This window comes from Macadamia integrifolia, unplaced genomic scaffold (genome assembly GCF_013358625.1).
Source record: "Macadamia integrifolia cultivar HAES 741 unplaced genomic scaffold, SCU_Mint_v3 scaffold_216A, whole genome shotgun sequence".
Lineage (NCBI taxonomy): Eukaryota > Viridiplantae > Streptophyta > Magnoliopsida > Proteales > Proteaceae > Macadamia > Macadamia integrifolia.
This window is the reverse complement of record NW_024870646.1, coordinates 618,507-762,685: the sequence shown is the minus strand read 5'-3', so window position 1 is coordinate 762,685 and position 144,179 is coordinate 618,507. Positions and strand designations below refer to the sequence as shown.

The window sequence follows — 144,179 nt, the reverse complement described above, 5'->3', positions numbered from 1 at the left end:
GTCCAGATAAAATTTCTCATCCACCTCTCCATTGTTGCAATAAGGGATGAAGGCCACCAATATACGCTGAACTATGGTTCATCATTCCCAAGATCACTGAGCAGACCAATTCCACTCGTCCAGCCATGGACAAAATCTTCCCTTTCCATCCTGCTAGTCGCCCTTTAACTTTATCCATAATGGGGATTAGCGACTCCTTTTTCACCCTTCCCTTAAAGATCTCGACCCCCAAATAGCGGGTGGGGAAGTTACAAATGGAGATACCAAGCTCTTCCGCAATGGCTTGCTTTCTAGGGGCAGGAACAGATCCCAAGAAAAGCTTACTTTTGTCTAAATTTATTTTCTGGCCGGAGAAGCTCTGGTATTTAGAGAGAAAAATATGGAGATTTTTAACATACCTGATGGATGCATTTGAGAAGATAAATACATCATTAGCAAATAGAATGTGTGTAGGGATAATAGCACCACGAGGACCCGATAGAGCTTTAATGCTGTTATTGGCTAGGAGCTCAGATAAGCCTCTACAAAGAACCTCTTCAGCAATTATAAACAGCATTGGCGAGATCGGATCTCCTTGTCTCAGACCCCTCTCCACACCAAAGTATCCAACAGGGCCACCATTTAGCAGAACTAATATTCTGGAAGAAACAAGGATCTGATGGATCCAAGAGATCCATTTTTCAGAGAAGCCAAATCTCCTCAGAACATGGAAAAGAAAATTCCAAGAGATGGTGTCGAACGCCTTCTGGATATCAATTTTTAAACACATACCTTCACCTCTTGTGGATGCAAACATCATGTTTGCCAGCTCCGAGGCTAGAGATATGTTGGAATGAATGATATTCCCTTTCTGGAAGGCCCCCTGCTCCTCAGAAATAATTTTTGGAAGAACACATGATAATCGCATAGCCAGAACCTTTGATATTATTTTGCAAAAAAAATTTCCCATGCACAACGGCCTGAATTTGTCCAGGGATAGTGCTCCTTCAATTTTAGGAATCAAGATCAGGAAATTATTATTAATTCCGTAAGGCATGAAACCGGTTCTGAAAAACCATCTGATAGCCTTGCACACATTTGAAGATATGATGTCCCAACATGATTTATAAAAAGCTCCAGGAAATCCATCTAGACCAGGAGCACTATCTGGATCAAGATCTCACACTACACTCTTGATCTCAATGTCAGAGGGAATACCATCTAATCGACCTCTATCCCATTCTTCCAAAACATTTGGAATGCATTGCAATAAATCCATGTGATTAGTAAGGGGAATACCTTTGTGAAAATGCTCATAATATCCTGTGACGTATTCCTTGATCTGCTCTTTATCAGAGATCAAGGTCCCATCAACCATCTTTAGAGATTTAATGGAGTTCTTCATTCGCCGTATCTTCACTGAGATGTGAAAAAGTTTTGAGCATCTATCTCCTTGATCCCTCCATCTAGAACGAGATTTTTCAGCCCACAATTTCTCATAATTTTGCATGGCCTTCAGGTATCTGGTCTTTGCATCAGCTTCTTTTGCATAAATAGAGTCGCTTATCCCATCTCTGTCAATTTCAGTATGGATCTCCTCCGTGCATTTTTTTGCTTCCATCATCTCCAAATTAAAATTTGGAAAATTTTCTTTCGCCCAGGAGTGCAGGAAGACCTTCAATATTTTTAATTTTCGAGCCATAACCAGCATTGGGGATCCGGAAATGTCGTTCTCCCAGGAGGTCTTAACTGCATTTAGAAAGCCCTCATGTTCTGTCCAGAACCTCTGAAATCGAAAAGGACAGTTTTTTGGTCTTTCAAAACCTTCAGACACCACCAGAATGGAAGCATGGTCAGACGCCACTCTCTGCAAGACAAATTGGTGACATTCTTAAAAAAAGAAATCCAAGCATCATTGCAAAAGCTTCGATCAAGCACTGCAGACACATGGCCCTTTCTCCTGTTATTAGTCCATGTGAATTTCCTTCCCTACGAAGGAACTTGAATTAGCGAGCATGTATCCACCATTGCGCCAAAATCTCCTGCTAACCCTAAGTTGAAAATTACTGGCCCCCTTTTTTCAGAGGAGAGAAGGGTGGCATTGAAGTCTCCAATTCTCTTCTAGTAGCTCTTAGGCATTTGGCATGCACTACAGATAAGATGAAAATTTCCTGAGCCCATTGCACAGAGACAGAGATTTGTTACTCAGAAGACGACATCACAACAGGCTTTGCTATACCTCTTCGCCAAATCAGCCATAGATTTGAGACGCCGCCTACTCGCTCGTTATGGATGAAATCAGGGTCGAAACCCAACTTGTTGAAGAACAACGTAGGAAAGGCATCGGAGGGAATCATAGGTTCGGCAATACAAAGGAAATCATGCCTTTTTTCCCTTAAAATATTCCTCAAAGCTAACCTTGCGGCGGCCTTCTTTATCCCTCTAATATTCCAATAGAGGGCTTTCATTTACTATTTTTTGACGAAGCAATACGGCCAGACTTTCACAAAGTCTGCTCTATATTGGTCAGTTGTTTCCCCTTTCCCTGTCTTCCAGGAACCAGATCCAAAGCCTCCCTCTCGTAGAGAGTTTTGTCTATCTGCTCTACCTCCTTATGATTAACGACCACTGTGCCACCATTAATCTTGAAGGGATTGAATGACGAGATGACATTATTGTACCATTGCATTGGTTGGCACCTACCAGTCTCATGATGCTCGCCATGCGTACTCAGAGCCATCACTCGATCACCATTGCCTTGTCCAGTGTAAATCGGCCTTGAAGAGTCCTTCTCGTGCATGGCCCTATTTGTGTCATTTTCAGCCTCTCGAGGGGAAGAGGCGTTATTTCTTGTGGGTTGGGAATAGGTACGGTGACCCATAAGGGCCCCATTTCCACCAACAAACCCGTTATCTGATCCAGCCATAGAGTCCACCCCATCATCCAAGTCATTCTCCCCTTCATTGATTTGTTCAAAAATGCCCCCTCTAGTATATTTCCTTCCTTATTCCTTTCTTCTTCTAATGGAAGGCAGATTTGTATGTCTCCATTCAAATTATTCATAACTGATTTTCCTTCAATGTTCCTTAAAGTGTGCAATTCAAAAATGGGAGGAGATCGTTCCTTCGAAAGGAAAGAAAATCTTTCCAAATTAGACGCACCAGTCATCGGAATCTGCTCATCCCGGCGGCCACTGCTCTCTTTCCAGTGACCATTGCTCTGGACACCATCCTCTTCATCTGCATAGGTCACCCCTGGAACAGTCTCATTGCGCTGCGACTCCTTCCTGGTCTCTGCTTCCCTCCTCTCTCTACATACATGGACAGAGTGTCCCATTTTTTTGCAGAAAGCACATCTGATCAAGGCATCTTCATATATAATATTTTGTTTGAACCAGAATGTCTCGTTAGTTCCTGGTTGCCTTCGTTCTACTTGGATTTCTTCAAGTCTGGTATGTCACACCCCGTTCACATTGAACCGGAGCGGTGACCGAGTTAACACCGGTTAACCCAAACCTGCCAGGATCATCAGATACTGTATTCCACCACAGCATACACACACTAACAACAAATTCATCAGATCAGCGGAAGACTAAATTTTACCTGTAAATAATTCCCATATACTTGATACCCAAATGGTGATACAATAATTATATACATTTGGGCCCGAAGGCATGATATATACACAAAAAGAATAAAGTTCAAATATCAAGTATATACAGGAAAATCATCAAAAACATCAGAGTACACAGCTCGGCTCGGTATCAAGGCTGGAGCTCAGCTCGGCATCAGGGGTTGTGCCCAGCTCGGCATCATGTAGAAGAGCTCAGCTCGGCCTCGGAAGTGGAGCTCAGCACGACCTCCAGGGTGGAGCTCGGCTCGGCCTCAGAACTGCTGTCCCGCAGCACAGCTCTCACAAGAGCAGTCTACGCCGTGCTCAAACTCCTCAGGGGTCCACCAGTCCTCTTCAGGAAACTCGACTGTGGGACCCACCCCATGCTCTTCAAATATTTGACCTGCAAAATCACCTAAAAAGGGGGTGCACACGTGGAATGAGCTCACTAGCCCAGTAAGTAGAGAGGTGGACCACACACAACAGTCCACACATCACAACACATCATATGCACTACATGCCATGCTATTCATTTTAATTCACATCCACCTAAACAATATTACTAAGTCTTTGGTTTAAGTGCTACTACAACCACAGTGCGCGTATACTCCGGGTACGAGCCGTGAACTCCCTCCCGCGATACGCCCATAGGGCTGTTGGAGAAGGCCCACTGTGAGTACTCGGAAAAGTAAAGACAATGCCGTCCACCGGATCTCAACAGAAATATAAATAATTGAAATAAAGGTGCTGACTCCAGCAATTTAAAAGCAGTACGATTGGCCCTCTTGAATGTACCACTGGGGTTGCCGACTGTCCTACATGACTCGCCGGGCGTAATGCCTAACCGCCACAGTGTCCGACAACCGCGACCCCTGCTTCCCCCCAAATGGCAACCCAACACCTTAACCCCTGTTGGGAAGGGTCGTAGCACGGGATGGTGAGAATCCTAATACCGCATGCTCTTATATGACAGTACGACTGCATAGTGCCTCCGTGTCCCATACCACGGGCCACCAATGCATTCGTTTCCAAGCCGACCACGGCATCTAGTCTATCAATGCAATATGCTCCATGATGTCCACATTCAACATATTAACATCTCAATCAAATTGGCATTTGAAAATAAACATAGCATATATGCACATCAATGAGTGGAATGACTAATCTATATAGCATATTCATGATGACATGACTAGATTAGATATAGTTATATGAATGCCAAACAAATGCCTTGAAACAAGGCCAAACGTCCTCTCTCCACTTACTTGTTGCGTACAAGGATTCCCGTTCGGTACGGGTGAGATTCGGAGCGAATCGGGTAGGATTCGGTGAACCTAACATAATTGAGAGGGGTTAGTACTTCACCATTTTAGAATCAAAATTAATGAAATCCGATGTCAAAATTGTGTTTAGAACATCAAAAGAAGGTCACACGTCCGATTTGGGTTCGATCGGACCTAAGGATCACCTTCGGGGCCAAACAGGTGGGTAAGACAGGTGGGCTGTCTACCCACCGGTTATACCCACCGGTTATGACCGGCGGGTAGGTACCCACCGGTTATACCCACCGGTTATACCTGCCGGTTTGGCCAGGGACCCCTGCCTTCTCAGGTGGGTACTCTCAGGCGGGTAGGTACCCGCCGGTTGTACCCACCGGTTTTGGCGGGAATGACTCTGTTTCTTCCCCATTCTCTCCATCCTTTGGGGAATCAAATGGGGCTTTCCCCCACCCATTCTTCACCCCTTTGAGGTCCTATAGGATGGTTCTAACCTAGATCTAGGTTAGATTCAAGTGAGGGAAACCATCTTACCTTCTTTGCCCAAAAATGACTTCAAACCCTTCAAATCACTTCCAACTCACAATGCTCCTTCTATCTTGTCAATAACTCTTCAAATCCTTCACGATCAACACATAAATCATCTATTAAACCTTAGATTCATCATTTCAAAGGGTATTTACAAGATCTCAAGAAATCATACTTGAATCGAGGGTTTAAAGCTCGGGTATGGTGAATGTTCATAAAACCCAACTTTTCTTACCTTCAACTGTAGATCTAGAGTCGAAGATTACTCTCCCGGCACCGGAATGGCAAGATCTAGCTTCGGCGCCACTGAAATCCTTCCTTTCTTCCTCTTCCTTTCTTCTTCCCTTTCTTTTCTCTCTCCTCTTTACTTTTCTCACCAAACGTACGAGGGTAATAAATGGAAAGAAAAGAAATCATAAAGCTTTATATACTATTCCTACTTAAGTGAATAGTGTTGGATGGGTCACTCAGGTGGGTGGGTGTACCCACCTGTTATACCCGCCTGAGAGCCAAAACTTGGGATTTTGACCGGGTTCGGACCTCGGCACGAACCCCACCCCAGGCATACGATGTAGCATACGTATATACCTTAAAATACGGATATAATACCTATTTTATCCGTACATAGCCTTATGGTAGGTGCACGTACACGGTTTGGGCACCCCCGTCTCTTCTGGCACTGGCTCGGACTTGTCGGGCCAGCCGGTGTTTAAGGTCACCCGTGCCATCATAGCCCATAAGGAACCCGCTCTAATATCCTCTGGCTCGGTTCCTGCATGGTTAAACCGGTTCAATCGCGAAATCAGACCGGGTTTAAGAAGCGGGATATTACATGGTAGCTCCAATCTCGGCCTCTACCTAGACCCTTGCAAAGGTGCCCATTGCCGCAGATCGAGTGCGTCTATCCAGTGCCACAGGTCTCCTTGATGCCTTAGCCATTGTTAACAGAATCTTCTCGTGCCAGTATTCAAGGGGCAGGTCAAGGAATCTGATCCAAACCAACTTGGTTTTGACGTTCTTGGCATGAACATCAAAATCTGCCTTCCAAGGCTGGAATCTGATGACCTTCCACGGATTCTTGTAAGACTTCATCTCCACATGGCTGCCATGTCTCCTTCTCTTTCAAATTGAATAAGAATATACCCCTTCCCCATAGGAGCCATCTTCACTCCGCCTTTTAGATTCCAATTCTCCTTCGCCTCCTTTCGAATGTCATCCATTGAAAGGTATCTAAAGTTCATCCTCCCTATCAATGCGAACCTGAACCGTAGCAGTCTTTCCTCATAGGCATCTTGTGGGATTATGATTTTGGTGTAGGCTCCAGCGTGAATGGGATCGGGCAAAGATTCCACTTCCGGCAAAGCACGTCCCACCACGGTAGAGTAGGATCGTTGCACCTCCTCCCTATTTTCTTCTGCATCCCTAACCCGATCATCCTCACCTCCTTCTACATATCTAGTATCATTAGTAGCAGAAGTCGATCTAGAATCCTTCCTTGAAAATTCTGGTTTCAGAAAATCAGTAATCAAAGCCTGTCTACCACGATCCGAAGGCCAGCCATCCTTTGGCTCATGTCCGATTCTAGTATCATTACTCGTCTCAGCCATCTCCAAAACCCTACTCCTAATCTGCTTCACCGATCAGCTCACTAGAACGAAGTTTAGGAAATCAACACCCTTATTGTTCTGATGGTAGAGGAAGTTAAGAAAGGAAATAGGACTACTTCGACTTTTAATAAAGCTGGTTAGAACAACATTGCCAATAACTTCAAAGAAAAAACTAGGATCAACTATGCCATTGTACAGTTGAAGAACAAAGTGAACAAACTGAGCAAAATTATAGTCAGTTTAAGAAGCTATTGGAGACAACTGGTTTTGGTTGGGATATTGCTTCAAGAACTTGTATTGTTGATAGTGAATCCATCTGGGAATCGCATATTAAGGTATGCTCAATTTGTATTTAATTTGAGTATTTTGAAATGCCAGGATATATCAATTCAAGTATTTGATTATGCGTATTTTTTATTTATTAGGATAACCCTACTTGGGCACGATTTAAGAAGCACAGACTACCACAATGGCCAAAACTATGTATGGTATTTGGTGATACATATGTAGACGGCGAAGGAAGTGGGACTCAAACAACCGTGTTGGAAACTATGGGGGCTGATGATGCTAGGAATACGATTGAGTCTTGTGATGAGTCAAGTTTCGCTGATGAAGTTACTCCATTAGGGGACACTCAAACTGAAGCAGTGGAAAAAAGGCCAGCTACTAAGCATAGGCATGATAGGACTCCAAATGCGAAAAGGAGGAGGAGCAAGTCTAATGATTGGTCAATGGCATGCAAGGTAATTCAAGATATGAGTAAATCAAGGGTAGAACGAGATGCGAGCATGTCCACTGCTTCAACCCAAAATGCGGAACAGATGTACAGGATTACTAGGGCCATGGAGGTGCTTGAGTCAGGATATGAGTTAGATGAAGCACTATACAAGAAAGTACTTCGGAAGTTAATGGCTGACCCGCAATGGAGAGAAGCATTAATTTCCTTCCCTCCTCATCGGAAGTCAATACTCCTTCGTACCCTTCAGTAGTTTGCTTCTTAAAAAGTTCTTTTAATTAGATAGATTGATAACTCTACTTGGATTGTGCCTTGACACTACTTTTAACTTTGATGGTTTGCTATATTTTCCTTCACTTTTTAAGATGTTATGGATGACTGTGTCTTCAATTTTTTTTATAACTGTAGTATTTGATGTCCTGAATATTTGTTCATTGTACCTTGACACACTACTTTTAACTTTGATGGTTTGCTATGTTTTCTTTCATTTTTTTTAAGGTGTCTTGGATGATTGTGTCTTGACTTATTTTTCTAACTGTAGTATTTGATGTCTTAGATATTTGTTCAAAATTATGGTTTGATGTGTTTGCATATTTCTAATTTTATATTATAGGAATGGATCAAAGAATGACGGCATCTAGGGAACACATTGAACAAATGGAAAGGGATGACACTGACGCAGAAATCATGATGTGTATGATGTTGTTGATGAAAGCACGTGATTCATTATACACTAGAGAGCCCATACGAGATAGTAAATTGACAGGACCAGAGCGAGTGAGTGAGGTTCTAAACGGACATGTAGACAGATATTATGAACAATATAAAATGAAACGCCATGTCTTCCTCAACCTTGAAGCATTAATGCGACAACGTGGTTGGTTGGAAGAAAGTCAATATTTAAGAGTGGATGAGCAGTTGGCAATGTTTATATCTATCGTTGGTCACAATGATAGGTATAGAGACATAGCAGAATACTTTCAGCGTTCTCTTAACACTATAGGTGAACACTTTAAGAAAGTGTTACGTGCTATCATACTACTGGGACAAGAGAATATCAAACCTCCAAACTTCAGTCGTTGCCCTAAACAGATTCTTGAAAAACCAAAGCTCTATCCTTTCTTCAAGGTATGTTGCTTATAATTAAAACAATGATTATGTTGTTTTGTGGTTATACGTGGTTTGATTTGATGAATATCCATGTATTTGTACTAGGACTGTATTGGCGTGATTGATGGCACTCATGTTAGTGCTTTTGTACCTCTACCCATACAAATACCGTACAGAGGAAGGAAAGGAGATATGACCTGGAATGTTATGTGTGCATGTGACCTTGACATGAAATTCGCTTTTGTGTACGCTGGTTGGGAGGGTTCTGCAAATGATTGTCGAGTATTCAATGAGGCATTGAATAACTCTAAATTTGAATTTTCTCATCCTCCACCTGGTACATTCTAAATCTTAACCTCACCAGTTGATTATGCTCTATTTTGCATATTGTGTTGATTCATTACTTTTCACTTTACGTGCTAGGTAAATATTATATGGTTGATTCTGGTTATCCATCTACTACTGGGTTCTTGACGCCGTTCAAAGGACAAAGATACCATCTAAATGATTATAGGAATAGACGTCCAAGGACAGCAGTAGAGCTATTTAATAATACACTCTTCTGTTAGGAATGTCATAGAGCGCAATTTTGGTTCTTTGAAGAAGCGCTTCCCAATTCTCAGCAAAATCCCATGTTTTCCACTAAACACCCAAACATACATCGTCATTGCTTGTTGTGCACTTCACAACTTCATTCAGGAGGAAGAAATTGCAGACAAGAATTTTGAGGAGTTTGGTGAAAATTGGTGGAATCAGGAGCCTGAAGAAATTCAAGATTATATACCATCGGCTCACATTAGTATAAGCTTAGCAGAAAGAAGAAGATAGATGTATGATCTTAGGAAAAAGATTGCAAATGAGTTAGCTGTTAAAGCCGGAATGGCTCAAATTATATGATTACATTTTGATGATTGGATTTAAACTTTGAAGTAGTTGGACATGTTTTGCAGTTAAGAATTAAGTTGGAAGACCTAATTTATGCCCTTAAGTTCATAATTAGATGCTTTAAGAATTATGTCAATACTTGAATTTATTCTTGTTCATACTTTTATGTTATTATGATAGATAATATTTTTGTTGAAACATTTCATATTTCATATGGCAAGGAAACACGGCCAAATATTTCATATTTGAAGTGAACACCATGTTATTGATATGGAAATATTTTTATTTGTCTCATTCGACTTGAGCTATTTGGGTAATAATGGTTTTCATAACTTAGAATTTATTAAAAAACCATTGACTATCCTTAGATTTTATTTAAAAATCACAACTTTGACACCCATGGTGAAGATGGCACTTTATGTAAATATTGGTTTCTAACAGAAACGATTCTGTTAAGTACGGACCATACATGTTTCTGTTTCTTTCAGGTTACAAAATCATTTTTTTTTTTTGCGATTACCATACAACATTTAAGATGCAGAATCACTCCAAAAAATAGAAATGCAAAAAAGTGTGCTAGACCCAAAATCATATTAAAAAAACAGAATCGTTACAGTACAGAGCCTAATTGACTAGCGGAATAAAAATATGTTTATACTTTGCCTACGAGGCCTGATTGCCTAACTGGTTCATAACATTATGGGATCTTTAAATTGGTGAGGCCTGATTAGGTGCCACTGACACCAAGGCAACAAGGTGGACTGGTTGACACCCCTGTGAGATCCACTTTGCTCCAATTTTGGAAATAGATCATCCCACTTATGCTATTTGTCATCCCTCTCTTATCTAGTCATGATTAATTTTGAGTGATATCCCATTTCTTCTTTGCATCAAAATTAATTTTTGACAAAATTTTTCTTTGTTGATGGTTAGACGTTGGAATAACCCTTGTGTTCTCATCATTCTCTCTACCTCTTTTCCCCTTATTATATGTGATTACGATGGACTATGATGAATGACGACCTTAGAAAAACTCGATTCTTATTTTTTTTCTTTGATAAAAATTGTCTGTATGAGTTTTCATTAATTATTGAACAGCCATCCATTCCTTTTTCTTTTGTTCTTTGATTGATAAACAACAGCCATCCATTCACAACCCAGAAATAACCAATGTTGAAAAATTTTCGCTCTTTTAATTGGGGGGAGAGTGGGAATTGGCTCATAGCTGATGCGTTTCTATTTGCTTTATTTTGACATATATCTCTTGAAGGACATCTAAAGGCACAGGTCATTCTAACAGGTTTTCAAAGCTCTTTGACAAGTGTTAGGATATCATATATCGGTTCCACCTCTCAAATGTTAGTTGGGTGTGCAGAGGCAACTTTTCAATGGACATCTCTCTCTCTCTCTCTCTCTCTCTCTCTCTCATGATGAATCACGTGGAATCTAAATTTTAGGGAGTGGTAAGTTCCACGTTCCTTTGCTTATGAATTAAATTCCAGTCCACAATTAAATTAGGTTGTCCCAATTAATTGCACATATGTTGTGCATTGATTCATTTATCTACCAACCTTGACAAAAAAAGTATATCTAATTCACGAGGCTTTCACCATTACGAGGTCTGGAGAGAGAATTCATCCGTGGATTGTTTAGATGGTTAGGGCGAATTGCGGATTGTGTGGATAGACACATGGTCCCAGGTTCGATTCCCCATCTGTGCATCTCCAATTTAAGTGAAGATTGTCAGTAATTTATAGGAGAAAAGGATGCTATCTGATCGTGCGCAATATCTTTCTGATCCTAAGGTCATGATTCGATGTGGGTCGTGGATCTGGAATAGCGTGGTATCCATTTTACCACTCCTTAAGAAATGTGTTATTTCAATAGTAGGGAATGACAGTGATACTTTCCCTTTTGATAAGGTTGATCGTTTCCTCACCAATAACTCTTTGAATATTGAACTGTTGTTAAACCATTTACAGCCAAAATATGGTTTGGGATGTCATCAAAATCTCTCATTCTCTTCAAAATGACAAATGGTGGTGTACTTTGATCGACCATCAATGGATCTTTCACTACACACAAACAGGGGCAAGGTTTGTCACTTCTTTTTCAGGTAATGTTAGTCAATGTAATTCTGGGATTCTTCCCCTCAAATGGTGGAAATTCTTTTGAAAATTAAAAGTCCACCCCAAATTTAAGGTATTTTTATGGAGATGGATCTACACAATGGAATTCTTGTTAGCGAATTTATGAGAAAATGGATGAATATTGATAAATCTTGTGTGTTCTGCAATTGTTCAACAAAAACCATTCATCATCTACTCATAAACGGTGACTTTACAATGCACATTTGGTTGGCAGGACCTCTCGGTCTACGCTTATAAAGCTTACATACAACTTCATTCCTTTGTGCAAATAGTAATGTATTTCTTCCTCCATAAAAATATATGTATATTGGATTTTGCTTAGTGTTTAAATGTGTTTGCTATTACTATATACTTTTTTCGAAGCATAGAAATCAACTTTTTTTTTTTTGGTAGAAAGGGGACTATTCATTAATACGTGACAAGCACGAAGAAGAAGAGTTACAAAGATCCTTCAACCACGGAGTGGATAATGGCCATACTGTCCTACATGCTTCGGACATGGCCTTCCGAGCTAAGGAGTCGGCAACAAAGTTAGACTCCCTAGAAATATAAGAGAAATTACAAACTCAAAACTCCTTAGCAATGAAACGGATATCCTCAAGGATACCCTGCACCGAGAGTGGAGGCGACTAGAAAGATTGTTCAAAAATTTCACTAGATCTTTGTAATCGATCTTAGCCAAGACGAAGCAGACGTCCTCCGAGATGCATTCCAAGAGCCCCAGCCGAAGGGCAAGAGCCTTGCCTTCAATAGCACTAGCACAACTTACCATTTCTGAAACTGCAATGATTGGGTTGCTTTCATGATTGCGAACATCCACACCAAGGTCCCCACACTTTGAGTTGGAGTTCCAAGATGCATCAGAGTTGAGCTTGACAAAAGGAGGAGAGGGAGGCTTCCATCTCGGATCTGGGGAAGGAGAATGAGTAACAACGGAGAGAGGACTGAACATGGCCGCTCTAGCACTTGTGAACTCCTTTGAAGTCATGAACGGCTGCTTGCACCACCTCCAGCGGAGTCCAAATCTTCTTATCAAACACCATCTCATTTCTCGCCAACCATATGAACTAGAAAAAAGAAGGAGCTCGAGGTGATCATATAGTGCGCCTCCTTCCTGCCAATCGTATTAAAGGTAGTCCATTGAGAAATCCACTGTTGAATTGTGGTCTCTCCATCCTTCGGGGGTCTCAAGAACCTCTTCACAACGGGGACATCAAGCCTCCACCAACATTCTTCTTTTCTCCATCACTTCACCACAGGCTATCCCACCCCCACAAGCACTCCATAATAGTGATTTTATCTTTGGAAGAGAGTGGCATTTCCATATGGCTTTCCATACAGAGTTTGGAGTCGCCGCCCACCTACCAACAACAGAAGAAGAAGGACGATTCCCCCGGGATAACATGCGCTGTGAACATAATAGATAGTAGGCAGTTTTAACAGAGAAATTCCCATCATTGGAAGCTCCCCAAACTCTGGTGTCCTCACCAGGACAGAGAGGTAGAGGGATCCTAATAATATTAGTCCTGTATTGCGGGTCAAACCACTCATTTAACAGCTCCATGTTCCATCTTCTTGAGACTTGATCGATAATATCAGTCACATAGACTAGCGGACAGTTAGGCGGTTTACCATGTTGGATCTTGAAATTTGGAGAGGAGGGAATCCAACGATCATGCCATATATTGATTTTGTCCCCAACTCCCAACTTCCATCTCAGCCCCAACATAACCACATTTCTACCCTCAATAACACATTGCCAAGCCCAGGATGGGTTATTGCCAATACGCGCCTCAAGAAAATCACGATCAGGGAAGTACAGAGATTTCATGAACAGAGCCCAATGAGACTGAGGACAAGAGAATAGTTTCCAAGCTAGCTTAGCTAAAAGGGCCCGGTTATGAAGGGCCGGATCCCTTAAGCCAATACCTCCCTCGTGTTTAGACTGCGAAATCTTTTGCTAAGATAACCAATGGGTTTTACTAGAGTTCTCTGCGCCACCCTAGAAGAAGTTTGCTACACCACTCCTAAGATGGTTATGGAAAGAGGCCGGAAGCTTGAAATAGGTAGCAACAAAGTTGGGCATAGCTTGAAAAACGGACTTAAGGAGTACCTTGTGACCAGCATATGTTAGGTAGGATTTGGCCCAACTATGCATTTTGGAGGTTGCCCTGTCACTAATTTTGTGGAAGAGCGATGTCTTGCAGACTCCAATCTCGGCGTCGCTTAAAATCGTTTCTTCCTCTTGTTCTTTTCCTTTCTTCTTCTTCGTTCTCTTTTCTTCCTTTCTTTTCTCTCTCTTATTTACTCTTCTCACTAACTCTTTAATGCATTAAATGAGAAAAAGGAAAAACACAATAAGTACTATTTATACTAGAGAATATCTAGTAGCCACATGGGTGGGTCACATAGGTGGGCAGGTTCGCCCACCTGTGACCGCCCACCTGTTGGTCAAAACTTAGCCAAACAATTGAGATTTCGATGGAATTCGACTCCGGCATGTATCTCACTCTCGGTACAAGATATATAATACGTATACACTTTAGGATACGGCTACATACCAGCATTACCCATACATGGCCTTATGATATGTGCATGTATACGGCTTGAATACCCCCGTCTCCTTTGGCACTGACTCGGACTTGTCTGGTCAATCTGTGTTCAAAGTCACCCTTGCCATCATGATCCATAAGGAACCCGCCTTAACCCTCTCTGGTTCGGGTCCTGCATGGTTAAACCGGGTTAACTGTGTAAGTAAACTAGGTTTTTAAAAGTAGGGTATCATATGATGGATCCCATCGTGGACTATTTACGTGACGGACATCTCCCAAGAGATCAAATAGAAGCAAGGGCAGTCAAAAGGAGAGCAGCCAAATGCACCCTCCAGTGTGGAGTACTTTACAAAAGGGTAATATCCTGGCCCCTGCTGAAGTGCCTGCCTCCGAACCCAGTTGAAGAGACGCTTCGCGAAGTCTACGAAGGAATTTGTGGGGGACATATCGGGTGAAGGGCACTGGCCTACAAGGTACTACGCCAGGATTCTACTGGCCAAACATGCAATTAGATGTAATGAAGTTCGTCCAACAGTGCTTTAAGTGTAAAGTACACGCCTCAATACCACACGTCCCGACTACAGAACTTAGTTCCATGATCTACCTGATCCCGTTCATAATGTGGGGAATTTGACCTTCATGTGCTTGGTGGACACAATCGCCCCAAGACCATTGAGACCAAGTCGGCCAAGGATGGCATTATAGGGTGAGACGATCTTGGTGACCATGAAAGAGACCATGGTAGTGGCTGTCTGAGCTCCCTGTCCGATGGTTACAGACAAGTCAACAACTCCTTCTAGCTCCGCTGGCATGCCTGAAAATCCGTACAAGGGTCCTAGGGCCAGTTTTAAGGCTCCAGTGCCAAGCCCCAGTTTTATGAAGGCTTCATATAACATGAGGTCAATGAAGGCTCCCGTGTCCACTAGGACCCCGTGGAAGGGGTGGTTGGCCACCACTAATTGAACCACGATATTGTCGTTGTGAGGCCAGTTTAACTTTTCTAGATCTCTATTAGAGAGCATAATGGGTGGGTCCGTTTTGAGGGCTTTGATAGGTTGTTCCATGATGCATATGAACCGTGCGTGTGCTTTGGATTTTTTGACTAATTCTGTCGTGGTTCCACCCATGATTGTTAAGATGGCTGGACCTACAGGCTGGTTATCGTAAGTGTCAGCTCGGTCCGTGGCTGGGTCCTTAGATGGCTCGGTCTTATCTCGGCTCGGCCTGGCATCGTCTCTTCTCAGCTCGGGCCAATTCCCACTATATTTCTGCTTCAAATACTGGCTAAGGTATCCAGCCTTGATGAGATCATCAATTTTCCTCTTCAGAGACTTGCAGTCTTCAGTGTCATGTCCATGGTCTTGGTGGTGTCGGTAAAATCTATTGGGGTTCCTCTCCTCTGGTTTAGCTGTCATTGGCCTGGGCCAGCGAAAGTACTTCTGATCTTGAATCTCTAAGAGCAGATTTGTTCAGGAACGATCAATTTCATATCGCTAAGGTTCATCTGTGTCAAGAGGTCGATCTGTTCTGTTTTTCTTCGACTCCCAAGAGTCGTCCCTAGGTCTCAAAGTCCTTTTCTTCTCCTTCTCCGCCTGATCACCCCTGTCTGCTATTCCTCAAGCGGTCAAAACTTCCTCCATATTGGCGTATTGATTGCACTGTCTCAACAGTCTGGGCATCATTTCTGGTATGTCGAGGGCCAGAGACTGGACTAAATCAGGGTGCATTACCCCGTTGCACAACGTGCTATATGCCATTCCTTCCGATAGGTTTTTTACCTCCAATGTCACCTTGGTGAATCGGGCAAGGAACTCTCTTATAGTCTCTCTCGCCCCCTGCCTCATGTTCTTCACGTTTTATGTAGTTTGCTTCTGCTTCATACTTGCTTGGAAATGTGTGAGGAACGCTCTTGTCAGCTCTTTATAGCTGCGGATGGACTATGACCGCAAGTTTAACATCCAAACCAGCGCAGCTCCTTTTAATGAGGCTACGAAAGCTCGGCAAAGAACGGCGTCTGACTTACCATGAACTGCCATGGCCGAGCTATAGTACAACAAATGATCATAGGGATCTGTGGTGTCATCATATCTGTTGAAGATGGGTATCACGAAATTTGAGGGCAGGTCGGCATCTATCAGTTTGTCGAATAGTTCATTATGGGCCAGAGTTACAGTTATGTCGGCCGGGTGGCCTTACCTCTGCATTCCTTCTACTCGCTTAGTGAGTAGCTGGATGGGGCTCTCCAGGTCGTCTCTTCTCTCCTATAAATAGTGTACACCTTTCCCAGAAAGTCTTGTTGTTCGATCCTGTGGTAAAGTCAGCTCAGCTCGCTCCCATACTCAGCGCGAACTATCAAAGGGTTTCAGAGCAGCACGGTGTCGTGAACAGTGCTCCTTCTCTCTTGTCCTTCCAAGTTCATCTTGCAACAAGTAAGTATGATTATGGTTGTGACTCGTCGGTCCACTGCTCAGCTTTTTGCATACCTTAGCACTAGCCTCGGAGATCCCAACATGGCGTCTGCATGTGACTCAGACTTGCCTAACCAGACCCCCTTGACTGCTGTGAGGCCTGGGGAAAATCACCTTGAGTGCCCCATCCCCGATCCTTCATCCTCTAGTGGCGACACTTCCAGCAGTCAGGCTCTAACGACAGCTCCAGCTCTGACGGTAGCTCAGGCTCGGGCAGCAGCTCAGGCTCTGAGTCTGGGGAGGTGGTCTCGCCAAAGACCATCCCGAGCAGGACTGGGGCTGGCTCGACTACCTTAGCTCAGCCCTCCAGTACCGCGACAGCAGGTACTCTGGGTGTGGACCCCTCAGGTGCCAAAGTCCCTGAGGCCGGCGAGGCAGAATCCGAGGGGGAAGGCTCTGCCTCCTCTTCTGGAGAGAAGATGATTGTGGTGAATACCCCAAGCATCCTGACGCCCAAGGTGCTCAACCTGATTCAGAGCCGATATGGAATTCCATATTACGTGGTGATGCGCATCTCAGATGAGAACGAACGAGTAGACGCCACTGGGGACGAGGTAACCCTTTACGATGTGGCCTTCCAGAGTGGCCTAAGGATTCTGGTGCCCGAGCTAGTTAGCTCGGTCCTTGAACACTGGTGCCTCACTCCCAGCCAGCTGACTCCTGACTCCTGGAGGACTATTCTTAGCTTTGAGGTGTTTGTCTCGAAGCTGGGTCGGGCCACAACGCTGGATCTGTTCAGAAAGATGTTCTTGGTGAAGTGGCACACCTCAGGGTGGTACTACTTCACCAAGAGGGAGAGGGATGGTCCTTACAGCGACCTGAAGATGTTCCTCAACATGCCCTCCTCGGTGAAGAAGTGGAAGGAGAGGTACTTCTACGTGGCGATAGAGGGGAACCCCTTCAAGAGCAGCTAGGTCAGGCCCACCCTATCCGTACTGAACCGAGCACCCAAGCTCTCCCCAGCTCGAACCAATTCCTCTCATATCAAATGTGTTTAGGTGGGGAGGCTGTGGATGTTTGTATGTTGCAGGATGAAGACTTCCTCTGGGAGTTTGGGCTGAGTGAAGTCCCTAGTGAGAGTTCGATCGAGTTCGATAATTATGGTTCAGCTCAATTTTTTGACGTTTTAGCCTGTTCCCAGTATTGATAAATCTCGGTTCTTTCTCGTCTTGCAGTGGTTAATGTGAAGGTAGACAATAAGGCCTTGGCCGCGGCAGCAGCAGTGGCGAGGAAAAAAGATGTAGCCAAGCAGGCTGCCAAGAAGGTCGTTGACAAGGGAAAGGTCGTGGCTAGCCCCAAGCCAAATGTGAAGGTCGCCCCTCCAGCTGTTGTGGGCAACAAGTTATCGCCCCTTATTATCGAGGGCAAGCAAGGGAAGGAGATGCCCCCCCAATTCAATATTCAGCTCAGCACGGGGCTCCAGGCTCTATGAAGGTGAAGGAACCAGCTGGCGTGGTAGAGAAAGAGCCAGGGCAGACTGGCACACTTGACCAAGCTGGGACAGGGTCTGACGGCCAAAAGATGAGGAGCTCGCCAGTTGACGAGGGGCAGCATGGGAACTCTCCAAAGGTGGCTCAAATGGGGAAGCAGCCTGCAGACCCCTTGGTGGACCTACTAGAGAACGGCACCGTTCTGGATCCTTCGACAGCTTAGACTTGGTGCCGCCGTAGCCGTCCTAAGAAAGATGTCATCCGCTTGAGGAAGCTATAGGACATTGACTTCGCGGAGCAGGTCTACACTCGGATGGGGGACGTAAGTATTTTTTGCCTTTTACCCTTTGTATTTATTTGAGTTCCTAGCATTCATGACCCCATTGGATAAATGTAGGCTTTAGCTTATGCGGTGGAGGCCGCTAGTCGGCTAGAGAACATGGCCATTGCCCACGAGAAGTTGGATGATGAGGTGAAGCACCTACGGGGGATCTTCATATGGCCACGGGCCAGTTAGAGAATGAGAAGAAGAAGGCCTGATCTGAAGAGCAAAGGGCGAAAGACCATAAGGAGAGGGCCGGCGAGTTGGAGCGCGAGGTGGCTAAGCAGCTCCGGATCAACAGCGGCCTTGTCAAAGAGAAAGAGACACTCCAGAGCGAGCTGGCCAAAGCTCAGAAGGCTAGCAAAAGAGAGAAGTTGAACACTCAGCTCGAATTTTCGAGCTGGAGAAGAAACACCAATCTGAGCTGGCTTCGAACGATGAGGTTGCCCCTAAGAGGTGGCTGAACTCTGAAGTTGGACAGAAATGGCTAGTTGACGTCAACGTCTCCTCATTTCAGGCTGGCTCAGAAAACACCATTCAGTTTGTCCTTGGCAAGATGCCTAATTACGATTTCTCTAAGTTTGAGCAGCACACTCCTGCCCCAACTCCCTCTGTTCAGCTTATTGGTTAGGTTGAGGTCGATGAGGAGGTGACCCAAGCCAACCCTACAGCTACCAAGTGATACAACTCGCTCCTTCCTGATCCAGCCCCCCAGCTTCTGCAGTACTGATGTTGTGCATCTCCTTTTTTCTTTTTTCTTTTTTTTTTTCTTTTTTTTCATTGTGGGAGTGATGTAATCTTCTTGCTTCTCTTTTGTAAAAATCCCATTTGGGAGTTGATGTAACTTTTGAGGGTTTCTTCCCTCCATTAATGGAATTTTTTTGTTTTTTCTTCCCTTATTGTGTTTCTTCTGTTTTTGTTAGGTAATTCCTTTTTTTTCAGTTGAACTTGATTTGGTCCTGTGTGTCTTTGTATGGCGAAGCATCATGCCTGGACCTAGACTGCTATACAAGTATGCCTAACCCGGATTTGGGATTAAAGGTGTCGAATCGAAGCTAGTTCTTCATGCTTAGGGTAAGGTCTTGAGTTGCAAAAACTAGGGTAAGGTATCGTTGATGGTGCCGACCTGGAGCTCGGGCTTGCATGCCTTAATGAGTGAGGTCTTGAGGTGTCGAGCCGTGCTCGGGCTTGCATGCATTAGTTCGTAAGGGCTTTAAGTTGTTAGGCTAGGGCCTGGCCTTGGTAGTGCCGAGCTTGAGCTAGGTCTTAGATGCTGCCGAGCTGGAGTTCGGTCTTTGTGCCTTAGTGGTTAAGGTCTTTAAGCTGCCAAACTAGGGTCTGATCTTATGGTGCTGAGCTAGAGCTCGGTCTTAGCTGCTACTGATCTGGAGCCTAGTTTGTGCGTTAGTGGTTAAGGTCTTTGAGTCGCCAAACTAGGGTCTGGTCTTGTGGTGCGGAGCTAGAGCTCGGTCTTTGTGCCTTAGTCGTTAAGGTCTTTGATGCCGATGAGCTATACTCAGTCTTAGAAGAGTCAGATATTTGAGAGAAGCTTCATAATATATTGATGTGTGGTATGCACTTAGGACAAATACATTGTTTCGAAATAAAATCTAATCCGCTCTGTGGTAAAAATTGAATAACTGAGATATGGAAGCTAAGGTGCTGAAAGTATAAAATCTATAAGACTAACACCCAATCGATGGGATTTCAATGCAATCTACTGATAAAACTATAATCTACTGATAAAACTATCTTTTGGTAAAAGTTTTTGAGATTTTCAACATTCCATGCCCTTAGTATAGTTGTACCCCCCCGAGTCTACAAGTGGTATGTACCAGGGCGCACCACTTTGGAGACTATGTAAGGGCCTTCCCAATTTGCGCTGAGCTTGCCTTCAGTTCTTGGATCCGCTGTAGCTACTTTCTTGAGGACCAAGTCACCAACTATGAATCCCCGTGGTTTGACCCTTCGGTTGTGATACTATCGGATTTTCTGCTTGTAGGTTTCATTTCATACAAGTGCTTCTTCTCGAACTTTGTCTATGAAGTCGATGTTTGCTTGGAGCCCGACTTCGTTTTGTGAAGCTTCAAACACTGCTGATTGGAACGAGGCTTGGGTTACCTCCACAAGGGTTAACGCTTCAGTCCCATATGCCAACCGGAATGGCATCTCTCCTATGGGGGTTCAAATTGAGGTGCGATTCGCCCAAAGTACATTGAGTAGCTGGTCTGCCCAGTTCTTCTTCTCCCAGTCCAGCCTCTTCTTTATTCCATCTAGAAGTATGTGGTTAGCTTTTTCTGCCTGACCGTTCGATTGTGGGTGTGCTACAGTAGTGTTTCGGAAATCAATATTAAAGTTACTGCAGAAGAGCCAGAATTTTTGATTATTGAATTGTCGACCATTATCCATGACCAACACCTTTGGGACACCATAGCAGAATATGGCGTCGTCCCTCATGAACTTCTCCACTGCCTGCTCAGTGATTCTGGCTAGGGGACATGCCGCCACCCATTTAGTGAAGCAATCAATAGCGACAATCAAGAAGTGAACGCCCCCTTTTCCTTTCCCACAGACGGTGGCAGGGGCACTCAGGGTGATTTTCCCCAGGCCTCACGGTAGTCAAGGGGGTCTGGTTGGGCGAGTCTGAGTCACGCGCGGATGCCATGTTGGGATCTTCAGGGCTAGTGCTAGGGTATGCGGAAGGCTAAGTAGTGGACTGATGAGTCACAACCATAATCGTACTTACTTGTTGCAGGATGAACTTGGAAGGATGAGCAAGGAGCGTTGTTCACGACACCGTGCTACTCTGAAACCCTTTGATAGTCCACGTTGAGTATGGGAGCGAGCTGAGTTGACTTTACCACAGGATCGAACGACAAGACTTCTGGGAAAGTTGTACACTATTTATAGGAGAAGGCAGTGGAGAATGAACAGCTAGATCTTGTCGAAATCAATGGTGGACGGGAGCGGTCTGTTTGCCTACCCGAGGTGAGGTTATGGCTCTGAGGCACGTGTCATAATGAGATCATTTCATGCCGAGTGACAGTGCACTTTCGAAACTGTCAGCAAAATTTAATGCTCTACCTGTCCAAGCCGAACTGCTAGAGCGGGGGGCTGGTGATGAGGGTATTTCTTCCCAACCACGGCACAGGTAAGGACTAGTCCTAACCATTGCTACACATCGCCATTAGGCCGTGCTGCCACCTCGGCCCTCCATCGGCCGTGCTATAACCTCAGCCCTCCATCAAACTGTGCTACCACCTCGGCCCTCCATCGACCGTGCTGCCACCTCGGTCCTCTATCAGTCGTGCTGGCACCTCGACCCTCCATCGACTGTGCTGCCACTTTAGCCCTCCATCAAGTTGTGCTACCACCTCGGCCCTCCATCGATCGTGTTGGCACCTCGACCCTCCATCGGCCGTGCTACCACCTCGGCCCTCCATCAAGCCGTGCTACCACCTCGACTGTCACACCCCGTTCACACAGAACTGGGCCAGTGACCGGGTTAACACTGGTTAACCCAAACCTGCCAGGATCATCTGATACAGTATTCCACAGAAAATAAATGACAGAAATTAAAGGTGCTGACTCCAGCAATTTAAAAGCAGTACGATTGGCCCTCTTGAGTATACTATCGGGGTTGCCGACTGTCCTAATGACCAGTCGGGCATAATGTCTAACCGCCACAGTGACCCGACAACCGCGATATTTATACAATAAGAGTTCAATTCACATATCAAGTATATAAAAGAAATCAACAAAAATCAGAGTATACTGCTCGACTCGGTATCAAAACCTAGAGCTCAGCTCGGTATCAAAGGTTAAGCCCAGCTCGGCTTCACAAGGTAGAGCTCAGCTCGGCATCGAGAGTGGAGCTCAGCTCGGCATCAGAAGTGGAGCTCAGCTTGGCATCAGAACTGCGGTCCCGCAGCACAACTCTCACACGAGCAGTCAGTGCCGTGCCCTAACTCCTCAGGGGCCCACCAGTCCTCTTTAGGGAAATCAACCGTGGGACCCACCCCATGCTCTTTAGATGGATGACCAAAAAAATCATCTAAAAGAGGTGCACACGTGGGATGAGCTCACTAGCTCAGTAAGTGGAAAGATGGACAACACAGCAGTCCACACAACAAATCACAACCATATGCACTACATGCTATGTAATACATTTTAAATCACATCCACCTAACCAACATTACTAACTCTTTGGTTTAGTGCTACTACAATCACAGTGCGCGTATGCTCCAGGTACGAGCTGCGAACTCCATCCCGCGATACGCCTATAGGGCTGTCAGAGAAGGCCCACCGTGAGTACTCGAAAAAATAAAACATACCGACCACCGGCTCTCAACAGAAAATAAATGACAGAAATTAAAGGTGCTGACTCCAGCAATTTAAAAGCAGTACGATTGGCCCTCTTGAGTATACTATCGGGGTTGCCGACCGTCCTAATGACTAGTCGGGCATAATGTCTAACCGCCACAGTGACCCGACAACCGCGACCATTGCTTCCCCCCAAATGGTAACCCAACACCTTAACCCCTGTTGGGAAGGGTCGTAGCACGGGAAGGTGATAATCCTAAACCGCATGCTCCTATATGACAATAGTACGATTGTATAGTGCCACCGCATCCCATACCGCGGGCAACCAATGCACTAGTTTCCAAGCCGACTACGACATCTAGTCTATTAATGTATCATGCACAATGATGTCAACATTCATCACAGAAACATATTATCACTTGGCATTTAGAAAATAAACACAACATCCATGCATAACCATATGAGGATGACTAATCTACATAGCATTTTCATGATGGCATGACTATACTAGATACAATTAAATGAATGCCAAACAATGCCTTGAAACAAGGCCAAACATCCTCCCCCCACTTAGTGTACAAGGGTTCCCGCTCGGTACGGGTGAGATCCGGTGAGAGAAGCATAGGATTTGGTGAACCTAAACATGAGTGAGTTGGGTTAGTATTTCACCATTTTGGAATCAAGATTAACACGATCCAATGACACGATCATGTTTAGAATCCTAAAAGAAGGTCACACGTCCGATTTAGGTCCAATCGGACGTAAAAATCACATTCGGAGCCTCTCGAGCTGTCCGACCCACCAGTCAGATCCATCGGTCTGGACCGGTGGGTAGGTTAGCCCACCTGTTGGCCCATCGGTTTGGCCCACCGATTGGGCCAGAGGGTTTGCTAAGACCGGCGGGCAGGGTGGCCCGTCGGTTTGGCCCACCGATTGTGCCCGAGGGCCCTGCATTCTTAGGCGGGTGCCCACAGGAAGGCCAGATGGCCCACCGGTCTGGCCCATCGGTTTTGGCGAAAAACCTGCTATTTCTTCCCAACTTCCCCCAATCTTTGGGGATTCAAATGGGGCTTTTCCAAATCCATTTTTCACACATTCAAGGTCTTATAGGATGGTTCTAACCTATATCTAGGTTAGATTTAAGAAATGGGAAGCCATCTTACCTTCTTTGCTCAAGAACACCTTCAAACCCCCCAAATCACTTCAAATCCATAATGCTTCTCCAACCTTGTAAATAATTCTTCAAATCCTTCAAGATCAACACATATATCATCTATTAAACCTTAGATTCATCATTTAAAAGGGGATTTACAAGATCTCAAGAAACCATACCCAAATCAAGGGTTTTACTTGGGTATGGTGAAAGTTTTAAGGAACCCAAACTTTGCTCACCTCTAAATGTAGATCTAGTGTTGAAGATCACTCTTCCGGCGTCGGAATGGGAAGATCAAGCCTCGGCGCTGCTGAAATCCATCTCTTCTTCCTCTTCCTTCTCTTCTCTTTTTCTTTCCTTTCTTTTTCTCTCTCATCTTTACTCTTCTCACAAACGTCTGAGTGTCATAAATGAGGAAGAAAAAGAAAATAAATGCTATATATATACTTCTTAAAATAACTAAGTATTCACATGGGTGGGTCACTCAGGTGGGTGGATGCGCCCACCTGTCCGCCCACCTGAGAGCCAAAAATTAGGATTTTGATAGAATTTGGCCCTCGGTGCGAATCTCACTCTTGGCATACGATGTAGTATACGTATACACCTTAATATAAGACTACATACCTGCTTTATCCATACATGGCCTTATGATAGGTGCATGTACACGGCTTGGGCATTCCCGTCTCTTCTGGCATTGGCTCAGACTTCTCGGGCCAACCGGTGTTTAAGATCACCCTTACCATCATAGTCCATAAGGAACCCGCTCTAGTTCTCTCCAGTTCGGGTCCTGCATGGTTAAACTGGGTCAATCGTTTAATCAGACCAGGTTTAAGAAGTAGGGTATTACATTTACCCCCCCTTCTGAAAGATTTCATTCTTGAAATTGCATACCTGGTTGATCAAAAAGATGAGGGTACTTGGCTTGCATTTCATCCTCTTTCTCCCAAGATGCTTCCTCAAGTGAATGATTAGCCCATCGCACCTTTACATAGGAAATGGAGTGGTTGCGAAGGGTCTTCACCTTTCGGTCCAAAATTTCAGCTGGCTGTTCTGTATAGGTCATGTCGGCTTCAAGGTATTCTGGTTCCACGAGTAATACATGAGAGGGATCATGAACATATCGCTTTAACATGGATACGTTGAATACATTATGAACATCCCTGAGTGAAGGTGGCAGAGCAAGCATGTAGGCTACTGAGCCAACCCGGGCTAAGATCTCAAATGGTCCAATGTATCTTGGGCTCAACTTCCCCTTTCTGTGAAACCTTTGTAATCCTTTAGTAGGAGAGATCTTGAGAAATACCTTCTCTCCTGGCTGAAATTCAATGTCTTTTCTGCGGGTGTCCGCATAGCTCTTTTGACGGGACGGAGCTGTTTTAATCCATTCTCGAATAACGTCGACTTTGTCACAAGTCATCTGTATCATCTCAGGTCCTAACATTCGATGTTCACCTACCTCATCCCAATACAAAGGAGTTTTGCACTTCCTGCCGTATAACGCCTCATACGGAGCCATCCCAATTGTAGCTTGGTAACTGTTGTTATAGGCAAACTCCATAAGGGGTATATATTCTTCTCAACTACCACACATTTCCATTATACATGCCCTGAGCATGTCCTCTAATATCTGTATGGTTCGCTCCGACTGACCATTAGTCTGTGGGTGGAAAGCAGTACTCAAATTCAATTGTGATCCCAAGGCATACTGGAAGCTTTTTCAAAATTTGGAAGTGAACCTCGGGTCCCTATCTGATACAATGCTCACTGGCACTCCATGTAAGCGCACTATGTTGTTCATGTAAAGTTGTGCTAGTTTGGCCATAGAGAACTTGGTCTTGATGGGAATGAAATGAGCAGTCTTAGTAAGCCGATCAACGATCACCCATATCGCGTCCATCCCCTTAGGTGTACATGGTAATCCGCTGATGAAGTCCATTGTAATCCTTTCCCACTTCCATTCTGGTACTGGGAGTGGCTGAAGAGTACCATAGGGTCGATGCCTCACAGCTTTTACTTTTTGGCATGTGAGACAAGTCGCCACATACAAAGCAATTGTGACTTTCATGCTTGGCCACCAGTAATTTTGTTTGAGGTCTTTGTACATCTTTGTACTTCCCGGGTGGAGTGAGTACTCGGAGCTATGTGCCTCTCGCACTATCTTGTCTTGTATATCCAAATCATCGGGTACACATAATCTGCCTCGAAACATCAATGCCCCATCACTGGCTAACACAAAATCTAGGTCGTTCATTGTTTGATCTTGAACCTTAACTCTGATCCGCTGCAATTCAGGATCCAAAGGTTGTTTCATTATTACCTCTTGCCTAATAGCCGGATGCACCTGTAGAGCCGTCAAGGATACAGTCAACCATTTAAGGTTTTCTGGTTGACGTTCCAATTCTAAGGTTACTCCTTCATATAAGAGAGCTTCATCCATTAGTGTCGCCTCCTGCACAAGTGATGGGCTGACTGCTAAGCATGAGAGTGACACAGTCTGTGCCTTCCGACTCAACGCATCTGCCACTACATTTGCCTTGCCGGGATGATACTGAATGTCGCAGTCATAATCCTTCATGAGATCAAGCCATCTCCTCTGTCTCATGTTCAAATCCTTCTGGGTGAAGAAGTATTTAAGACTTTTGTGATCACTGTATATCTCACACTTCTCCCCATACAAATAATGTCGCCAAATATTAAGGGCAAAAATGACTACGGTTAGTTCTAAGTCATGAGTGGGGTAGTTCTTCTCATACTCCTTTAGTTGTCGGGATGCATACGCTATTACCTTACCTCGTTGCATGAGAACACAACCCAAACCAACTTTGGAAGCATCAGTGTAGACTGTCATTCCACCTGTACCTTCAGGGATGGTCAACACAGGGGCTGACACTAACCTCTTCTTCAATTCCTGGAAACTCTTCCCACATTCCTCTACCCAGTTGAATTTCACACCCTTTTTGGTTAATTTAGTCATTGGTGCTGAGATTCGGGCGAAATTCTCAATGAAGCGCCGGTAATATCCAGCCAAACCCAAGAAGCTACTAATTTCAGTGACATTCTTGGGGCTTTCCCATTCTACTACTGCTTTCACCTTATCAGGATCTACCTCGATTCCTGCCTTAGACACTACGTGCCCTAGGAATCCAACTTGTTCAAGCCAAAATTCACATTTGCTGTATTCGGCAAACAATCGTTGTTCTCTCAACCTCTGTAACACCATTCTCAAATGTTGGGTGTGCTCCTCTTCTGTCTTGGAGTAGATCAAGATGTCATCAATAAAAATAATTACCTATTAATTGAGTACATCGTGAAATACTCGATTCATTAAATCCATGAATGTTGTCGGTGCATTGGTTAACCCAAAAGATAACACTAGGAACTCATAGTGACCATACCAAGTCCTAAATGCTGTCTTGGGTATGTCACTACTCTTTATCTTGAGCTGATAATAGCCTGATCGAAGGTCTATCTTTGAAAATACTTTGGCACCCTGCAACTGGTTAAATAAATCATCAATGCGTGGCAACGGATACCGGTTCTTAATGGTTAGCTTATTTAATTCCCGATAATCGATGCACATACGCAAGTTGCCATCTTTCTTCTTAACAAACAATACTGGGGCACCCTAAGGTGAAACACTTGGGTGAATAAACCCCTTTTCCAATAGTTCCTGTGACTGCATCTGCAACTCCTTCAGTTCAGCTGGTGCCATCCTGTATGGAGCCTTAGATACTGGAGCTGCTCCAGGAATCAAATCTATAGCAAACTCCAACTCTCTATCAGGTGGTAAATGCATCAAATCATCTAGGAAGACATCGGGAAACTCTTTAACCACCTTTACCTCTTCTAGAGGTGTAATCCTTGCATCAACATCAATTACCGATGCTAAGTAGCCCTGACATCCACTCTCCAACAATTTTACCGCTTGAAGGGCGGAGACAAGGACCTTTCTCGCCCGTTTCATTTTATCTGCTCGGTATACCAATTCTTTCCCTTCATCATCTGTCACCCTAATCAGCTTTTCAGCACACATCACATTAGCTCGATGAGCCGACAACCAATCCATACCCAGTATAACATCAAAATTTTGCATATTGAACTTAATGAGTTGTGCATCAAAGTTCTTTCCACTAATTTTCATTGGGCACGGCCCATACACCTCCTTTAACTGAGTAACTTTACCAATAGGCATACTAACAATCATTCCGTGATCTAGGATCCTGGGTGGCATCCCTAGTTTCTCAGCAAATCTCTTAGATGTGAATGAATGAGTAGCTCCTGAATCGAATAAAACATAGGCTGGTATGCCTGATATGGATAGGACACCTAGTGTAACAATGCATATAATTTCAGCAGGTCATCAATATTTAATATAAAGAAATTCTTAATTTAAATGTACCTGCTACTACTTCTGTACTGGCCTCAGCTTCCTCAGCTGATAGAGCATACATCCTTCCCTACGGTTGACTTCCCCGAGTTAAAGGAGGTCGGTACGCTGAGGGCTGACTGGAGGGCAAGGCTGCTCTGACCCGACAGTCTTTTGTATAGTGCCCATATGAATAGCAGTTAAAGCAACGAATCTGGGATGTTTGAACTGGGGCGGGGCCCCTCTGCACTTGACCCGTTGCAGATGGAGGTCGGGGTGGTCTTAGAACTATAGGTGCCGCACTAGTGTTCGGGCAAAAAGATGTGGAGCCTGAACCACCAGCTGGTCTAGGAGGGTAGCCAGATGGTCTATAGGGCTGCCTATACATAGGCCTGGAACTGTACGATCTGCGGTATGCCTTGGAGGAGTTACCCATATCCGGAAATGGGTTTGTTCTCTTCCACAATCCAGGGGTGAGGGACTGTTCTCCTTTTTGCTTATCCTCTATGGTCTTTGCCTTCTGCACAATCTGACCATAGTCAGTTAAATCCAAGACCTCAAGTACAGACCCAATGGATGCTTTTAGACCCTTTAGAAATCTCGCAGTCTTCTCTTCAGCTGTCCGCATATGCCTTGGGGCAAAATAGAACAAGCTCTCAAATTTCTGTTGGTACTCAAGGATAGTCTTACTTCCTTGAGTTAAAGCCATAAACTCAGTCTCCTTGCGGTCTCTGAAGCTGCGTGGGTAATGATTGTCCAGGAACAACTCCTTGAACTATTCCCAGGTGGGTTCTGGATGGGCAGCCAACAATATGGGCTTAGAAGCTTGCCACCAGGAGTTGGCCTCCTTCTTGAGTTGCAACCCCCCACAAATAAGTTTCTGTTCATCCGTGCACTCAATCGCCTCAAATATTTTCTCCAGTTCTTGGATCTACTGGTCTGGTTCCAGAGGATCACTCCACACCTTAGAGAATATAGGTGGTAAGTTCCTCTTGAATGACTCCACTACCTTTGACGTATTATTCACCGGCAGGTAATTGGGAGTATAAGCCGGGTAGTAATGGTATGGAGGGGGTAGCCCATACGGAGGAATGCCAAATGGTGGATTTGGAGGTGTACCTCCCAATTGTGGCCCCGTACCAGACCCTACAGGTGGGTCCTATGGAGTAAGTATCTGGGGAGGTTAACTTGATTGAGAAAGGTCCAATTGTTGCTAAATAGCAGTCATAAATGCTTGCTGTTGCTAAAGCATTTGTTGCTAAAAAGCCTGTTGTGACTGCTGAATTATGGTAGCAACATCCCCCGGAGTAATAACCGACGGAGGGTCCGGGAGTGTAGTCATAGGTGGGTCCCCATGTGCCCCACCCTGACCAAGGGTCTCTGGAGGTGGTGGAGGTGAGGTTTTCCCCACAGAGCGGGACCTCCTGGAATTCGGTGGTCGACTGACCAGACGAGGACCACGCGAGGTACCTCGGGCATTGCTACCGGATCTAGTACGTACCATCGTATCCCTACACCTGGAACATATCATATATCACATTGGTTAAACACCCTAGAATTTATATCGATACATAATTATATGCCAACACGCAGGGTATTGTAGTGTATGATAGTCTGCAACTAACCGCAACTTGATTCCAAAAATACAGGGTTAGTACTTCAACAAGCATGTAAATGGTCCCACTTGCCCATAACATGCAATTACAAGAGTAATAACAATAATCCTAACAATTATATTAGTAATATGGACTTGGACACCACGGCCAATGCCATCTCAGCAGATTTTGGCCGACTTCGGAGGGAGGTACGGCTGGTGAACTCGAGGTTTGACTACTACGACCATCGCCTCAACGTCAACTCTAGACCTCTGGTGAACGTAGTGATCATAGACGACGACAACGATGAGGATCAGTGAGGACTTAGCTCGTCCACACCAGCTTCTTATCTGTTTCCTGTTATTGGATCTTATTGTATATTTCCTTTCTCTTTTCATTCTTTGTACTTGCACTGTAACTGGACTTATTTGTGGGATAATGTATTTTAATAGTGGTTTTTGTGGTGAATTCGTATGTGTGATGACTTGTGTAGTTTAGTTGTGGTGTCTTTGTAAATTTTTTATCATTGTTATATTACATATATCTGTTGTTTATCAGGTGTTTGTGTGAAAATTTTTGGAAATCTCATTTTACACTGTTATGCTGCCGAAATTTCGTCAAACTTGTACTCAATGGGTTATGACACCAATTAATTTACCTTTTTAATTTCTCTTACGCATGCCATGAATGCAATATATAAATGCAACCATTTTTAATACTTTCTTTCTTTGGCTTTTAACTCTTTAAAGCTTTTACATTAACCCAATCCCATTTTTCTATTATAGATTCTACGGGATTCTAATGGTATGCTGTGAGTGGACTAGAGCATCACGCTCTGATACCACCGTTGTCACACCCCGTTCACACAGAACCGGGCCAGTGACCGGGTTAACACCAGTTAACCCAAACCTGCCAGGATCATCTGATACAGTATTCCACCACAGCATACACACAACTAATAGAAGCTTATTAGTTCAGCGGAAGACTTGGTTTACCTGTGAATATTCCCACAATACTTGATACCCGAATTGTGATACAATAGTTATATACATGTGGCCCCGAAGGCATGATATTTACACAATAAGAGTATAATTCACATATCAAGTACATAAAAGAAATCATCAAAAATCAGAGTATACTGCTCGGCTCGGTATCAGAACTTAGAGCTCAGCTCGGTATCAAAGGTTGAGCCCAGCTCGGCTTCACAAGGTAGAGCTCGGCTCGGCATCAAGAGTGGAGCTCAGCTCGGCATCAGAAGTGGAGCTCAGCTTGGCATCAGAACTGCGGTCCCACAGCACAACTCTCGCACGAGCAGTCAGTGCCTTGCCCTAACTCCTCAGGGGCCCACTAGTCCTCTTCAGGGAACTCAACCGTGGGACCCATCCTGTGCTCTTCAGATGGATGACCTGTAAAATCATCTAAAAGGGGTGCACACGTGGGATGAGCTCACTAGCTCAGTAAGTGGAAAGATGGACCACACAGCAGTCCACACAATAAATCACGACCATATGCACTACATGCTATGCAATACATTTTAAATCACATCCACCTAAGCAACATTACTAAGTCTTTGGTTTAGTGCTACTACAACCATAGTGCGCGTATGCTCCGGGTACGAGCCGCAAACTCCATCTCGCGATATGCCCATAGGGCTGTCGGAGAAGGCCCACCATGAGTACTCGGAAAAATAAAGCATGCCGACCACCGGCTTTCAACATAAAATAAATGACAGAAATTAAAGGTGCTGACTCTAGCAATTTAAAAGCAGTACAATGGGCCCTCTTGAGTATATCACCGGGGTTGCCGACTGTCCTAATGACCAGCCGGGCGTAATGTCTAAGCGCCACAGTGACCCGACAACCGCGACCACTGCTTCCCCCCAAATGGTAACCCAACACCTTAACCCCTGTTGATAAGGGTCGTACCACAGGAAGGTGATAATCCTAAACTGTATGCTCCTATATGACAATAGTACGATTGCATAGTGCCACTGCGTCCCATACCACGAGCCACCAATGCACTCGTTTCCAAGCCGACTACGACATCTAGTCTATTAATGCATCATGCATAATGATGTCAACATTCATCACAGAAACATATTATCACTTGGTATTTAGAAAATAAACACAACATCCATGCATAACCATGTGAGGATGACTAATCTACATAGCATTTTCATGATGGCATGACTAGACTAGATACAATTAAATGAATGCCAAACAATGCCTTGAAACAAGGCCAAACGTATTCTCCCCACTTACCTATAGTGTACAAGGATTCTCGCTCGGTACGGGTGAGATCCGGTGCGAGAAGCGTAAGATTTGGTGAACCTAACATGAGTGAGCTGGGTTAGTATTTCACCATTTTGGAATCAAGATTAACACGATCCAATGGCACGATCATGTTTAGAATCCTAAAATAAGGTCACACGTCCGATTTGGGTCCAATCGAACGTAAAAATCACATTCGGAGCCTCTCGGGTGGGTCGGACAGCCCACCTGTCTGACCCACCAGTCAGACCCACCGATCTGGACCGGCGGGTAGGTTGGCCCACCGATTGGCCCATCGGTCTAGCCCACTGGTTGGGCCAGAGGGTCTGCTAAGACCGGCGGGTAGGGTGGCCTGCCGGTTGGCCCGTCGGTCTGGCCTGTCGATTGTGCCCGAGGGCTCTGCCCTCTCAGGCGGGTGCCCATAGGCAGGCCAGATGGTCCACTGGTCTGGCCCATCGATCTTGGCGGGAAACGTGCTATTTCTTCCCAACTTCCCCCAATCTTTGGGGATTCAAATGGGGCTTTTCCAAACCCATTCTTCACACATTCAAGGTCTTATAGGATGGTTCTAACCTATATCTAGGTTAGATTTAAGGAATGGGAAGCCATCTTACCTTCTTTGCTCAAGAACACTTTCAAACCCCCAAAATCACTTCAAATCCACAATGCTTCTCCAACCTTGTAAATACTTTTTCAAATCCTTCAAGATCAACACATATATCATCTATTAAACCTTAGATTCATCATTTAAAATGGGGTTTACAAGATCTCAAGAAACCCTACCCAAATCAAGGGTTTTACTTGAGTATGGTGAAAGTTTTAAGGAACCCAAACTTTGCTCACCTCTAAATGTAGATCTAGTGCTGAAGATCACTCTTCCGGCGTCGGAATGGGAAGATCAAGCCTCGGCGCCACTGAAATCCATCTCTTCTTCCTCTTCCTTCTCTTCTCCTTTTCTTTCCTTTCTTTTTCTCTCTCCTCTTTACTCTTCTCACAAACTTCCGAGTGTCATAAATGAGGAAGAAAAAGAAAATAAATGCTATATATATACTTCTTAAAATAACTAAGTATTCACATGGGTGGGTCACTCAGGTGGGTGGATGCGCCCACCTGTTCCCCCACCTGAGGGCCAAAACTTGGGATTTTGACAGAATTTGGCCCTCGGCGCGAATCTCACTCTTGGCATACGATGTAGTATACGTATGCACCTTAATATACAACTACATACCTGCTTTATCCGTACATGGCCTTATGATAAGTGCATGTACACGGCTTGGGTATTTCCTTCTCTTCTTGCACTGGCTCGGACTTGTCGGGCTAGCCGGTGTTTAAGGTCACCCTTGCCATCATAATCCATAAGGAACCTGCTCTAGTTCTCTCTAGTTCGGGTCCTGCATGGTTAAATCGGGTCAACCGTGTAATCAGACTGGGTTTAAGAAGTAGGGTATTACATCGGCCCTCCATCAAGCTGTGATGCCTCCTTGGCCCTCCATCGGTCGTGCTACCACCTCGGCCCTCCATCAAGCCGTGCTGCCACCTTGACTCTCCATCAAGTCGTGCTACCACCTCGGCCCTCCATCGGTTGTGTTGGCACCTCGGCCCTCCATCAGGCCGTGTTCCACCTCCGCCTGACGTCAACAACAAGGTTTCCAGAGACGTGCTTTTGTCCACCCCTACATTCACGGAACGTAATCTCTATTCAAAAGGACAGGACTCTATCCACTACACATCACCATAGATGTCTATCCCTCACATGGTAGGCCTTTCCAAGATAGGAGGGGAATATTCCCCTGGAATACCTTAAGACTTGGAATATTCCCAGAATCACAGAGCCACTCCCCCCAAGGACTCCACACTTAAACAGGACTCTTCATAATCGTCTCCCACTCTCCCTCCATCAGCAGCCTATAAATACCAAGGTAAGCCTCCATCAGGGGGGATCGATAACTCACTCCTTTTACTGGAAAAACTCTCTTGAGCATTTGCTATGGAAAGATTTGACTTAGGCATCGGAGAGTCCCCCGTCGAGTTAGGCCGGCTCTCCCCTGTCATCTCTTCTGTGCAGGTCGGCCAAAGCACCAGGAACTGCAGGGAAGGTCATCCGATCAATTTTTACCGCATCAGATGCAATATAGGGGTAGTCGTTCATATCGAATAGACATGATCACTTTGTCTCTAGTACGCCTCCAAGTAGTGACGGTGGTTTGTAACTCTTTGTTGATATCCATAGAAACTTGGCATCGCAAATACTGAGCCCTTCTTCCCATCAGAGTACCTTGACTCAACATCACTAGGAAGGGAGTTCCAATAATGGCTGCTAACTGATGGGCAAACTCCAAGTTAAATAAATCCTCAGGAACCTCGTGAAACTGTACCTAGAACTCTGCATGAGTAAAGGACCATAGGCATTCTTCACGCCATCTCTCAAGCATTATCAAGTTACTTGAAACAGTCCAAGGTCCTTCCCTGAGAGCATTGTAAAGGTCCTGGCCATAGCTGAACTTGAAGATATACTTGCCCTGTTGGAGTAAAGAGACCTTCACCAGGAATTTGGGGTTCCAAGCCATTATGAGCCCCTCCATTATTGCTTGTCGGCGATGAGGTTTTCCGGGTAGCACATAACCGATTAAAATGTTTTCCCAGTTTGTGTTTTCCTCCTCCACACCATAGTCGTCATCAAGGAGCAGGTCCACTTCCTCTTCAAAAGCCGGTGGGATGTCGAGAGGGTGGGTACAAGATGAGGACGGGGTTGCCATCGGAGAAACCAAGAAGGAGAGGAGCCGGTTGGAGGAAAAAAGAGACGAACACTCACACAGGAGAAAAATAGAAATCAAATTATTGCCTCAAATATTAGTCCTAATCCTGGTTCAATTTTATAGAATGTTAATAGATGGATTTCTGCTCTTTGTTTCTACTATGAACCTAAATGACAATGTTTTACTCAATATAGATGATCCAACTAGCTTGATAAAAAGATTTCCTCCCCCTTTTTCTAACATATCAAATTTTGGTTTATGCTGATGCAACTAATCTTTTGAACTCAGCTTCAGGATGTGTGTATGGAATTCTTTTGCAAGGTCAGTTTAGGATCATATGCACAAATTTTACCACAACTAACCAAAGAGAAGCGATGGAAGTAGAAAGTATACTGGAAAGAATGAAGATGACAATTACCAAAGGGATAAATAAAGTTTGGTTCTCACATCAAGATTTCATCTTATTTCACAACCAATTAAGGGAGCATGGCCTCTGCTATATTTTTCCACTTTCTCAAAGATCCAAGAATTATCAACTTCCATCACAAAAAGGCGGGTAGTCATCTAGTTATGAACTTTATGTTTAATATAGCTTGTAATGGTTCTATTAGTGATACAACATATGGACAATACCTAAATGATGTATTTAACTCTGTTCCTTAGCTCTAGTTCCTTTTATTTGAAAAAAAAAAGATCCATGTGGCTGACCCCATCAAGGTTCTAAAACTAAAACTCGGGAATGGTCATGGATCGATCAAGGTAGATACCGTTTTGATACAAATTTGGATTGGTCTGGATTGGCTTGTAATGGGCATATCTACACTTTTTTTTAAACAGTTCTTATTATGATTTTACCCCTTGGAACGTACATATGAATCGGGATCAGAAAGGTCAGGATCAAGGACCGGTCAATGCCGATACTATTATGATATGGTTGATACTGACCATTCTGTTCCGTTTTTTTGAACCATGGACTCCGTTTAACTGAAATTCTCCAGACTTGCTGCTGCTGGGCTTTTTCCCTTTCCCTTTCAATTTACTTTCATTTCTCCTATTTTATTTTTGCATGACTCTATTTGTCTGACCTCATTAAGTTGAGATAACCCATACATTATAGTATACTATCTTTGTTCATGTCTAAGCAAGTATTTAAGTTCTTTAATCGGGAAAAAAACAAAACCATAAATTTCCTGGGCTTAATACATCAGTGACACAACAACATCAGTGGATTCAGTAAGACAATTCAGCTTAATACATACTCTTCTCAAAATATTTCTCAATTGTACTTGAACACCCAAAGCCACATGTCACTTCAGATGTGGGTGCGGGTATGAACAAAAGTAGCAACAAAAGCTCACTTATTTCCTTCTTTTCAGATGGGAATATTTTGTCTCCTCCACCAGGACCTCCAGTAACAGTAACAATGGACACTGTACTACTGTAGTGAGGCTGCCAACCCTCCCCACTTATTTGAGGTCGCAACACATGTAAGTTGAAGAAAAGGAAAGGGAAAGAAAAAAGAAGAAAAGACGAAGCTCTCATTGGCCCTGTTAATGAGATTCTTCAATGAATAAAGCTTTGGATAGAGACCTCTGTAATGAAACCCTCCACTCAATCATCTTATCCTGTCCACAGCAATGGAAGCTTAGAGTCTCACATCCCATCATCCTTCAAATGAAAGTAGTTAATGAGATGTAGTCTAGCCTCATAAATCTTACCAAAAAAAAAAGTCTAGCCTCATACCAAATATGATATATAAAAGGAAAGAATAGAAGTTAACTATCTTATTGTCTCATCATATCTGTCCTACACCCTAGTGCTGTGGTCCTTTAAAAATGGCCCACCAGGCATAATAGTGATGCACCTGAGATCAAATCAATTAGATTCAAAACTTCCAAAATATCTAGGTTGGAAGTTGGGAACTGCAAAGATTCTACACCACAATTTTATATCTGAAAATTAATATGTATTGACTTGTGAAAATTGTCGGCAGCCGCCGCACCAATGCAGTGAACATTAGGTGATTGGGAGCCCTTTGGGACGGGTGTCTCAGTCGGTCGATGTTCATCGCACCTCACCACTTGCTACAAAAGTGGACTCATGTATTAACGTTACATCTGCAAACACAGACCATAAAAAATATAAAATGATGAATGAGTTGAAATTCTTGTCTTGAATGAAGAGGCTTTCATAGAAAGCAGATCAGTACATTTTCACTAGCATACATGGTGGATATGTAAGTCCTTGGAGTGTTAATCTTACAGACTAACCTAACCAATAATAGAGTATCTTCTGCATCAAGCAAAATGCCGGGCCCTCATTCATGAGTTACATCATCTTCTTGGATCCACTTGAATCATTGACCCCAGCCAAGTGAAGAGATAACCTAACTACACAATTGTGAATTCCAGTTGAACAATCTTCATTTATCTAGGAGTAGAATTCCAAACCATTGGACCTTTTATCTCACATTTTCTTTAGGTAGAACCAAAGCTTCTGTTTGAAGCAACTTAGCAAGCCTTAAAATTGGGATCCCACTTTTCCTTGTTATCTGCCTATTTTTTATGAAACAGTACTTTTCAATGTTAAATAGCTTGGGATTCTCCAACCTCACATGTATTCTGGTATACAGAAGGAATTCTTTAGGGAAGGACAAGTACATTAAGATTGCCTACCCATCTCTTACATCTACAAGTTTCCTCTTTTTGTTCCATTTTATCCCAAAAAAAAAATAAATAAATAAATAAAAATTGACTGTATAATTCCACCTTGTAATAGTCTATTCTACATCCCAAATGAACCAAAAAAGCGGTTGATCCTGGTCTAACCTGGTTTGACAGTCCATCCAGTCTAGTTTAAAAAGCCTTTTTCTTTTTGGTAGAAGGTTTAAAAAATTATTGACACCTTTATACATATACATTTTCTGTTAACTTCTACTTGATGAATTTGACGTTTCCTACATCAACCATCAACAACCCCAACCCAACACCACCCCCACCCCCCAAAAAAAAAAATGTGGTGCTGGATGATCCCTTGTAAATCCATGGGTATTTTGGTCAAATTAAATCCCATCATGGAAGAAGTGATTTTGTATTCAGTCGGTATAAACTACGGAATTTGAGAGCAAATTATCGTAAAAATTAAAAGACCAAAAAAAGATCGAGTTTTCCTGAGGCCACAGTGAATAGGGAGGACCGGAGATTACAGCTGTGCAATTAATGGCCTTTTTTTTAAGAGCCAATTGGTTATTGGAGCAAAACTTCCACATGAATGGGTAGATGAGGTCAAACAATTGATCATTTTAGGCAGCCACCTCGCTGGAATGCAAGGAGACCATATTGCCTTTAAAGTTGAATGAAATATGCATTCAATTTTTGGTCAAATTATATCTATAAACAATGGGATGATTGCAAATCATTTAATGGGGGTAAGTTACCTACACAAGGCCATCTCGATAAGCTTGTGATGATTGCTCAAGTTTTTGCCACGTGGCAGATAAGATGGGGCCCAAGTTATGTGGACAAGTAGACTTCAAGGTGCCCAGCCTATGAATTGAGTTTCAGCCCAAACACACCGAGTGGCAAACTAAAACTCTGAAAATCTAGGGATCACAGAGGGGTTCATGACAGACACAGATGACTAAAATATACAAGTATACCAATATACATGGGAGGATATTTGATTGAATTATGTCCTAAAATTTGACATGGTTAATGCTATCCTAGAGCTATTTATTCCAATTGTTAGAATTACCACATCAAGTACCATTAGAATCAGAGACTTTCTGCGTTCATCCACAATCTGTATCCTTCCTATACTGAGTCAAATCAATAAGCCTATCCCATCAGCATGACTAGGGTTCAGTTCAGTTCAGTTGTGGAGTCGATCCTATTAGAACCAGAGTTTTTGAGACATTTTTATTAGAACAAGTTTAACACTAACCCAAATGAACCTGATCAATTGCCAACCCTTCTAAAGCCTAAAATTAAAATCTTCCAATCATTGGTATCTTCAGCATTTCTTACAAATAAAATGCCTTCAACTGTAGATACAAAGGACAATAATATATTTGTAGCAACTCCATATAGTGCCTTCATTTCATACCATTCTCACAATCTTAGAAAAACTGATGACAGTCATCTATACAAAGATGCAGGTCTAGGACCTGCCCAAGTCTCTATAGTGCGCTTTTGTTCGCTCTGCAGGTAAGAAATTAATTGGACTAAAACAAGTGAAGAAGAAAATTAGTGGACAATTATTTTAAATTATGAGATCACTAGACAAGATATGCTACACTAACCCCACACCAATGTGAATTCTGGTTTCTAGAGACCACTTTAACTCTTTATTTTACAGATCACCACAGATTTTTAACAAATGTACCTGTACAAAGTATGAATTTTATTTGGTCTTGTGCAATATCTTATCTGAAGACATGAAGAGAAACAATTGGCGCATTAGGTAATATAAAAGAATGGAACCACAACAATGTAGCAGTCACAATAGTGTGGGAAAGCCTACACCTAATTCAAAAGATCACATATATGCACCACTTTGAAAGCATATAAAAATAATGTGAAATTTCTATTAGCAGAAATTTTATAACAATTGTCTAAGAATGTCCAAGAAAGAAAATCAATCTAACGAAATATGAGCATTTAACAAATCACATAAATATATAAAGGAGGGGATGAGGTAAGTGGCCATGCCATGTTTTATATTTTTGTAATTTTAAAAGCTCAGATTACTAGTGAAAGTTGGCATAGTGCTTGCATTCACTTTGCATGTGATTGACATCTAAGAAAAAAAAAATTTTAGGTAGGCCCCAAGGAAAGTTGAACCCTTGATCTCTTTATTACAAGGAGCTGGTCTTTACCAACTGAGCCACTCCCTTGGGGTATAAATGACCAATGTTTGTGATTCATTACTAATTTCAGTCTTTCAAAATGAGAAATTTTGAAACTAGAGGTATAGGAAATTAGGAATTGCCTGGCCCAGACAGATCCGCTGAACCTAAACCTTGATTCAAATCTGTCAACAATGTCAATGGAACATCCAAATGGACTGGTTAATTTGTTGGGTAGCAGGAACATGTTTACACATACCAGCCTCACCCCTTCCCTAAACTTCAGCAATGTCTTGATGCATATCAAAAAACGTATGGTTTAGAGATGTTTAACAGATGCCTCGAAACCTGTTTGAGTCAGCCCAATCCAGTCTTTTCAAAAACTGAGCAGTGACTTGGCTTCATTATGGTTGGTGGACAGGCTAGTTTTCAGAACATTGGTTGACACTTGCGAGAAATTTCAAAATGGCGTAAATATTTTCTCAGGGTGAAAAAGTCTTATTAGACTTTTCCAATGAATTTGCAAAAAAAAAAAATGTTACAAGAGATAATCAAAGGCTTTTGACTCAAAACTCCCTAAGAAATAACAGTTGTGTTTGTGATATGTGAACAATATTACAATGTTCACTTATTCATTATAGGGCAAGAGAACACTACCTGCTTGCGCAAACACTGCACCAGCACGCATATCAATGGGATGCTGCGGGGAGGTATCTTCAGCACATGGGGCATGGGGGGGGGAGTGCAATCACTTTGCATCCGCCTAGGTCTAGGTGTAGATACACACAAGCGGGTAGCTTTCTTTTCCCCTTTATTATATATCCAGAAATATTATTTTTGAAAAACTCTTCTGTTATTTTGATCATAGTACTTTTGTTAAATGTTCATAGAACGATCATGTCTTTGAAATGAACTAGATTATTAGTATAAATGGGCACAACTTTTTGTTATATTTGTCAAAAAATTACATAATAATATTTTCACAATTCTGACCCTGAACTACTCTCTGCCTTCTTCCTTTTCTAAATGGTTAATTCTTTGCCACAATTTATAAGGACGACATGGACATAGGGATACTCTGTTTGACCTGTTATTTCAAGCATTATTTGAGAATTTCGACTGAAGTTTGTTAAAAAATTAAATATCATTAGCTTAATTTCCCACAATGTCTTGTAATTCATTGAATATTGGCCGATATATCATCTTCATATCACCAAAATTATTTCATACTATGAATATTTCCCAAGAGAGTTCAAGAACCCCTCTCAAGCGCAAATTCCATTGGTTTTTTTTGCAATCTTTGAATCTTTCACCAAAATTGCAGACAATAGATATGAAGAATGCACATATAATTAAGCCCAATAACCATGAATTTATTTCTCCACAAAAAAAAAAAAATCCTAAATTCTTTAAGAAGCATGATAAATGTGTAATGCATAATGCAGCCATTATATGAACAAAGAGAGTTATTTCCTTTTCTTTTTCTAGGAACAAGGATACTTGTCCTACAAATGGTATATTGCTATTTTGACTTTAACCATTTTATAACATATAGCCAAATGAATACCAAGATAACTCAAAATTATCGCAAAAATGAAGGTACAACTCACAAAATCATTGAAATTATTGAATGTATTAACAAAGATACTTACATGGAAGTGAAGAATGCAGCATTATATACTGGCTTGTTAAAACTTTATACTGCAACTGCTACAGGCCTTTGACTGGTCTTTATCCCTTTTATAGCTGCAATACAGTTGCTTAGATTCAAAACACTTTCATGCGTATATTTCCATGTATGCAATCAATTTGAATTTTATGAAAATTATCAGGAAAAAACAAAAAAATAAGAATAAGATATCCTAAGCAACATTTCAGTAGGAATTATTTTATCCAAAAAAAAAAGAGGGGAGAAAGGAAAAACCAATCCAGTAGAGAGAATGAATTCATACCTTCAGCATAACTTTTAACTCCAAATACAGCAGAACCAGCAACCAAAGCATTGGCTCCAGCTTCAATTACCTGCCAGCATGGGTCGTAATTGTAGACAGTGGTACACAAAGAATAAGTTGCGAAACTAAGATAAAAATTAATGTTAATCAGAGAAGACAGAAGCAAGTTCAACCCACCAATTTTTGAAAATTGATATGAATGTATAGTATAATAAGTTTTTTTTTTTCTCCCCCACCCCCCGATGCATGTCTGTGGTGCATGCATGTTCGTGTTTGTGTGTGAGATATATTTTTAACTAATGGAAAAAAAAAAAGGTTGAACAACCCAAACAGGTTAAAACAACCTAAAATATTACTTTACAGCATCAAAGTCCAGAAAAAAGCTAGGCCAAAACAGTTGGTAGATACAATACATAAACTTACTTTCTTTTTATCATTTTCTCAAATTAGTACATATATGCTAATATAATAGGAATACATACTGTTAGAATAAGCTAAGCCATCTCTCTCTCTCTCTCTCTCTCTCTCTCTCTCTCTCTCTCAACCAATAACAACAACAACAAACTCAGCCTTATCCCAACAATGAGGTTGGCTACACGGATCCGTGCAGAGAAAAAAAATGGAAAGAAGCCCAGCACCAGCAAGGAAAAAAATGGAAAAGGACATTATTAAAGACATACCTTATATGCATTTTCTGGACCAACTCCACCATCAACTTCAATCCATGGGTTCACACCCTGAATAAGGAAGTGACCATATATTCAAGATGGCTTTCTACTCTATTTCGGTTCAATTAGACTGGAACTCCAAATTAAAAAGTGGAATAATGACTCCGGAAAATTCACGTCTTTTATTACCTTCTCAGCACACATCCTTCTCAAGTCACAGATTTTCTTTACTTGGCTCTCAATAAAGCTCTGTCCACCAAATCCAGGGTTGACAGACATAATCAACACCAGGTCAGCCACTGCACATGTAAAAAAGACAAATTGGTCAACTCCATAACCATAGGCTAGATAAGTCCCAATGTAATTGGGTATTTAAAACATCATATTGGCAAAGATAATTATAAAATTATAAAATAAAAAAAAATAAAAAAAATAAAGAAGACATTTTTACAGGAACTTTTGACGTGTTAAGAGTTGTATGAACCTAAGCCAAGGTTTATATAACTAAGCCAAGGTTTATATAATAATCTTCAGACTTGATTTTTTCAGGTGGTAAGGGGAAGGTTGGAAGGTAAATAATTTAACAAACCATTTTCGAAACTAAATGAAACTTCAACTATTTGATCAAGAAAAGTACATCAAGGTTTCAGAAGAACATAAGCAAAGGAGGATCAGTCCCTTCACTTACAAATCATCAAAGGCACTTTTAAACTGTTACTGTATATAAATATTACCATCAAGAACAGATTCTATGGCAGTTAGAGGGGTAGCAGGGTTTAAGACGACTCCAGCTTTAGCTTCTAGACTCTTAATCTGAATCATAAGAAGCGGGTAAATGTGTGTCAAATATGCTTACAATTTTTTTTAGAGGAAGGGGGTGGGGTGCGCAGAACAGAAAATTTGAATAACAAGATCAAAGCAAATAAGAAACTAAAGCTATTTCTCTCTGTAACCAAAACCTTACGAATTAGCTAAGCTTTCTTTGTTTTACTTCTTCAACTCTTCTCCCCCCGCCCCCTTTCCTTTTCTACAGATGCCTTCTTGTTTGAGTTGCTTAGGGACCATAGTGTTTAGTAACTGTACATAGGTTCAAACTAGTGTGAACCTTCAAATCACGGATCTCCTCATAAAAGAACCAGTGGTGGCACCAAAATGGGTCAAGTGAATGTCATAGGATCTTGTCTAATCAATACTAATAAATACTCTGACATGGATTCTGTACGATATTTCAGCCTCCAATAGCCCCAAAGTCCATAGATACCAACAGCTGCTGACATGGGAGCTGAACAAACACTATACCAAATGGCGGATCGACAAGAAAATCTGTAACCCCTTCAAGCATCTTCTAGACATTTCAAAAGAAATTATGAAAGCATACTACATGATGCATAATTTATTTAGGCAATCCTCTGTTGAAGCTTTCAAACTAAAAGCTTAAGCTCATAAGGGGAGATAGATATAGGCCCAAATCTGAGGCCCTAGTTAACTGATGTGGGACTATTCCCAACTCAGTCCCTCACGTGTTGCCCCTCTTTTTTGGTGGTCAATCGCGTGGCAGTTCCATTAGGGAGGACCGAGTGATGGTGCTTTGATACCATGTTAAACCTTCCAAATTAAAAGCTTAAGCTCGTAAGTGGAGATACCTCCCAAATGTATAGACCCAAATCCAAGGTCTCGATTAACTGATATCGGACTGTTTCCAACATCCTAAGCATCACCCAGCCCAAATGGAATAGAACACTAAAATTATATCCATGGGATACATTAATCAATTGTCAGAATGTTTAGAAACAATGAGGAGTTTTTAATCTGAAAAAAAAAAAACAATAAATTGGACAGTCAGAACTCTTATATTTGTGGTATTTGCAATGCTTTTGTAATTATAACCCATCCAAGTGGGGCCTATGCATCAAATGTGTGCAGAAAATGTTCCATATAGGCATAACGCAAAAGAAAGGAAAACCTCTGCCCTTTAAATAAAGATGAAGTATCTTTTTCTCCTAACTCACCCTCACCCCTGGAGCCATTCAAGAAAAGGAATATTCCTGAAATCCAGAGCTAGATCTTACTTGATCAAGTGTCCGATGCAAATGTATGGTGGCAGCTTGCTCACAGTGAACACTGACAATGTCTGCCCCGGCCTTGATAAAATCTGGCACCCGCTGCTCAGGCTCCACAATCATCTAAAAGGTTTGTCTCAGATTAGAGAAAATCTTATCTAATAAGGATTCAATCAACTACATTTTTTTTCCAGAATTCAGATCATGGACCAATGCGCCTTGTAGCAAAAAAAAAGGAGGGACAAATGAAGAAGAATACCAGATGTACATCCAACAGAAGATCAGTCACTGGGCGCAAGGCATCAACCGCCCGATTGTAATATTTGGTACAAAGCCGCCATCCATCACATCAACATGAATCCAATCACATCCTGCCACCTCCACTGCTTTGACCTAGTTAAAATGAGAATCGAAATAGATCATCCATGGGCATGTTATAAATGAATTTCCTCGTTCTTTTCCCAACTTATCTTTCTTTTGATAAATTAGGAATATATAGGTATGGAAGGAAGGGGAAAACGTCACTAATAGTGTTGAATTATATTAGTAGTCAGACAAAAAGGAAGAATACCAGAATACTGATGCTGTGCTTGTTATCTTTTCTTTTTAAGGTTTTTAATTGTTTTTTTGCTTTCATATATTTTGCTTCCTAATATATAGGTTGAAGAACAAAAAACATATAACAAACACTTAAACAAAGTAACAAACACAGCATTAGCGAATTCCAGAACTCGATGAAAAGTGATATAGTGCCAAGAAATGCTGGCACCTACTTTAATCCAAAGGAAGTCCACTTCAATCAAGAAAAAAGAATTAGTAGAAGAACATTACACTTATTGAAGCATGAAAGAATACCTATCGTTAGATTCTGGAATGACTAAGGGAGACCAGGTTGGCAATCCAATAAATCTTTCTTCAAAAATAAAATGCCTTGATTGACTAACAAACTTGATCAAATAAGTAAGAAACTATCACCATAGGTAACCCAATAAGTCAAAAATTTTCCCTCGATTATATCACACAAAATCTCGAACTAGAAATTGAAAAATTACAGTTCAAAAAGTAAACCTGTTCGCCCAACTTGGAAAAGTTGGCGGAGAGAATAGATGGAGAAACAATGATGTCGCTTTTAGAGTACTTATCAACGCGGGATGTTGCCTTCACTGTCACCTGATACTTTCTTCTGAAATTTGAACAAAGAAAATCAACATGATGATATCAAAACTGGGATGTGAACCAGTAGACCACATTAAAGGACATAAATCATCTTATACAGGCCACATAAAAATTAATTACATTATTTTAAGTTCAGCTTGTCATAATCCCAAATACAAAAAATGCAATTCAGAGAGCCCAATATCCCAATTATACGAAACCAAGGTAAGATCCTTTTATTTATATATAAATCCTCCTTTGCATATTCAAATCCCATTCATCCATATTCAACCAACAGTTTGCATAATTTAACTTCTAACTTCTTTTTACTCCTAAATTAAAAACTCAATCTCTATAACAGTAACTGGAGTAGAACAGAGTTTCAATAGTTTTACGTTTCTTCTCCCAGAAATATCACTATATTCTAACTCGAACAACCTAAAATTCAAGTCATAAAGAAATTCCTTCGTTAGGCTTCATAGACATCCAGCAAAGAAAATGGGTATCCAGTGGCTCTACCAAATATATCATTAAACACCCAAGACCCGCAAAACCAAACACCCAGAAAAGTAGAGGGAATGGAGATAATTAGGAAGATACCTTATCGATGTGACCGAGTTAGGAGTAGGGAGAGATGACCTTCGGAGCTTAAGGCCCCCACCAAATCCATTGATTTGGGATTGAATAGCAGTCGAACACAACGAAGCTGCTGTCGCCATATCTCTCTTCTTCTTCTTCTCTCTCTCTTTCTCTCCTCACCAATCGCTCAAAGCCTCACTCTTTCGTGTCTACCACAAGTCACTTGTCAGAGAGAGAGGGAATGGGAACAAATTTAAAAATCCCGGCAAAATGAGAGGATGAGCCAATGCTTGACACCTGTAATCCTTGTGCTGGGTTTATTTTATGCTCATCGTTTGGTCCTGCAGCTAAGCCGGCTGTAGTCTGTCCACAGCCATACCTTCTGACAACGAAATTGTAATTTTTTAAAGAAAGAAATAAACATTGACTTGTACACATCGAGCAAGTGTCTTTTATTCGAAAGCGGCCTTCGCACCAACGCACCAGGCGCCCAACGCCTCAAGAGGCGCCCTTATGCACGCCTTGTGTCTATGGTGCAACGCTGCTCTTGAATCGAAAAATTTGTCTATTGTTAATTTTATGGCATAATATTTGTTTTCTCAAACTTGTCAATTGAACATTTCTTAAGCTTAGAATTCTTAATTTTTGGTAAAAGGTTTTGTGCATTATCATGATCATGCATAAAGCCGTTGAATGGGAGATGAAGCCAACGGTGTATTTGATAGTCGATATTCACAAAAGCAATTCGGATCGTCTTATTTGTAGGGACAATCATACGCAAGCAATTAATAGGAGGATTTCAATCATTATCTGAAACTTCACAAGTGCAAAGCTTCCATGCGATCTTGGCTCTTTAGTAGTGAATCCTTCACATACGTAATTTTGCATTCCCTTTAGCATTAGGGGTTTGCGGGGTGATCGATGTGGAGGATTTCGAGACTTGCAGACTCCTGACTTGCAAGTAACATATATCCCTTATGTCACAATAGTACTCATACCCTAATTTTAATTAGTTAGTGGATAGAGTTGTGTAATAATTATCTGGATCATAATTGCATTTATTCATAATTGCACTCATTTAACTTTAATTGTTCCATTATGTTGCATCCTATGTATATTCATTTTATCTTGTAAAATTTTATTATTATATTTATGATTTATTATGCATGTCCACCCCTCATTGGGCTTCGTGAAAACTCACCCCATTTGTTGCATCCTTTTTAAATGGTGGAATCAGTGCTGAGGCAGGATTGGGGCTTCGGTGGCAATTATGAGACTTGTGTCTACGAGACGTTGGGTTGTTGATGGACTTCACTTCTGTTATTTTAGCTATTTCTTATGATATAATTATTTATGAAATATGTAGGATGTAAATATTATACTTGCGGTTTGTTGACAAATTGATCTTGTATATTGTGACATATCATGTAGTGGATCATCGGTAATATTTATATAATTTTATATGAGTGCTCTGATTTTAGTTGTGATTTCGAAGGCATTTATGGATTGGAATACTGCATCTATGATCCTAGAGGATTAAACTGATTGGATATGAATATCCAGTGCCGCATACCTTGGCCTAATGGAGGTGGGGTGTGACACAAATGGGACAAATTGCAGAGAAAAAGAAGAAATGGAAGCAAAATAACCCTAAGTTTCGAATTTCAAGGGAAACAGGTCATAATGGAGTAGACCCGTTTTAGCTCAAAGGGTTACATGGGTCAGATCTGAGGAACTGTCTGAGGATGCAATTCCACCTGTCCTATTATAGGTGCCAAGTGCCGAAGGCATCACTACCAGTCTCCTCCCCATTTGTTCACCACAGAGGATTTTGATCCATGTATCAGCTGGTTAAATGTATTTAGAAACATTGTACGGTAGGAAAAGGTGCCAATCTCACTTATTAACAGGTTTACAAAGAGAGAAAACAGGATCAATTGAGGAAAATTTGGTCAATTTATCTTTTGTAATAATTCCTCTATGTAAAAATTTCTAAAGAAAATGAGCTTAAATCTAGGATGTATTTTCAGTTTCCATAAAACTTGCCAGATTTTTTTTTTCCCCATAGTGCTATTACCGTATTCATTTTTGAGAACAAAATTAAAGATGAACCAGGTAATCAATCACCAACCAACAACTCGTTAACAAAGAAAATGTTATACATTATTAACATGGAAAACAGAAGGTATCATAAAATCAGTAAGTAATGGAATCCAAGGATCATCACATAGAGGAACAACCTCACCAACTCCAACTATCTCAAAAACCAGTTTTTTAAGCAATGGAATAACTTGAGGGAAGATGATCCTCTGCCGCAGGTGCCGCGGTGCGGCGGGGATCCAACCACCGAGATGACATCTGTACATGCCTCGATGCCGTGTCGACCATCAGATCTTCGTCGCACCACCACACCCATGGCAGAGAGTTTTTTTTCGTAACTTGAGTTAGGCTATTCTACACTAAGGATCCTTTCCAAAAACAAGAGAAGATCTTGGAAAGTATCTAGCTTTGATAACGTGAGCCCATAAACTCTGAGGATTAAACAACAATCTCCAAGCTAAATTAATTAAGGGGGCTTTATCATGGATTGCAGAAACCCAAAATCTTAGACCAGTAAGATACCTAGGGTGACAGGTATTCCAAGAAATCAGAGGCCCAAATACTACAAATAGAAGAGGGAACATGAGACACAGACATCTAATAAGTAGACACAGTTGAAACAGATTTAGTTAAGAGACCTAAATAATTAGGGGCAGGACAACCAACTTGGTTGATTTGTTCGTGTCTTGCTTGTTGAAACTTAGCTCGAGGCTTGTACTCTAGTTTGAGTCCTCTCCTAAACGACTGGGTGTTCAGTCGAAGTATCACCTTTAATTCCCCCACAGGCCCCATCGGACGCCGAATCTCCCTCTGGACTGCCATAGTGGTGGGCTCACCTTGGCATTAAAATAATAATAATGATGATGATGATGGAGAATGAGAAGGATTTATCCACAAACATTTCTGAATGCCTTCAAACCACCGAATTTTTTGATATCTATATTGGCCATATTAAAATTGGCTAATATATCAATTTTTCAAACCAAATTTAGTTACTAATTACCTCTTTGTATTAGCTATTCCTAAAGAGAGTTCAAATTCATGGACCCCTTGTTTTAAAGCTTTCTTATTCCTCTCCATGATGTTATGCATTTAGATTTGGACTTGAGTCATTACTCATTACTATAGAGGTTATGTAAATATATATAATGGATTCTTACAAAGCTGGATTTATTGCCAAGTAGCTAGATTCCATGTGGCTGAAAAATCATCTTTAAGGCCAAGACTTTTTTTTTTTTTTTTTTTTAATCTGTAACCGCTAAGTGCCGCTAATTTTTATATGGGAAAAACAAAGTTGCCTGATCGCAGATATAGGGTCATCTAAAATTATGGATCTAAATCTTCTCTAGTGTGCCAGCCCTTTCAGCATGCACCTGACGGCTGGCAGGACCCGGTGGGCACACACCCAAGTGCCTCCTAACTGCCTAACATCTTTTAGAGGGGCTGACGCACTTGAAACGATCTTGTTCTTAAAATTACTAGCTCATCCACTATGAAATTAAAAAATTCATTCATGTTGGTGGCCTAGTGCTTGCTCTCATTGGTCTTGTGCGATCAAGCAACGATATCTCTTGCCATTATTATGTGAGTTTTTTATCATTATTGCTCATAGAGAATACTTTTTTTTTTTTTTTTTTTTGGTAGAATTTTTTTTTTTTCCCTTACTGTTTTGCACTGATCAGGGCTTCTCTTTTTGATAACGACTGATCAGGGCTTCTCAATACCATTAGAATGCATAATACCCCATTAAAGAGATGAATATAGGCCAGCCATTGAAATTGGCATGACAGCTTGGTTTATAGTATGGTATTAAATTAAATTATGAACTGACAACTGGCTAGTGCAGTTTGTGAAGCTGTGGTGCACTAAGCTCAAGCTTTTCTCATCTTCACTCCCCAAAAACAGAAAAAACTTTGAAAGAGGTGTTGTCAGTTCTGGATCCACAGCTGGGAAATCCCACTATCCCAAGCTATCCAATCCCATTTATTATTCGATATCAAAATTAGATTTCGAAATTGATAACATTTTATTTTCCCTTTAAAGTGTATCTTTCGAAGCCAAGGAGTGGACAGCGTCCATCAATCTTACACATCAGGGACTGACTTTTCAGGTCAAGAATGGATCGGGCTCCTCTATAACGCACCCTAGCATGGCACAGCAGTATACAAAATTTATATTGCTGAAAGTACTCTACGATTGAGGATATCTGAAAAAATAACAGCTTCCTACGCAGCATACACAGACAATCCATCAATTTCTGAAAATTACATATTGATTCCTGAAAATGAAACCCACTCAACCATTTGGATTGTCTGGACTCTGAAGTACAGTTTTGTGAAGGGTTGAATGAGTCGCAAGTCGAAAAAGAAAAAGAAAAAAGAGTCACGTATCTTAATGGGTTAAGGAGCCGTTACTGAAACTCAGACAGTGGCAAAAGAAATCCATCAGTTTTCTTTGGCTATTAAGCAGTTGCCCACTGCCCATGGCCAAATGGCAAAACAATATAGAGGAGAGGACAGAGGTTACCGGGAAAACCATGAGTGGAGAAGGAATCTTACTTCTTCATGTACCCTTTTTTTCGACTCTAATATATTCCATATTTCTCCATTCAATTTAATGTTTGATACTCTTTTTCACTTTCCACTTATGAACTCATCTCATCTCCCTCTTTCATAAATAGGATCTCCTTTCAACACCTTCTTGATGTGGGAGTGAAAGTGATTATTTTGATGGATATCAAGAGGTATAGGGCTCATTTATCTACATCAAATCCTATAGATCACAGAAATGAGAGTGTTTCTCGAGGAGTTGCAGAGAAGAAATCAGTTGGGTTCTTCATGACTATGAAGTTGGTGGGGATGATTTTTACAGTTTTGATTACAGTTTCTGTTATTTATCTTTATGGAGTACCTTCATGGGGTGGAGTTAGTGGATTTGCCAAGGCAAGGTCTTTAGAAATGAAAGCTGAAGAAGGTACTTGCTTAGTTAGATTTAGTTTCTCTGATCAGTAATTATTTCATTATCTAGATGGAAATTTATGTTTATCCTCAATTGCCTCTTCCTTTGATCAGTTCGGTACCCTCCTGTGGATGTAATCCAGGAATCTGTGGAAGAAAAGGATTTCAAAATGGGGGCTGAAAAAGGTACTTAAAAATTTGTTTATAAGGAAAAAATTGAAGTTTGGTGGTTCTAGTGTTGATTCTTTTTTGGATCATTATTTCTAGGATTAATTTTCCATTCATAGATGTTAAGGAGAGAATCCCTTCACCATTGGTGATTTAACCCAGTGGTTAGACTCTATGAAGGATGAGTGTTTCCTTTAATCCCAGCCCTATTCTTTGATGTAAATAATACCTTTCTCAAGTCCAATCAAAGGGCCAGATCTCAAGGTTGAAGAGTCTCTTTTCACCATGGGTGAAGGGAACATAGTTATTTCTTCTATTTTAAATTTGAATCGCGTTATTCTCAGATGTCTATTGCTTTAAACAGTCTCGCATCATGGAGAAGCATTATTTCGCTTCTAATAATTTTGAAGAAAGTCCTTTTTATTTGATTAGGTTGTTTATTTTGTTGTTGTTATATTAATTGATCATCAGAACATGAACTATGGGGCTTTCTTTTGGATACCATTTGATTGTTATTCTTCGTTTTCTAATTTTTTTTTGGGCAAGTATTTTTTGTCCACGAGAAGGCCCTGTGCTCAATTATACACAGTGGTGCACCTCCCAAGAGGGGCAACGTGGTAATTGTGTGTCCCATGTGTCTGTAGCACAAAGGCCTCTCTTGGATAGAAAACTGCCATTTTTTATTTAAAATGAGAAAAGGCTGAATAACTATTTAAGCCACCTCCAACTTTCTTCCAATAGTAGAAGTTTTCAAGCTTTAGAGAAATGAGAGAACCCAATTGACACTAAAGTCGCATGTATATGCATGTAGCATTCTAGATATTGAGCTACTCTTGATGGTACCTTGGAAACCCAAAAACATTGAACTAGTCTAATCATGATTATTTTCCTTTGATTTTATATATTTTAAAGCAAAAAAGAAACTTGTCAGTCTAGAGAAAGAAATGTCCAGACCGTGTAGCTGCGAAAAAATCTCACTGCACCCATTGACTTGTGCTGAATATGCTCCCTCGCACCCTCTCATTTGCCCGCTGGTCTAGTGTTTAATACGCAAGATAGGAAAGGTTCTCTTGCCCTATTATAAAACATGCCCTGCTTATCTGTCATGTTATGTTTGTGTCTATTTTCGTCTTCATAATAGATGTAAAGTCTATAAAAGTTGGTCATTATAATGTATTATGGATATTAAGCTACCCTGGATGAATCATCGATGCATGGGTACCTTTGAAACCCCATAAATGTTGTGGAAGCTTAATAATGACATCCATTATTTTTTTTATAAGAATCATGAGATCCAAATTTCATCATGACATTATTTTCTTTATAAGAATCATGAGATCCAAATTTCATGATGGAATTATTTCCTTCGAATAAATAATTTAAAACGTGCATGTCTTGCTCATTTTACCAATTCCAATCTATACCTAAATTCATCTCTACAATGGCAGCAAAATCTCACTTTTTTGTTTTACAATGTAGTTACAGATCCAACTTTGTTCCAAATGCTAGATAATCTATGTCATTATCTGCTTGAATATGATTTTATACTATTACTTCAAAGCTTCTAAAATGAAAAAATAATTCTGAAAAGGTTGAATGAGGAGGCCATGTAACCAGCACAACCCACATAGGTAGGCCTTGGTGTCCTAAATATCTGCAATATGGCTGCGCAAATGGGATCCAAATTTTATGTACTTGAATCCCCTACTCATATATGAAATTTCAGCCTTCACAAAGTTGCAAAACGAGCTTTGAAAAAAAAAAAAAAAAAAACTATGGGAGAGTAAACAGTAGTGGTCATAATACATTTGATGTGCATGGACATAGATGACAATGCATGTGAATATATGAGGGGTATTTGATTGAATCAGGCTCTGAAAATTAATGCATAGCTAATCCAAACCATGTTCTCTCTATCCAATGGTTGGAATAGATATAACATTTGTTCATGTTGTAATATGAGGCTGGGCCACAGAGGAATCCCTTTATAGATAGGCCGCTTACATAATAATAATTTTGAATAATATAAATTGGCTAAGAAAATTAGTATCACTCAACAAGATTTATTGATACTTTTTTTTTTGTTAAATGTAAATTCCACTTACTAATTCAGGTTTATCATCATCAAATTCATTTTATTTTTTTCTATCAATTTTTTTTTTTTTTTTTGGTAGTATTGTGGTTCTTATTCACTATAGCTAAAATTTCTACTTTTTTCTTTTCCCCATTTTCAAGTTTCAGGTTCGGAATATGTTTCATCTCATAAAATTGACTCACCTAAAGATAAACATCTTGGTGGTCTTCTTGCTGCTGGGTTTGAAAAAGCATCTTGTCTAAGTAGGTATCAATCCTTCTTATATCGCAAGACATTACCACACAAACCTTCCTCTTACCTTCTTTCTAGTTTGAGAAAATATGAAGCTCTCCATAAACATTGTGGGCCCTATACAACATCGTACAACAAAACTATGGAACAACTCAAGTCCAAGCATAACAATGAGCCACTGGAATGTAACTATGTGGTGTGGATTTCATTTAGTGGCTTGGGGAACAGGATACTAACCATAGCTTCAGCATTCTTATATGCCCTTCTCACCAATAGAGTGCTTCTTGTTGACCGTGGGACTGACATTGCTGATCTATTCTGTGAACCATTTCCAGAGACATCTTGGCTACTTACTGTGGACTTCCCCCTTAAGCAGCTTAATAGTTTTAATAAAAAATCATCCCATAGCTATGGGAATATGCTAAAAAATAATGTTATAAACAATTCAACATCACCCTTTCCACCCTTTTTGTATCTTCATCTTGTTCATGATTACAGTGATTATGATAAGCATTTCTTTTGTGATCAAGATCAAATCCTTCTCCATAAGGTTCCATGGTTGATTATGAAAACAGACAACTACTTTGTTCCATCTCTCTTCTTAGTCCCATCTTTTGAGCAAGAACTGAGTAAACTCTTCCCTGAAAAGGACACTGTCTTCCACCACTTAGGTCACTATCTTTTTCACCCATCCAATCCAGTATGGGGGTTGATTACAAGGTTCTATCATGCCTACATAGAAAAAGTTGATGAGAGGGTAGGCATCCAGATCAGAATCTTTGAGACTGGCAATAGCCCATTCCAACACATTCTTGATCAGATACTAGCTTGTTCCCTAAAAGGGAAAGTGCTTCCAAAAGTCAATGTGAAGAAATCCATAATCCATCCATCTGGAAACCAGAAGTCTAAAGCTGTTCTAATAACATCTTTAAATGCTGGATACTTTGAGAAGATAAGGAACATGTATTGGGAACACCCAACTGTGAGTGGAGAGATGATTGGAGTGAACCAGCCAAGCCATGAAGAATACCAACAATCTGAGAAGAAGATGCATAACCAAAGGGCATGGGCAGAAATGTATCTCTTAAGTTTGACTGATGTATTGATCACAAGCTCATGGTCAACTTTTGGGTATGTGGCTCAAGGTCTAGGAGGATTAAAACCATGGATTCTTTATAAGGCTAAGAACAAGACAACCCCTGATCCTCCTTGTCAACAGGTCATGTCAATTGAGCCTTGTTTCCATGCACCTCCCTTTTATGACTGCAAGGCAAAAACATGGACTGATACTGGCGCAATTGTCCCCCATATAAAGCATTGTGAGGACATGAGTTGGGGTGTTAAGCTAGTCAATCATGGCTGATTTTATCTTTATCATTATTTATGACTGTATTTTTTCCGTAGATATATGTAAACCAAAGAATGTGTGTGTGTGTGTGCGAGAGAAAGAAAGAGAGAGAGTTCCAAACCAAATATTTTTTTGAAATATCTTCATAAAGTTTATGGGTAAACTAGATGGATGTATTACAAGTGTTTTCTATAGAAGAGGAATCATTTAGACTAAATAATTCTTCGATTTATTTGTCTCAGAATTTCACCAAGTAGGGCTACAAGTCCCATGCGAATGAAAGGTCTTGAACTCACTATAAGCATTGGCATGGTTCCACATTTTGTGTTGGTCAAAGTGTGATGCAATTCATTACCAAAAAAATGTGATAAAATTACATGCACTTGGTTGGACTAGCTTGACCCTGCTCAAAAATCTCATAAATATCCGCCAAAAAGAAGCAAGCTTAAACCTATGTTTTGGTTTAACAGGGATAATTAGGGGTCTATTTAGTTATTTGTACTATTTTGTAATTTAATTTTTTTATTAGACTCAATGAATAATCGAAGTAAGAGTCCTAGTTAGTTTTATTTTATTAGATTTAGGATATGATTAGGAGACTTCTTTCAATTATAAATGTCAATTATTCAAACTTTTACTTGCAAGACAATTAATTGGGATCAAACATTATTGAGCTTGCTCCTTTAGTCCTGAGATCAAGTACGTTTGGTGTATTCTTTAGGGTGATTCAACCTATAACATTTGGGGTTAATCTTTCCGACAAGGTAAATGTTAGAGAATTTTTATTATTTTAATAAATAACATTTTTGGTTTTTATTTGTGATATTTGAGAAGGATATGAATATAACCAAAATTTTCAAATTTAAAATTATTTTAAAGAAAATAATTCTCCCTTTTTGAATTTGAGTTAGGTTCTTAAATTCTCTTCGCGATTTTAAAGTGAAGATCACTGTTGACATTTGCACATAAGACCAAAACTTTGAAATTATAAAAGAAAAAAAAAAATCATTTTTGTCTAAAGTATTTTTTGTTTCACTCATTTATCTTCTTGAAATTCTAACTTAGTCATTTGTTTTTAAAGTTATTTACATATAGGTCATTGATTCTATTTTCTTCTTACAAATGTCCTAAGTTATTTTAAAAATCATTGTTATACCTACAATTTGACTTTTATTTCAATTTTGTGGGCTATAGTGACCCAAACATAGGGTTTCGAAGCTCGGGATTGAACCAATTGGTATTAGAGTGAAAGTCTTATAATGATTTTAACCATGACATAATCTTCTGACGTCACCAACCTTAATATGTATATGTTAGACATAGATTTATATATATATATATATATATATAAAGGACTTAGAATTAAAATTAAGCTTGACAAATGTATGATGATGTCATCTTTGCACCAGCGCAGAGGCCATTGAGAGCCTACATAGGGGTCCTTCCTGAATGAAATTTTTGATTTCTTGATGAGTGAAACAATAATTTTATATGCTCTTGTGTTTAGGTGTAGGATCCACACGATCTATCTGCCTTCTTTTCCTATTATTTTGATGATGAAAGGTTAAACAACTATTTTACGGTGGTCACCTAATTTACCTGTAATTAGCTTTTATAGTAAAAATTTTCGTACTTTAGATAAATGAAGAATCCTATACATATTGAAGTTACCTTGATGGAACCTTGGAAGCCTAAAAAATATTGAACTAATTTAATTATGATTATTTTTCTTTAATTTGATTGTATATATTTTAAAGGAAAAAAGAACCCTGTCAGTCTAGCTCAAGAAATTCCCAAACTGTGTAGGGTGCGAAAAACCTCACTGCCCCCCTCTTGACATATGCTAAATATGCTCCCTTGCGCCCTCCTATTTACCCACTGGTCTAATGTTTATTATGCCAAATCTTAGTAAGCTGTCATGTTTTGTTTGTGTCTATTTTCATCTTCATAATACACTTAAAGTCAATATAAGCTAGTTTCTATAATGCATTCTGGATGTTGAGTTACTCATGATGAATCATGGGTACATGAGTACTTATGAAAGTCCATAAATGTTGTGAAAACTTAATCATGACATTAATATTTTATATATATAAAAGAATCATGACATCCAAATTTCATGATGGAATTATTTCCTTCAAATGAATAATCTAAAAACGTGCATTTCTTGCTCATTTTATCAATTCTAATCTATGCCTAAATTCATATCTATAATGGGAGCAAAATCTCACTTTTTGGTTTTACAATACTGTTACAGATCTAACTTCGTTCTAAATGCTAGATAATATATGTTATTATCTACTTGAATATAATTTTATACTATTATTTCAAGGCTTACAAAATGATAAAATAATTCGGAGAAGGTTCAACGAGCATGACCCACATAGGAAGGCCTTGGTGTCCTAAATATCTGCTATGTGGCTGCTCAATTGGAACCAAAATTTTATATATATGAAGACCTCATGGTCACCTGCTTATATATGAAATTTCAGCCCTGATCACCGAGTGGCAAAAAAAGCTTTGAAAAAAATAATTATTGGACAGTGAACACCAGTAATGGTCATAGTAATGGTCATAATACATTAAATGTGTAAGAACATAGATGAGGATGCATGTGAATATATGAGGGGTATTTGATTGAACCAGGCTCCGAAAATTAGTACTTAGCTAATCCTAACCATGCCCTCTTCTCTATCCAATGGTCGGATTAGACACAATATTTGTTTATGTTGTATTATGAGGGTGGGCCACAGAGGAATCCTTTTTATAAAGAGGCCGCTTACGTAATAGTAATTTTAAATATGATTATAAAGTACGAATTAGCTAAGATAACTAGTATCAATCAATAAGATTTATTGACACTTTTTTCTTTTTTTTTTTGTTAAAATTTAAATTCCATTTACTAATTCAGGTTAATCATCATCAAATTCATTTAATTTTTTCTATGAAATTCATTTAATTTTTTCTATGATTGTTTTTTTAATAGTATTGTGGTTCTTATTTAATATAGTTATTTTTTTCTTTTTCTTTTTCCATTTCAAGTTTCAGGTCCGGAGTATGTTTCATCTCATAAAATTGACTCACCTAAGGATAAACATCTTGGTGGTCTTCTTGCTGTTGGGTTTAACAAAGCATCTTGTCTAAGTAGGTACCAATCCTTCTTATATCACAAGGCATTACCACGCAAACCTTCCTCTTACCTCCTTTCTAGTTTGAGAAAGTATGAAGCTCTCCATAAACGTTGTGGGCCCTATACAATATCGTACAACAAAACCATGGAACAACTCAAGTCCAAGCATAACAATGAGCCATTTGAATGTAACTATATGGTGTGGATTTCATTTAGTGGCTTGGGGAACAGGATACTAACCATAGCTTCAGCATTCTTATATGCCCTTCTCACCAACAGAGTGCTTCTTGTTGACCGTGGGACTGACATGGCTGATCTGTTCTGCGAACCATTTCCAAAGACATTTTGGCTACTTATTGTGGACTTCCCCCTTAATCAGCTTAATAGTTTTGACAAAAAAATCATCCCATAGCTATGGAAATATGCTGAAAAATAATGTTACAAGTAATTCAACATCATCCTTTCCACCCTTTTTGTATCTCCATCTTGTTCATGATTATATTGATTATGATAAGCATTTCTTTTGTGATCAAGATCAAATCCTTCTCCACAACTACAAGGTTCCATGGTTGATTTGAAGACAGACAACTACTTTGTTCCATCTCTGTTCTTAGTCCCATCTTTTAAGCAAAAATTGAGTAAACTCTTCCTTGAAAAGGACACTGTCTTCTACCACTTAGGTCATTATCTTTTTCACCCATCCAATTCAGTAAAGGGGTTGATTACAAGGTTGTATCATGCCTACTTAGAAAAAGTTGATGAGAGGGTAGGCATCTAGATCAGAATCTTTGAGACTGACAATAGCTATAACGACCCAAGAATACGGCAAGTACTAGACCCGCCTAGGAGACCAGTGAGGTGTCCCCACCAAGAATACGGCTAGTATCAAGGGATTTGGGAGATCGATGAGGGTGTGCAAACTTTAGTCCCACATCGCCTAGGGTGAGATTTCTGAACTAATTATAACCTCTAGTTTCCTTAACATGGCACAACGCGTTTTAAAGCCTTGAGACCCATAGGCCAAAGATGACAATATTATGCAAGGTTAATAGGGCCGGGGGATTACAAATGGTATTAGAGCCGACCCTGATAGCGTGTGGGGCCACAGTGGGGATGTTGTGCCAAAAAGAGGAAAGTATAATGACTCAAGAATACAACAAGTACCAGACCCGTCTAGAAGATCGGTGAGGTGTCCCCATCAAGAATACGGCTAGTACCAGGGCGTTTGGGAGATCGGTGAGGGTATATAAACTTTAGTCTCACATCGGGAGAGATTCCTATACTAATTAATAACCTCTAACTTCCTTAACATGACATAACTCGTTTTTAAGCCTTGAGGCCCATGAGCCAAAGAGGATAATATTGTGCAAGGTTAATGGGGCCGGAGTATTACAATAGCCTATTCCAACACATTCTTGATCAGATCCTAACTTGTTCCCTAAAAGAGAAAGTGCTTCCAAAAGTCAATGTGAAGAAATCCATAATCCATCCATCTAGAAAATAGAAGTCTAAAACTGTTCTAATAACATCTTTAAATGCTGGATACTTTGAGAGATTAAGGAGCATGTACTGGGAAAACCCAACTGTGAACTGTGAGTGGGGAGATGATTGAAGTGTATCAGCCAAGCCAGGAAGAATACCAACAGACTAGGAAGAAGATGCATAACCAAAAGGCATGGGTAGAAATGTATCTCTTAAATTTGACTGATGTATTGATCATAAGCTCATGGTCAACTTTTGGGTATGTGGCTCAAGGTCTAGGAGGATTGAACCATGGATTCTCTATAAGGCAAGGAACAAGACAACCCTTGATCCTCCTTGTCGACAGGTCATGTCAATTGAGCCTTGCTTCCATGCACCTCCCTTTTATGACTGCAAGATAAAAACATGGACTGATACTGGTGCAATTGTCCATCATATAAAGCATTGTGCGGACATGAGTTGGGGTGTTAAGCTAGTCAATCATGGCTGATTTTATCTTTAACGATCGTTAATTATGACTGTATTTTTTCCGTAGATATATGTGTAAACCAAAGAATGTGTTTGTGTGTGTCTGAGAGAGAGAGAGAGAGAGAGAGAGAGTTCCAAACCAAAACTTTCTTTGAAATGTTTTCACAAAATTTATGGATAAATTAGATGGTTGTATTACAAGTGTTTCTATAGAAAAGGAATCATTTATACTAAATAATTATTTGCTTTATTTGTCTCAAAATTTCACCAAGTGGGCTACAAGCCCCATTTGAATTAAAGGTCTTGAAATCATTGTAAACATTGGCATGGTTACACATTTTGTATTGTCAAAGTTAGACGCAATTTTTTTTGGTAGAAAAAGTGTGATGCAATTCATTATCAAAAAAAGTGTGATGCAATTACACGCACTTGGTTGGATTTGCTTGACCCTGCTTAAAAACCTTGGCTGAAAGAACCAAGCTTAAACCTATGTTTTGGTTCAATAGGGATAATAAGGAATCTATTTAGTTATTTGTGTTTCTTTAGTAATTATTTTTTTATTTTTTTAGAGTTAATGATCGAAGTAAGAGTCCTAGTGAGTTTTAGTTTGTTAGCCATAGGATACGATTAAGAAGCTTCCTTCAATTATAAATGTCAACCTACCTCCTCAATCAAGAGAGGAAATCAATACATAGATTTTTTTATGGTTTCTGGTTGCTCACATTGGAAACCATAGGATGATTTGAATGACTTCTTCTTCTTACTTTTTTCAGTTTTTAATTTTGAATCAAATTACGGTGTGATCTTGTTTTTTTTTTTCTTTTTCTACCATTTTTTTTTTTTTTTTTTTCTTTTGTTTTTTATTTTTATTTTTTTGTTTTTTGTTTTTTGTTTTTTGTTTGTTGTTTTTTGTTTTTGTTTTTTTACTTTATCTATTGAATTATTTTACATGATTTGATTAATCATTTTAATTTTGGAAAATTCTTTTAAGACAATTAATTTGGATCAACATTTGAATCGCCCTAAAGAATACACCCAAGGTGCATTTATATTCTTTGTTTTTTTGTTTTTGTTTTTGTTTTATTTTTTTTTGTTTTTTTTTTTTTTTTTTTTGGTTTTTTTTACTTTATCCATTGAAATGTAGGGTGAAACAGGGCCGGGTTTCTTAAAACCCTAACCCAACCCTAGGTCCCAAAACTCAACCCAACCCTGCCGGGTTCATGCTTCGGCCCAACACTACCGGGCTCAGGGTTGGGACGGGTTGAACCTAGCTGGTCTTCTTAGTGGAATCACATTCCGATAAGTATGATTCAATTTCGATTGCAATTCCAGTTTCAATTCCAATACTTCAAACCACTTTGCTACCTTCAAAATCTGAAAAACATTGACCGTAACTGACCCTCCACCCCCCTAAATTCCTCAAAGTGTTGGCATGTGCTAAGAGTCTAAAGAGAAAGGGTCCCTTCTACTAATGAAGTTCTCTTGTGTGTTTTTCAAAAACTTAAAAAAACTTCCTTATTTTGTTTAAGTTACTTTTTTCATTTATACAACAGGATGCAATAACATTATGGGTTGAGTTAAATCTTGGCCAATGGCCACAATGGAAGTCTATGTTGAGAATTGTTGCCAAATCCCCAAATAGGCCAAGCCCAACCCAAAATATTAGGTAGGTGGTGTTGTTTCTTGTCAATATGTGCAATGTTCCAGTTAAAAAGAAAAAAAAAAAAAAACCCTTAGCATTTTCTATTCTAAATTTCAATACAGAACTCAAAAGTGAATGCAAATTCCAATGTAATATATATATATATATATATATATGTATACTCCTTTTACATCGTTAGTTGTACATATTATTATAATATATACAAATTGTAATATAAGTTATTATTATAATATATTATAATGTTTCATGCACACACCGCTCACATTTTTACTTTAAAAACCCAATACATTATATAAAGTATAAACTCATCAAACTCATTAGTCATCACCCACTTTTGGTTTTAAAAAATTTGTTGGAATGGTGTCTTAGCATTAGATGTATGTAAGAACTTGACCCAACTTGGCCCGCCCTGAGGGTTGGTTAGGGCTGAATTTTTCTAGGCCCTGGCAGGGTTGGGCAGGGCTTGGACCCAATTAAAGGGATGCACGGTTGGGCTTGGGTTTTAAGAAACCCAGCCCTATCTGACCCTATTTCACCCTAAATTCTCCCAATCTTGATCAGTGGGGACCCCATATTTGCAATCCATCTAAAGTTTATGTCTCTGTCGTCTAGGCATTCAAAAGCCTTTTGAAACTCTAAAGGTGTTTGTAACATAGGATACATAGAGTTCCAACGAGTAAAAACTTAGAACGCTATTGCCTCCCTCTCTCTATCTCTCTTACTAAATAAGCTATTTTTAGAGTACACAGTCATGTCATAGTTGTATTCACTTTTTCTTCTCTTTGTATATACATTGTTCTTTTAGTGCTAGATCCAATCCTGAACTTGGACTTATATCATATAAGATCCAACTTCATATGTTTTTCAAAGATGCTTAAATTTTGAGTTTTTGATAGACGTCTATTTAATGATACATGAACACCCAGTGCAAGGTGTGCCCTGAGTGTGGTCAAGATTTAGATAATTTATATTACATTTAGCTAGTTAAATTTCTATATTTTCTTTTTCTATTTTCAAGTCATAGGTTCGGAAGATGTTTCATCTTATAAAATTGACTCACTGCAAGGGGACCGAGGTTCATTCCGGGTCAAGCAGGCTCGTGACTTATAAATAGCTTGTATCGTTGGGGGACCAAGGTTCGTTCTCGGACTGGCAGACTCCTGACTTGCAACTAACTTGTATCACTGTGGGATCAAGATTCATTTCGAGACCAGGGATACCACCTATGATGCGTAGCATTAATACCAATCTATTGGACTTAGTATAATTGACTAGTTATATTATGTTGCAAATAGATACATGCTGCATAAAATTGATTCACCTAAAGACAAACATCTTGATGGGTCTCTTGTTGTTGGGTTTTTATGAAGCATCTTGTTAAAGTAGGAACCAATCCTTTTTGTATTGCAAGGCACTACCACACAATCATTCCTCTTTATCTTCTTTCTAAGTTTTGGAGGTATGAAACTCTTCATAAATGTTGTGGGTCGATACCAATCCTATCGTAAAACATTAGAACAACAATGAGCCTCTCGAATGTACTACTTGGTGTGGATTTCATTTAGTGGTGTGGGGAACAAGATATTAACCATGGAGTCAACATTCTTATATACCCTTCTCCGAGTGCTTCTTGTTGAGTATGAGACTAGTATAGCTAATCTCTTCTAGTATGAACCATTTCTAGAAACATCTTGGCTATTTAGTATAGACTTTCCTCTTATTCAGTTATAATTGTTTTGATTAGAATTAACCCCACAACTATGGGAACATGATGTAAATAATGTTATAAACAATTCAACATCTCCTTGCCACTCTGTCTGTAGCTCCATCTTATTTATGATTATGGCGAGTATCATAAGCATCTCTTTTGTGATCAAGATTAAGTCCATCTCCGCAAGGTTTCGTGGTTGATCATGAAATCAAACAACTACTTTGTGCCATCTCTCTTCTTGGTCCCATTCTTGAGCAAGAATTGAGTAGCCTCTTCTACGAAAAGGAAGCAATTTTCGACCATTGAGGTCATTGTCTTTTTCAATCTTCCAATCCAATATGGGGTTGATTAGAAAAAGGGGAGAGCGGATCAAGTCCTCGAACGAGAACCATTCTCGTACGGGGCTGTTCTGCACAAATGAAATCCACTCAATAATCAACTCTATAGTAGATTCCATCTGTGTGAATTAACCCATAACAAAATAGTTTTTGTTCAAAAACCTGATCCATATTCAAGAAAGGGTATGCATCTAGGTTAGAGTCTTCGATACTAGCCTTAGCCCTGGCCTATTATTCTAGATCAGATCCTAGCCTATTACCTCAATGAAAAAGTATTTTTGGAAGTCAATGTGAAGGAGTCCATAATCCACCAATCTGAAAACCAGAGGTTTAAAGTTGTTATCATGACATCTTTAAATGTTGGATACTTTAAGAAAATAAGGGACATGTACTGGGAAGTGGGGACACCTGACTATGAGTGGGGTTGATTGAAGTGTTCCAGCTGAGCCATGAAGAATACCAGCACACTGATAAGAAAAAGCATAACAAAAAGATATGCAAAGAAATGTATCTCTTAAGTTTGACTGATTATTTGATCACAAGCTCATGGTCAACCTTTAGATATGTGGCCCTGTGGCCCAGGGTTTAAAGGATCCAAACCATGGATTCTCTCCTTGCTTAAGAACAGGATAACCCTTATCCTCCATTTCTACGGCCCATGCTAATTGAGCCTCGTTCCATATGTTCCCTTTTATGACTACAAGGGCATAGATTTGGATTGATACCAGTGCACTTGTCCCACATGTGAAGAATTATGAGGACATAAGTAGGGGTGTTAAGCTTGTCAATCATGATGAGTTGTAGTTGATGTTAACTTTATCATTATTATGACTGCACTTTTGGGTATAAATAGATATAACAGATAGGTTTTGTTGATTATTTGTTGTGGCAAGCTGTATTGTTTTGTTCTACCTATTTGTGTATACCAATAGTTTGTGTCGGGGAGAGAGAGAGAGAGAGAGAGTTCCAAACCTAAACTTTCTTTGGAATATTTTCACGAAGTTCATGGATGAACCAGATGGATTGATGGTCAGTGTTTCATATAAAAAAATAACTCTATAGATTCAATAAGGGAGGAAGAACGCTACTCAATAGAGTAACATATGTCCAAACGCATGGGGCAGTGGAGTTAGGGATGGACATTTTTTATAGCCTGGTTCCACTTCCCCATGTGTCTAAGCGTGCGCAACATTGTTCTTTTTTCCATTAAATAATTACTTCCAATATGTTATGTACGCTTATTGTTCTTTTTCCCATTAAATAATTACTTCCAATATGTTATCTCAAAATTCTGCCAAGCAAGATGCATGAACTATCAGAATTTTGGGTCTTGAACTCCCTCTAAGCATTGGCATGGTTCAACATTTTGTGCCAGTGAAAATGTTACGTAGTTACACACACTTGGTTGGACCAGCTTAATCCAGCTTAGAAACTAGGCCAAGAAGAACCAGGGCCATACCTGGATTTTGGTTTAACAGAGATAATTATAGTTATTTGGGGCATTGGAGTAAACTAGTGATAGGAGTAAGAGTATTGGTTAGTTTCACCTGTTTGGTTTCAGGACACAATTAGGTATCTCATTTCAATTATAAATTTAAGCCTACCCCCTCAATCGAGAGATGATTTCAATGGATAGAATTTTCTTAGAGTTGTTGGTTACTCAATTTGGAGACCAAAACATGGTTGATTGATTTCTTCTTCTTCTTGCTTTCTTTTGATTTACAATCCTTCTTGTTGGGCACTTTAGTAGGTGTTGTTGTCATAGTTGTCAACACACTAGTGTATGATTAAAATCTGTAACAACATACAATCGATAAACACAATAGATCACCATAGATAGATTAAAAACGCCAAGAACGAGAGATACAAACTATGAATAATAAAATGCACTTTGTTTGGGATCCATAATCAAGTGAAGCGCAATGGAAATCTTTGTAATCCACGTAATAAGGTACTTCTCCTCTATTCCCCTTTGAGTACTAGCTAGATTAGTAACCTGAATACACAAGGGAGGAAACCATAAGAAATCCTATCTCTTTATTACTTCTCCCTCTTTTCAAAATACACGTTGTGGATAAGATTAAAGTTAGAGGAGGGACTTAGCTTTATATTTATGCAGTCCCCCAATGAACCCTCTCATCACAAGTCTAATGATTAACTGAAGCCCACACTAGGTAGCCCATTTTAAATTAATTAAAGTTTGTATATCTCACTTATTAGACCAAATAATTAGTCTGATTTAATCGAAAGCACACAAACCCAATTAATATAAGTACATATAAGAAATATTAGCACAACTATGGCAGAAAGGCAAGAGAGGAGTACACAATATAGCAATCTATGTCGGGGGTATCAATAGGTCGGGCTCGGTCAAGCCTAACAGTACTTGACCACTTTCAAGCCCTGCACCTTGAACACCCGTTTGGCCAAACGGGCTTAGCTTTGATGGGAATGGTACGTTTTTAATCGGGGCCAATCAGTCTCAGGCTATAATCGGGCTACCATAAATGGACCTTAGTCAGGTTTAACTTTAAACGAGCCTTGATTGGGCTCTAAACGGGACCTTCCCACCCTCTCACGCATGTGTTCCTCCTTTTCATCACAAATATAAATTAAGAAACCAAGAAAGCTTCAACCACGAGAGAGAAATTCAATTTGAATATTAAATCATGTTCTCAGTCAAAGAACCCTTTAAAAACCTATTGGAAAGCATCTCTTCAAGATATTAAAATATCAAAGGTCTATAATTGGTTGTGTTAAACAAGTTGGGCTCAATCAGGCCTATAATCGGTTGACTCGGCTGGGGTCTGTCGGTTCACACCCATGCATTGTGAACGCCTGTTTAATAAATTGGTTGGGCTCAAGCCCGGCATGTTTATTAAATGGGCCAGGCCGAGCTTTAAACAATCGGGGTCGATCAAGATAAATGGGTTGTGCCTGAAATTGACAGCCCTAAATCTATGTAAGCAGTGCACTTGATGAGTTTCTTCCCGTTCAACACAACAGTCTCTAAAGTTCGAAGGCATGGTGTGAGGCTGAGGACTTGTGCAGGTCTGTTTTTCACATTTTGCCTCTGGAAAGAGTGATTAAAAAATAGGACAAAACTGAAAAAAAAAAAAAAAAAAGAAAAAAAAAAAGAGGCGAAATAATTGGTTTATTTGGTTGAGGACTTGAAAGGACTAAGGGTTAGGACGTTGGGCTTTGGAGCAAGGTTTGAGAACTCAATATTGGGAATGAGATCAATCAAGGTCGATTTATTCTAATACCTATTCAGATCGCCTTGAATCAGACAAAAATACCTTTAATTTTACATCAATACAGCATTGATCAACAATTGAGATCAATCAAGGCCGATACAGATCCGATCTAAACAATTCCGACTGATCCAATCCGATTCTTCAAACCATGCTTCCGACTGTGCAACTGAAGAATGATTCTTTGCATGCCTTAGGAGGCTAGAACTAGGAGTAAGCACTATGGCTACAAGGCTCTGCAGTTCTACTCTTGACCTTATCGTTGGGCCAAAACTCTAAAGAGTACTCAACCAAACCACTTACAAAGTTCAAAACCCATAATACCATTCTTTCTCGTGATTGCAATGTGTTTTTATAAAATGACAGGAATGCTAGCGTAGTACCTAGGAATTAGGAATGCTAGCACTTGTCGACCGTTAGATGAAACATAAGCAATCTCATCCGTTAATACTCATTGTGTAACATAACCTTCCCCATTGGCACTCTACAATCTCTCTTCTTCTGCTTCTCTGCATCTGTCTCCGTCTCTGGCTCCCACTCTATCCCACCCTTTCTTGTCTTCTTTGCAGAGTCACTGCAACCCACCTCCGCGTCTCGTTCTCCCTCTCCTGCTCCCACCCCTGATCCATCATTCACCCCAACCCTCTCCCCTCCCAATTCATCGAGCAGCAGACCAGTGATGGGCGACTAGTGACCAGCGACCAGAGAGACCTGCTAGCAGTGAGCTAAATCTCTATAAAGTTTAACCTAGCTCCACTTTACCCCAGAGCTACCTCCCTTTCTTTTGTTTCGAATTTCAAACCAGAACAAAGGCGGGCAAAGGTGAAGGTCTGACGATTGGTATCAATCTAGGAACTACGTATTCTTGTGTTGGAGTATGGCAACACGATCGTGGTGGAATCATAGCTAATGATCAAGGTAACAGGACTACTCCTTCGTACATTGCCTTCACTGATTCAGAGCGTTTGATTGGAGATGCGGTGAAGAACCAAGTGGCGTTGAATCCAATCAACACCGTTTTTTGTTAGTTTCCTGCTATTTTCTTTCTTACCTGATGTGGCAAAAATTGACGTGATGATCTTCCCTGCATGTCCTGGTGCTCCAGCTGACTTGCACAGAAGAGATGATAGGGGAGAGCCGGGCTGACCCGACAGAGGACTCTCCGATGCCTAAGTCAGATCTTTCCACAACAGATGCTTAAGAGAGCTTTTCCAGTAAAAGGAGTGAGTGATTGATCCCCCATGATGGAGGCTTACGTTGGTATTTATAGGCTGCTAATGGAGAGAGAAGGAGGGGCATTTGTGGAGAGTCCAGTTTAGGCATAGAGTCCTTGAGGGGAGTGGCTCTGTGATTCTGGGAATATTCCTGGTTCTAGGGCATGTTCTGGGAATATTCCCCTTTGATCTCAGAGGTGTAAGTTGTGAGAGGGGTGGATGCCTCTGATGACGTGTAGTGGATAGAGTCCTACCCCCGTGATCAGGGATCACATCCCTTGAATGTAAGAGTAGATATGTGCATGTTTCTGGGTGCCTTACTTAACTGTGCCGAGCCGAGGTGAAAGGTTGGTCGAGCCAAGGTGACTGATAGCATGGCTTGGTGGAGGCCCGAGGTGGCAGTACGACCTGATGGAGGGCTGAGGTGGTAGCACGGCCTGATGAGATGCCGAGGTGGCAGCATGGCCTGATGAGATTCCGAGGTGGAAACATGGCTTGATGAAGGGCCGAAGTGGCAGCATGGCCTGATGGAGGGTCGAGGTGGTAGCATGGCCTAATGGAGGGCTGAGGTGGCAGCACGGTTTGATGGAATGCCGAGGGGGCGGCACGGCCTGATGTAGGGCTGAGGTGGCAGCACAGCCTGATGGAGGGCCGATGTGGCAGCACTGCCTGATGGAGGGCCGAGGTGGCAGCACAGCCTGATGGAGGACCGATGTGGCAACACGACCTGACAGAGGGCCGAAGGGGTAGCACCTTTTGATGGAGGGCCGAGGTGGCAGCACGGCCTGATGGAGGGCCGAGGTGGCAGCACGGCCTGATGGAGGGTCGAGGTGGCAGCACGACCTGATGGAGGGCCAAGGTGGCAGCACGGCCTACTGGAGGACCGATGTGGCAACACGGCCTGATGGAGGGCCGAGGTGGTAGCACTGCCTGATGAAGGGCCGAAGTGATAGCACGGCCTGATGAGATGCCGAGGTAGTGGGTCAGTCTTCTGTTCAGGTTTGCATACACCCTTCAGCCGTGCTGAGGAAGGGGACATATTTTGTTTCATCATTACCTAATCCAGATCTGTTTTTTTCCCCTTCTTCTTGAGATTTGAACATTTGTATCATAATGGAACCTGAATTTGCTTCAGATTTGGTGTTTTGATGTAGATATATGTGTACTTTGTTGAAAAATTATTTCTTTGTTATATGATCTATTGCAGATATTGCTTGTTTCCTCATATGCTTTTGTTCTTCAATTGGTTTTCTTCTTTCACTTATTTTCTTTGGTTTAGCGATGCCTTTGTTCAAAGTGACATGAAACTATGGCCTTTCAAGGTTACTACTGGCCCCGGTGACAAGCCCATGATCGGGTTGGAATACAAGGGAGAGGAAAAGCAGTTCGTTGCCGAGGAAATTTTCTCCATGGTCCTTATAACGATGCGTGAAATTGCTGAGGCCTATCTTGGTTCCAGGGTGAAGAACGCCCAGAAAATTTCCTCCATTTTCTTTTCCTTGTTCTTACTTGAATCTGTGGTGAAACTGATAAAGTTAAATGTTTTGGCATTTCTTTCAATCGTGGTGAGAGAGAGAGAGAGAGAGGGCCATTGAAAAAGCAAACAAGAGGTGTGATACTTGAACAGTAGCGGCACAACACAGTTGCAAGGGCGGGGAGAGAGCAAGAGAAGGAGAGAAAAGGTGTAGCAGCGGTGGAGTCAGGATTTGTTATCTCCATCCAACGGTTACATTTAGGATGAACAAATCCTACGGCTAATATCCCACTAGCATTCCTAATTCCTAGGTACTACGCTAGCATACCTATCCCTCTCCCTTATTTTATATATATTTTACTTTAATTTCTTTCTTATGAAATGGTCTTGGGACCTCTCCTCATATGTTGGGTTTGGATTCCTTCATCAGAAAACCATTTATAAACCTAAAATGCCTACCTATTCTGATTCTCTGATTAATAGCTATTTGTTAGGAAAAGAAGAGAGTGCCAAGAACGAAGTACTAGAGGTTTCTAAAGAATAAACCATGGACCTCTCTCTATTGTAGCAAACCCATCAGCTTCCTCTTTAAATCTGAAACCAAGCAACCATTATCAATCATAGTGATTTGAACATCAGTACAATAAGGCCACAAATGATCCAAAGTCATCTTAATCACAGAGAAGGGAGCGCTTTTGCCAATAACATAACAAATGGAAGTAGAGCTCCAAAGCTCGGCACCGGCAGCCATCACTCTCTCCGAACAGAAGGCAACCAGAGCACCATTAATCCAATCCAAGTTAACACAACTTGAGTTTGAAACCTTCCTGAGAAGAGGAAGGGGGAGAGGTTCTATCCGCAGTCCTAGAGGAAGAGGGGTCCCTCAAGACGAGGGTGAAGGGGATGGATGCCTGGACACAACAGCAAGTGAAGGGAAGCAGTCAGAAGCAGGGATAGCAGTGGCAGTCTCAAAGGGTGAAGGAGGGGTGAGAGGGTCAGAGACAGAAACAAGAAGTGACATCATGGGAGCTAGGAGACATGGCAGTATGGCACAGCTCTTAGATGTCATTGTTTCAAAACTCGGAATCAGCATTCAAATCACTCAGGGAGGATTCCCAATTCGAATCGGTCAAAATCAATTAGAACCAAACACTAATCGTTGTGAATCAGCGAACGCTGAATCCGATTCACTGATTTTAAAACCCTGCAGGATACGACAGCGGAAAAGAATCTGAAACTCCAACCTCAGGTTATTCAAGTTTAACAATTGCTTAGCACAGTTGGTAAGCTATGGTGTGCACCCATGCCCGTCTCAAGTTCGAGCCCCTTAGCTGTTACCTACTTCCCTCCCTACCTACCTACCAGAAAAAAAAAAAAAAAGATTATTCAAGTTCATGGTAGTAACTGCCATATGGTTTGGCAAAACTGATGAACTCATATACAGTCCTTTTCCCCATAAAGGAAAATGACTTGCAAGGGCTTTTGAATAGGCTGCCTGATGATCAAGTGTTTGCAATCTAGTGAAACATTGACCTCCATTCATTAAAAAGTATAAAAGGGCCTGTTGATATGCCCCCGTTCTAATTATCCTCAAATTGTCGCAGGCAACTTAGGTGGTTCATTCCAAAGGAATACAGAAATGCCAAACAATAGAACAAGGTGCGTCCCTGGACCAACTGGGCAAGCCTCCTTTTCTGTTACAGCCTGAACTTCAGGTAACATATCTCCAAAAGATAGGACATACACTATATTGGTTCATTTCATTTCACTGCAGACACCATTGTTGATAATACTTCATTGGAACTGTAATGGATTCCATCAGTTCTTCCTTCCTTCGCATAGGATAATGTGGTACCCGTGCCTGCATAATTTTCCACACAAAATGAATGTAAGCAAATCTGGGCTATCAACCTCTTTAATGAGGAAAATTATTACTATAAAAAAATATATATTGTCATAAAGAAACTACACGAAAAGACATGTTTGCATGGTCAAAATGAAATGGAAACTGTATTATTGGACAGGTTTTGTACATATCAAATATACACAGGAATATCTATTAATCACGAATAGTGTGTTTAAATTATTCCTAGGAAACAAGCATGTGCCTAACCAAGTAGAAGGCAAAGATAAAATGTCCCCACATTCAAGCTGTTCGCTAAATATTTGGTGCACAGATTCTTGACAAGGTTGGCATCAATACTTTTTTGGAAGTTTTATTAGCATTCTAGAAGATATTAATCGTTTTCAGGAACCAACATTTATTAACCATTTGCATAAAGATAAGAAACATATGGATCTCAGATGTATCCAAGGAACCCAATCATACAAATTTATGGTCATAAATGTAGACAGAATCAATGATCAGGAAATAACAAATTTGTGGTCATAAATGTATTGTAGACAGGATCAATAATAAGGAAATGCAAATCCGTACGTTGATTTAAATGGTGCACTCGTAGCTCCAACCAGTGTGCTGAAAGCAACATCTTGGAATGGACCTGCCATCTTTCCTCGAGGAAACCATCCAAGGTCACCACCCTTCTTCCCCGATGGGCACTCTGAATATTCAGCAGCTAACTGGAAAACACAAAGCAGGTGGAAATGTAAAGAGGGAAGCATAAAAGAAATCCCTTTCGAAGGCATATGTTGTGGGGGCAAAAATCACAGTTTTCTATGTCAGCTTATACATTCTGGAGACATTAAGCTTCAGATAATATATCTCAATGTTATGGAAAGCTTGAGGTCGAGTGATATTAAATTGCACCCGGCAAAGTTGGCCAGATATTAAGCTGGATATATAGGAGTTCAAAACTATAAAGCAGCATTCTGATGCCCAAGTTTCAATTACTCATATCAAGATTTTTCCAAAATTAATGGTGCCATTAGTAAATCCATAAACACAAACATTGAAGTTTTAAGCAATGATTTCTTCCATGACCAACAAAAGATGCCATAATTTCCTTGACAGTGCCATAAACGGAATGATATTAAACTCATTAAAGAAATTTCAGATTTGGAATCTTCTTTTTAACCTACAGGCTACAGGACCTGAAAAAGTAGAGGATTGTTTAATAAGAAGCTAACCTTTGCAAACTCAGCAGGTGGGACCTTGTCTCCATTATCCAGCCAACCATCTTGTAGCTTCTTGTATGCTTCATTGATCTTCCCTTGCTTCTCGCATAAAATATGCCTTGCTAAAGAGAAAAAAATTTGACAAAAAAGGAAAATTTTGAGTTCATGTTGCAGCAAAATCTTTTTACCTGATCTATCTATTGGCTTTCATTCCTTAACAGTAAAATCTGATTTCTATTTTATTTCTATACGTTGCAGGGTTCGATTCCAATCTGCTCATAATAAATTAAAAGATGCACCTGGATAGAATATAAGCACAAGCTAAGGCAAGCAAGCTCTTCCAATAATTAATTAAATGTTAAAAATTAAGCAGAAACCATTCTTCTAACAATGCATCCCTGCTGTGCCAATTAGTTCCAGGAATTGAAAGAGAGACATGTTATAACAATACAATACATTCAATACATTGGCGCAGTCAAATCCACAACTAATGACACATATTGAAAAAAGACTACTCACTAGTCACTCAAGGAACTGTTTAGAAATGTGGGACAAGGTCAAAAGGTGAACAGACCAATTCTATCTTCAACTGTCTCTCTAGAATGACAATAGAGTGCCTGTTTTCTGGTGCTGAAGCAATAAATGAGAGCAAAAGCGGGGTGAAGAAAACTTAGTGCCACATGCCCCCGAAGAGTAGACAGGAAGCAAAACTTGAATTGACCCTGCTAGTTTTAGTCAAACAGCTCTTGTTAAGTTAACTTGGACTCCAAGAAGTTTATAGTATTAATAATCATGTCTACAAGTCATATATAATATGAATCCTACAAGTAGAGTGAAGGTCCCAGAACTTAGCCAAAATAATGTTCCAAAGGGTATACATAAAACCCTTCAGGCTTGATAAAAAACATACAGGGTAGGGTGCTTTCGGTTTAATTTTTATCCTTCATTCATGCTTCAATAAATAGAAGAGGAGCAAGGGTTGCAATATGGGACCAATTTATGCTATCAACCATGCAAAGCAGAGCATTTTCGTTACTATCCTCCATTCCATAAATGAATTTCTAAGTAAACAGGAAAGGGAGCTGCAAAGGTGCATTCAGCATATTATGGGGCAGTCATTCAAACAAAATATCAGAATTGGAAGACGATGGTGATTCAGTAATAAGATTATAATCAAATACGCTACTCAATAAGTTCCTTATATATTTTCTAGTCATTATAAATCTCAACTAACAGCCAATAAGCTACACATAATAGGAGAAAATTGGCATCCATATAATCCAGAGGCAACCAAACTGCCACAAAATAATATGTGCAAAAAAGAGAGGTGCATGGAAACCTAGCTCATTTTAGTGTAAGGAAAGACCTTTGACATATGTGCAGGTGCCAAGCCCATCTGCAGCCTTCCCACCTTTCCCCTTGCCCTTTGAAGAGTTCTCATCACCTCCGCCCCCTGTCTGCTTTCCCTTACCCTTACCTCCAGAGTCTTTTGCCTTTGCGTCCTTCCCCATCACCTTACAATACTGATTTACTACATTATAAAAATCTAACCACCAACTTGAAAACATGGAAAAGGCCAAGTGCACCCAACATTTGGAAACTGAGTGCTATTGAATAAATTATTGAGCATAAATGGCCTTGGGGGGGGGGGGGGGGAGCATATAATATAATGACAAGCATGCATGAAATATCCAGACACACCAACCATTGCAATAAACCATACACTATAGCTGTGTTTGGTTGCTATTTTGGAATAAATAATTTCGTTTTCATCTCCGATGTCATACATGGAGATGCTTGAAAATGGACGCAATTTTTGGAATCATATCACTTGGTTAATAAAAAGCAGCAATTGGATAATTTTAGATTATTAAAAAAGAAAAAGGGGTAAACTATCTCTATTATTTAGTTATATTTTGGTGATGAATTGGGCTGGTGTCCACCTTTTTGTGAACACTAAATGCACCAGATGCCATGGGAAACCAAAATGAAAAATTTTCTTTTCACTGTTTCAGGAAACAAACAGGAACTATAGAAACGGTAACAAGATGTAAAGACAATAGTTGGTCGATCCTCCCCAGCACATCAGCGAACAGAAGTTCAAATAAAAAGGGAAGGATCACCAGGTCTATATAAAATTTTGATCACAGTAAGCGGCAGACATAATCAAGTATCCGATGATTAGTCAGTTAGATGGTAACAAACACGTGCAGCGTATGCAATTCTCTCCTTAGAATCAAATCCATAGCAAGCTATATATGAGATTATACATTTTTGAGTGAAATGACAGCAAAGCACAAGTAGAATTGGCCAGATATTATGATTATTGACCAGAGGCACCCAACACAATGAAGAGAGCTTACAGAAATTAAATTTCAAGCACCAGGGCAAGAAAATTCAAATTTAAAGCAGCAAATTCAATCTAAAATCGTGAAATCAAACATGCCCACTTGTTCAATTGAAGCAATCGTGATTACTTGAAGAAAAACCCATTAAAAAAACCCTTAAAATTTTCTCAGTTAATCCGCGAAACCAAGCAAGGACAAAGTGCGGATTATGCAATTCTCAAGCTAAAATCGTGAAAGTCTTATTTGTATAAATAACGAAATTCTCAAATGAAAAACTACGATCAAAGCATTCCAAATTACCCCCATCAAGAACACAACAAATTTGAGCAGACCCAGAAACCAAAAGCGAATCTGGAAGTCTTTCATCATAAACAAATCAAGCAGTAAAGAACCAACAAAAATTAAGGATCAGAGAACGTAACCAGGCAATCACAGGCGGAGAATATTCCCCAAGAGAGAGAGAGAGAGAGAGAGAGAATCCGCAAGAGCATTCACAATATCCAACTTGATTACAAACTCACCTTAGGTTTAGATTAACGGACGTGAAATAGCAGAAATCTCCAACACGAATGGGTAAGCCGATGAAGCAGCAGTCCAACAGCCTGTGTCACTATCACTTCGAAGTTCGAAGGCAAGACGGTCGTATTCTTCAGTCCGCAGTTAGGTGGCCATAAAAAGAGGCGATGAGAAATCAGTGCTTCGACAAAAAGAAATGTGCCTGGTCGCGTGGCTCCTGGTACCATGCTGGTGCAGGGACCACATGACGAGACAGCAATCTCTTGTACAATAAAATGATGAAAAAGAAACGTGCCCCAATGTTCAAACACTAATCAGTGTCTAAAAAACGAAATTGGCTCGATTTGTCGAAACTCTCGGAGGCTGTTCTGTCGGCCATGTTTCGTTTCAAATTAATATAATTTGAAACTTCTGTTCCCGATTGTCCGCGATAGAGAGAGGAGAGCAGAGAGGAAAGAAGAGAGAACCCAGCTCACATCCATGATCGAACTGCGATTTCTCCACCTCAGGTAACTTCTTCGCCTCTTCTCCTTCTTCTCCTTCCTCTTCTTCATTTCTTCTTTTCTTCTTCTATTCAACCTCTTCTTCTTTATCTATTGTAATCACATAGAGGTATTGGAACAAATTTAGGGGTTTTTTTCTCCTTCTTCTTCTTCATTTCTTCTTTTCTTCCAGAGACAGAGATCGATAAGCTTCACAAAGTTCTGGTTTCGAATATCTTTTGGAACTCGCATAGGAAGAGGAGAGAAGAAGAAACAGGAGCTCGCCCCCTTGTGAATTCTCCTTTGCAGGTAACTTCGATTTCGGCTCTTCTTCTCCTTCTTCTTTTCATCTCTTTTAACCTCTTTCTTCTTCTATTCTAACCTCTTCTCCTTCTTCTTCATCTATTGTAATCACAGAGTAGGTATTGGGACAAATTTTGGGGTTTTTCTAGACCACCTATCGTATAGCTCATACAGAGAGGTAACGTCTTCTTCTTCTCTTCTCGATCTTGTATAGCCTCTGTTGATTCCAAGATGATGCTTTTCTGACACTGTTTGACACTAATCACTCATCTGAAAACCACAAATCAGTACCAATGAACCCCAACAGTAAATATGTTGGATCCATATGAATATATTCAAGTGTTTCTGATTCATCCTGCTCTGTGATTACAACTATAGAATTATGTCAAAGCACAATTTTCAATTTTCCCTGACTACTACTAAAACAATCATCAGATTTAGCAGAGTAATATCGCATCTCTTTGGGGGGAAATAAACACTATATTTAGATGGATAGTATGCTAAATCAAAAGGGAGAAAAATTCCCTACTGTTTAAAAGTCCTACTTGTTGAAGTACAAAGGAATGAGATTTCCTTCAACAGTGGTATTAGAGAAGGGGGAGAGAGTAAGCAGAGAACTAATACCTCTCAATGATCAAACCAAGACTGAATTCTCTTGCTTTCACCACTCAAGATCTGCAGTCAAATACCCAAAAGGAAAACCGAAATTTTCCAAGAAAGAAAGAATCATTGAACAAAGAACTGAGGACTGTCCGTATAGCAAGGGCAGGATTTGGCTGGGGAAGATGTGAGCAGGAAGACGTTGGAACCACAGTGTTTAAAAAATGGACACTTTTATCCAATGATTAGAATCACCTTCATCTTGAGTTTTCTTCACATTTTCAAAAGGGTCTCATCTCACTTTTTCATTAAGTACTTTTTCTTCAATGGTTGTTATTGTTGTGGTTGTTGTTGTTGTTGGGGAGGGGAGGAGTTGGGAAGGTCAACTTTAAATTGCAAAAGATTTTCCAAAAGTACCAATGAACCCCAACAATACCAATTGGCTAGTGCTTATGCTGCAAAGGGAAATTGGAATGAGATGGGGAGGATAAGGAGGAAGATGAGAGGGAGAGAGGTCAAGAAGCTGGCTGGTTGCAGCTGGATCTATGTGGGAAACAAAGTGAACATATTCATCTCTTTGAACCTAACTTTACTCATAAATTAATTATCAACTTCTGTGGTAATTTGTTGCTTGCATGGCTGATGTGAAAGAGCTTCTGAAACATCTGTAGAAGTTAAATGACATGGTTCCTTCTCTAGTTTGTTTTCCTGCTCTTTTGCATGGATTGTGTAGATCTTAACAAACATTTTATAACAGATGTAGAAGCTCTAATAATTACTTTTCCTTTAGAGCAGGGGTTAAATGTGCAAAGTGCAGCATGAGACAAAGCTAATACCCCCTGTCAAGGCTGGCTCAGGACATATCTATCTACATATATGTATATGTGTATATATATATATATATCTACTTTTCCCCCTTCTTTATCTCCAGTCAACATTGGTGCTTCTCTCTCTCACATCTGATTGCTTGGCTGGGAGTTCCCCTCTTCCTGAATTGATTGGGTTTCTATGTCACCAAACGATTAGGGTTTACAAAACCTCAAGTAGGCCAGAATATCAGGGGATGAGGAACCAGATCATAATGGGAGAACTTCAATATCTTTACAAGGACTAATCCCGATGGGGTTTGAACCCTGGTTAAGTGATCTAGTAAATGAGGGCAGAATATACCAGTGATTTCTGACTGAAATCCAATGGTCAGATCACAAGTTACTGGAAAATCCTATTGAATTAAAGAAGCTCAAACAAGACAGCAAACTGAATTTGAAACCAGTGAACAGAAAAATTAAATAGGATCTAGATTCAGAAATCCAGATTTAGTAACTATCATAATTAGTTAACTGTCAGGATTAGTAACTTCCAAAATTAGTAACTGAGATTTTGAAACTCCGAAATTTAGAAAGTAGAATCACTGGGAGGTTGGATCTGAGATGCCTCTTTTTATTGGTATTGAGACATCAGCCTTAGGCATTTTCCTTTTGCCTTGTGCTTCTTACACGATTCTGTTTTTGAATTTTTTTTATTCACTACTGAGATCTCTTTTCATCTTTTCCGTAGAGATGTAAATACCCTTGGTTACATTTTCCTTTTGCCTTGTGCTTCTTACACGATTCTGTACACACTACCATTGGTTATTTATTTCTACGATTGACCTATACCTATAGATAATTTATGATTTTTGTTTAATTCGATGTTAAATTTCAACGACCCTAATCACATCTATTATTTGATAGGCTGATAACCGTGGATGTGGTATGTTTGTATGGTTGAAAGATGAAACACATATCTCTACCATACAACATACATTATGTTCAAAAAGCTCAAGCTCAACATCAACATCGTCCAGACCACTTTCCGTTTCGAACGAGTACATGAAAGAACATCTAGAAGGGACACTTAAAAAATAGAGAACCAAACAAATAAGATGAAAGACATCCTCCATGCATTCAAGTCTTTAGACTTGGAAAAAAAGTGAAAATTTGGGGAATTATGTAATAGTTAATTTGCACAAGGCATTGTTAATACTGTATTCTATTCATCCTTTGGAAACCATGTTTTTTTTCGTTGGTGTGTAATATTTCATTGTCCCAAAAAAATTTATATGCTTATAGTGTTTTAATGTTATTTTTGTAATTATTGACTTAAAAGAAAAGAAAAGAAAAAAAAAAAAACCGTTTCTGAAACAAGCATTACCAAACGGCAGAAATGTCGTTTCTTGGTTCTGAAACTGTTCTAGAAACAGATTCACCAAACAACACTAAATCGTTTAAAAACGGCGTTTTGACACAGAAACTAAAATTTCCGTTTCTAACACGAAACGGAGTTTCTGGAATAGAAATGATACCAAACGGAGCCTAATAAAGGGTATAATAACAACCCCACTCCTGATGAAAGCTCATCCCAATTAATGCTTTTGTGTGTGTTTTCATTGGTCTCATGTAAACATAGGGGCCACGCTATCTTTCAAGAAATCTTCTCTAAAAATACAAAAAACTTTCCTTTCAGGGCCTCTTTTTTGTTTTCCTTCGCAAGGGACCACTAGGAGCCATGCAAAGGACTTATAAATAAGTACATCAAGGAGGGCATTCCATAGAGTGGAATGGAAATTTCTCCAATAGCTTCTAATTCGTTTGGGATTCCTGCTTGTAATGTCCTATGTCACTAGTTCATTATACCTTCTTGATCAATGAGGGAGAGCGTTTCTATATCTAGCCTTCAAGAGGGATCTGCCAAGGCAACCCATCCCTCTTCATACTCTGCTCTCAAGCACTTAGTCGCATCTTATTACAAGCTCAAAGTGAGAATCTCATCAAAGGAATCAGAATTCGCAACCGAATTGCTCTGCTCACCTTCTTACTGTTTGCCGATGACAGTCTTCTGTTCTCTGAGGTTTGACTCAAGGAAATCTGCTGCCTTAAGGAGTGCTTGCTCCTCTACTGTAAAGCCTCTGGCCAAGCAGTGAATCTCAAGAAATCCACTCACATCCTGAAAATCCCTCTTGGTGATGGGCCGCTCAAATACTTAGGACTCCCAGTGGAGTTTGGTGTAAGCAAAATAGACCTCTTTCATTCAATTAATGATTGTATCAGCTCCAACGCGAACTCTTGGGCTTCAAAGCTCCTGTCTCACGCTGGAAAAGAGACTCTCATCAAATCCATGGGTCTTTCAATCTCAAGTTTTGTTGCCCAACATTTCAAACTTCCAACTTCAACACACTCTGAGATCCAAAGAAGCTTGTCCAACTTCTTCTGGGGTGATAAGGAGAATCATTCCAAAATTCACTGGATTTATTGGAATAGAATTGGCCAAACCAAAGACAACGGTGGTCTCAGTTTTAGAGACCGTACTCTTCATAACAGGGCTATGCTAGCCAAACAAGCCTGGAGACTACTTCAATCTGAAAATTCCACCTAGGGCTCCCTCATGAACATGATTTATTTCCCCTCTTCAAACTTCCTGAAAGCTAAGTTAGGACATCAGCCATTCTGGGCCTAGAGAAGTATATTGTTGGTTAGAGAAGTCCTCCTTCCAGGTCAACTTTGGAAAATTGGTTTGGGTACTAAAGTCAAAATTTGGGAAGATCCATGGATTCCCATTCTTCCAACCTTCAAGCTGCGGCATTCTAAGCCAAATTTATGGCCTCTAATTTAGGTATCTAACATCATCAACGCCTCCATTGGTTCATGGAACATTCAACTTCTTGAAGACTACTTCCACCCCGCTGATAAAGAGGAAATTATCAATGTAAATCTGTTAGATTTTATATCTGTTTTATTATATTTAAGTTTCAAAATGAAGTATTTTTATGTGTCTTGATTGTCTTGTTATGGTGTGAGACGTTTCGGGTCAAGGTAGTGGAAAATGGTCAATAACATCCTATGGGAACCGGATATACAATGGTAAAAGGAGGCACGTACGCCTAAGACACAATCTAATGAAACAGTACATAGATAAAGGAATGATAGCTATTGATTATGTGAAGTCAGAAAGTAACCAAGCTGACATGTTCACAAAGCCTATGTCTGTCAAGAACTTGTGTAGTGCATCTATAGGAATGGGGTTGTTGTCCAACCCTTAGGTCATGTGATGGACATCCTACCTATGCGAAGATGTTTAATGCCTGAATGAGGTTCAAAGGGTACAAACGAAGTTATGAAATGACCAGTTCAGTACTCTACTTATTTAAGTATTCATTCTAAGATGTAGATGGTGATAGTAGTACCACCACAAAGAGAAAGGTTGAGTGATAAAGTTTTTAATTAGTCCAATTACAAGAAATGTGGGGGTGTATTAATTGTGGTGCACATCGGAGACTAACCTAAGTGAATGTAAGGGGTGTGACTGCTGCCGATGAGAACTTATAGACAAGTTCTCTAAATATCCATGAGTCTAAGATAAGGGACATGGCTAGTTCAAAAGTCCAAAGTGATTATATGATAGGTAGCTCAAAAAGTCGACTTATGCGATGTGGTTGTTGAGTTGATCAGCTACACCAATGATGAAAGGTTCAAAGAGTCTGACTCTACCCATACTCTATAGCGTGGTTCATTAGACCTAGTGTAGGTTTAAGTCTGAAAGACACCTAAAACGATGCGTCCTATAGTGTCTAATGCAATCACATCACATGTGTCTTTTGTGTCGTTTGAAACTTGTGGGGGGATCGTTTGATTTTATATTTATTTTATAATATTTAAGTTTCAAAATGAAGTATTTTTATGTGTCTTGATTGTCTTGTTATGGTGTCAAACCCTTGGGGTCAAGGTAGTGAAAAATGGTCAATAACACCCTATGGGAGCCCTAAAGTCCATTCATGACCATTATCATGAGCGGAGAGGTGGGCAAAGAGAATTGATTGGGATTAATTTTATTTATGAAATTAATTCTTAATTCATACCATAAGTTATTGCCAAATGGAGATAAATGGTCAATGTCATTATATGGGTGCCCTAAAGTCCATTCATGATCACTACCATGAGTAGGGAGGTGGGCTGGAAAATGGTCAATAACATCCTATGAGAGTTCTAAATTTCATTCATGACCATTACCAAGAGTGGAGAGGTGGGTAAAGAGAATGGATTGGGAATAATTCAATTTATTGAATTAATTCCCAATTCATGTCCATATGACATTATTCTCCAATTAACTTGCCATTAGTTGGAGGTTACTCTTGGGGATTCCAAGAGGGTATAAGGGTTGGTTTTGGGTCTATATAAACCTAATCAAATACCTTGCAGAGACACACATTCACACATTGACATTCCATCAATTTCTATTTATTGTGATCATACAAGTCTTTCTCTTTTTTCTATTTTCTCTAAGTCTTGTGTAAGGTTAGAGGGGAGTTGTTGTGTTGTAGTTTTTTGCTCTTAAGAAGGGACTAGAAGAACTACCTCATCTTCTAGTAGAAGGTTGTTTTATCTTGGAGGTAGAGGTGCAGAACAACTCTTAGCAATAGAGGGTATCAATGACCTTAAAGATAGCATTACAAGTGTGACTCAACCTCAATTCTATTCGAAGCTTCTTCAGCTGTTGTGGTGGTGATTCAACATCTATTTCAAGTTTTTTCTCATCTCATTTTAGCTTAGGGTCAACACTACAACATCATAGTTTCTACTACAAAAGCTTTGTATTGTAATTTATATTTTGTAAAAAATTGTAATACAATTATCCAACAATTTTAATCAGCCATGGGATCTTACAACGATTAATTACCTTAAAATTAGGTATTGGTGATGGAAGTTAACCAAGGATGAGCAAGTGATGAGCAAGTGACTCAAAAGACCTAAATGTTCGAATGATGAGTGACTTATCTATTTAGTAAATAAGGATCCTCTTACATACAAAAAGGCTATTACATCATCGGATGCCGTCTTTTGGAAGGAGGCAATCAAGAGTGAACTAGATTCAATCTTGAAGAATAATACTTGAGAATTGGAAACTTTACCAATTGGTTCCAAAACTTTGGAAACCAAGTGGATATTTTGAAAGAAACTAAAAAGTGATGGGTCACTTGATTGTTTCAAGGCTAGACTTGTAGTCAAGGGGTTTAGGCAAAAACCTAATATTGATTACTTTGACACATTTACCACAGTCTCTAAAATTGCCACAATAAGGGTTATGTTAGCAATGGTATCAATACATAACTTGGTCATCCATCAAATGGATATCAAAACAGTATTTTTAAATGAGGACTTAGAGAAGAAAGTTTACACAAAGCAACCAGAAGGTTGTGTTGTAAATGGATAAGAACAAAAAGTTTGTAAGCTTCAAAAATTTTTATATGGATTGAAGCAAGCACCAAAGTAATGACATGAAAAATTATACAAAGTTTTAATTTCAAATGGTTCTACTGTGAACGACACTAAAAGGTGCTTATATAGTAGGTTTCATGTTGGTAAGGGCATATTCATACTCCTATATATAGATGATATGCTGATAATGGGAACAAACTTGGAAATAATGAATCAAGCTAAGAAATTTTTGATGTCTAATTTTGACACAAAGGACTTAGGAAAGATTGATATGATCTTTGAGATCAAGATCATTAAGCAAGAGAATAACATTTCACTATCCCAAGCCTATTATGTAGAAAATATACTTAAAAAGTATAGGTACCATGAAGTTTCAGCGGTTAAAACACTTTTTGATATGAGATATCATTTGAAAAGAAATTTGGGTGGACCAGTGAATCAAAAAAGGTATGCTCAAATTATTGGTTCAGTCACATATCTAATGAATTATACACGTCCTGATATTACCTTTGCGATAGGAAAGTTGAGTCAACATACTCACAATCCAAGTAAGGAGCATTGGAGTGAGGTTGATAGGTTGCTGAGGTACCTAAAAGCACTATAGTGGTAAATCGGCAGTGTTGGAAGGGTACTGTGATGCAAATTGGATTTCGGATACAAACGAGTCCTTAGCTACTAGTGGGTATATATTTACACTAGCAGGCGGTGCCATCTCATGGAAGTTCACAAAGCAATCTTGTGAGACGGGTTCTACCATGGAAGCTAAGTTCATAACTTTAAAAAAGGTGGGAATGGAAGCCGAGTGGCTTAGAAACTTAATGACGGATATTCCATTGTGGTAAAAATCGACGCCATCAATATCATTACATTGTGATAATCAAACGGCTATACATCTAGTCAAGAATTTGATATACAATGGTAAAAGGAGGCACATACGCCTAAGACACAATCTTGTGAGATAGTACATAGATGAAGGAATAATAGCTATCGATTATGTGAAGTCAGAAAGTAACCAAGCTGACATGTTCACAAAGCCTATGTCTGTCAAGAACTTGTATAGTGCATCTATAGGAATAGGGTTGTTACCCAACCCTTAGGTCATGTGATGGACACCCTACTTATGTGAAGAGGCTTAATGCCTGAATTAGGTTCAAGGGGTACAAACGAAGTCATGGGATGACCAGTTCAGTACTACTGCTTATTTAAGTATTCATTCTAAGATGTCGATAGTGATAGTAGTACCACCACAAGGAGAAAGGTTGAGTGATAAAACTCTTAATTAGTCCAATCCCAGGAAATGTGGGGGTATGTTAATTGTGATGCACATCGGAGACTAACCTATGTGAACGTAGGGGGTGTGGCTACCGTCGATGGGAACTTATAGGCCAATTCTCTAAACATTCATGAGTCCAAGATAAGGGGTATAGCCGGTTCAAAAGTCCAAAGTGATTATATGATAGGTAGCTCAAAAAGTCGACCTATGGGATGTAGTTGATGGGTTGGTCAGTTACACCAATGAGGAAAGATTCAAGGAGCCTGACTCTACCCGTACTCTGTAGTGCGGCTCATTAGACCTAGTGTAGGTTTAAGTCCGAAAGATACCTACAGCGATGCATCCAATAGTGTCTAATACAGTCACAAAACATATGTCCTTCGTGTCATTTGAAACTTGTGGGGGATTGTTAGATTTTATATTTATTTTATTATATTTAAGTTTCAAATCAATAACACCCTATGGGAGCCCTAAAGTCCATTCATGGCCATTACCATGAGTGGAGATGTGGGAAAAGAGAATTGATTGGGATTAATTTCATTTATAAAATTAATTCTTAATTTATACCATAGGTTATTGCCAAATGGAGGTAAATGGTCAATGTCATTATATGAGTGCCCAAAGTCCATTCATGGTCACTATCATGAGTGGGGAGGTGGGCTAAAAAATGGTCAATAACACCCTATGAGAACCCTAAATTCCATTCATGACCATTACCAAGAGTGGAGAGGCGACCAAAGAGAATTGATCAGGATTAATTCAATTTATTGAATTAATTCCCAATTCATGTCCATATGACATTATTCTCCAATTAACTTGCCATTAGTTGGAGATTACTCTTGGGGATTCCAAGAGGGTGCAAGGGTTGGTTTTGGGTCTATATAAACCCAATTAAATGCTTTGTAGAGACACACATTCACACATTGATATTCCATCAATTTCTACTTTTTGTGACCATACAAGTCTTTTTTTTTTTCATTTTCTCTAAGTCTTGTGTAAGGTTAGAGGGGGGTTTTGTGCTGTAGCTTTTTGCTCCTAAGAAGAGACTAGAAGAACTGCCTTATTTTTTAGTAGAAGATTGTTTTATCTTGCAGGTAGAGGTGTAGAACAACTCTTTGCAGTAGAGGGCATCAATTACCTTGAAGGCAGCACTACAAGTGTGACTCAACCTTAATTCTATTCGAAGCTTCTTTAGCTGCTGTGGTGGTGATTCAACGTCTATTTCAAGTTTTTCCACATATCATTTCAGTTAAAGATCAACACTACAACATCATAGTTTCTACTGCAAAAGCGCTGTGTTGCAATATATATTTTATAAGAAATTGTAATACAATTGCCCAACAAAATCTTCCCTTGTTTCCCAATGAAGACAACATTATTTGGTGCGCCTCTATAACTGGGCAATTTACTAGTGAAATTTGCTTATCACCTTCTTTGCAACCAACAAATATCCACCATGCAATCCAGTCCAAGTACATCAAATCATCTAGCAGTGACCAGACACCCCAAAGAAGTTTGGAGATCCATCTGGCATTCCAAAACTCTCCTGAAAATAAAAATCTTTCTCTGGCTAGTCGAAGGTCTTGCTACAACTGCTAACCTCACCCTCCGTCATGTCCCAATCACCAACATATGCCAACGCTGTGGAATGGGATCAGAATCCACAGACCATATCATTCTCATGCCCTTTCGCTAGAGTGGTACGGTTGGGTTCATCTTTCACCTTCAACCCATCAAACTTGGAGCCATATGATCTAAATCAATGGATTCTTAGTTGGAAACAATTATAAAGACTAAGGAAGAAAGAGGGACATATCGCGGCAAGCCCTTGTAGCTTCTTAGCTTGGTATTTTTGGATTGCTCGTAATGATCTTCTATTTGGCAGAGATGACTACTCACCTCAGAAAGTGATTCTCCTAGCTTCTGAAGCTCACCAAGAGTTTATTGGTGCACAATGACCTCCCCCATCACGCCCTGCTTCTCGGCCTAGTGTCGATCTTCTAAAATAGCAGCGTCCTCCACCCTCTTCCAGCAAGCTGAATTGTGAAACTTCCTTGGATAAAGGGTAAAGGGGGATTGGGAATTATTATCAGAAACCACAACGGCCACCCCAATCATAGAAAAATCTATGCTGGTATAATTCAATTTTGTTTTAATTGGGGAAGCTCTTGCTATGAGAATTGGCATCTTGGATGGCTTAGCCGACGAGGTTGAGAACATCATGTGGAGTCCGATCGTCAGGAGCTTATTCACTTTCTCACTTCCCACACCCGTCACCCACCAGCAAAAGTTGCCCCTATAATTAAAGACTTCCAACATGTATTCACTTATTTTGCCTCATGTATTTTTTCCTTTGTTCCTAGAGAAGTCAATCAGGTAGCGGACTCTCTATCCAAGAAGGGCCGGTTGATTCCGTGTGCAACCCTTTGGCCTAATTCATCTACATGGCTGTTGGATCTATGTCAACCAACATCTATGTCTCCCACACGAGCTAATGAATAGTCCCCATTTCATTAAAAAAAAAAAAAAAATTACATCAAGGAAAAGACACAAAGGGTTCAAGATGGAGGCCTAAGAGAGTGACAACCTTCGTGGAAAGCAGGAAAGATACTAATAGTTTTGTGACTTAAATGTAATCAAGGGAACTTGTCCACTGACCAGGCCATTAAAGCACTCTCTTAAGGGAGAAGCGTCAATCACCAAGGCCATTCCTGGATCGGCAAACATTTGTTACTTGAGAAGTGTGTTATGTTAGCTAAAACTTGTGGAATGTTTATTTAGTTAATCTATTTCATTTTATCCAAAAACCAAAAATAAAAAAATATGTTTGTTTCTTAAATGATTGTTATTGTTTGCCACAATGACTACTCTTATCATATGCTAAATCAACATCGTATCCATTTGAAAACTTCTAGTACAATGAAATTGACAAGTTTTAAAATAAATGGAATCCATTTAGCTAATGTTTGAAAAAATTAATAATGAGGAGCTAATATATGAAAATCAGTAATAATAAGAAGGTAAATAGGCATTACACAACTGCCTAAAGTCATAGTTATAGGTAACATAATTGATAGTATTAAATTTTTCTATTGCTTAAACATGATTTACAATGGGTTTTGAGAATGTATATTGGCATTGACCATCCTGTAAAGTTTTAATCTTAATTCTTATATCCTTATTCTAATAAAATGCCAGTGTGGGTAGACCTGAGGGCCTCATACTTGCGAGCGAACTCTATATAATGATTTGCTTAAGGAAGACAATTGTTTTTATCACCTTGATTCTAAAGGTTGAAGGGGCCCAAAACTCTTGATAATTTTTGTCCCATACATATAGGAAATTCTTCTACAAAATCGTATCAAAATATTTTGGTAATAGGATTTTAATTTTGCTCCTAAATTTTGTTTATGACAAGCAGTGAGCCTTTTAGAAAGGGATGATAATATCCACCAACATCGGTTTGACTTCAGAGTTAGCGAACTTAACGCATTTGACTACTCGTGGAAGGGTTTAGGCATCATGTTGGATACGCAAAAAGTATATGACATCTTGTCTTGGAATTTTTTTTATTTGCCCTCCTATGACAGTTTGTTTCTTTGAAAAATGGATTCTTAGTTGAAATTCTGGTTTCTAGTCCAATTTTTGTTCTGGTAAATGATGGTCCAATGGATTTTTTTTGGCATAGAGAGGTGCCTTTGTCAAGAAGATCCTATTTATTTTGGTAGAAAAGGTATTATGTAGGGGTTGAATCACTTATTAGAGGAAAGAAAAATTGAGGGTCTTTTAGGTCTTAGAGGAGTTTATGTCCTGAGCCATCTTCTCAATGTAGATGACACATCCTTGAAAACGAATGCTTTGGTTAAGTATGTTAGAAATCTGAAACCCTTCCTAACTATGTGTCAAGAGTTCTCAAGTCAATAGGATAATTTAGAGAATGAAAATTATTTTTTGAAAATGTTTCTCTACCTCGTAGGCATATAATTTTTGAATTATTAGGTGTCCTTATTTGCTTTCTCCCGACTCAATATTTAGGAGCTGAGATATTTAAAGGACATGTCCAAAAAGGAGCAGCTTCTTCACTTAATGGACAAGGTCGAGAGTCAATTGTTGGGCTGGAAGGGTTGAGCTTGTTAGATCAATAATTTCGAGAATCCCAATTCATGATTTTTCCATCTATTGGTGGCTAGTGTTGTTGACTAAAACCATGGAAATACCATTTGGACCAGTGATGTGGAGTCTGTGAAGTAATCCCAATTCCTAACCCTCTTGGATTTGAAATGTGTTAATATCTTAAGTTATATGTTGAAAGATCAACTCCTACTCTTATCTAGTCGTTGAGTTCTGGCCGGATTCATCATACATTGACATACTTAAAACTGATTTCAATTACTTCAGCCGTGGCCTAATCTAGTTCAGAATGGAACCTTGCTTTCAGCCCCAGTTCAGCTGCTCAAGTCCCTATTGGATCACAAAGCCTAAGGCCAACAATAGGCTGGACTTTCCAAGCCTTGCAGAGTCTTGGTGTGGTAAGTCTTTGAAGTATTCCATCATGGTAGAGGATCTCTCCCATAATCCCATTCGTGAAGACAAAGTTCAAAGTTGAAACTGGTCATTCTAGGGTAGAGGAAATAGTCTTGCCTTGGTATATGGACTAGAAGAACAGAATCAATGACTCACAATTTGGACTTGGAGTAAAGGAATCATCACACTTCTGATCTCAAAGCAAAATACAAATTCATGGCAACAGAAAAAAAAATTTGGGAATCGCAAAGAGAAATTAACTCCTTTCACAATTTCCAATGGGAATTTAATCTCGGTAACAGACTTTTTCTCATCTCAAAGCTAAAAAAAAATTTGACCCACCTTAAATTAATGTAATCTAGAGAGAGAAAGAGTTGGAAATCTGAAATTTATTTTCTCTCCAGTTTTCAGAGTAAAAAATTGTAACAAGTGACGTTGCTTCTCTCTCTCTCTCTCTCTCTATATATATATATATATATAGATATACATAGCCAATCTCTATACACCTGCTCTCAGCTTAGATATCGAAAAGTAATGTTCTCATTCTCTTCCAGTTTCCCAAAGATGAGTTCTTGCATTGTAAACGTTGGAGGTGTTGAGGTTCATACCACACCACCATAGTGATCAAGTCTGCTTCGATGCTTGATACTTACGTTCACAAGCTGAGGGCACTTTGTGCCGGCAACGCAGAACCTATTTGTGGACTCATGTGGAGTGGAACCCCAACTCAAGCCAAAAGGTTCCAATAATGCAGCTTTACATAGGCACCGGATGCCACATTATCCAGCTTTGTTTCTTTAATGTGGTCTATGAAGAACTTAGTAGCTGATCCTGTAATCTCCTTTGTGGGTGTTGGAATCACTGAAGACATTGCCAAGCTCAGGAAGGATTATGGGCATGTATGTAGGAATGCTATTGAGGTGGGCCCACTTGCTGCAAGGGTTCATGGGAATACCAAGTATAAAGAATATGGGTTAGCTGATTTGGCCTGTGAAATTGTTGGGCTTATTGTTGAGAAGCCCACAAGTGTAACTTTCTCCAACCGGAACAATGACCCTCTCACTGATGCACAGATCAAATATGCTACTATTGATGCTTATGCTTCCTATCTCATTGGGAAGAAGCTCTTGGGATGAAGAGTCTCTCCTGCTATGCTAATAAGTTTGATTTTACTGTTTTATTTTGGTTCTGTAAGGGAGGTTTCTGTTCTCAACTTGTGCTTGTTTCTGGTGGTATATATTATGGATTTAGTAATGAATTTGCAGTGTGGCTGGTAAATTTTCTCTTTATTAACTACAATAATTGAGTGGTGGGTTTTGCCTAGAATAGTTCAAAAGGTAATACAAGCTTCACAGTTCAAAGAAGTTAAGAATATAACAGGTTTCCCCTCTAATAAACAACCATCAGACCCATGTAATTGACAGAAGTATAAGATAATACAAATCTAGTAACTTTCAATAAGAATACATTAGTTGCAATATAAATGTGGTAACAAAAATCATACCAAAGAGATCCCTAGTTGCAATATAAATGTGAGAAATTATCATCATATACTCTCTCATTGCCATTGAATTGTTAACTGGGAAACAAACTGAAAGTTTGAGCTAAAATTCTTGATTATGCCTCCAAGAGGAGAGGAGTTCCCGTTTCATAGTCATAGTCAAGGGGGAGGCTTGACTTACAAAAGACCTGGGAATTGGATAACTGAAGACCATTGATGTTGATTGAAATGCAAGGAGGTTCCGACTAGTCTTGGATTTGATACTCCATTCAAGGGGGTGTTTGTTCAATTTTCACATCTTTAGTTTTTAAATGAACATTTTAAATTATGTTTAGTGGTATATGACTTCGAACATTAAATAAAGTACCCTACACATTTTATACTAAAAGTATTGGGGTTGTCTGAATGTAACCCAGGCCGGTTATAAAAGTATTGGGTTTGTCTCAATTTTCACATCTTTATATTACTTTCATTTCTCCTATTTTGTTTTTGTATGGATCCATGTAACTGACCTTATGAAGTTGGGATAAGGGTAAGTTTGTTGTTGTAATAAGAAACTCCTTAGCCCTTTTTAGTTGTTACAACTCATGCACTAGTGGAGTGAATTGCTCCCATTTTCAAGCGCCAGCCATTCTGGTTAAGCCTTCAATCTTATGCTTTAGTGAATGATCAAATACTTCACCCCATTAGTCTCCACCATCCCCCCCCCCCCCCCCAACCCACCCACAGTTCAATTTCATTGTTCAGAGTTGTTTTTAGAATGGAGTAATGTTGTCTCTGGTAGGATACAAAATCCACATAGCATGTGAGTATGACAAAAAATCATGTAAGATCTGATCAAGACTATTAATTGTTAGTTATGCTTCAGAATTAATGAACTAGATATGAGAGAACATAGTCTAATTGGAGCCATGACCGAATACTACAAAAAAGAATTGTATGGCGGTGCGTAGTGGAAATGTTGTCAAATTGTTTGGTGTGTTGAACCAGCTCACATGTCACATGTATCAAATGCATAGTCTTGAACTTCTAGGCATCATGGACTGCCTGAGTATCTTCTTTTACAGATTGAGAAGGAGATGAGAGAACTCCTTTGAGTGGTGTCTTATAAATTCACGAGTCTCAACTTGAACTAGAGCTCGCTTGATTGTATTCCTCTTTGTAATAATGCCCTTGGTTGATGATTTTAATGTAGCCTTGTAGTTGCTCTCATATGATTTTTTGTTTGAGAGTCTTTAGCTCAAACTGGTAGAGCACTTGGGGATTCCCTAAGAATTGATGATTCGAATCCATCAAAACTTAGTGAATTTTTTACATTTAATTTTTAGAATTCTAATGACATGAGTGAAAATGACTATTGTTATGTATATAATGTTGTAGAACAGAAAATATAGGCAAAATTATCGAAAAGTCATTGGTGTTTATTGTAATTTTTTTTCTTCTACAATAAAAGATGATCCATCATAGGATCCAATTAGATTGGCACTTCAATCGTTCTCCTAGTCAACACCCCGACACATTTGACAAGTTGAAAAAAAAAAATCAAATTAGTATCATGGTGTTTATTATTTATTCAATTTCACTAAGATAATAGAGGAGGGGCTATAGATAAAAGAGTAATATTGTTTCCCCTAGAAATCCAATTGGTGTTTAATCGGGCTGCAACACAGCTTGAAAAATTCAATCCTAGCCCTGAGTTAGGGTTTGGCCAAGCTAACCTTGATCGGCCTTTACCATGGGGAGGAGAAAGGGAGATGCAAGGGCGGCAAAGAGCCATTGCCATAGAGAAGAAGAAGAAGAAGGGTCATGCTCAACCCAAAGTCTCATCTCTTGACCTACGTGGCCTTGACTCATATCTCAAAATTGCCAGCCTTTCCCAATCATTTGGGCTGAGATATCTTAGCCTAGGCCTTGTTTGGGCTCAGAGCAGGTCATGGGGGGCTTGATCTGACAGGGCCAAGCTTGCACACTTAGTGTTTATCAATTATTAATTTAAGAAGTTAAAGTGTTCCTTAAAAAAAAAAATATCTATTGGTGGATCCATGTGAACCATTTGATTCCTCATATATGGATTTAAATCAAGACGTAGTGGTAGTCTATACCAAAAAAAGTGGTAGTCTATAGGGCAAATCTATATTGTTGTTATTAGGGGTGTCAAATTTGAGCCTGCACTGGTAGGCACGACCAACTCAGTGTTGTTTTATGGTTGTCATTGTTGGCAACTCGGCCACGTGGCGGTGATGACGTGGCCAGTTTGGGTGACGTGGATGAAAATGATGATATGACAGTGTCCAGTGTCACTGATGAGATAACAGAACCGCTTGGTATGCATGGAGTGGTTTAATACATCCTTAATAGGTGGTGCGGGTTTCTGGGTCAAAACTGGTAAAATTGGCCTATTTATGCTCGAGGGCATTTTCGGTAATAAAAATGACACTTTTGGAAGATCGGTTCTTCATGAAAAAGATAGATTGTGATTTACCTAGTCCAGTGCATTTGATTTTGTCACATTCTGATACCGTATGAAGAAGTTACGACATTTTTGGCAGTTGAGGGCAGTTTCGATATTGAAGATGAATTTTTTAAAGGAAGTGTTCTCCATGTAACAATACGACAAAAATACAATCTTTTCAACAGTTCTGATTTCATCACGTTCTGATTCCATATGAGAAAGATACGTCAGTAAAAATGTGTAGGGGCATTTTGATCTTTTTACATGGATGATTCAGATGATTGAGTCTTCTGAAAAGTCGTAGAGCATCGAGTTACGATTCCAACGCACTTCATTTCATCTCAATCGGATATCATATGAAAAAGTTATAAGTGTTTCTGTAAAGTCGGTTTGAAAATCCAAACCGAAAATCCATCAATTGCTCTCAGTGTTGGGTGGATTTTTCGGAATTAATTTTTGAAATTTGAAGGGCTTTTGTGTAATTTCAAGATTTTGAAGGTCTAAGTTGCAAGGGGTCTTTAAGCACTGAAATATATGGAGGTACGGGCATGATTGTAATAAAGAGGAGTAAAGGGAAGTGAAATTGATGGCCAAGATTCGACCACGTAGGCTTGATGCCCATCCAAAGGATGCTGAGATTTTGTGCTGACATGGACGAGATAGATGCTTGCGCGTAGGATTTGATTGGTTAGGTGCATAATTCTTGATGCACTGGCGCTACACCTTATCAAGGTATGTTGTGGTGTTTCGCGCGTGTATAGAAGGTATAAAAAAGATTCCGATCTTAATGATCTCATGAAATCTGATTAAAGCCATCATGGAGGATTCGGATCCAACGGTCGATATGTATTTCACTTTTGTGAGTGGGAGACAAGCTCCCTTAAAATCCAAAAAAGCAACCAATCATAGATCGACAACACTTCTGACGATGTCAGCGCCTATGTCATGATGACGTCATCGATATTCAAATCTAATGGTTTGGATCTATTGTCCGTTGGTTTAATCGGATGGCTTAGATTATAAGATCTTTTATATGTGATCTACGGTCAGATTTCACCCCTATTGAGTGCACCGCCGGTGTAGACTACGCCACTCCTACGAAGATTCCATTTCAGGCTATCTCATTGCCCTAACTTTAAATGGTCATATCTCCCTCATTTTAACTCGGATTTGGGACAACCAAGTTGCAGCTTCTTCGATTTTTCAAGGCCTACACCATGGAAGTAAGAAATATGAGGTTTGAGTGAAGGAAGGCTACGGTTTTGGTAGGAGAAGCTTTCCCCTCTTTGTTGGTCCTTGAATGAACATACATTCTTGATGATAAATGTTCTTAGGCCATTAAAGGAGGTAAAAGAGGTGGTTGAAGTGTGTTAATGGTACATTAACTCAAAGCCAAGGAAGAAGAGAAGAAAACAAGGATGTGTTTGCTTTGAAGAGCAAGAAGCTAAGGAGAGAGAAGGTGTGAACACCAAACATGTCAGTACAAGTTTTCAGTCATCCCAGGCAATCGGTTGTGAGATTCTCTAACCTTTGATTTTACATTACATGTATGTATGTATGTTAGGGTTAGTTGTGGATGAATGTATATATGCTAGGTTAGTTGTGGATGAACTGTAAGCATGCTAGCTAGTTGTGGATGCATATGCTAAGCAGAGCTTGACTGTAGGGCATTGATAGCATTGATATAAGCCTAATTTAATTGTATTATTTATTGTGTGCTTAGTGGGTACTAAGCACCGGGAGTGGGTGCTCCCGTGTAGTGGGTGCTACACATTGTATCGGCACTACGAGTGCCATCTCAGCTTCGACTTGAGAAAATTGGGTGTGGGTGCTCCCGACTGTGGGTGCAGTCAAAAGTAGTGTATTGAGTAGGTACGAAGCCTTTACAGGCACTACTCCGGGGATGTAGGCAAATTTTTGAACCTCGTAAAAATCCTGTGTTGTGGGTGCTTGTTGTTTGCATTTTATATTGAAGTGCGTGGAATGTGGAATGGGTGTGCATACTTGGAAGTGCCTATGAGAGGCTGAGTGTGCATACGACTGTGTGCAAACAGGGACAGGTATATCAGGTTTTTCTTGGCCAGACATTAGACAGGTTTTTGGGGATCGAAATTGGACTCACTGATTCACCCCCCCTCTCAGTGACTGCCGGGTTACAACAATTGGTATCAGAGCCGATACTCAGTGACAGTTTGATCAACAACTGAGTGATCCAGAGGCAGCAGCAATGATTGTATGGCAGGTGAAGGTTATTCAGGATATGCACTGAAGTTTGATGGATCTGATTTTATCTTGTGAAAGAGGAGAATGCAGTCGTACCTAGGTTCACTAGGTTATGATGTTTAGGTATCAGTTTTGATTGGGTACAAGGAACCTAAAGGAGGTCCAGTTGACAATGAAGCTAAAAAGGCTTATTGTTACAATTAAAATGCTGTGAATGCAATATTCTTAGCATTGGATAAGAGTGTGATGGCTAAGGTAATGGATTGTGACTCAGCCAAGGATATCTGGGGAAGACTGAAGAGTATTTATGAAGGAGATGAAAAGATAAGGAAAGCAAAGCTTCAGACCTTCAGAGGCCAGTTTGAAAGTCTACTAATGCAAGAAGGAGAAAATATTGACACCTATACGACCAGGGTAAATGAAGTGGTCAACTCTATTAGGGGTCTGGGAATCAATCTAGAAGATTCATCTATTTATCAAAAAATCCTGAGATCTTTGTTGCCTAAGTATGACTCCAAGGTGTCAGCTATTGAAGAGGCAAAGGACCTAGACACTATCACTCTTGATCAAGTGCATGGCACTTTCACAGCTCTTGAAATGAGATGGAAAAAGGGCAAGTCCACTGACAAACAAGCTGCTTTCAAGGCAATGAGAAATTTAAAAATCAAGGAGAAGAAGAAGCAGTCTGTGGAGGATACTGATGAGAGTGAAGATGAGGTTACAGCTCATTTCACCAGAAAGTTGAAAAGGGGAACAGGAAAATATAAAGACAAGTTGCCTTTCAAATGCTTCAACTGTGGAAGGGTTGGACATTTTGCAGCCAAGTGTCCTAACCAAGGAAAAATAGAAAGTGATGAAGATGAAAGTGAAAAGAAAATTCATTTCAAGGGAAAGAAGAAATTCTTCTCAAACAGATACAAGAAAGGCAAGGACAAGAAGAAAAGTTTGGTTTCTAGGAAATGCAGTGACACATCTAATGAAGAGTCTGAAGAATCATCTAATGATGAAGATGATGAGGCTATGTTTATGGTCTCAATAGATATGGAAGAAAACAAAGAAGATTCTTCTAGTAAGGAAGATTTTACAGAAGAAGAAGAGGAAGATGAAAAATCACATCTAAAGGTTGAACTCACAGTTGCCTTTAGAGAGCTTAAAAGAGAAAGGAAGAAAGTGAAAAATGTCACTCAAGACCTTAAGGGGCAAGAACAAATAGTTCTTGAGTTGAGAGATCAAGCCAATAAGTCAAGGAAGACCTTAGATGATCTTGAGTATCAACTCTCATAGAAGACCATTGACTGCAACACTCTTGAGTTAGAGAAAGTGGCTTTGAAAGCACAACTAGAGGAGCAATATGAGATTCTTGCACAATTTGATGGTTATGCAGATGAGCTAGCCTTATTAAAGGATAAGGTTGAAGAATATGGGAGAAATGAGATTGAGAGAGAAGACTTAGAAAATGAAGATATTGAAGATGACTCTACTCCAAAAGAGCATCCTAGCAGTAAGAAGTTTAATGACATTATCAATGCTCAAAGACCGACTCACATCAAATTTGGGCTTGGATTTGTTGGGGAGTCTTCCAAAAATATCAAGGCAAATGGTAAGGGAACAGTACATAATCCTATTAAAGTCAATGATAGGAATGCTCAAAGAGGAAAGGCACATGTTACTACTGCTGACAATGTCAAGAGAGCAGTATAAAAAGATAAAGTGCAGACTGGTCTAATTAGAAGAAGAAATCCATCTATATTCCATAAGACTAACCATGCTAGACAACCACAGTTGGCTAGGCCAAACAGGAGAGCAGAGAGGTATGGATACAGTCAAGGTCCTCAATAGAGACCTAGAGCATTTGACAACTTCAAAGCTCCTTACAGATGGCAGATGGAACCTGTGATGCAGAGGCACACCTTTCAAGGTTATTGTTATAAATGCAACACTTTTGGACACAAGATCTCAGATTGCAAGTTCAACATTGGTCCATAGAGTTATGTGGATAGAAATCCTTTTGTACCCCTTATGGAAGAAACAGTTGAATGTTACAGATGCAACAATCTTGAACAGATTGCAAGGAATTGTAGAACTGTGTTTCCCCCTCAAAGACAGGAGAATAGAGGTAAGCAGAGAGTTTTCAGAAACATAGAAGATGATGAGATGGAGAGACAGTTCTCAAGACAGAAGAAAACAAAGAAATCTCAATCTGTCAAGAAAGTCTGGGTTCAGAGAGAGAGAGAGTAGAAGATGAAGAAGATGCAGCAACACTTGTTATTCAGAGAGCTTTCAAGGCTCAAGGAGACTCTACTCCATGGATTTTTGATAGTGGTTGCTCAAGCCACATGACAGAAGATAAGGAAAGGTTTGAACAATTACATAAATTTGAAGGTGGATCTGTGAAGTTTGGCAACAACAATGATGCCAGAATTACAGGGAAGGGGTCCATAAGTCTGAACCATGGGAAGGTGAAATCCCTTGATGTCTCTTGTATGTTGAAGGGCTCAAACACAACCTTCTCAGCATCAGTAAAATTTGTGACAAAGGGTATGAAGTAACTTTCACTAGTAAAGGGTGTGAGATAAGGAGATCAAGCAGTGGAAAGGTTGTAGCTATTGGACAGAGAACTTTAGGGAACTTATACACCTTGACAGAGTTAGAGAAAGATTCTTGCATGGTCAGCATAGATGAGCAGACATGGTTGTGGCACAGAAGACTTGGGCATATTGGTTTCAAGAACCTTGCTAAGATTTCTTCGAAGAAGGCAGTGAGAGATGTTCCTAAGTTGAAGAAGCTCTCCAATCTTATATGTGCATCTTGTCAGAAGGGAAACCAAACTAGAATCTCCTACAAGTCTAAGTAGTACTGTTCTAGCTCCCCATTGCAGTTGATTCACACAGACCTATGTGGTCCTATGAGGACACCTAGCACATCAGGAGAGAGATACATCATGTTGTTTGTTGATGAACATTCAAGAATGGTGTGGGTGATGTTCTTGAAACATAAGTTAGAGGTTTTAAAAAGATTTAAGATCTTTAAGAAGCAAGTTGAGAATCAGACAGGGAAGAAGATAAAGTGTCTGAGATCTGACAGAGGAAGTGAGCACAGTTGGGATGATTTTAAAGAATACTGCTATGAGCATGGTATCAAGAAACAAACTTCAGCTCCAAGAACACCCCAACAGAATGGTGTTGCAGAGAGAAAGAATAGAACAGTGCAAGACATGACTAGAACATTGTTGGTAGAGAATGATATGGGTAAAAAGTTCTGGAAGGAGGCAGTTCTAATTGTAGTGTACATCCATAACAGATGTATGTTGAGACCTTATAAAAGCAAGACTCCATATGAAATCTGGTTTGGAAGAGGGGCTACAACAAGACACTTCAAGGTCTTTGGTAGTAAGTGTTACATCAAGAACACAACCCAGGATTTGGGTAAGTTTGATGATAGGGCTGATGAGGGTATATTTTTAGGTTATTCTACTTCAAGTAAGGCCTATAGATGCTATAACAATAGACTTGGAAAATTGTAGAGAGTGTTGATGTCACAGTTGATGAAAAAAGGGATATTCCTTCAGGCTCAGGAAATGATCTTCTAGAATTTGAAGATCTTGATGATGAGAATGACCTGGTTGATAGTAGACCCAAAAGCAAAGATGAGGTTGATGTTGAACAGGCTGAGGTAGATTCAGATGAGTAGAGGAGACATAACAGAGTTGATCAACAGGAAACAGATGAGTTAATAATTGGTGACCCCACTGTAGGTGTTCAGACTAGAAGAATGAAGACCAACACCTACTCTCTTCTTTCGAAAATTGAACCAAAAATTATTGATGAGGTAAGCAATGATGAGAGTTGGATGAAGACCATGAATGAAGAACTTGATCAGATAGAGAGGAATCACACTTGGGATCTAGTCCCTAGGCCAGTTGATAAGAATGTGATTGGTACTAAATGGGTTTTCAGAAACAAACTCAATAAAGATGGTCAAGTGGTGAGGAACAAAGCAAGACTTGTATGTAAGGGGTATGCTCAACTGGAAGGCATTGATTTTGAGAAAACTTTTGCTCCAGTGGCAAGATTTGAGGCTATCAGAATGTTCTTGGCTTTGTCAGTGTACAAGGGGTTCAAAGTCTATTAGATAGATGTCAAATCAGCTTTTCTAAATGAAAACTTGGAAGAGGAGGTTTACATAAAGCAACCTGATGGGTTTCAGCTGAGTGAGGACCCCACTCTTGTGTGCAGATTGAAAAAAGAATTGTATAGTTTGAAACAAGCTCCAAAGGCATGGTACTCCAAATTGGACTCTTATTTGTGCAAGTTGGGTTTCAAGAAAGGCTTAATGGATAGTAATCTCTACATCAGAATTGAAGAAAGCAGTCAGCTTGTGGTGGTTGTGTATGTAGATGATATCATCTTTGGGGGTCACAAAGATGAATTGTCCAAAGATTTTACAATGAGGATGCAAGATGAGTTTGAGATGTCCATGTTGGGTGAACTATCATTCTTCTTGGGTTTGCAGATCAGTCAGAAGAAAGAAGGTATCTTCATATCTCAGTCCAAGTATGTGAGGGAGATGTTGAAGAGATTCACCATGGAGGATTGTAAGCCAGTTAGTATACCTATGATGATTGGGTGTAAGTTGAGCAAGGAAGATGACTCTCCATCAGTTGACCACACCTCGTATAGGTCAATGATTGGTAGCCTATTATATCTGATAGCTAGTAGGCCTGACATCTTTCAAGCTGTGTGCATGATAGCCGGATTCCAAGCAGGACCAAAAGAGACACACATGGCAGCAGTGAAGAGAATTTTTAGATATCTGAAAGGGACTAGTGAGTTTGGGTTATGGTATCCGAAAGTCAAGAGCTTTACTTTGTCAGCTTTTTCAGATGCAGATTGGGTCGGATGTGTAGATGACAGGAAGAGCACCAGTGGTGGTGTATTCTATTTGGGGAGCAGCTTGGTGGCATGGCATAGTAAGAAGCAAGAGTCAATCTCTCTTTCAACTATAGAGGCAGAATACATTGCAGCTATATCTTGTTGTACACAATTATTGTGGATGAAGCAGATGTTGAAGGATCTGAGTGTGAAGGTTGAACAAGCAGTACCACTATATTGTGACAATACTAGTGCTATCAATATCTCCAAAAACCCGGTGATGCATTCTAGAACGAAGCATATTGCTATCCGGTATTATTTTTTAAGAGACAAGGTGATGGAAGGTGAAGTAAAGATGGAGTTTATTCCCACAGTAGAGCAGGTGGCTGATATCTTCACTAAACCGCTTTCCAAAGATCAGTTTGAGTTCCTTAGACAGAAACTAGGAGTGGTGGTTCTTCCAAAGCACTAGTGGTATTGGGAGAGGGGGAGCAAGTTGCTTGATGTTGCTACCCCCACATTAGACTTAGGGGGAGTCCATTGGTTCCACCTTTTATACTTGTTGTCAACGGGGGAGAGAGTTACTCATCGGAGCTTTGGAGTGTATTAGTGATGAGGTGGTTGCCAACAACTCCAAAAGGGGAAGATTGTTATTTTATAGTTGTCCTTATTGGTAACTCGACCACGTGGTGATGATGATGTAGCCAGTTTGGGTGACGTGGATGAAAATAATGACATGAAAGTGTCTAGTGTCACTGATGAGATAACAGAATTCTTTGGTATGCATGGAATGGTTTGATACATCCTTAGTATGTGGTGCGGGTTTTTGGGTCAAAACTAGTAAAATTAGTCTATTTACGATCGAGAGCATTTTTGACAGTGAAAATGAAATTTTTGGAAGATCATTTCTTCATAAAAAATATAGATTGTAATTTATCTAGTCCAGCGCATCTAATTTTGTCGCATTTTGATACCGTATGAAGAAGTTATGGCATTTGTGACAGTCGAGGGCAATTTGGGCATTGAAGATGAATTTTTTAAAGAAAGTGTTCTCCATGTAACAATACGATAAAAATCCAATCTTTCCAACGGTTCTGATTTCATCGCGTTTCAATTTTGTATGAGAAAGATACGTCATTGGAAAGGTCTAGGGGTATTTTGGTCTTTTTATATGAATGCGTCAGATGATTGAGTCTTCTGAAAAGTTGTAGAGCATCTAGTTGCGGTTCCAACGCACTTCGTTTCATCTCAATCGGATATCGTATGAAAATGTTATAAGTGTTTTCGTAAAGCTGGTTCGAAAATCCAAACCAAAAATCCATCAGTTGCTCTCGGTGTTGGGTGGATTTTTTAGAATTTATTTTTTAAATTTGAAGGGTTTTTGTGTAATTTCAAGATTTTGAAGGTCTGAGTTACAAGGGGTCTTTAAACACTGAAATATATGGAGGTAGGGGCTTCATTGTAATAAAGAGGAGTAAAGGGAAGTGAAATGGATGATCTAGATTTGACCATGTAGGCTTGATGCCCATCCAAAGGCTGCTAAGATTTTACACTGACATGAACGAGATAGATGGTTGCGCATAGGATTTGATTGGTTAGATGCATAATCCTTGATGCACTGACGCTACACCTTATCAAAGCATGTTGTGGTGTTTCACGCGTACATAGAAGGTATAAAAAAGATTCTGATCTTAAGGATCTCATGAGATCTGATTAAAGCCATCATGGAGGATTCGGATCCAATGGTCGATAAGCCTTTCACTTTTGTGAGTGGGAGACAAGCTCCCTTAAAATCTAGAAAAGCAACCAATCAAAGATCGACAACAAAAAGTGTATGCTGACCGCTGACGTCAGCATGACATCATTAGTTGACTATCTTATTCAAATCTTGTGGTTGAGATTTACTATCCGTTATTTTAATCGGACGGTCTAGATTAAGAGATTCTCCTTGATGACATCTACGGCCAGATTTACGCCCCTGTTGTGCGCGCCGCTGATGTAGCCTACGCCACTCCTATGAAGATTCCATTTCAGGCTATCTCATTGCTCCAACTTCAAATGGTCATATCTCCCTCATTTTAACTCGGATTTGGGTGAACCAAGTTGTTGCTTCTTCATTTTTTCAAGACCTACACCATGGAAGTAAGAAAAATGAGTTTTGAGTGAAGGAAGGCTACGATTTTGGTAAGAGAACCTTCTCCCTCTTTGTTGGTTCTTAAATGAACATGAATACTTGATGATAAATGTTCTTAGGCCATTAAATGAGGTAAAAGAGGTGGTTGAGGTGTGTTAATGATACATTAATTCAAAGCCAAGGAGGAAGAGAAGAAAGCAAGAATGTGTTTGCTTTGAAGAGCAAGAAGCCAAGGAGAGAGAAGGTGTAAGCACCAAACTTGTCAGTACAAGTTTTCAGTCATCCCAGGCAATCGGTTGTGAGATTCTCTAACCTTTGATTTATATTATATACATGTATGTATGTTAGGGTTAGTTGTAGATGAATGTATACATGCTAGGTTAGTTGTGGATGAACTGTAAGCATGCTAGCTAGTTGTGGATGTATATGCTAGGCAGAGCTTGACTGTAGGGCATTGATATAAGCCCAATTTAATTGTATTATTTATTGAGTGCTTAGTGGGTGCTAAGCATTGGGAGTGGGTGCTCCTGTGTAGTGGGTGCTACACATTGTACCGGCACTACGAGTGCCATCTCAGCTTCGGCTTGAGAAAATTGGGTGTGGGTGCTCCCGACTGTGGGTGCAGTCAAAAGTAGTGTATTGAGTAGGTACGAAGCCTTTACAGGCACTACTCTGGGGATGTAGGCAAATTGTCGAACCTCGTAAAAATCCTGTGTTGTGGGTGCTTATTTACATTTTATATTGAAGTACGTGGAATGTGGAATGTGTGTATACACTTGGAAGTGCCTATGAGAGGCTGAGTGTGCATATGATTATGTGCAAAGAGAGACGTATATCATTTTTTTCTTAGCCAGACATCGGACAGGTTTTTAGGGATTGGAATTGGACTCACTGATTCATCCCCCTCTCAGTGACTGTCGGGTTACAACACAAACAACTATTAATGGAAGGGTATAAATCATTACTTGAAACTCCACAAGTGCAGAGCCTTTATATGATCTTAGCCCTTTCACAGTGAGTCGTTCCCACATGTACAACTTTACATTCCCTTTGAATCCAAGATCCTCCACATTGTCAGGGTTTTCACAAAACCCTAATTACTACTCAATTACTAGTATAGAAATCAAGAGGGAGAGAGAGGGAGAGGAATGCGACTATTAAAAGAGGAGAAAATTAGAATCGTGTATTACTTTGATTTTTAGAGTTCATATATATCTCCAACCAAAATCCCTATTAATTAGAGTTGTAGATAAACCCAATTTTGGCATAGAGATTTCCTACTATGAGTCAATCACTCACTCCAACCAATCTTATCAATATTGATAAGATATTAAACAAATAGCAATTTAATAATGCCTTTTTCCTAACAATGGAAAGACCCAGAAACAGCCTAAAAATCCTCAATATCTCTCTTTCATGCCATCTACCAGAGTTCCATACATTCCAAATAATAAGTTTTTATTGGAGAAGTTTGATCTCAATTTATTCCATGAAGTGCTAGTGATTTTTGCTAATAATTTGGAAATTAGGGTTAACCTCATAAGGAAGTGTGTGGTTAGGTTTTATATTTTCTTTATCGGAATAGTGAAAGCTCTGGTTATCGCTCAACGTGGATGTAGCCATCTTAGGTGAACCACGTAAATCATTGTGTTCTATCTCATTTCTCTTTTTCTTCCTCTTTTTTGTTTTTTTCAAATCATTGTACTACACATTGTTAATTTCTACCATAATCATTGGCCAACATGGGATGAGGGCATGTCTGCGTGGGCATCATGCATTTAACAAAAAAAAAAAAAAAAAAACTTGTTTTTGATGAAAGTTGAATGGTTCTCATTCAATCCTGGCATGACCCAGTCCATGTGGTTATGGGGTTTGTATGGAACCCACAAGACTAGTCAGATCGAAGGCCTAGATACCCACCATTAGCCAAAAAAATAATGACAAATATACGTTGGTGATAAAGGAATTGAAACATTGTTGGTGAAGCTTGAACTAACCCCTCAAGAGCTTCACAATCCAATTGTTAAAAAATATAAATAAATAATAAATAAAAGACCCCTTATTAAGGGAAGAAAAAGAAATGGTTATGTGACTGTTAAGCAACTCTTAACCGGTTTAGTTTTTTATTTCTTAATTCTCAATTTGAACCTAAACTGGCTATATCAAAAGATGAGAGATAATAATAGAATATGCATAGAACATTGACATTATGGATCAAGCAACATTGCCCAAACTCCAGGTATGTTTTTCAAATCTTAGGATGTATATATATATATATATATATATATTTTAAACATGTGGTTTAGTAAGATTAGCCAAGTAACACGGAGACAGATTTAATTAGGTGGACTCGGGTGCCTAAATGTTGTTGTTGTATAAAAAACAATAAAGAGAAAAACAATTAAACAAGGCTGATACACCAAAATATAGAGAGGGGTGGAAACATTGATAAAATGATGATACACAAAAACATCAATAAAAATATGATACATCAAAAAGATGAAAAATAGGAGAGTAATGAGAGGAAGGTCCTAACTAAAAGATGTCTATTTCTTAATGTATCTGGGCTCTTTGAACAAATGGGAAGAAGATTTTTTTTTATTTAAAAAGAATTGACTTCCTACATCTTTTTTGAAGTTTGCCAGGGGAAGGTCCGTCTGTCTTCTTTTAACCCTTTTGATCACCAAATATGATAAATCACAACACTAAAGGAAATTAACTTTTCAGTAATGTCAGATTAATTTATTTTAAGAACTTTAATTAGGTTTTATGGAATCATATATCCAATATATAATTTGTTGCTTGTAAATCAAAACTAATAACCTACTAATTTAATACCCATGTTCTTAAAGAGTATATAAAGTACCTATTGTGCCAGTCAGTCCCTTTGGCAAGTTTTCTATTGGTTTCCACCTTTGCAATACAAATATCACCACATTATATGATCTCCATGATGAGATGACGCTTATACTACATGTTAAAGTGGATCAACTATGGACTTCTACTGCTTTTTTTTTTTTTTTGGGTCATATGATTGTGCCACTTCCAAACAAGAAATCCATACAAAAGTGGATTTTCTGGAAATATGAATCTGTATATTTGATGAGTGATAACATGCACCATAAACCAAGGAGTAATCCCCTGCTCTTTTCAAATACTTAAGAATAGCAGGTACTTCGATTTGACATAACCTAGTCAAAGTTTGACCCATTATTCAGTATATGGTTTGTTGGAAAGTTGGAGATGGATGGACATTTCGATATGGCATGATCCATGGAAACCTTTATTTTAAAAAATAAATAAATAAATAAATAAAATAAAAATAAAAATAAATTGCATTTCAAATCATTTGGCTCCTAATATGCTATTCTATAATGGTTCTTGAAATTTAATCTCATCATGTGCAGGGTGATCCCGATGCACAACAAGCAGAGAGGTTGTCTAGAGCTGAGCCAGTGTGTGAAGCAGCTTCATTGCAAGAGTGCAATATTAAGGTTGTTGTGAACATGAAACCAGTGAGCGCCAAAGAAGTGTCTCAGAGTGTTTGGAATCGCTCAGAGCAAAAAATCGTACTTATTTACGCTCAAACAATCCATAGGAGGTACCTTTTTCCTTCTCAAGTTTCAAATATATTACTTATTCTGTCTTACGAGTTTACTAAAGGAATTTGGGTTATAGGATCACTAGGGTTGCGTACAGAATACCATCAAGCCCCTTCCATCCTTCACCTTTTTATTTCGTTACCTCTAATTCCTCTATCACTAAACTTGATAGAAAGTAATACTATTGGTTGGTTGTTTTTTTTACTTTCTCCTGTATTTCGTTAGCTCAAAATAGGTCTGCTTATTATCCTTCTTAGCCTAACCCTACATATTTCGTTCAAATTATAATGAAGTGGGTATATAATTTGAAAATCTTATCCTCAGCTTTTTCTAACCTCACACATGTTGAAGATCTTGTTTTAACCTTGAATGACTACCAGAGGCTATTAGTTGTCGATCGACCTATTACATCTTTTGGGTTTTTAAATAATTTGAAAATGGAGCATGGTTGGTAATCTCAGGTGAATTTATCTGGATCAGATTGGTATCAGTCGAGGGTCGAGACCGAACCCAAGTGTTGATCAATTTGATACAAATCCATTAGTACGATCCAAGGATAAAAAGTAATAAAATTGATTTAAAAAAAAAAACAAAAACAAAAATAAATCTGCCTAATTCAGTCCAATCCGGAGGTGTTCCATATCGATATCCATCAAAAATCGATCTAATTCAAAAACCGAGATTTTATTTTTGGTAAAATCGAACCTTACAAAGGAGAGATCATTTATTTATGAGGCGATCGGTTGGCAAGAAGGGCTAGGTTTGAAAGTCAAAGGGACATTTCAACCGAAAAAAAGGAAAAAAAAAAAGACAAAGTGACAAAATCATAAAGATGTACATTATACTTTGTTTTGTTAAATAATTTTCTCATATTCTATTAAAAAAATAAAACATTATATGTTACACCCGTGCCCTAATCCGGTCTAATTTGAAACTGTTGTGACAGGCATTGGTTTGGAGATTGGAAGTACAATCGGGTTTTGGCTTGTGGCTGCGCATTGCCGAAGGGGTAGGGATGACCCCACATGTTCGTGCATTGCATGCCTATCTAACTGGAGGGGATTCATACTTTCTGATCCCAGACGGTAAGTGACCCGACTCCCCACACGGCACACATCATAATTGCCGAAAGGCCTTGTGCATGCCCGAGGGAAGCCACCCGTGCGAGGCCAACCATAGGATAGCAAGCTGTCTTGGCCACCGGAAACAAGCCACCGGAAGCAACCTGGGCCTGAATCCGATGCCTGTTTCCGATGGGTTGATAGGCTACTGTCGAGGTTCCGATGCCCGTGGTTCCCGCCACTTGCATCGTAAATGGTTTCAGATGATCCCAAATTATCCTCCACATTTTTCTCTTGATGTGGGCACCTTATGGACCTAAATTTGCGGGTTCTCGTGCCCTGAATTTCAATTTAACCCGATTGGTTCAAAAGGGGTCCAAACCAAACAAACCCTTAAGGCCAACTTAAGTTATAAGTTGGGAAATGAGGATTCATTTCCTCATTTAACTTGTGCCCAACGTAGGAGAGGAGAGAAATAGGAGAGGAAGGAAGAAGAAGAGAAAGAAGGAGAAGGTTGGAGGCCTACCTTGGTGTCGACTGCCACCTTGTTGCCAAAATCACTGCTGGAGGTAAGTACAACCTCCCATGCCTCTCTATCTTCATTTTGACCTAGACAAAGCTAGGTATGGATAGAATCTTGGTGTACACACCATGTTAAAGTTGTAGGATGGGTGTTCTACCCTCCCGGTGTTGTTGTTGAGCTCGAACCGAGCCTGATGAGCTCTGGCAACATGTAATGCCAAAAGATCAACTAGGGTTTCGATTGTTCGATCGACATATCTCCCAAATAGCTCAGTGGAATTAGAATTTTCTTGACTTAAAATGATGCTAGGAACATCCCCTACAAACTCCATGGAACAAATCCCGACAATTGGGCCTGAGCCGAAAAGCCCCAAATTGTTGGACTGCCCTGTACCACCACCGAAAACAGCCCACTGGATCCACTGGGTTTGTTTTTGGTGGTATATTTCTGGTTGACATGGAGCCTTATGTGCTCTGTCACCTCCACCGGAAATAGGTCTGATATTTTCAATGGAAATGCCTTGTTTCCGGTGGTTGTTTCCAATGACATTACTGTCATTGGGAGACAGTGTCTGTACATTTTGGGGGTGACTTGTGTAGGTCCCTCCTGATGTTTCCGACCCGTACTAATGTACTATTCCCTTTGTGTCTAGGACAATGATGCCCACGTGCCCCGAAGTCGGAATTGATTTGATTGATTGGTGGCCTTACTTGAACCCTAAACCAAACAAAGATCAACAAGGTGAGGGATGGTCTATGTTTATTTTTAAAATGTTTATTATCATTAAATTGGTCACATGTTTAGAATTTTTTGTTTAATTGTAATTATTCAAATACGATTATGATATGCTACATTGTCATTTTATGATTTTGATATGAATTATATGAAAATGTATGACGGGATCCGATGTGGCTGAGGGGTACCAGTACTGTGATCACCATGTGTTTGGATGTGTATGTATGTGAGATGGAATCCGACATGATTGAGGTGGTCTAATACCGTGATTGCCATATGTATGTTACATTCATGTATTGATTATGTGCATTAGAGTTAGTTGTAGCCGCGGGTTACACTTTGTGGTCAAGGTCTCACTGGTATTGTGTACCCTAGGATTACATTTAGAAATGGATACGCTTCATGGCTGAGGTCTTATCGGTGTTACGTAGTCCATACTCAACTGCTATTTGTATGCTAGATTGGGTAAACGGTCTCGGGGTTACACTTTGTGGCCAAGGTCTCTCTAGTATCATGTACCTGAGACTATATTTGGAGATGGATTACACTTTGTGGCCGAGGTCTCTCTGATATCGTATAATCCATACTAACTGTATCATTATGAAGGCATGTAGTATATATATGGTTAGATATCACTCCCTATGCTACGCACCATTACCAACAAGGGTTGAGGTGTTGGATAACCCATTGTAGTATGTTTGATGTGCCTTTCCAAAGTGCCACACCCGTGGTACGATGTGATTGTAGCTAGAGGTGAGAACCTGTCTAGCATGGCCAATCTATTGCTGGTGCCGTGACTGCTAGGAGGGGGTTTTCAGGGGTTTGTTGGGTGACCCATGAACACATACGAGGACCAGCAGGCTTCTAATCATGGCTAAAGTTTGTATCGCTACTTAGTTGATGTCATTTCTGAGACGAGGGATACAGCCTAATGCGCCGTAGTAGCATTTACCAGACTTGGTTTGTACTGTTAGGTGGATAATAAATAAATGAACTGCATCACGAGAAAAATGGACTATGTGTTTAATTTTCACACTCATGCATCATAAATTATTACTGCTATCATCTTGCTTGGATGTGTTTGACCCCACCCCTCACTGAGCGAGTTGAAAAGCTCACCCCACATATGCACCCCTTTTAGATGATGATACAGGTACCATGGTGCCAATGGCGGGTGACCCAGTATCTTCTGGGTTGGAGTATGGTGTGAGTGACTGGTAGATGCTAGAAGCGGAGGAGCACGATCAGGACTGTGCTTACGATCATTGTGCTTACACCACACTATGAGATTGTACATCATCTTTTGATACTTTTGGACATAGTTGTGGATTATATATTTTCTTGAGATTATATTATATCATGGATGAATGTAACAGAATAACTTGGTTATTGCTATTATATTACCATTAGATGTTTTTCCATTTTATTTATAATTTCACTACTATACTCTGATTCCACTGCTTATGTTGGTTGTATTATGAGATTGTGAAAATATTAAGGTACTGCTATCAGAGATCCTGGTAGGTTGTAAGACAGGTACGTGTCTTACTCACATCACTGGTATTCCTAATGGTAAATTGGGTCTACTGGGAGTGGGGTGTGATATTATATATTGTGTGATTGATTTTGACTATGAAATTTTGACATTTGGTCAATCAAAAGGTTATCAGTTCATTTAATGGTTGGAATGACTAATCAATGTTACACAAGTTTTACCATTAGAAGTTAGCAATACAGTGAAATAGTTCATGAGCCATATGATGGAAATAATTGATGAAACTTATATATTTGGGTAATTTATGGGATTTATTTTTCTACAAGAGGAAAAACCACCTATGCTTTTCCTGCCTATATTTTAGTAGAATGGGGTATAATGCAGAGCAAATCTCAAATGAAAGAGTAGATAAGGTTCCAAATCTTTGGTTGATGTGGAGGAGAGGTATCTCAAAGCCGTCTATAATTTCCCTATTTGATCAACAACTCACTGCTCAGTTCGATTGGAAGGGCACAAATATTTTCCTCTCTCTAATTCATGCAAGCAGCTTTAGAGCAACAAGAAGGGACTTGTGGACCCAGCTCACTTCTGTTCCAGGGCAGACTGACCCGTGGCTATGGTTGGTAAGTTTAATGCAACTATCGCTTCGCAAGAAAAGAGGGGGCTAGGAGCTTTTAGAATGGGCTCTAGGGCTGAATTAGAGTCAATGATTGATACCTATGCTATGATTCAAATCTCATCTCAGGGCCAAAAATATACTTGGACAAATAACAGACGAAGGGGAAATGTGGCGGTTGTTCTGGATAGAGGTTTTTGCAATGAAGCCTGGCTCGATCACTTTCGCTATTGTGAGCAGACGGTTCTCTAATGAGATTTTCAGGATCACTGCCTGCTTTTGATTGTATTGGAGGCATGTCCAAATCCAGGTAACTGTCCCTTTCGTATGCATAAATTCTGGCTTGAAAAGCAATCTTTTCTCAATGTGGTTAAAGATATTTGGTCGCAGAGTGTTGTTGGCTCTGGTGCTTATGTCTTAACCAAGAAACTAAAGCGGCTTAAGTTGGTTATTAGGAATTGGTCCAGGCAGGTGTTTCCTAATTTTGAGCTAGAGTTGATAAAAACTAAAGAAGCCTTGACTGTAATCCAAAACAAAATCCAAGCTTCAGATATGGATGACACTTTATTCGGGAAGGAAGCAGATGCAAAAATAGCCTACCTAATTGCTCTGAAAAATCATAAGAAATTATGGGCAAAAAATCTCGAGTTATATGGCTGAAGCAAGGGGACAGGAATACAAAATTCTTCCATCTCTATACTAAGATTAAAAGGGCAAAAAACATGATCAGAATGGTGCAGCGCCCTGATGGGTCAAAAATCTACGAAAAAGATGGGATATCCAACTACATGATTGAATATTTTGAAGACTTTCACAAGCTCTTGCCAACCTCTGATCACTTGGAGCTCTTGGATGCAATTCCAAACCTAGTGGATGAGGTGGATAGGCCTACCTTATATTAGATCCCTAGTTCTGTGGAGATCAAGAGGGCGATATGGAACCTGGATCCAGATAGCTCTCCAGGTCCAGATGGCCAGATGGCTTCCCAGGATACTTTTTCAGACAGTGTTGGGAGGTTGTAGCTGATGATTTCATTTTTGTAATCTAAGAATTCTTCATTTACAAGCACATGGCAATAGGTATCAACAACAATTTTACTACTTTAATTCCCAAAGTTGATGGTGCTTCCACCTTGGATAAATTCCGTCCCCTTTGTACAGGGAATTTTTTTCTGCAAAGTGATTTCTAAAATATTAGCTATAAGAGTGTCTTTTTTATTACCTAGACTAATATCTAAAAAGCAAGGGCCATTCCAGAAGGGGAAATTGATCCAGACAAATATTGGCAGGTATCTGAGATGGCAAATGTCATGTTCACTGCAACCAGAGGATGGGGCATGGGGATTAAGATAAATATTCAAAAAGCCTTCGACACCATCTCATGGAATTTTTTATTTCATGTTTTGAGACGTTTTGGTTTCTCTGTGAGGTGGGTAAACTAGATATATCAGATTCCCTCTTCATTAAAAATTTCTATCTTATTAAACGGACGTCTGGTGGGTTGCTTCAATGTTGAAAGAGGCCTGCGTCAAGGAGACCCGATTTCCCCCATTCTTTTTATTCTTACTGAGGAAGTTCTGTGCAGAGGTGATGACCACATTTATTTGTGAAATCTAGTATAGTAAAACATGTATTTTACATATTTAGAATGGAGCTACCTTGGGTTTTACTCTCTTTTTGCAGGTTTTATATTTTCAAGGTCTTAAGGACTATCGGGTGCTATATCTCTAATTTTACACGTAAAAAGGTTCTATTTCTTTTCATGGTTACGAAGAGGACGAAATTCTGAGCAAGATGGATATGTTCAATTGCAAGTACACATTTGTTTGGTTAACCGTACAAGTGATTATTCTTTTCGGGCCAGAAAAAGAATAATGGATCAGAACTGAACTGAGATGCAGAACCAGCCCATCTGCAGTTGTCCCAAGGGTACAAGGAATAGTTCAAATGCCAATAAGGATTGATGGACCACATCCTTAAGTGTTTGAAGATTCATTTTTTGTAACAACAACTGTCTAGCATAGTTGGTGAGTGGTGGTGTGTAAAATCCCTTGCTTATTAGGAGGTCTCAAGTTTGAACCTCTTAGTTGCCATTTTGTTGAGGTTTTTATTTTAGAAGATTTTCTCTCTCCTACTCGAGGTCGGCCAAAGGGTTTCTTACACAAGAGGAGAGAGAAATAAGGAAATAAAGAGAAAAATAGGAAAAAGGGAGAAAAATAAGAAAGGAAAAAAATAGAAAAAAAATAATTAAAAAAATCATCCAAGATGCTGCCCACGTTTGAAGAGAGAAAAAAATAAAATATAAAAAGAAGGAAAAAAGAAGCAAAATCAATGAAGATTCCCTAATTCTTACAATTCTCTATCTTCTCTCTCCTCCACCTCATTAACAAGATAAAAAAAAAAAATCCTTTTTTTTTTAGAAGCTAAAATCTTTAGCTTCCCTCCCCCATTCTCTATATAATAGAATTAATACAAGGGGAGGAGGCACTTCATTCTTCTTCAAGGGGTTTTTTTTTTAGTTGCTCTATCTCTTTCTCTAGTTTTCTCTTTCTCTAACTCTAGTTCTAGGTTTATGCTTTAAACACTTTTGTAAGTTCTTTTTATTCAATTAATGCAAGCATTTTTGCTTTTAATTCAATTTTTTATTTTTATTGCTTAAGCAATTGAAGTTGTAATTTTCAAGTTCTAGTTCTAGGCTTAGTTCTAGGTGACAAGAACAAGCTATAAAACATGTCTTTCAAGTTCAATTTTTTTTTTTTCAGATTTGTTTTCTCTAGTATTAGAAATTTCAAATTTGGTTTATTCCAGATCTGGTTTTTAGTACTAGTAGTATCTCAAATTGATCAAGTTTTTAGTTCAAGGGTTGAAGTTCAAGTAAGTAGGCCCCTTTAGTAGTCTTCTCTCCTCCCTCTCATTCCCTCTTCTGACTACCCTTTCTTTCTTAATTTAGGATTTTAATTTCAATCGTTACATTATTGCTATCCCTTTCCCCCAAGGTTCATGGCTAGTATATATGTTGATTTTGCCCCTCCTAACCATAGAACCAGTATTTTATTGTTTTTATTTTAATTGTCTCATTTTCCCTAAACCCAAGTAGAGTAACCCTTGTAAGACTAACTCTCTGGTCAAGTAGGAAAGCTCATATTATGATGTATCCCTCGGGCTAAGTAGAGAAACCTACTTGTGAGTCTCTCTCTAGCTTTATCCCCTTTCTTTTACATTATTTTTATTTCAGTATTTTTTTTTCTTCATTGCTTTTTAATTACGTGGGGTGTTTATTTTTAGCTATTTATTTATTTAATTTTAATTGCATGGCATGCATGTTTAAATTCTTAGATGACGAATGGTTATGACGTTATTTTAGATACATATGTTTAGGACGGTAATTAGAATTAGATCACAACCATTAATCGGTTCACTTTCACATTATTAAAAGATGCAAAAAAAAATAATGTGGCTGCTCTCCTTGTGTTCGACCCATAGCTACATTGATCCGTATGCTTGTGGTTACATTTTAAAATCTCAAATAAGTTTTTGATACCGTTGCCCGGGAGATAGTTCCATGTTATTTTTCGCTTTCTTTTGGTAAATCGAAGTGCTTTGTTTGCTCTATTTTTTTTTTCCTTTTCTTTTATTGAATTCCTGAGAAGATCAACTTGCAATAATAGTTGTATCAGTAGAGATCGCCACGCCTCACAGTATAATAAAGACACGTTTCGCCCAGTAGTAGTACCTCAGGAATTCACCTAAGCAACCCCGGATCCCTACCAGTAAGCTCCCAAAAAACCAAAAAAAAACCATAAAAAAAAAAAAAAAATTCTATCTATTCTTTTGTGCTTGTCCTACTCTAGTTGTGAGTAGTTTTCTATTGCATGAGTATTAGGTGGGTACGTAATACCAAGAATCGATTAGAAAGAAGAGATCCAACAAGTAGTGACCCTATACGTTTGCTCTCTTTAAAATCCTTCAATATGGGAGACGAACAGCAAAACCCTCCACCTAAATCTCTGAAATATAGGTTCTGCCCCGCTAAAACAGCCCAACCTTCTTGCATAGTTCTATCACAAGCTCAGGATAATAATTTTGAACTCAAATCTCAATACATCACTATGTTGCCACACTTCCATGGGTTGACCTCTGAGGATGCATACCTATTTCTAAGGGAATTTGAAGAGGTTTGTGTTCTAATTAAGATCCAACGACTTTCCGATGATGCTGTTAAGCTTAGGTTTATCACTTTTGCATTGAAAGACCAAGCTAAGAACTGGTTGTATGGATTACCCACAAATTCCATAACCTCATGGGAACAGTTCACAGTTGTCTTCCTTAAGAAGTTTTTCCCACCTCATAAGACCAATAAGCTTAGAAGTGATATCCTTTAGTTTAGGCAAAAGCCTAATGAGTCATTTTCCAAACTTATGGAGAGATTCAATGATCTACTCTAAGAATGCCCTCACCATAGCCTACACTTATGGCATTTATGTCAAATAATTTATGAGGGTATTGATTACCCAACTAAACATATGATAGAGTCTATATGCCTTGAGAGATTCACATCCTTTACAGATGAAGGAAAAGCATGGGAATTCTTCTTTGACTTAGCTGACAAAACCCGTGAGTGGGAATTAACCCAAGAGAGTGAAAGAACTATAGGAGGAAAAGGATATTTTGTGGATTAGATAGTAATCAAAGAAGACCATTTGGATAGCTTAATCAATAGAATTGAGGCTATTGTTCCTAGAGAGCCATCATCAGTCAATTTGGTTAAGATTTGTGCTTGGTGCCAGTCCTTAGACATGTCATAGAAGAATGCCCCAACACCTCTAGGGGAACTTCTAATGATAGTGTTAATGCCTTATATCAGAATAATCCATATAGTAACACCTACAATCCAGGATGGAGAAATCACCAAAATTTCTCCTGGAACCAGGGCAACCAAGCAAGGCCTTCCAATTTTCATAATCAAGGTCAATCTGGACCCCAAAGGTCTCCCTTTACACAACAATCTTTTTTTTTCAAAATACTTTTCTAGCTCAAATGTAGGACTTCAGGCTAGTTTTCCTAGGGCCCCTCTCCTATCATCTTATCAGCAACCCCCTGGGTTTACCACCACTGGAGAGGCAAGTAGAATAAGTGACTTGAAAAAAAATATGGCCCTCCTCATGACAAGCCATCAAAATCTTATGAGAGAACTTACTTAAGTTGTCTCAATTATGCGTGAGAGGGAGAAAGGAACTTTACCCAGTCAACCAGAGCCTAACCCTAGGCATCATCAGCCTGTTAGTTCACAAGGACCAACTAATGCACCATTGAATATAGTATAAGGTCAGACCCAATAAGGGCCCTCTAACTAATGTAATGTTGTTTATGCCCTTAGGAGTAGTAGAGAATATCAACAGAGTGTTCTTAAATCTTTCCCATCTATTACTTATGTTAACTCTCTTTAGTTGAGGACACAAGTGCGCCTCTTATTCCAGGTTTGTCTGATGAACCTAAAGATTTTTTTCTGAAACTAAAGATGATTTGGTTGAGGAAACCAAAAATGATTCTTCTAAACAAGGGGAAATCCCTAACAGTCCTTATGTTCATCCTGTCCCATTTCCTAATCGCTTGGTAAACAAAAAGAAGACTGTTTCCATAGATAAAATTTTAAAAGTCTTCAAAAAGCTAGAAGTAAACATCCATCTTCTGGATGCCATATCCTAGATCCCCACCTATGCAAAAGTACTGAAAGATTTGTGTACTCATAAATGTATCACTAGTGTGCCTAAAAAGGCGTTCTTGGCAGGTAACATTAGTTCTATAATTACTCAGCCTATAGTAGTTAAGTATAAGGATCCAGGGAGCCCTACCATAGCTTGTGTCATAGGCAACACCTATATTGAGCATGCCTTACTTGACCTTGGCGCAAGTGTGAATCTTTTACCTTACCATGTGTACAAGCAACTAGGATTGGGAGAATTGAAAGTCACTGGAACTACACTTCAGTTGGTAGATAGGTCTGTTAAGATTCCTAAATGGATGGTTGAGGATGTCTTACTAAAGGTGGGAGAATTAATTTTCCTTATTGATTTCATTGTGTTAGATACCAAGCCCTTCTCAACCAAGGATGAGATCCTAATAATTTTAGGAAGACCATTCTTGGCTACCAATAATGCATTAATCAATTGCCTGAATAGTTTCCTAAGTTTATCTTTTGATAACCAAACTGTTGAGTTTAATATGATTGGGATAGACAAGCAACCACATATGGAAGAAGAGATCAATATGCTTGAGGATTTTTTAGATTTTTCTGATGATTTAGTTACCAACTTTATATTGATTTTGATTCAGAATTTCAAGAGTATATGGATGAGTTGGATGATGATAGTGAAAATTTCTTTTCTGAAGTCTTGAGTCTTCACACTCCTGTAGAGCCCTTAGGACCCCTTTCCAATTTCATTCCCAAACCTTCTATAGTGAAGCCCCCTAAGCTAGATCTTAAGGAGTTGTCATCTAATTTGATATATGCTTTCCTAGGGCCTGACCAAACTCTTCATGTAATAATTTCTTCAAATTTGACTTCTAGCCACAAAGACGAGCCACTTAAAGTGTTAAAAGATAATAAAGAAGCCCTAGGTTGGACCATGGCTGATATCAAGGGTATAAGAGGATTCCAAATCATCCACGGAACCCCAAAGAAGAGATAACTCAGTGATGATGGAAGCCATTAAGAAAGAGATCCTAAAGTACTTGGATCATGGAATAATTTATCCTATTTCTAACAGCCAATGGGTAAGCCTAGTTCATGTAGTGCCTAAGATGTCTAGTGTGACTATAGTTCCTAATGTCAATAATAAACTAATTCCAACCCATGTCCAATCAAGGTGGAGAGTGTGCATAGACTACAGAAGACTTAATGAGACAACCTGGAAGGATCACTTCCCATTACCATTCGTTGACCAGATGTTAGAGAGGTTAGCTGAATATGAATACTATTGTTTTCTTAGTGGATATTCTGACTATAATTAGATCCCAATTGCTTTAGAGGACCAACATAAGACTACTTTTACATGCCCATATGGAACATTTGCTTATAGGCGTATACCCTTTGGGCTTTGCAATGCCCCTGCTACGTTCCAATGATGCATGATGAGCATCTTTTCTGATAGGGTCAAAAAATTCTTAGAAGTATTTATGGATGACTTTTCAATTTATGAAAATTCCTATTCTGAATGTCTTCATCTTCTTTTTCTAGTTTTGAAAATTTGCATATCTAAGAATTTGGTTTTGAATTGGGAGAAATGCCATTTCATGGTAAAATCTGGTATTGTTTTAAGTCATGTAATATCCAAGGAGGGAATTAGAGTAGATAGAGCCAAAGTGGATTTAATTGATAATTTACCATATCCTCAATCTATTAAGGACGTCCGGTCTTTTCTAGGGCATGCGAGCTTCTACAGAAGGTTTAGTAAAAACTTTAGTCAGTTAGCCCAACCTCTCACTTCATTACTTGCCAAAGATCAAACTTTTGAGTTTTCTAAAGAGTGCCTAGAATCTTTCAAACAACTTAAGAAGGAGTTGACCAATGCACCCATTGTTCAACCACTTGTTTGGACTACACCTTTTGAACTGATGTATGATGCTTCGGATTTTACCATAGGAGTAGTTTTGGATTAAAGGATTAATAAGTTACCTACTGTCATTTACTATGCTAGTAGGACCTTAAATGATGCACAACTCAATTATACAACCACTGAAAAATAATTTTTAGCTGTTGTGTTTGCATTAGAAAAGTTTCAGTCTTACTTAGTTAGTTCACATGTGGTGGTGTATACTGATCATTCTGCTCTTAGGTACCTAGTTCAGAAGAAGGATGCCAAAGCCCGTCTCATGAGGTGGGTTTTACTTTTGCAAGGTTTGATTTAGAAATTAGGGATAAGAAAGGAGTTGAAAACCTAGTTGCAGACCATTTATCCCGGCTTCTCAATTCCTTAACTGTCGATTCTTCAGTCAATAAGAACTTTCGAGATGAATAGTTATTTACAGTGTCCAGTGAACCACGATTTGCTGACATTGTCAAATTCTTAGTTTCAGGTGTGACTCTAGATCACTGGTCCACCCAAGATAAGTATAGGCTTTATTCCCAAGTTAAACATTTTGTTCTGGAATAATCCTTATTTATTTAAGATATATCCGGATCAGATTATCCGACGATGTGTTCCTGATCATAAGCAACATTCTATTCTCTCTTTTTGCCATGATCATATATGTGGTGGACACTTTGGACCTAAGAAGACTACTGTAAAGGTTCTCCAATATGGATTTTATTGGCTCACTCTTTTAAGAGATGCTTTTAATTTTTGTAAGGCTTGTCCTGTCTATTAGTCTTTTGGTCATATCACTAAGAGGAATATGATGCCTCTCAACCTTATTTTGGTAGTCGAGATCTTTGATGTATAGGGTTTCGATTTCATGGGACCATTCACTAATTCCTTTGGAATTTATACATACTTTTGGCTGTTGATTATGTTTTTAAATTGATAGAGGTCATACCTTGTAAATCTAATTACCACAAAGTGGTGGTCTAGTTTCTTAAAGAGAACATTTTTTTCATCTTTGGTGCATCACTGTAATAATTAATGATATGGGTACTCATTTTTGCAATCGATCTTTTGAGGCCTTAATGAAAAAGTATGGGATCACCCATAAGTTATCTACCCCTTATCACCCCCAAACTAGTGGCCAAGTGGAGGTGTCTAATAGGCAGATCAAATAAATCTTGAAAAAAACTATTAATCCCAACAATAAGGATTGGTTCCTTAGGCTCATTGATACCTTGTGGGCCCATCGGACTGCATTCAAGACTGACCTTAGTCAATCTCCCTACCGTTTGGTGTATGGGAAAGCTTGTCACTTATCAGTTGAGTTGGAGCATAAGGCCTTTTGGGCCATCAAAAAGCTTAACTTTGATTTGTCTGATGTGGGAATTCATTGTAGGCTCCAACTATTTGAGTTGGAGGAACTTAGGAATGATGCATATAAAAGTTCTAGGATTTATAAGGAAAATACCAAAGCTTTCCATGATAAACACATTCTGTGCAAATCTTTTGCAGTTGGTGATAAGGTCTTATTATACAACTCTCGATTGCATCTTTTCCCTGGTAAGCTTAGATCTTGATGGGATGGTCCATTTATTGTCCAAAATATATATCCCCATGGGGCTATGGAGATTTTGAATACAGGGACAGGGGTAATTTTGAAGGTTAATGGTCAGCGTTTGAAACCATTCCTCGAGTTTCCTACTACTGGTAGTGAAGATGTCATAGATCTCCATGAACCTCTTTACACTGATGATTAACTTTTAATCAGGTATGAGCCCCTTGCATTGTCTTCGTTTTTAATTCTTTCCATGCATTGAGGACATTGCATGAGTTAAGTGTGGGGGAGGGAAACCAATTTTTTCTTTTTTCACTTTGTTTTATTTGTTTTTTTTAGCTTGCTAAAGGATGAAATCCTACTTTGGCTTTTGACTATTGATCATACCATTCAGTTGCTTGATGTATGAAAATAAAATTTTTGATTAAGGTACCCATTTTGAATGAATAAAAACCCCGTTGAGAAGAAAGAAACAAGTCTGTGTCTTGAGATGAGACTTTCTTTTAAAAAATAAGAGACCCCTGTTATATAGTGTTGAACCATATGTAAGTCTGTGGGTTCCTTGTACTTTTGATTTGGAGTTGAGACCTTCTTTTTAATTTAGTATGAGTTGACATATCCACAATTTTAAATGAAATGTGAAATGTGGTATAAAGAAGAATAAGACTTGATTCCTTTGGAACTAGATAGGTCATTGCACCTCAGGAAGCATGGTGTCTTGATCGAAATTCCTTGGGAGGAAACTTCTGAAGGAACTCTAGTATCAGTCTTTGTGGGCTTATGCAAAAAGCGAAGCTACATAGTAACTTGGGTATCTAATGTTTGCTCCACTATGTCATTCAGGCCAAAAGTAGTGGAATAGAATAGAGTTTATTAGGCGAAAAAAAAAGAAAGAAAAAAATGTACAAATGTCATTAATGATTGGTAATATGTTTTGGTCAAAAACACTCCAACGCCTTAGTCATTGGTTCCCTATTTCTTCACAAGTGGTTTTACCCTAAAATAAGGATGTTTTGAAAGAGACGAGGTGTGATACCCTACTTCTTAAACCCGGTCTGATTACACGATTGACCCGGTTTAACCATGCAGGACCCGAACCAGAGAGGGTTAAGGCAGGTTCCTTATGGACCATGATGGCAAGGATGACTTTGAACACCGGCTGGCCAGACAAGTCCGAGTCAGTGCCAGAGGAGACAGGTGTATCCAAGCCATGTACATGCATATATCATAAGGCCATGTACGGATAAAGCAGGTATGTAGCCGTATCTTAAAGCACATACATATAATATACCTTATGCCGAGAGTTGAATTCCATCAAAATCTCACTTGTTGGCCAATTTTTGGCCCTCAAGTGGGCGGTCACAGGTGGGCACATCCGCCCACCTGAGTGACCCACCCATGAGGTTACAAGATGTCTTAAAAGGTATAAATAGCTATCATTATGCTTTTCCTTTTTCTCATTTATGACACTCGGGCGTTTGGTGAGAAGAGTAAAGAGGAGAGAGAAAAGAAGGGAAAGAAGAGGAAAAGGGAAGGAAGAGGAAGAAGAAATGGATTTCAGCGGAACCCAGGTTTGATCTTCCCATTCCGACGCCGGAAGAGTGATCTCTAATACGAGATCTATGTTTATAGGTGAGCAAAGGCTAGGTTCCTTAAACTTTCACCATACCCAAATGAAACCCTTGATTTGGGTAGAGTTTCTTGAGGTCTCATAAATCCCCCTTGAGATGATGAGTCTAAGGTTTAATAGATGGTTATGTGTTGATTTTGAAGGATTTGAAGGAGTGTTTCCACGGTTGGAGGAGCATTGGTGATTTGAAGTGATTTTGGGGTCTTTGAACGAGTTCTTGGGCAAAGAAGGTAAGATGGCTTCCATTCCTTAAATCTAACCTAGATCTAGGTTAGAACCATCTTATGAGACCTTGAATGTGCGGAAAATGGGTTTGGAAAAGCCCCATATGATTCCCCCAAGGTTGGAAAAAGTTTAGGAAAAAATAGCATTTTTTCGCCAAAACCGGTGGGTCAAACCGATGGGCCAAATGGCCCACCTGAGGGCACCCGCCTGAGAGGGCAGGCCAACCGACGGGCCAACCTACCCACCGGTCCTACCAGGGCCCTCGAGGCCTGTCGACGGGCCCAACCGGCAGGCCGACCTACCCGTCGGTCAGGACCAGTTGGTCTGACTGGTGGGTCAAGATAGGTGGGCTGTCTGACCCACCCGAGAGGCTCCCAACGTGATCTTTACGTCCAAATGACTCAAAATGGACGTGCGACTTTCTTTTAGGATTCTAAATATGATTTTGTCATCAAATCTTGTTTGTTTGGACCCCAAAGTGACGAAATGCTAACCCCGCTCACTCAGATCTTACGCTTCTCGCATCAGATCTCACCCGTACCAGGCGTGAGTCTTTGTACACTACAGGTAAGTGGGGAGAGGACGTTTGGCCTTGTTTCAAGGCTTGTTTGGCAATAATCTAATTGTATCTAGACTAGCCATGTCATCATGCAAATGCTATGTAGCTTAGCCATCCTCATATTTTATGCCATGTGTGTTGTGTTTATTTCTTAATGCCAAATGATGATATGCTTATGTGATAAATGTTGACATCATTGTGCATGATGCATTAATAGATGCCATAGTCGGCTTGAAAACGAGTGCATTAGTGGCCCGTGGAATGGGACGCAATGGCACTATGCAATCGTACTATGTCATATAGGAGCATGCGGTTTAGGATTATCATCTTCCCGTGCTACGACCCTTCCCAACAGGGGTTGAGGTGTTGGGTTACCATTTGGGGGGAAGCAGTGGTCGTGGTTGTCGGGTCACTGTGGCGGTTAGACATACACTCCGACTGGTCATTAGGACAGTCGGCAACCTCGGTGGTATATTCAAGAGGGCCAATCGTACTGCTTTTAAATTACTGGAGTCAGCACCTTTAATTTCTGTCATTTACTTTATGTTGAGAGTCGGTGGTCGGCATGTCTTTACTTTTCTGAGTACTCACGGTGGGCCTTCTCCAACAGCCCTATGGGCGTATCGCGGGAGGGAGTTCACGGCTCGTACCCGGAGCATACGTGCACTGTGGTTATAGTAGCACTAAACCAAGGACTTAGTAATGGTGTTTAGGTGGATATGATTAAAAATGAATTGCATAGCATATAGTGCATATGGTTGTGATTTGTTGTATGGACTGCTGTGTGGTCCTTCTTTTCACTTACTGAGCTAGTTAGCTAATCCCACGTGTGCACCTCTTTTAGATGATTTTGCAGGTCATCAACCTGAAGAGCACGGGTCGGGCCCCACAGTTGAATTCCCTGAAGAAGATTGGTGGGTCCCCGAGGAATTAGAGTATGGCACTGGTTGCTCGTGCGAGGGCTGTGCTGCAGGACCGCAGTTTTGATACCGAGCTAAGCTTTACTTTTGATATCGAGCTGAGCTTTACCTTTTGATACCGAGCTGAGCTTTATTTTTTGATACCGAGCTGAGCTCTACTTTTCATACCGAGCTGAGCTGTACCCTTTGTGTTTTTGATGATCCCTTTTCTGTACTTGATATGTAAATTGTATTCTTTTGTGTAAATATCATGCCTACGGGCCCACATGTACTTAACTATGTATTACAATTTAAGTATCAAGTATAATGAAAATATTTACAGGTAAATTAAGTCTTCCGCTGAACTGATGAACACTTTCTTAGTTGTGTGTATGCTGTGGTGGGATACTGTATCAGATGATCCTAGTAGGTTTGGGTTAACCGGTGTTAACCCAGTCACCAGTCCGGTTCTGTGTGAACGGGGTGTGACAACGGTAGGTGATATCAGAGCGTGATGCTCTATTCCACTCACAGCATACCATTAGACCCCTTAGAATCTATAATAGGAAATGGGATTGGGTTAATGTAAAAACTTTAAAGAGATAAAAGCCGAAAAAAGAAAGTAATAAAAAAATGATTGCATTTAGATATTGTATTCATAGCATGCGTGAGAGAAAATGAAAAGTTAATTAATTGATGTCATAACCCATCGAGTACGAGTTTGACGAAATTTCGACAGCATAACGGTGTAAAACAAGATTTCCAAAAATTTTCGCACAAACACCTGATAAACAACAGATATATATATATCAATAATCATAATTAACAAAAGACACCACAACTAAACTACACAAGTTATCAAACATACAAATTCATCACAAACCACCATCAAAACACATCACCCCACAAATAAGTCCAGTTACAGAGAAAGTACAAAGAATGAGAAAAGAAAGAAAAATACAATAAGATCAACAACATGAAACAGGTGAGAAGCTGGTGTGGATGAGCTAAGTCCTCACTGATCATTGTCATCGTCATCGTCCAATACTACTACTCCGTTCACCTGAGGTCTAGAGTTAATGTTGAGTCGACGGTCATAGTAATCAAACCTCGATTTCACCAGTTGTACATCCCTCCGAAGTCGACCAAAATCTGCTAAAATGGCATTGGTTGTTGTATCCAAGTCCTGGCCCAGTCTGAGAAAAGAATTCTCTAAAGTAGCCTGCCTCTCCAGGATGCGTTCCTCCCTTGAAGCACTCTCATCTAGTCTTCTTAATAGCTGATCTTGCCCGTCCTTCAAAGCCCTAATAGTAGACATCATGCCCTCAAAATCATATGCACTTCTCAGGTGGTGGGGCTCTATGTTGTGGGCCTGCAGCTCTAGTGAAGCCAGGATCAACACCTCTCGACTCATGAGGCACCTCCTCAAGGATGTCCTCGTCCACAAAATCATCCTTCCCACCTTGAGGAACATAGTCCTCATCGTCTTCACTAGACTCCTCCATGGGAACATCCTCCCTAGGGGTAGCCCTCCTATCCCTACCTCTCTGAGCTCCTGCTCTCTAAGGTACATCCATAAGAGTGTGGAGACCCATCCTCAATAGATTTTTCCTGTCAAACTTATCTGCTGGCAACTTCCCCTCCTCACCACTCAGGTCCAACCCAAAGAACTCAAAAATCCTGGTGAGGATCTTGCCATATGGAAATCCTCCATCCTCGGGGTGAGAAGTATGGTGCTCCATGGTCTTGAGGATGATGTAAGGCAAGCATAAGTGCTCGCCACCCCCCTCTAAAGCCTTATAAATGCAGAAGGCTAAGAAGGCCACCATGAAGCCCAGCTGGTTCCGATGACCTCCTCTGGGGAGCAAGTTGAACTGGACCAAACGGGCAAACACACGAACCTCTGGGAAAAATGATGTCTCAGAATCCGGACGCTCCCTCCTGCCATAGATGGTCTCATAGATGTGGTCCAGTGTCTCCAAACTCATGAAAGGGCCCATGGGCTTACTCTTGGGAGGACTGTAGAAACGGTGCCCAGCTGAAGAAATACCCAAAATACTAGCCAGGGTGTCCACGGTCAGCTAAATGTCCACCCCCTTCACCATACTAATTATCGTATACTCTCCGTACTGGCAGGAAACCTCTAGGTTACAGTAGAATCTATGAACCAGTTGCTCGTAGCATGGATGGTCTATGTGGAGGATAGACTGCCAACCCAATGTGGTGAACCTCTCCTGAAGTTGAACCTTGTGGAAGTCATCAACTACCACAGTCTTCTCCATCATTACAGACCTCTTTAGGAAGGCCTGCCAGTTGGTTGCTGCCTCTGAACAGCGGAAGAGTTCCTCGTCATAGTCGGAAGGATCAATAGGGGCAGGTCCGGGTCACCCTGTGCGGGGGGCTGGAGAACTAGTCCCCATACTCTTTCGTTTGGAAGCGGTGGTCTTACGCCGAGTAGAAGAGGATGCTCATTCCTTGCCCTTGCAAGAAGACATCCTGGCAAGAAAAGAGGAAAGAAGGGTGAGTAAGGAAAAAAGGAATAACAAAGGGAATAAATAGATGGGTGAGCAATAAGAGGAAGCCCCAAAACCCAATTCTCACAAAACAGAAAATGTGACAAGCGAGGAATGATAGGGAGTCTATGGATGAAATGCATGGTAAGTGACAAAACAGAAATCATGGAAAAATAGAATGTGACAAGTGAGGAATGATGAAAAGTCTATGAATGAAATGCCTGGCTAGTGACAAGACAGAGATTATGGCAAAACAGCAATGTGACAGAAAGGGCATATATAGCATGGCAAGTAAAGAATGATAGAAAAATCCCAATTCTCATTGTGCAAGTTCAATCTAAGGAAAAAAATGAAAAGACTCACAATAGAGTAAAGCTTGAAGCTACAGGTCTAAGATTGAAATGCCATCGTAGTGCAATCAAGAATATGCAAAAACATCTACTAATATGCTATTGAGGTCCACAAATATGAAAGGATGTAAAGAGAATCAAAGAGACCCAACACAAAAAGATGGATTTTCATGGGAAGAAATGGGATATCAAACATACGGGACTTTCTATGATCTCTACAGCATGTCAAGTACAAATCAAATATAAGGCATTGCATTTGAGTTATTAATTGGGAAGAAAAGAGCAGAGATTGAAGAAATCCCCAAATTTGAGAAAACTAGGGCACGGTTGGGGTTTTCTCTCAAAAATTGAGAAGTAAATCATAAAACTAGAAATAAATCATGAAGGAAACATCACATTTACATGAAATCACTGTTCTATAGAAGGAAACACGGAAAAGAATTGAGATTTAAGACTACTCATGAGTTCTACCCCCAAAGTACATGTTCTGAGAAGAAAATGAGGAAGAAAATTACTTGTGAGTAGAGGAGTTGAATCTTCCCAAAACCGCCAGATCGTTGAGTGAGATCACGAGTGGAAGCGTCAAGGAGCTCTCAAAAATCGCCTGAGAGAGAGAGAGAGAGAGAGTGAGGAAGAAATGTGCGAATAAAGGAAGAACAGGGGCTTAAAAGCCCTGTTCGAAATTTTCGCTCGGGTAGGACCGGCGAGCCGACCGGCAGGCCAACCTGCCAGTCGGTGTCAACCCATCGGTTGAAGATTTGGACCGGTGGGATGATCGGCGGCCCAACCTGCCCACCGGTGGCAGCCCGCCGGTTAAGAGAACTTGAAAAAAAAAATATATATATATATAATAATAATAAAAAGAGAAAGGTAGGGGTATTATTATTTTTATAATAACATACCTGAAAAAAAAGGGGGTGTGTGGATAGCACCATATGGTCGAGTGGGACCATCATCCGACTTGTTGAAGCACTAGCACCATAATTTCGGGATTAATCTATGACTAGTTGCAAAGCCTTCATACACTATAATACCCTGTGCGTTGGCATATGATTATGTACCGATATCAATTCTAAGGTTTGTAACCAATGTGGTGTATGATATGTTTCAGGTACAGGGATAAGATGGTACGTACTAGATTCGGTAGCAATGCACGAGGTACCTCACGTGGTCCTCATCCGGTCGGTCGACCACTGAATCCCAGAAGGTCCCGCTCTGTGGGACAAACCTCACTTCCACAACCTCCAGAGACCTTTGGTCAGGGTGGGGCATAAGGGGACCCACCTATGACTGCACTTCCGGACCCTCCACCGGTTATTACTCTGGGGGATGTTGCTACCATAATCCAGCAGTCACAACAGGCTTTCCAGCAACAAATGCTTCAGCAACAGCAAGCATTTATGGCTACTATACAGCAACAATTGGACCTTTCTCAAACAGGTCAACCTCCCCGGATACTTACTCCACAGGACCCGCCTGTAGGGTCTGGTACTAGGCCACAAGTGGGAGGTACCCCTCCAATCCCGCCATTCAGTGTTCTTTCGTATGTGGTGCCCCCTCCATACCCTTACTATCTAGCTTATGCTCCCAATTACCCGCTGACGAATAATATGTCAAAGGTAATGGAGTCATTCAAGAGAAACTTGCCACCTATATTCTCTAAGGTGGGGAGTGATCCTTTGGAGCCGGACCAGTGGATCCAAGAGCTGGAGAAAATATTTGAGGTGATTGAGTGCACTGATGCACAGAAACTCATTTGTGCGGGGTTGCAACTCAAGGAGGCCAACTCTTGGTGGCAAGCCTCTAAGCCCATATTGTTGGCCGTACATCCGGAACCCACCTGGGAACAGTTCAAGGAGTTGTTCTTGGACAATCATTACCCACGTAGCTTCAAAGACCGCAAGGAGAAGAAATTTATGGCCTTAACTCAAGGAGGTAAGACTATCCTTGAGTATCAGTAGCAGTTTGAGAGCTTGTTCCATTTTGCCCCTAGGCATATGAGGACAGCTGAAGAAAAGGCTGCAAGATTTCTGAAGGGCCTAAAGGCATCCATTGGGTCTGTACTTGAGGTCTTAGACTTGATAGACTATGACCAGATTGTGCAGAAGGCCAAGACTATGGAAGATAAGCAGAAGGGAGAACAGTCCCTCACACTTGGACTGTGGAAGAGAACAAATCCATTTCCGGATATGGGCAATTCCTCCAAGGCATACCGTGGGTTGTACAGTTCTGGGCCTACATACAGGCAGTCCTATAGGCCATCTGGCAACCCTCCTTGACCAGTTGGTGGTTCGGGCTCTACATCTTTTTGCCCGAACACTAGTGCGGTACCTACAGTTCCGAGGCCGCCCCGAGCTCCATCTTCAACAGGTCAAGTGCAGAGGGGCCCCACCCCAGTTTCAACATCTCAGATCCGTTGCTTTAACTGCCATTCCTATGGGTAATATACTAAAGACTATCGGGTCAGACCAGCCTTGCCCTCCAGTCAACCCTCAGCGTACCAACCTCCCTTAACTCGGGGAAATCAACCGCAGGGAAGGATGTATGCCCTATCAGCTGAGGAAGCTGAGGCCAGCACAGAAGTCGTAGTAGGTACATTTTAAATTTAAGAATTTTCTTATGTTAAATATTGATGACCTGCTGAAATTATATGCATTGTTACACTAGGTGTCCTACGTATCTCAGGCATACCAGCCTATGTTTTATTCAATTCAGGAGCTACACATTCATTCGTATCTAAGAGATTTGCTGAGAAACTTCGTATGCCACCTAGGACCCTAGATCATGGGATGATTGTTAGTATGCCTACTGGTAAAGTTACACAGTTGAAGGAGGTGTATGGGTCGTGCCCAGTATAAATCAGTGGGAAGAAATTGAATGCACAACTCATTAAGTTCAATATGCAGAATTTCGATGTTATACTGGGGATTGGTTGTCGGCTTATCGAGCTAATGTGATGTCTGCTGAAAAGCTTATTGGGGTGACAGATGACGAAGGAAGAGAATTGGTATACCGAGCAGATAAAATGAAACGGGTGAGAAAGGTCCTCGTCTCCACCCTTCAAGCAGTAAAATTATTGGAGAGTGGATGTCAGGGCTACTTAGCATCGGTACTTGATGTTGATGCAAGGATTACACCTCTAGAAGAGGTAAAGGTGGTTAAAGAGTTTCTTGACATCTTTCCAGATGATCTGATGCATTTACCGCTTGATAGAGAGTTGGAGTTTGCCATAGACTTGGTTCCTGGAGCAGCTCTAGTGTCTAAAGCCCCATACCGGATGGCACCAGCCGAACTGAAGGAGTTGCAGATGCAGTTGCAAGAATTGTTGGAGAAGGGGTTTATTCGGCCAAGTTTTTCACCTTGGGGTGCCCTAGTATTGTTTGTCAAGAAGAAGGATGGCAGCTTGCATATGTGCATTAATTACCGGGAATTGAATAAGCTACCCATTAAGAACCGGTACCCATTGCCACGCATTGATGATTTATTTGACCAACTGCAGGGTGCCAAGGTATTTTCAAAGATAGACCTTCGATCAGGCTATTATCAGCTCAAGATAAAGAGTGGCGACATGCCCAAAACAGCATTTAGGACTCGGTATGGTCACTATAAGTTCCTAGTGTTATCTTTTGGGTTAACCAATGCACCGGCAGCATTCATGGATTTAATGAATTGAGTATTTCACGATGTGCTCGATAAATGGGTAATTATTTTTATTGATGACATCTTCATCTACTCCAAGACAGAAGAGGAGCACACTCAACATTTGAGAATGGTGTTATAGAGGTTGAGAGAACAACAATTGTTTACCAAATACAGCAAATGTGAATTCTGGCTTAAGCAAGTTGGATTCCTGGGGCACGTAGTGTCTAAGGCCGGAATCAAGGTGGATCCTGATAAGGTGAAAGCAGTAGTAGAGTGGGAAAGCCCTAAGAATGTCACTGAAAGTAGAAGCTTCTTGGGTTTGGCTGGATACTACCGGCGCTTCATTGAGAATTTTGCTCGGATCTCAGCACCAATGACTAAGTTGACAAAAAAGGGTGTGAAGTTTGATTGGGTAGAGGAATGCGAGAAGAGTTTTCAGGAGTTAAAGAAGAGGTTGGTGTCGGCCCCTATGTTGACCATCCCTGAAGGCACAGGTGGAATGACAGTCTACACTGATGCTTCCAAAGTTGGGTTGGATTATATTCTCATGCAACGCGGAAAGGTGATAGCGTATGCTTCCCGACAACTAAAGGAGTATGAGAAGAACTACCCCACTCATGACTTGGAACTAGCCGCAGTCATTTTTGCCCTTAAGATTTGGCGACATTACTTGTATGGGGAGAAGTGCGAGATATACAGTGATCACAAAAGCCTTAAGTACTTTTTCACCCAGAAGGATCTGAACATGAGGCAGAGGAGATGGCTTGAGCTCATGAAGGATTATAACTGCGACATTCAGTATCATCCCGGAAAGGCTAATGTAGTGGCAGATGCATTGAGTCGGAAGGCACAGACTGTGTCACTCTCACACTTAGCAGTCAGCCCACCACTTGTACATGAGGCGACGCTAATGGATGAAGCTCTCTTATATGAAGGAGCAACCTTAGAGTTTGAACATCAACCAAAAAACCTTAAATGGTTGACTGTATCCTTGGCGCCTCTATAGGTGCATCCGACTATTAGGCAAGAGGTAATAATGAAACAACCTTTGGATCCTGAATTACAGCGGATCAGAGTTAAGGTTCAAGATCGAACAATAAACAACCCAAATTTTGTTTTAGCCAGTGATGGAGCATTGATGTTTCGAGGCAGATTGTGTGTACCCGATGATTTGGATATACAAGACAAGATAGTGCAAGAAGCACATAGCTCCGAGTACTCACTCCACCCAGGAAGTACAAAGATGTATAAAGACCTCAAACAAAATTACTGATGGCCAAGCATGAAAGTCACAATAGCTCTATATATAGCGACTTGTCTTACATACCAGAAAGTAAAAGCTGAGAGGCATCGACCTTGTGGTACTCTTTAGCCACTCCCAGTACCAGACTGGAAGTGGGATAGGATTACAATGGACTTCGTCACCGGACTACCATGTACACCTAACGGGATGGACGCGATATGGGTGATCGTTGATCGACTTACTAAGACTGCTCATTTCATTCCCATCAAGACCAAGTTCTCTATGGCCAAATTAGCACAACTTTATATGGATAACATAGTGTGCTTGCATGGAGTGCCAGTGAGCATTGTGTCAGATAGGGACCTAAGATTCACTTCCAGATTTTGGAAAAGCTTCCAGCATGCCTTAGGATCACAATTGAATTTGAGTACTGCTTTTCACCCACAGACTGATGGTCAGTCGGAGCGAACCATACAGATATTAGAAGACATGCTTAGGGCATGTGCAATGGAAATGAGTGGTAGTTGGGAAGAATATATACGCCTTATGGAGTTTGCCTATAACAACAGTTACCAAGCTACAATTGGGATGGCTCCGTATGAGGCATTATATGGTAGGAGGTGCAGAACTCCTCTGTATTAGAATGAGGTTGGTGAACGCCGAATGTTAGGACCTGAAATGATACAGATGACTTGTGACAAGGTTGATGTTATTCGAGAACAGATTAAAGCAGCTCAGTCTCGTCAAAAGAGCTATGTAGACAACCGCAGAAAAGACATTGAATTTCAGTCAAGAGAAAAGGTGTTTCTCATGATCTCTCCTACTAAAGGGTTGCAAAGATTTCACAACAAGGGGAAGTTGAGCCCAAGATACATTGGCCCATTTGAGATCTTAGCCCGGGTTGGCTCAGTAGCCTATATGCTTGCTTTGCCACCTTCACTCGGGGATGTTCAAAATGTATTTCATGTATCCATGCTAAAGATATACGTTCATGATCCATCTCATGTATTACCCATGGAACCAGAATATCTAGAAGCTGATATGACCTATACAAAGCAGCCAGCTGAAGTTTTGGACCGAAAGGTGAAAACCCTTCGCAACCGCTCCATTTCCTATGTAAAGGTGCGATGGGCAAATCATTCACTTGAAGAAGCATCTTGGGAGAAAGAGGATGAAATCCAAGCCAAGTACCCTCATCTTTTTGAACAACCAGGTACACCAATTTCGAGGACGAAATTTTCAGAAAGGGGGGCTAAATGTAATACCCTACTTCTTAAACCCAGTCTGATTACATGGTTGACCCGATTTAACCATGCAGGACCCAAACCGGAGAGGGTTAAGGCGAGTTCCTTATGGACCATGATGGCAAGGGTGACTTTGAACACCGACTGGCCAGACAAGTCCGAGTCAGTGCCAGAGGAGATGGGTGTACCCAAGCCGTGTACATGCACATATCATAAGGCCATGTACGGATAAAGCAGGTATGTAGCCGTATCTTAAAGCGTATACGTATAATATACCTTATGTCGAGAGTCGAATTCTATCAAAATCCTACTTGTTGGCCAATTTTTGGCCCTTAGGTGGGCGGTCACAGGTGGGCGCATCCGCCCACCTAAGTGACCCACCCATGAGGTTACAAGATGTCTTAAAAGGTATAAATAGATATCATTATGCTTTTCCTTTTTCTCATTTATGACACTCGGGCGTTTGGTGAGAAGAGTAAAGAGGAGAGAGAAAAGAATGGAAAGAAGAGGAAAAGGGAAGGAAGAGGAAGAAGAAATAGATTTCAGCGGCACCGAGGTTTGATATTCCCATTCCAATGCCGGAAGAGTGATCTCCAATATGAGATCTACGTTTAGAGGTGAGAAAATGCTAGGTTCCTTAAACTTTCACCATACCCAAATGAAACCCTTGATTTGGGTAGAGTTTCTTGAGGTCTCGTAAATCCCCCTTGAGATGATGAATCTAAGGTTTAATAGATGGTTATGTGTTGATTTTGAAGGATTTGAAGGAATGTTTCCACGGTTGGAGGAGCATTGGTGATTTGAAGTGATTTTGGGGTCTTTGAACGAGTTTTTAGGCAAAGAAGGTAACATGGCTTCCATTCCTTAAATCTAACCTAGATCTAGGTTAGAACCATCTTATGAGACCTTGAATGTGTAGAGAATGGGTTTGGAAAAGCCCCATTTGATTCCCCCAAGGTTGAAAAAAGTTTAGGGAAAAATGTTATTTTCCCGCCAAGACCAGTGGGCCAAACCGGTGGGCCAAATGGCCCGCCTGAGGGAACCCGCCTGAGAGGGCAGGCCCTCGAGGCCAATCGGCAGGTCCAACCGGTGGGCCAACCTACCCATCGATCCTAGTAAGGCCCTCGAGGCCAACTGACAGGCCCAATCGGTGGGTTGATCGACAAGCCGACCTGCCCGTTGATCAGAACCGGTGGGTCTGACTGGTGGGTCAAGACAGGTGGGCTGTCCGACCCACCCGAGAGGCTCCCAACGTGATCTTTACGTCTGAATGGACCCAAGACGGACGTGCGACTTTCTTTTAGGATTCTAAACATGATTTTGTTACCAAATCTTGTTAGTTTGGAGCCCAAAGTGGCGAAATGCTAACTCTACTCACTCATGATAGATTCACCAAATCTTACGCTTCTCACACCAGATCTCACCCGTACCAGGCCTGAGTCTTTGTACACTACAGGTAAGTGGGGAGAGGACATTTGGCCTTGTTTCAAGGCTTTTTTGGCATTCATATAATTGTATCTAGACTAGCCATGTCATCATGCAAATGTTATGTAGCTTAGCCATCCTCATATTTTATGCCATGTGTGCTGTGTTTATTTCTTAATGCCAAATAATGATATGCTTATGTGATGAATGTTGACATCATTGTGCGTGATGAATGTTGACATAATTGTGCATGATGCATTAATTTCTATCATGCCGTAGTAAGCTTGGAAACGAGTGCATTGGTGGCCCGTGGAATGAAACGCGGTAGCACTATGCAATCGTACTATGTCATATAGGAGCATGCGGTTTAGGATTATCATCTTCCTGTGCTACGGCCCTTCCCAACAGGGGTTGAGGTGTTGGGTTACCATTTGGGGGGAAGCAGTGGTCGCGGTTGTCGGGTCACTGTGGCGGTTAGACATACGCCTGGCTGGTCATTAGGACAGTCAGCAACCTCAGTGGTATATTCAAGAGGGCCAATCATACTGCTTTTAAATTGCTGGAGTCAACACCTTTAATTTCTATCATTTACTTTATGTTGAGAGCCGATGGTCGGCATGTTTTACTTTTTCGAGTACTCACGGTGGGCCTTCTCCGATAGCCCTATGGGCGTATCGCAAGATGGAGTTCACGGCTCGTACCCGGAGTATACGCGCACTATAGTTGTAGTAGCACTAAACCAAGGACTTAGTAATGTTGTTTAGGTGGATGTGATTAAAAATGAATTGCATAGCATATAGTGCATATGATTGTGATTTGTTGTATGGACTGTTGTGTGGTCCTTCTTTTCACTTACTGAGCTAGTGAGCTCATCCCACGTGTGCACCTCTTTTAGATGATTTTGCAAGTCATCAACCTGAAGAGCATGGGTCGGGCCCCACAGTTGAATTCCCTAAAGAGGATTGGTGGGTCCTCGAGGAATTAGAGCATGGCATGGGTTGCTCGTACGAGGGCTGTGCTGCGGCACCGCAGTTTTGATATCGAGCTGAGCTTTATTTTTGATATGGAGCTGAGCTTTACTTCTGATACTGAGCTGAGCTTTACTTTTGATACCGAGCTGAGCTTTACCTTTTGATATCGAGCTGAGCTTTACTTTTTGATACCGAGCTGAGTTCTACTTCCGAGCTGAGTTGTACCCCTTATGTTTTTTATGATCCCTTTTCTGTACTTGATTTGTAAATTGTATTCGTTTGTATAAATATCATGCCTGCGGGCCCACATGTACTTAACTATGTATTATAATATGGGTATCAAGTATAATGGGAATATTTACAGGTAAATTAAGTCTTCCGCTGAACTGATGAACACTTTCTTAGTTGTGTGTATGCTGTAGTGGGATACTGTATCAGATGATCCTGGCAGGTTTGGGTTAACCGGTGTTAACCCGGTCAGCGGTCCGGTTCTGTGTGAACAGGGTGTGACATGAGGTGAGTTCCAAATTAAGAAATATGCTAATGCCTAGAATTGATAAAGGGTAATAAAGGTTCAAGTGTGGGGGTCCCTTGTAAGAGAAATTATCTTTGCTCCAGATCGGTATAGGCCTTACCTTTAGCCAAGGTTGGGATTTGTTTATTCTAAATTTTGGGTGTATATTCATAGTAAACACCTACGAGACACAGCTCAACCACTAGGGGTGACCTGGGGGTTTAAAGGCTTGTTGCAAATGCTAAGTACAATCGTGATTCCTACGAAAGTGAGTTAGGTTTTTTTTGTTTTTATTCTTTTTCTTTTTGTTTTGCTCAAGGACTAGCAACGTCTAAGTGTGGGTGAATTTTGATGAGCACATTTATGTGTGAAATCTAGTTTAGTATAATATGCATTTTACATATTTAGAATGGAGCTACCTTGGGTTTTACTCTCTTTTTGCAAGTTTTATATTTCCAAGGCCTTAAGAGTTATCGGGCGTTATATCTCCAATTTTACACTTAAAGAGGTCCTATTTCTTTTCATGATTGTGAAGAGAACAAAATTTTGTGCAAGATGGACATATTCAATTGCAAGTACACATTCGTTTGGTCAACTATACAAGTGATTATTCTTTTCGGGCCAGAAAAAAAATAATGGATCAGAACTGAACCGAGATGTAGAACCAACCCATCTACAGTTGTCCCAAGGGTACAAGGAACATTTCAAATGCCAACAAGGATCGATGGACCACATCCTTAAGTGATTAAAGATTCATTTTTTATAACAACAACTACCTAGCGTAGTTAGTGAGTTGTGGTGTGCAAAATCCCTTGCTTATTAGGAAGTCTCAAGTTCGAACCTCTTAGCTGCCATTTTGTTGAGATTTTTATTTTATAAGATTTTTGCTCTCCTACTCATCACTGAAAGGAGGTCGGCCAAAGGGTTTCTTACGCAAGAGGAGAGTGAAATAAGGAAATAAAGAGAAAAATAGAAAAAAATAAGAAAATAAGAAAGAAAAAAAAAAGAAAAAAATAATTAAAAAAATCGTCCAAGATACTGCCCACATCTGAAGAAGAGAGAGAAAAAAATAAAAACAAAAAGGAAGCAAAATCGTTGGAGATTCCCTATTTCCTACAATTCTCTATCTTCTCTCTCCTTCACCTCATCAACAAGATAAAAATATATATATATATATATATATATATATTTTAGAAGCTAAAATCTTTAGCTTCCCTCCCCATTCTCTATATAATAGAATTAACACAAGGGGAGGAGACACTTCATTCTTCTTCTAGGGTTTTTTTTTAGTTGCTCTATCTCTTTCTCTTGCTCTAGTTCTAGATATATGCTTTAAACACTTTTATAAGTTCTTTTTATTCAATTAATGCAAGCACTTTTGTTTTTATTCAGTCTTTTATAAAACAAAAAATTATCAGAAAGGAATGTAATTTTTCTCACTCATATTAGGGACGAGATCAGCCATGATGCTGACTCTAGACCGAGGTATAGGTTCGATTAATTTTCGGTTTCTCTCCTCTACTGATGGCAATGCCGAAGGTGGAGGTTAAAAATCCACTCCCTATGTTTTTTTTTTCTGTAATTTTTTTCCTTTCTTAATGAAATTCTCATCCTTTTAGCAAAAAAAAAAAAAATTTAGTAATTTCAAATGAATGGCAAAGAAATTGTAACACATCACACCCAGCCCTCCATATGGCACAGATATAAGGAGCTGAAATTTCTAATCCAGTCAGCCAACCAACACCCAGGGTCCGGATGCAAGTAATAACTAAACCCACAACTAATACAACCGTAAAATAAGAGTATATGTAAAATTCCAGATAAAGGTCATGACATATGTGTGGTGATCAGCTACAATGATAACTTTATTTATTACAGTCCCACTAATAATTTTCCCATAGGTTACAACAAATTACATAATACTACTTACATTTAATTTACACTATAATGTACAAAGTATCAAAAGTCATTATCTATTCACTTCTGCTTCAGCTTCAATACCTATGGAGGATTAAGGGTTGGGGGGTGAGCACGGGTATGCTCAGTGAGGGGTGGGGGTAGGCAAGCACACATAAACAAATAATGCAAGCACAGGAAAATAAATAATGCAAGCACAAGCTGATGAATAATACAAGCACAAGCTGATGAAGAATGCCATGCATACTCAAGCAAACCAGAACAAATGAAATAATGCATGCTCAACCATTCGTATGATCCTCATGATTCAGTTTTATTATGCATTACCTAGCATCAATTACTAAGTCCAAGGTATTTGTGCTATATTGCAACATAGTGCGTATCACTCGTCCCCGCAATTCCATCGGTCACCCCGTAAACCCCTAATGAGTAATCCCAATCCTACAGCCTCGGGCCCGACAATCCCATCGGTCACCCGAGTTGCAAAATAGTAACGGTCCCGGTAATCCCATTGGTCACCCGCACTACATCACCCCCTGGGATTAGCCAGTACTAACCCCTACTGGCAAGGATGTAACACCAGGGTTTGTGAATCCTAATCATACATTCTACATGCATCCGATCATACATCAGTGGCCATCACTGTAATACTGACCTCTGAATCCATGGTTGGCCAAGCCATGCCTCAGACTGTTGATATTACAATCATGTTCATACATCAGTGGACGTCACTGTAATACCGACCTCTAAATCCACGGTTGGCCAAGCCGTACCTCAGATTATCAATGTTACAATCATTACCATCCATCACACATCGCACATCCTCTGACCTCTAGGCCACGGTACCGAAAATGCACCTCGGCCACACCGTGCCCTAGACCGTGAGAGTCACAATCATAACTATGCTATTGACCTCTGGGTCCATGGTACCGAAAACACACCTCAGGCACACTGCGCCCTAGACCGTCAATATCATAATTACAACCATGAATCTTATCCATATAACCACATTTGATATTCACAACACACAATCACATAATCACAATGGCTTACCTCACTTGCCTCTGCAATCCAGAAACCTGTCCACAATCTTACCAATCCATATTTACAAGATAACAGATACTAATAGCAATAACATGCCTAGCAGCAACATAACAAATCATACATACACATAATTCATGCAAAAATAGAAAATAAGGTAAAACACTCCGTAAAATAAAGTCAAGCACCCCTCACCTGAAGTTTCATATCTGAAATTCTTCACCAATGTCCTAGCCTCGCGTTTCCTCAACAACTGTAGTTATAAGATTCCTAATCAACAAGGTACATATACATATGGGTTAATCATCAATGTAATTATCCCTAAAATAATCTCCCTAAATTCATTAAAGCCTATGTTTAGGTTCAGCCATAACTGAATTCTCCCTATTCAGTTAAGTGGGCATCTATCAAACCCACACAGCCATTTTGCTCATCTTTGGGTTACTGGGTTGATCCTAAAAGTTTCCAACTTCTATCTATCTACTCGGATATGTTAAGATGGTTTTTACCACCAAAAATTACTTGCATTGGTGTAGTAGGGGTAAATTGATCATTTTCCTCCTATATTTTCTCTCTCTTCTTTGCTATCCTTTTCTTTTCTTTGACCAAGTCAAACTTCATGGTTATAACTTGTTCGGAGTATTTAAATTAATTTGGAATGGTTAGGTTTGATCAATTACAAACTAAAGAACTCAAAAATTCCATTATGTCAGGCTCTTACAGGCAGGCCTGTCAACCTTGAACTCTCCAGCCGGTTGGACTGGCAGAATTGATTTTTTTGCAGTTCTGTAGGCCAATCTTGATGACAGAATTATTTTAACAAATTCTACTTCTGAAAACATGTTTATACTGCCTATTTACATCAAATAGAACTATTTTCCTATCCAAATTGAATTCCTATACTTCATATTAACTTCAAAATCCCTTACGTAGCCCAGATTTTGTTTCTTAGAGAAGAACAGCTGGGTATTTTCTGTTCTAGGTGAAATTATCACCATGCATGTGAAATTCCCACCTTGCATGAGTGTTTCCCACCTTCAATTTCATGTTAATTTACTGAAATTGGGAAAACCCCATGGATTTGGATTTCTTAGAACAGTAATTTGGGGAATCGGTTCTCATTTTGGGTCCAAATTTAGGAAATCCAACTGTGGAGAGCTATTCTAACTTCCACAAGCAATTTTCCACCTTAGATTTCATCTTTACCATGTCCCTATACCAACCGATTGTTACCCTAGCTGAAATTTACAAGTTAGAGTTCAGATTTCCAACCTTTTTGTTGTACTCTCTTGTTGCATGCAGCTCAATCAGCCATTCTTTTCTCCAATTCTTCAGCTGAACAAGACTAAGGCAGCACCTTCTTGAAGTGGAGAGTACATAACACTTGCATGCACTCTCATTCAGCCGCATCCATGGCTGAACAGCAGCAGCCGAAGTAGTGTACAGCAGCAGGAAGGCTGCTGCATAACTCCTTTCTCTCTTCTTCTTCTTCTTTCTCCTTCTTTTCTTTTCTTCTTTCTCATTTTCCTATCCTCCTCCCCTCCCATTTTGTTTTCTGTTCACAGCAATGAGAAGAGAGGAAATAACAGTCTTTCTTCTCCTTTTGTAGGCTAATGGATTAGGGTGCGTTTGGTTGGGTAGTTTTCACAAAGTTTCATCCTAGTCATTTAAAATTTAATTACTTAAAATAGAAAATGCATTTTGATATAATCCCACCTACATAAGTACTTCTAAACACTTCCTTACTCATAGTAAAAAGTGGGTGAAAAACCCCTTTCAATTGGTGGGGCCCACAGAGGAAAATTGTAAATTCTGGGCATTCTGTTACCACGACAGGTAGGCCTATTAGCCAGAACCTTCTCCAGCCGGTTTTGCCTTCTCCAGCCTGTTGTTGTCCATCTTCTACCCAAAATTTACTCACTTTATGTGAGACCCTTTTATCATTATGGGAACTCCTAAGCCCCCTTCAAGACCTTCATTTGGATTCTCAATTCAATCTCTCTCTCCTACTCCACTAATTTATAGTTTATTTCCATCAAATACCCTTTTTCATAAAATTCCATCTCTAGGACGGGGGGTTATGAAATCAGGGTGTTACAGAAATGGTCTATGTTGAAGGTTGAATCATGATCCTCTCAATCTACCCTTAATTTACACACGAAAAACCAAGAGATAGAGTAGAGTAGTCTCTGAAAATGAAGTCCAGAGGGTACTCTCCGATGCTCAACTCAAAAATCACTTCAACTGATAGTACTGTTCGGGTTGCAAAGAAACAAAGAGAATCTAGCTAGTAAAATATATGTCCAAACTTACTTCAGTATTGCCATTATATATATATATATATATATATATAAATATAGGTCAAGGATGTCGTTCCCTCCTCATGGGAAAAACTTTTTAATCGAATGCCATGTGGCCACATGAGGGAGCGTACCCACGTGAAGGTTCGTCACCTATAGTTGCCTAAGGATTACTTGGGGGGCCACATCCCAACTGTCCGATAGTGCCGTAAATTTCTTCAAGCTTACTTCGTTTGCAGTTACTCAAGAGGGGACCAAGCTCCAACTTAAGGATGTGAATTTGAAACTCAAATTGTTTATCAAAATTGAATTGAGCCGTTTGCACTAAAGTCGTGAAGTCGTGAAATCGTCCTAGCAGGTTAACTAAATTGTTCGATTCGGTTTTAACCATTTATCCCGTCGATTTCAAACTATTCAGCACCGTGAAAATCGAAACTGTTTATACCGTTAAATAGAACTATTTAAATCATGTAACGACTAATGACTAAATAGAATAAGTGAAATTTAAGCGATAGAATCGATAGATGCTAGATATCTTTAGAAACCCTAAAATGGGAAAAGATTAGGGTACTCAATTAGAGACAGCAAAGGGCACAAGCTGCAGCTCGCCGCAAGGCCCTCTTCTTTATCTTCCTTGTGCTCTCCATTGGTCACCGAACCCATCTTCGATTGTGATTTTCACCTCCTCTTTGGATGCCCCTGGCAGTTCAAATTGCAATTTATTCCCAGAACTGTAGACAGTGAAGAACAAAAGAAGCTTGAGAAACAAAAAACGAAAAAAGAAATAAAGAATTTCGCATTTTAGATCGTTGTTAGTTAATTTGTTATGCCTTTTATTTTAGATTGAAGCTCTTATCAATAAAGGCAAATTTTAATAAACATGCGAATAAACTATCAAACTGGTTGGAAATTGTCTGGCAACCATTGGGACTAAACCACGATCTAATCATGTAGAACCATGATATCGACACCATTTAAAAACGGTGAAATCAGAATCGTTTATTAAACATTCTAGTTTCAATAAGTGTAACCATTTAACAAATGGTTCGGTTTTAATTTCAGCAAAAAAAAGTGTGAACCGAATCTAACAGAACTATATACACTGGAACAGAATCGATTAACTCCCTTACTCCAACTTTGGACAGTGATGTTTAACCTATCTGGAGACTTGGGTCACTTTCATGCCACATGGTTTTCATCCAATGACAGGGTGATTCCAGGAATATACTTGAAGTCAATAATGTACCCTCACATATATTGGCATCTTCTTTTGTTACTTTCAGTTGTTATTTTTCTTTCATTGAATTTTCAAAGATTTATTTTTTCTATAGCATCCATGTGGCAAAAAGAGCTGTCATTGACTCCTCTTACCTCTTGGGGGCCACTCACACAGGAGTGTTTAGTGCTCTTCACAGCTTATGGTGAAAGTTGAATGGTCCTCATTCAACCCCAGTATGATTTGGTCTATGCGGTTGTGGGGTTAATATAGACTTGCGAGACTAGTCAAGCTGAAAGAAAAAAAAAAAAAAAAAAAACTGTCAATGTAAAAATGATTTCTCATACCCAAATAGTGTAGGAATAAATTCTGTGGCAAGTTGAAATAAACTTCTATAGGTAAAGGTTATGGTTGCCTTAAGATTACTTGGGACCACATCCCAATTGTCCGATAGTGACGTCCAACTTCTTTGAAAGCGTACTTTGTCTATGATTACTCAAGTGGGGACCATGGCCCAACTATCCAACAATGACTTTTTACCCTCTTTGGAGATTCAAGTCACTTTCATGCTACGTGGCTTCCATTCAATGACGGGGTGATTCCAGGAATATCAGTTTGGATTTGCCAAATGCCTAATTTAAACTCAAAGTAAAATATATATGCGAGCATATATTAGCATATTTACTTTTACTTTCAATTGTATTTTTCTTCTTTCATTGAATTTTCAAAGCGTTATTTTGTTTATGGCATCCATGTTGCAAAAGAATTGTCGATGTAGGAATGACTTCTCATACTTAAATGGTGTAGGAATAACTTCTATGTGGTATCTTAAAATAATCCCACAAAAGAAGTGGTATGTTAAAATAAACTTCTGTAGGTGAAGGATGGTCACCTATGGTTGCTTTAAGGTTACTTGGGGGGACCACATCCCAATTGTTCAATAGTGACATTCAACTCTCCAAGCGCTTACTTCGTCTGTGGTTACTCAAGAAGGGGCCATAGTCTAGCTATCCGATAATGACATTTAACCTCTTCAGAGATTAAAGTCACTTTCATGCCACGTGACTTCCATCCAATGACGGGATGATTCCAGGCATATCAGTTCAGATTTGCCAAATGCTTAATTTTAAATTCGAAGTAAGAATATATACCCTCGCATATATTGGCACATTCCATTTTGCTTTCAATCGTTTTTTTTTTTTTTTTCATTCATTCAATTTTCAAAGCATTATTTTGTTTATGGCCTTGATGTGGCAAAAGGATTGTTGATATAGGAATGATTTCTCATACTTAAATGGTATAGGAATAACTTCTATGTGGTATATCAAAATAATCTCCATAAAAAAGTGGAATGTTAAAATAAACTTCTATAGGTGAAGGATCGTCACCAATGGTTGCCTTTAAGGTTACTTGGGGGGACCACATCCCAATTGTATATTATAATAATCCCATAAAAAAAAAAAAGTGGTATGTAAAATAAACTTCTATAGGTGAAGGTTTGTCACCTATGGTTGCCTTAAGGTTACTTGGGGGAAGCACATCCCAATTGTTCGATAGTGACATTCAACTTATTCAAAAGCTTACTTCGTCTATGGTTACCCAAGAGGGACCACGATCCAATTGTCCGACAATGATGTTTAACCTCTTTGGAGATTCAGGCCACTTTCATGCCGCATGGCTTCCATCCAATAACAAGATGATTTTAGGAATATCAGTTTGGATTTGTCAAATGCCTAATTTTAAACTCGAAACTAATAATATATCCTCACCCATATTCCTTTTTTACTTTCAATTATCTTTTTTCTCTCATTGAGTTTCAAAACTTTGGTTTCTTTAGCATCCATGTGGCAAAAAGGACTGTCGATGTTGGAATGGCTTCTCATACTTAAATGGTGTAAAAATAACTTCTATGTGGTATGTTGAAATTTGACCCAACCCAACCCAACCCATGGGTTGTATATTCCATTGAAATGACCAAGTCCAAGATTGAACTAAACTTCTGGCGATGAAGTCTTTGTTGGGCAGTTGAAAGCACCTCTGTTAAGAACTTACCCAAGTGACACTCGTGAAAGAAAAAGAGAACAAGAGAATAGGTGACGCATGGCACGCGATCTGATAGGGTAATAGGTACTTAAAAACACAATATTAGGAGAGGCGAGTTAGACCTCCCCCTTTATTTATTTTTATGATCATGGCGTCCCCTTACAACTATAAAGGAAACCTTTGAGAAAGAAGCCAAAGCAATCAGAACTTCACAAACTCATTCTGTAAAGAAGAAAAATGGCTTCAGTTGGAACTGATATCATTGCAGCATATCCTCATCTCACCCTTCAGGAGGCCAGAACCTGGGATGAAGGCCTTTCCTCTAACTTCTCCACAACTCCATTGAAGGATATCTTCAAGGATAAGAAGGTAGTCATCTTTGGGCTTCCAGGAGCTTTTACTGGAGTTTGCTCAAAAGCCCATGTCCCCAGTTACAAGAACAACATCGACAATTTCAAAGCCAAAGGGATTGATACAATTATCTGTGTGTCTATTAATGACCCATATGTCATGAATGGATGGGGAGAGAAGCTTGAAGCTAAGGGACCTATTGAGTTCTATGGAGACTTTGACGGGAGTTTCCATAAGAGCTTGGGCTTGAGTGTTGATCTTACTTCTAGCTTGATGGGAGTTCGTTCACAAAGATGGTCAGCCTATATAGTTGATGGGAAGGTTCAGGTTCTGAACGTAGAGAAGGTACCCTCTGATTTCCA

At 40.0% G+C, this 144,179-nt stretch overlaps 4 protein-coding genes, 2 long non-coding RNA genes, 1 other non-coding gene and 2 pseudogenes across 12 annotated transcripts in view; 4 read left to right on the top strand and 5 right to left on the bottom strand.

Annotated features, from left to right (window-relative positions):
* Window positions 1-106: 106 nt before the first annotated feature.
* On the bottom strand, window positions 107-907 carry LOC122071368 (the record flags this gene model as incomplete). The annotated part of the gene is made up of 3 exons (XM_042635705.1): window positions 772-907; window positions 399-630; window positions 107-290 (listed from the first exon to the last, which is right to left on the bottom strand). Coding segments are annotated over exons 1-3 (552 nt in total), but the record flags the coding sequence as incomplete, so codon positions are not given.
* Window positions 908-36,873: 35,966 nt separating this feature from the next.
* On the bottom strand, window positions 36,874-46,852 carry LOC122071379 (annotated as a pseudogene).
* A 3,732-nt stretch (window positions 46,853-50,584) lies between these two features.
* On the top strand, window positions 50,585-55,519 carry LOC122071375 (galactoside 2-alpha-L-fucosyltransferase-like). 3 transcript variants are annotated; one of them, XM_042635720.1, is made up of 4 exons: window positions 50,585-51,045; window positions 51,160-51,452; window positions 51,551-51,622; window positions 53,846-55,519. In XM_042635720.1, coding segments are annotated over exons 1-4 (1,815 nt in total). In that variant the 5' UTR covers window positions 50,585-51,043; the 3' UTR covers window positions 55,294-55,519. The 3 variants fall into 3 exon arrangements, with proteins under 3 accessions (XP_042491654.1, XP_042491653.1, XP_042491655.1); XM_042635719.1 differs by having other exon boundaries at window positions 50,587-51,045; window positions 53,840-55,519; XM_042635721.1 differs by having other exon boundaries at window positions 50,587-51,452; window positions 53,840-55,519.
* A 2,345-nt stretch (window positions 55,520-57,864) lies between these two features.
* Window positions 57,865-60,380, top strand: LOC122071367 (annotated as a pseudogene).
* An 11,150-nt stretch (window positions 60,381-71,530) lies between these two features.
* On the bottom strand, window positions 71,531-76,113 carry LOC122071374 (peptidyl-prolyl cis-trans isomerase NIMA-interacting 4-like). Of its 3 annotated transcripts, none has more exons than XM_042635716.1 (5): window positions 75,957-76,113; window positions 74,454-74,610; window positions 73,100-73,209; window positions 72,450-72,592; window positions 71,531-71,873 (listed from the first exon to the last, which is right to left on the bottom strand). In XM_042635716.1, exons 2-5 carry the CDS (start codon window positions 74,596-74,598, stop codon window positions 71,831-71,833), a joined length of 441 nt encoding a protein of 146 aa, XP_042491650.1. In that variant the 5' UTR covers window positions 74,599-74,610; window positions 75,957-76,113; the 3' UTR covers window positions 71,531-71,830. The 3 variants fall into 3 exon arrangements, with proteins under 3 accessions (XP_042491650.1, XP_042491652.1, XP_042491651.1); XM_042635718.1 differs by having other exon boundaries at window positions 74,454-74,601; window positions 75,957-76,102; XM_042635717.1 differs by having other exon boundaries at window positions 74,454-74,618; window positions 75,957-76,101.
* A 209-nt stretch (window positions 76,114-76,322) lies between these two features.
* On the top strand, window positions 76,323-90,426 carry LOC122071370. Of its 2 annotated transcripts, none has more exons than XR_006138161.1 (4): window positions 76,323-76,460; window positions 76,627-76,742; window positions 76,851-76,914; window positions 89,939-90,426. It is a non-coding gene; the product is annotated as an uncharacterized LOC122071370 (long non-coding RNA). The 2 variants fall into 2 exon arrangements; XR_006138162.1 differs by lacking the exon at window positions 89,939-90,426 and adding an exon at window positions 79,070-79,122.
* Window positions 90,427-114,954: 24,528 nt separating this feature from the next.
* Window positions 114,955-115,061, bottom strand: LOC122071399. The gene has a single exon (XR_006138175.1). It is a non-coding gene; the product is annotated as a small nucleolar RNA R71 (small nucleolar RNA).
* Window positions 115,062-136,714: 21,653 nt separating this feature from the next.
* LOC122071378 lies at window positions 136,715-139,489 on the bottom strand. Its single transcript, XR_006138164.1, has 3 exons — window positions 139,180-139,489; window positions 138,103-138,177; window positions 136,715-136,950 (listed from the first exon to the last, which is right to left on the bottom strand). It is a non-coding gene; the product is annotated as an uncharacterized LOC122071378 (long non-coding RNA).
* Window positions 139,490-143,587: 4,098 nt separating this feature from the next.
* LOC122071389 (peroxiredoxin-2F, mitochondrial-like) overlaps window positions 143,588-144,179 on the top strand; it is an 828-nt gene continuing 236 nt past the window's right edge. Inside the window, exon 1 of the mRNA XM_042635735.1 lies at window positions 143,588-144,179. This exon is cut by the window's right edge and continues 236 nt beyond it. Within this exon, the coding sequence (XP_042491669.1) occupies window positions 143,704-144,179 (476 nt within the window). The 5' untranslated portion in view covers window positions 143,588-143,703.

Bases quoted from the DNA above. Each gene is read 5' to 3' on its own strand.
- LOC122071375 (XM_042635719.1), top strand. The intron at 51,453-51,550 runs GTACTTGCTTAG...TCCTTTGATCAG, and splicing joins AGAAATGAAAGCTGAAGAAG to TTCGGTACCCTCCTGTGGAT. The intron at 51,623-53,839 runs GTACTTAAAAAT...CCCATTTTCAAG, and splicing joins CAAAATGGGGGCTGAAAAAG to TTTCAGGTTCGGAATATGTT.
- LOC122071374 (XM_042635716.1), bottom strand. From the start codon at position 74,598: ATGGGGAAGGACGCAAAGGCAAAAGACTCTGGAGGTAAGGGTAAGGGA. The intron at 73,210-74,453 runs GTCTTTCCTTAC...TTTTCTCTTTAG, and splicing joins CACCTGCACATATGTCAAAG to CAAGGCATATTTTATGCGAG. The intron at 72,593-73,099 runs GTTAGCTTCTTA...TGTGTTTTCCAG, and splicing joins CACCTGCTGAGTTTGCAAAG to TTAGCTGCTGAATATTCAGA.